At 39.3% G+C, this 144179-nt stretch overlaps 12 protein-coding genes across 21 annotated transcripts in view; 7 read left to right on the plus strand and 5 right to left on the minus strand.

The window, feature by feature from the left end:
• The first annotated feature begins 13089 nt into the window (after window positions 1-13089).
• Window positions 13090-61249, plus strand: LOC117158057 (band 7 protein AGAP004871). 2 transcript variants are annotated; one of them, XM_076619274.1, is made up of 6 exons: window positions 13090-13552; window positions 16328-16540; window positions 17512-17692; window positions 20916-21077; window positions 57939-58104; window positions 59280-61249. In XM_076619274.1, exons 1-6 carry the CDS (start codon window positions 13492-13494, stop codon window positions 59499-59501), a joined length of 1005 nt encoding a protein of 334 aa, XP_076475389.1. In that variant the 5' UTR covers window positions 13090-13491; the 3' UTR covers window positions 59502-61249. The 2 variants fall into 2 exon arrangements, with proteins under 2 accessions (XP_076475389.1, XP_076475388.1); XM_076619273.1 differs by having other exon boundaries at window positions 13090-13245.
• Window positions 61250-90985: 29736 nt separating this feature from the next.
• Theg (Testicular haploid expressed gene) lies at window positions 90986-94661 on the plus strand. The gene is made up of 7 exons (XM_033332193.2): window positions 90986-91099; window positions 91232-91335; window positions 91449-91541; window positions 91611-91745; window positions 93107-93221; window positions 93581-93809; window positions 94504-94661. The coding sequence occupies exons 1-7, from the start codon at window positions 90986-90988 to the stop codon at window positions 94659-94661; spliced, it is 948 nt and encodes a 315-aa protein (XP_033188084.2).
• A 16409-nt stretch (window positions 94662-111070) lies between these two features.
• Window positions 111071-130828, plus strand: LOC117155732 (nuclear exosome regulator NRDE2). 2 transcript variants are annotated; one of them, XM_033332012.2, is made up of 12 exons: window positions 111071-111455; window positions 111586-112024; window positions 126772-127141; window positions 127215-127846; window positions 127917-128280; window positions 128358-128504; window positions 128573-128841; window positions 128963-129291; window positions 129365-129905; window positions 129977-130123; window positions 130212-130387; window positions 130463-130828. In XM_033332012.2, the coding sequence occupies exons 3-12, from the start codon at window positions 127066-127068 to the stop codon at window positions 130713-130715; spliced, it is 2934 nt and encodes a 977-aa protein (XP_033187903.2). In that variant the 5' UTR covers window positions 111071-111455; window positions 111586-112024; window positions 126772-127065; the 3' UTR covers window positions 130716-130828. The 2 variants fall into 2 exon arrangements, with proteins under 2 accessions (XP_033187903.2, XP_076475520.1); XM_076619405.1 differs by lacking the exon at window positions 111071-111455 and having other exon boundaries at window positions 111556-111683; window positions 111843-112024.
• On the minus strand, window positions 112727-114361 carry LOC117155766 (dynein light chain Tctex-type protein 2B). The gene is made up of 4 exons (XM_033332097.2): window positions 114254-114361; window positions 114093-114185; window positions 113784-113980; window positions 112727-113256 (listed from the first exon to the last, which is right to left on the minus strand). The coding sequence occupies exons 1-4, from the start codon at window positions 114359-114361 to the stop codon at window positions 113091-113093; spliced, it is 564 nt and encodes a 187-aa protein (XP_033187988.1). The 3' UTR covers window positions 112727-113090.
• LOC117155739 (protein CEPU-1) lies at window positions 118481-123635 on the minus strand. The gene is made up of 6 exons (XM_033332026.2): window positions 122793-123635; window positions 122166-122326; window positions 120881-121091; window positions 120098-120248; window positions 119698-119846; window positions 118481-119028 (listed from the first exon to the last, which is right to left on the minus strand). Exons 1-6 carry the CDS (start codon window positions 122878-122880, stop codon window positions 118928-118930), a joined length of 861 nt encoding a protein of 286 aa, XP_033187917.1. The 5' UTR covers window positions 122881-123635; the 3' UTR covers window positions 118481-118927.
• Mocs1 (Molybdenum cofactor synthesis 1) lies at window positions 123730-126815 on the minus strand. 5 transcript variants are annotated; one of them, XM_033332021.2, is made up of 8 exons: window positions 126504-126815; window positions 126247-126364; window positions 126009-126176; window positions 125713-125939; window positions 125416-125640; window positions 125098-125332; window positions 124917-124967; window positions 123730-124774 (listed from the first exon to the last, which is right to left on the minus strand). In XM_033332021.2, exons 1-8 carry the CDS (start codon window positions 126591-126593, stop codon window positions 124176-124178), a joined length of 1713 nt encoding a protein of 570 aa, XP_033187912.1. In that variant the 5' UTR covers window positions 126594-126815; the 3' UTR covers window positions 123730-124175. The 5 variants fall into 5 exon arrangements, with proteins under 5 accessions (XP_033187912.1, XP_033187909.1, XP_033187910.1 ...); XM_033332019.2 differs by having other exon boundaries at window positions 124636-124774; window positions 124890-124967; window positions 126504-126776; XM_033332020.2 differs by having other exon boundaries at window positions 124647-124774; window positions 124874-124967; window positions 126504-126776.
• Window positions 130829-130951: 123 nt separating the features above from the next.
• LOC117155741 (uncharacterized) lies at window positions 130952-132495 on the plus strand. The gene is made up of 5 exons (XM_033332029.2): window positions 130952-131099; window positions 131282-131461; window positions 131555-131633; window positions 131738-131860; window positions 132180-132495. Exons 2-5 carry the CDS (start codon window positions 131390-131392, stop codon window positions 132404-132406), a joined length of 501 nt encoding a protein of 166 aa, XP_033187920.1. The 5' UTR covers window positions 130952-131099; window positions 131282-131389; the 3' UTR covers window positions 132407-132495.
• A 149-nt stretch (window positions 132496-132644) lies between these two features.
• Window positions 132645-135564, minus strand: LOC117155740 (DNA fragmentation factor subunit alpha). Its single transcript, XM_033332028.2, has 3 exons — window positions 134580-135564; window positions 134206-134521; window positions 132645-134124 (listed from the first exon to the last, which is right to left on the minus strand). Exons 1-3 carry the CDS (start codon window positions 134755-134757, stop codon window positions 134004-134006), a joined length of 615 nt encoding a protein of 204 aa, XP_033187919.1. The 5' UTR covers window positions 134758-135564; the 3' UTR covers window positions 132645-134003.
• Window positions 135565-135935: 371 nt separating this feature from the next.
• Window positions 135936-138093, plus strand: LOC117155738 (D-beta-hydroxybutyrate dehydrogenase, mitochondrial). Its single transcript, XM_033332025.2, has 6 exons — window positions 135936-136288; window positions 136520-136603; window positions 136688-136862; window positions 136944-137065; window positions 137152-137256; window positions 137365-138093. Exons 1-6 carry the CDS (start codon window positions 136073-136075, stop codon window positions 137761-137763), a joined length of 1101 nt encoding a protein of 366 aa, XP_033187916.1. The 5' UTR covers window positions 135936-136072; the 3' UTR covers window positions 137764-138093.
• Window positions 138094-138233: 140 nt separating this feature from the next.
• Window positions 138234-141848, plus strand: Lnk (SH2B adapter-like protein Lnk). Of its 3 annotated transcripts, none has more exons than XM_076619406.1 (6): window positions 138234-138638; window positions 138703-139103; window positions 139224-140104; window positions 140181-140380; window positions 140464-140715; window positions 141712-141846. In XM_076619406.1, the coding sequence occupies exons 2-6, from the start codon at window positions 138757-138759 to the stop codon at window positions 141844-141846; spliced, it is 1815 nt and encodes a 604-aa protein (XP_076475521.1). In that variant the 5' UTR covers window positions 138234-138638; window positions 138703-138756. The 3 variants fall into 3 exon arrangements, with proteins under 3 accessions (XP_076475521.1, XP_033187907.2, XP_033187908.1); XM_033332016.2 differs by having other exon boundaries at window positions 138234-138549; XM_033332017.2 differs by having other exon boundaries at window positions 138234-139103; window positions 140464-140799; window positions 141712-141848.
• A 1617-nt stretch (window positions 141849-143465) lies between these two features.
• The window catches only part of Atox1 (Antioxidant 1 copper chaperone), an 825-nt gene continuing 111 nt past the window's right edge, over window positions 143466-144179 (plus strand). Inside the window, exons 1-3 of the mRNA XM_033332031.2 lie at window positions 143466-143604; window positions 143684-143759; window positions 143947-144179. The exon at window positions 143947-144179 is cut by the window's right edge and continues 111 nt beyond it. Of these exons, the coding sequence (XP_033187922.1) occupies window positions 143593-143604; window positions 143684-143759; window positions 143947-144077 (219 nt within the window). The 5' untranslated portion in view covers window positions 143466-143592 and the 3' untranslated portion in view covers window positions 144078-144179. The remainder of the gene's footprint in view (window positions 143605-143683; window positions 143760-143946) is intronic.
• The window catches only part of Poc1 (Proteome of centrioles 1), a 2629-nt gene continuing 2397 nt past the window's right edge, over window positions 143948-144179 (minus strand). For both annotated transcript variants that reach the window (XM_033332022.2, XM_033332023.2), the window contains one exon: window positions 143948-144179. This exon is cut by the window's right edge and continues 527 nt beyond it. The gene's annotated coding sequence lies outside the window, so the exon portion shown is untranslated.

The raw sequence follows: 144179 nt of genomic DNA on the forward strand, positions 1-144179 counted from the left end.
CGTCAATTCGCACGACGGCTCTTCAGAAGCTGAACGTCGAGCATCGGTAAATTTTTCGACAGCTTCCATCGAGATCTTGTCGCCGCGAAGATTCGATTTAGCTGCGATAAAATTTCCGAGAGTTTCGTTCTTCTCTTCTCTTCTCTTCTCTTCTCTTCTCTTCTCTTCCGCTGAAATATATCTCGCAGACGCGTTTCTTATTGTTAGCAATAATATCCTCCGAACACGCTATCTTTCGCATGTCCGGCGGTTTCTCTTCGTAAAACACGGAGACATTTTCATTCGTTTCGGACCGTCCAGCAGCGAAACCGAGTCACTGTCAGAATACCATTGTTACGAAGAAAACGTGAATAGAAAGCAAGGAAAAATGGAGCGAAAAAATAAAAAACGATTATATGAAAATATATGTGTATTAAATTTCCTTCAAAATTGATAAAATATTTGCATGAATATATAATTTTCTTTAAAACGTATAATATAACATATGGTAGATACGCGTTTCATTCCGAGAAATGCGAAATGCGAACACATACGGTGTGTAACAAAATTGCGAATGCGCGTGTGTTTATAATAAATTCAGACTTTTTAAAATAAAACTAGCGGAATGGAATTTAAACAGAACCTGTTACTGATAACCTCCAGCTCCGAACTTCCTGTACCATACACCGTTCCTTTGAAAATTTACCTTTTTCAGTTGTGTCACCCTTTCAACGAACTAACAGTTTTTAAATTACCGTTCAGAAATACGCGTTTAAAACACGTTTTTGTTCGCGCCTGTTCTATCGAGAATTAGCCAACTTCGCGTGCATTTGACAAGTTCTGAAATATATATTTTTTTTTGTTTTGTTTTTTTCTAAAAACTACACTTGAAATGAAAGAGGTTTATTATATCTTTTCGATTTATTTTTGTACGTAATATGGCTCGTTGCTCGGTGATACGTCGTGGTTGAGTAACCAGCGAAAAATATACAGTCGTGACACGGTAGTACGAGACGTAGTAGTAGCACGATATGTGATATATCGTACAATAACACGATTAAGACGAAACGAATGGGCTAAACCTAGAATTGCATATCTTTCGCATCGTCAAAAATATGAAGTTACCTTATAACTGTGTTATAAAGGTAAGGTAAAAGTTTCACGCAGCACTGTACGTGTCTAGACGAAGATATATAAACGTGGTACAAGAAAGCCAAGATAGAGACAGAATATAGGAGGGTTAACAACGTGATCACGGTTCAACTACTCCCACAGGATCGCCACATCAGCTAGTCCGTGCTCTTTCACCCCTTCCCTTGCAGCACACAACCATTCGACAAACACAACCATACACCAACATGCTTCGTAAATAGACACTCTCGTCTATATACATATACACGGACACACAAATACAAACGAAGATATAACGTGTATAGAGATTTTCATGCTGCACCAGTATGAGTAAGTCTCGTGTGCTTTAAATACGAGTCAAGATTAGTATAGGTAGATAAATACTTACGTTTATGAAGCGTACATTGAACACGATTTAATTTCGCTAGATAAAAATGCACCATAGCTGATAGAGGTTATAGCTGGTCGTAAGAACTGATTCAACACTTACGAGTATAGAATAGATATTTTTTAGCAGTGCGTTGTGAAAAGTTCGTATCGTTTGTATTATCAAGTGATGAAATGTCCCAGCTATGAAATTTCAACAAGTTTCGTATAACGCGCATAACGTATTCATAAAAATTCTCTGCGGTAAGCGTTCGAGTACTTTCGCGAGCCATGCATGCACGAGCGATCGTTTGAAAGCAAACCAGGCTCATCCGCGCTGCTTTTAAAATCCCCAGAAATAGGGAAAAGCCGGCATTATCCAGTGTTTAATTTATCGCAATTACGGGTAGGTAAACGCAACGGTTCGACGACTCATTAATTTTCAATGCTTTTCAACGCAGCGTTAAACTTCTTTTAAGCCTACCTGTTGCGTCTTCGATTCTCCGCGACCCACCCCTCGCAACGTATTCCGCTGATAAACACATTCCATATCTATTACCTTATCGCCGAGTGCGTTTATCCGAAAAGCGATTCTCCAGCGAAAATCCAGCAGCCATATTCTCGCGTACGAAAGTTGTGCCACGATAAGTGGAATTCATTTAATACAAATAATAAGGCTGACGTGGGGCTACAGATACCCTTGTAACCGCACCAACCTCGCCCCATTCTAGCTTGGTTACATAACAGCGGATTTAGTAGGCCACAAAGTTTACGCAGTCAAGCACGGGGGGGTTTAAAGAATCACCGTCGTACGAGCCACCCTAACTCCTGCTCGTTTCCTTCTCCCGTAACACCTAGTTATCCTCAGGATTTACTCTCGCACAAACGACGCTACACAGGCGAACGGTTGCAAACACCGGCATAGGTATACAACGGACTAGGTGATTCCGTAGCTTACGTCGTCGTCGAGAGTCGTCAGTCACCGATCACCGATCCCAGGGTAGCCGGTGTACACTGCCGGGTACTTTGCTCCGGAGGATTTACACTGCTTCTTGGCTTTTCGTCCCTTCCAATCGATGCCACGTCAACGTGCACACGTGTACAGTACGGTACAGTATCGTACGGTATAGAATGGCTACGCAAAGTATTCGCGCATACTCCCATTTTCCAGCGAAGAATTCTTTTCTCTTTTTTATTAGCAGACTGCAAATTTGTATGCATTGGTGTGCGATTCAAATGAAATGCAAGAATGTCCGGAAAAATATAATATTCCAAGTAAAGTTCTCGATATGACCCGTTGCGACACGACCTCTCTACACGTATTTGGCCTGCACTATGCACATACAAACGAGCACAGAAGCAAACGTAGATCGCGCTGGCATTAAATGAATGTTTCCTGTTTGGTCACAGTTTTGCATAGTTCGATCCACTCGGACTTCGCTCGATTCTATCGGTCGCGAATTTAATGCACCGTAGCTGAGCGTAATAATCGGAGAAACAACGATTCTCGCTACGATGATCGTGTTCACAGAGTACAAGAAACGTACCTAATTTTCGGTTTATTGCGAGCATTATCATTAACGAACGCAGTAGCTCGCGCCATTCGTCTAAGCGCGACGCGAACATCGCTTGAAGCGATTGCGCGAGTACAACTTAGTCCGCTGTTGCGTATGACGTTCGAACGAGATTAACGTAGCTCGAGTAATTTCACCGATCTGGCCAGAATCTAGTAATCGCTAGATCCGATCGCTTCCAGCAGGTTTCCGCTTTCTCTGGAAAAGGGTGCAAGCGAAAAATTGCTCATCACTGCGCGCTCCATTTCGGATCGATAGATTACGTTCGAAACTTTTGACCTGTCGCGTGACAGGTGACAGAGAGCAACATATTGAAATATTAAATCCGGACAAATATCGATGTTGATTGGAAAGAGAAATCGGAATCGACGAATTCGAAAGGTCTCGTTTTAGAGCGAGACAACGTTAGATTAGCTGGAATGTTGCGTTCCACGAGGATTCGACATTCTATGTTATTCGAGAAGATGTTAGTCGCATGAAAATTCATTGATTTGAATCTTCCCTTAAATTTTTGTCAAACAACGACTGATAGCTTCTACGTTCCTTTGGTCAGTTTAATTAGAACAGTTGCGTCTCGTTGCAGTGCGAATGAAATTTCCAAATGTTCCACGTAACACGCGCCATATAAACGTGAAAGTTTTCTATAATAAATATCGAAATACTATAGCGAGCTACTGTATGTCTCTCAAGACGCCTCGAAATGATTCGTTTCAGCTCATGAAACTTGTAAACTTCCATTACTGACCAACTTTGCGACCTCGCTATATCGCTTCCACTTGTCGTAGATCGACAGACAACAGTAGAGCTGTTAGTTGTTCCGCGTCAGAAAATTCACTTCGACATCGAGTAAATACGGGAAACGCTAACCATCTTCGTTCTCTTAGACCTCGTCTCTCGACGGTGCTCCCAAACGAGAGTAATTCCGTTGTCCTTTATTAGCGGCGAATCAAAATGTTTCCCCGCGGGGCGTCGAATAAATTACTCCGTAACGAGAGACCCAGAATTTCATGGAATAATAAGATACAGGCAAAGCGAGTTCTGGATTGCATTGTGGAACATTGAAGCGAATGAAACGGCAGGGATCGCGGAAGCAGTGGGTGGGAGCCTTACGAACGTCGCCAAAGCGTGACCTCGACATGCTACAATAATCACTGGTATTGTACTTGTACACAAAAATAATTTCCACGAAATCGCTTTGAATGGACGCGTGTCCTCTGTCGAACATATTCGTCGTATTTTTAGTACTAAAGTTAGTATTTTAATATCTTAACAATTAATCTTTGCTGAATGTAGATGAATTGAATTTTCTTTTTTTCTCTAATCGCGGGTTCGCTATATGTAAATGAAACTATATATCGTTTCGCTAAAAAATAATTATATTTCACACAGCCAAAAATCTAGTCCACCACCTCGACTCGATCTACAAAATTCTTGCGCATCTCCATTGAAATCGAATTACTATGATCGTTGCTACCATCTTATTGCGAAATATTTCTACTACATTTGTTTCTTATGTACGTCAATAAGAATGATAGTAAAAAGTGATTTGTACGATTATCGCGTTATTTACGCTTTACTAATGTATTGTTGTACCGACGATCCTTCAGTTGATAACTCGCCACTTGCCGTTTCCATTTCAACGATTAAATTATTATCAGCACGCGATTAGTTCTCGTTACGTCGTGGAGCTTACGGTGCAACAATTCCAACGCAGTCGATTACATTTCCATGAAACGATGCGATGCTTTCAAGTAGCGCGCTCGCTGTTTCACTTACAACCTAGCCCAAAGGGTAGTGTGTCCACGACACGAGAAGCATCTATTAAACATCGACAATTGCCACCGCAACTTCGATGTTTGCACCATTCGAACTTGCAACGTGGAATCCACGCAGCAGGATGCAATCTACGATCGATTTATTATTTATTGCTTCAGAACGTAGGTATCGAATAATCGAAATACCTCCGATTACAGGTCCGCGATTCGTGTGTCAAACGATGTCGTCGCTGTCGAGATGCAAAAAGATTATCGATTCGCGAGACTTTCTGTTCGAACTTGTGCGGAATACGCACGAATCGTTCTACAGAAACAACAGGCACGTTCGATGTACTTGCGTTCTTCAATTCCATTAAAAAAATAATAGGACGTTTCTAATGAAATTTCAAGATACGAATATAACTTCTGTAATTAGAGAATTTAATCTTCCCATGGATTTTGGTACAAATTTCCAAATGAAAAATTACGTATTGATATTAGAAATTATCGATGAATCGCCCAATCGGCTTTGCGTAATTTTTGAAGCAAAGTACGCAGCTTCGCTTGCCCGAGAACGGCTACTCAGCTTCGCAAGTCCGACCCAAGGCAAACGCAATCTAAGGTATGCACGTGTCGCAAGAATTTTTCAAAACTCTTCAAAAAAAGATTTCTACATAGATAATGCCCGACTCTTTCACTTCGAACATTTACCTCTTTCCCCTCTGATTGTCAGATAAAAACACTAATACACCTCTGTCTCTTCTACTGTCAGATAAAAACACCAATACACCTCTGTCCCTCTGACTGTCAGATAAAAACACCAATACACCTCTGTCCCTTCTGACCGTCGGATAGAAACACCAATACACCTCTGTCCCTTCTGACCGTCAGATAAAAACACCAATACACCTCTGTCCCTTCTGACTGTCAGATAAAAACACCAATACACCTCTGTCCCTTCTGACCGTCAGATAAAAACACCAATACACTTCTGTCCCTTTTGACCGTCGGATAAAAACACCAATACACCTCTGTCCCTTTTGACCGTCAGATAAAAACACCAATACACCTCTGTCCCTTCTGACCGTCAGATAAAAACACCAATACACCTATTTCCCCTCTGACTGTCAGATAAAAACACCAATATACCTCTGTCTGTTAATTAATAAATACTAGGCATACATAAATTTCTCGTTGAGAGGCAAAATTTTAATGATTAGTTTACACGTGTCGTGAGATAAGGTAGGTGGAAAATCACTGGAATTAGAGAGCGAAGAGATCGGAGAACTGCTCTGAGCCGTCTCATTACGTGAAAAGAAATAACGAAGCACGTACGTCACGAAATCGCAAACTCGAATGGTCGGCCTAATAACAACGTTGAATTTCCACGCCAACAGATTGGAAGGTGATAACCAGAGCACGCGATCAATTACAGGTATCGAGCCAGTGTTAATTAACTCGCGGAGAATTCCGTGGCGAGCTAGATGCCACTCGTAAAGGTAACTAGAGAGGAGAGCAGTGTCTAGGAGAGGAAGAGGCATTTGTCAGGAAGGGAAAGGCGATAGATCTTGCGATGGATCGCCCGTTAGAGGTGCGCGTGCAGCTTGGAACCGATGAATCGTGTGTTCCTCTCTTGCCACCTAACATAGGATAATGTTGATCCGTCGTTTCTGCGCTTGCCACGTTATACGACTAATATCCATGATCGCGTCGAGTAAATACGGTATTATCTCGTGTAATCTAGAGGCGCAGCTTCTTAGTCATTAGGAGCAGCATCCGCTTACGGGTATATCCGGTGGCTGATTATTATTAATGGGTCGAAGGCGTCGAGCCGCCGGATGTTAATGTTTGCGGAACGTATACGCAATTTTAGGCTGTGTATGACATGCCATCGAGTAAAAATCTGCAACACGGTTTTTTTTTCTTTTTTTCTCCTTTTTGAGAAATAGCTCTTTTTACGAATTTATTTTCGTTCATGAATATTTATTAATCCTGCCATTCTTCTCGTTTCTTCTTAACGTCTGTTTATCTTCCGATATCTTCTTTCCTTCTTTTTTTTTCTTTGGTATATTTTATAGTATTTTATCGTAAAAGGCGTGGAATACACGGAAGAATATCGAAGCCAAATATTATGAAACTATCTATATTTTAATAATATCCATCGAACTGATAGAAAATCTCTACGCGTGACGCTGTGTCCGATAGAAAGTCGCGTGAATGCGTCCGACGCCAACAAGAAATTCCAACTTTAGATAGACGTGGAGACCGATGCAGTCGCCAACAAGCGCGTGACGTATTGGTATCGAATGATTCTTCAAAAAACCAGTAGTCGAATTGAAAATCAAACTGGGAATACAGGGAATGTAGCTACCTCTAGCTTTGCAAGTAATCGAATATTCTGCGATGGTAACGTGCGTGTATCGCGCTGTTTTTTTAATTCGCTTACTCCCCGGCCGTATTTTACACGGAAAGGGGAAATGGTGAACTATATGAATATATGATAACGCTAATTAGCACCGGTCCGTCTGATACGGGAACATGAAACCGGCTGTTTGTTTCGATCGGGGATGATCGGTGGGAATATTTCCGAACGTGGTCCGGTGTTACATCAAAAAGCATCTGGCACGTCAATCGATTCGCGCGCTGCCCGTTCGCATCCCCAGAGGACGACGGTATGGTTTCGTTTCGGCTAACGAGTTTTTAATTTTAGTTTCTAATTGAAACGAGAAAAAAAGCCCGACGCGGTCCCTCGTACTGGCGTGTATCATAAAAAGTTATCGTTGCCCGGCATCGAATAAAAAATAGCTCGATAAATTCGAACAACGCCGACCGAGCCCCGTAAATTAAACCGTATAAAAGTGGAAGGAAATTCCATCGCTGCTCGCCGACGAATAAATTGCTAGCGAAATGGCCATCGAATGAACGTGCCGTGACCAGTTGACTGTAATCGCTAACGTTAGATCCTGACGATTCTATTTAAATAATTTCGCGCGAAAATCATCTTACCATCCGGGTGTTGCTAATAATATACAGGATAGTACCGAACCAGAGGATCGATTACACGCGAGAAGATAAGTGGTCGAAAATGTAGAACAACGTGTTTTCATGGGAAATTTCGCAAAAATCGTCAAGTACGTACGTATACGTCGTAAATATTAGAGCACAGGCTGCTTTTATACAAAACGTCATACCTGATCCAGATTACCGAGAAAATAAATATCGCAGGGCGAGAAAGTAAACGTACAAGACAACGATGATTATGGAAGTTGCGTTTCAACAATCGTTATTCTTAGAAACGATGGTTTATGAATATTCCAATTTTATATGCCGCGTCCTGCTTCAGTCTGTCGGCAACGTTATTAACAACGGCCGAGTACAAACAATTTGTTCCTTATCGATCGAACACCGGTAAACGTACATCTTACGGGGAAGCTTCTCGTTTCATTTGAAATAAGCAGTTCGGGTATTCCACTTTAACGATTTTACGGTTGAATCGCATCGTGATAATAATTATTATTAACCGTGGCAATTTTCCGATTCGCCCGCAAATGGCAGGAAATAAAATTTCGTCGCAACATGCAAATTAGCGGGATAGCGTCGTTTCCTGATGTTACGATCAAACAATTGCCACTTTGTTACTGCATCGATGATTTTGCCGCACCAGAAACCACGCGAATTGCGTGATCGACGTTAAAACGCGCAACATCAACGAAGTAGCACCTAACCAGTTTCACTGACCGTTTGATCGCGCCAATGAGTAGCATCCATCAGTCGTAACCTCAATTGTAATTTTTCACCATGTTTCGTACAAATCGACTGTGTCGCCTTGTAGCTTCTATGTATGTACATTTTCGAATTTGCAAATTTTACCGATGTACACACCGATAGTCGTGTCCTTACGATACGGATGAAATTTCAAAAACTTTTCTGTGATGTATACGATATATCCGTTGTTGAGGTTGACCGATAGAAGAACGAGTGGATGAATTTGTAATAAAAAATATATTTAAATAAATAAAGGTATAAGTATAATGTATAGGTTTATGCTTATCCAGATCCTCAGTCTCATAGTGTTGCAATGCAATACAATCGATAGGGAGCACGTTCATATATTTCTAGCAAAAGGACATTAGCAAAAAGGTTAACCTTGTAGCTCTAGCTGAAGGCTACAAGAAACAACAATAGAAATCAACTTATAGCTCTTTTGTTTCTTTGTGACCCCAAACATAATTTATATTCAAGGGCACAATGATACGGACCTCTCCTTATTTCGAATATTTTTGTTTCACTAAATTCTATTTTCCGCGTAATAGCGGTCTCCAGGATATACATAAATAAAGTAGAGAGTGTAGAGTTTTTCTTGAACTAATTACTTCAACATCCGTAAAAATTGTCTATGACACGATGCAGGAAAATGTGAGACCAGTTTTACCGAGAATAGATCATTTATCGTTTAATTAGTTGACAATCTGTTGGTATTACTAGTTAACAATGTTGCGCGTATTGAACTGAAGCACGAAAAGGTTGATTAAAGCTTAAATTAAGCTCAGTGAGGATTCTGAATAACTTTTGTTGAAGTACACCGACACATCGTCGAGGACAGATGTATAATAGCAGATGTGCGTTTCTATTCGAAAGAATAGCCTCTAGCTACTTTATATAGTCAAAGCGATAGATAAAACTTTTATACGACCATTTATTGCCACTTTTCTTTTTTTATCTATAGCTGGTGAAAATCGTTGAATTTCTGGCTGATAGTCAGAATGATTGGAGAAGAAACGAGTCACGTTTGTTGCCGTGTTCGGATTTAGATCAAAAGAAAAAGCGTCCCTGCAAAGCTGGAGCACAGTTTCATTAGTCTAATGGGCCTCGACGCTCGAAACTCGAATTCTCGCGGTATAACGCCCGGACAAGCAATCAAAGCGATCGAAAGAAAAACCGCGGGACGTTTGAAAGCAGTTTCGCCCGGGCAGGCACGTAGCGAGGGAAAAAAAGAAGGAGAAGAAAACGAGGTGGAGGGAAGAACCTCGTTTTTAAAGCGTTGCCGGAGTAAACTCGTGCGCAATTATTTAATTGCGAAGCTTGTCTTCCCAAGACCGGGATCCGGAGCGAAAAAGAGCAGGACACTTTTTACCAACTCTGTCGCCGCTTTCGTGCCGCATCGCTCGTGACCAGATTTTTCCCTCTGCTCGCAGTAATTTGGGAAATTCACGCAACACTTCGACGCGATGTTCTCTGCTCGAGAACGCCTTCAAACTTCATTCTCTCTTACGAGGGTGACGTTTTTAATTAATTTGACGGCTCTTTTGCTAATTAGAGAAAATGAAAGAAATGAAAGTGCGACGCGCAAAATGGTTAACTCTGATGCCCGTGCAAAATTGTAACTCTTCTCCGCGTAGCACGCGCAGCTATTTCTACTTTTCGGGCTACAATTCGCTGTAATGTCGCTGTACTTTCACGTAGTTTCAAGTAATTTTCGCATACTATTGTAATCATATGGGCCGTTTATTCGGAAAGTGGTACGACTCCATTTTCCTTTGCTTTCAAATATTCAAAACGTTTACGTTCCCATCGATCGAAAAATCCTGATCAGGTCCGCTTGGTTTGTGCATGTCTCTGTGTGTTTAAGCAGATGCAAATTCGTTATACGAACAATATTTTTTCAGAATTAACTCGACCAATACGTATCTTTTTTTTGGCACGCGAATGGACTTGCATCACGTTCAAAATTAGCGAATTGTACAATTCATTAAATTTTAATTATTTAAAGTTTACGTTCTATGCTTCGAACCACCTTTGCTATTATTTGAAAATAAGTCAAATAAAACTAAATAAATAAAAATTCTTATACTATTATTACGTTAGACTGCAGTAAACATAACTGTATCGCTATCAGATTCTACTGTTAATTCGAGGTTATTCATTGAGAAAAGAAAGCAATATAACAACAAGATAGCTTCTTCGATATTAGACTCGAGCATCGATACGGTTAATAAAGTAATAATACTTTAAATGTAATAATAATAATTCAATTGAAATCTAACGATTTAATGGCGATAACATTCGATAAATGTAATTGCAATTTACGAGTATATTATCGATTCGCATTTAAACAACGTGTTCGTATGCATGGAATATTATGTCAGATACAGAGATTAGAATTTCATTCGCCATTATTTATTTTTGTTTATTGATGTATCGGTTATTTAAACAGGATAATAGATTACAAGAAATGGACTTGTACCACCTTCGAAATAAATGGTTGCGTAATTCCACCTATTAACGAAATTAACGAAATTTCAATCGATTGAAACAAAAGAACATTTTGTTTATCGTTTATTATTTAAACTATAAATCTTTTATCAATAAAAAGTTCACGTTAAAGTCAACGTCAATTTTTCGAAAAATGGACCTCAGTGAACGGTCCATATAAAATAACACGCGATGGATTACAAAAAGCTGGAATGTTCCGATAAATGTGGAAGCGAAACATCTAATCCAGCGAAAAGGGAAAATTCAGGAAATCTCAGGCATCTCGGTTTCGCAAACGAGCCTGCATATTGCGGTTGCCAAAATAATGGTTAAACAGGCTGCTTTCGATTTCCCATTATTCTCGATTACGCTGTGTATTCTAGTCGTTCAAAGAAAGCTCGTCCGGAACGCGTTAACCTCTCGTTTCCGGAGCCGAGATTCCTCCCGATCGGAGAATTAAAGCGCAGATTGCCTGTGCGGCTCTCATTCTCTGGAAAATTCTCAAATTTCACTCCGTCCGCCGCGATAAACGCTCAATTACGAGAATAAAGCACGCAACCCCAATGTCGACCTGACGAAACTCAACGTTAAATCGATTTCACGGATTCTTCTCGTGGAATCATTCGGTGTCGCGACCAGCTGAGGAATCTTAATTACCGAGACACTGAAATATTCACAGGACCCAGGTTGATCGAAAACCGTAATTAAGCGGATTAAGCTACCTTTGTGCGATTGACTTAATATTATTAGTGTGTAGGAAGAGGGCTAATAAATCTTTTGAAAAAAAAAAATGAATCTCGTTCATTTACTCAGGATATACGCAAAGGCTTGAAGCCACGCAGAAAAATACAAGGAAAGAACGGCAACACATCGAAACCAGCTGAAGCGAGCAAAACTCTCATAGAAAGAAGACTGAAAGGAAAACACCCCACTGACCTCGCTAAAGAAATAAAATAGTCAAATTTGGTAACCCGCTGGAGGGTAGCCATCCACGTGTTACTTAGCAATTAAGCTAGAAAAATTTATGTCCAGCTGGACAAATTGTAAAGTACAAATTAAATAATAAAAAAAGAAGTTCATTTACTCAAGTGTTTTGTGCGACGAAGACGGCCGAAATTTCGGATCTGAATCTCTTGGTGTGTTCTCGGCGACTGACTAAAACCAATCATCGGCGGTTCGATGACAGGGAATGTTTAGATTACCGACGCTCGGTCCGCTGCAAACACCGATGCCCGACGCGGCTCCTGAACAGAGATTTCCGCGTCTATTGCCTACAAGTGATATTTCACGAGTCGGAAATTACGGCTACTAGTCAATTTCCCCGCACAACGATGACGAATTTGGCAGAGAGGAAGATAAGATTCGACAAAAGAATTTTCTAAAGTACAGCAGAGCCCTGCTCATTTGAGCGGAACTTTAATTAGCGCCAGATCAATCGTTCACAGTCGGCTTCATTTCCAAGGAAATAGAGTTTGAACGTGTTTAGTCAAGAATTGGCCCAGTAAACGAGTACGATAAATACTCTAATTTATTTTGCCCGTAAACAAAGCGTCCTGAGCAAAAGATTTCTTCCGCGTTTCTCGAAAACGAAGCGTCGTATGAAGCAATTTTAATCTATAGCTTCTTCTAACCTTTTCGCAAGGAATCGTCTCATGTCCACTTGTGCGTACATCGTGCGTGTTATTCGGCCGATCTCTGCATAAATGGAGTTCGATTTCCGGTAGATTCGGTCAGCAGAAGTACGTTGGATCGATCGTTAACTGAAATTTCCTCCTAACAAATGGAACCTTTGCCTACCGTATCGAAAAACGTTCGTCTCGGTCGACGTTCTCGATGACGAATCCCAGAAGGCTCGTCTTCTTTGGACGGTCGCCATACCGCGAAATGCTGCGTTTCGTCGATCCGCACACTGTGCAATTACTCATTATGTATATAAACAACGAACGTGTTCTTTCATGGCATGACGACCGGTTAATTTGGTAGAGGTTTGCGGTCGACGCGTGTGGCAGCGGCCAAGCGATCGAACGCTCTTACTATTTCTACTTGGAATCGAGCCTTCGTTCATCCAATCTGCCAGCTTCTCGCCAGACTTCTCGCGCCGCTTTAGTAATCGAATCGCCTTCACCGTGCACGGATTCTCGCGTATTCTTCGACACCGGTGTTAAAACCGATGGGTTTCGAATTGACAGGTAAAGCAGAACCTCGAAGAAATTCGATGCAGCGATTGGCTGATCGCTGCGGGAACAACTAAAGAGTGGAAAGTGTATCGGAAACGTTGCAGCGAGTTTTCTCGGAGTCGGAGAAGCAAAGTCTGTCCGACCGAGTGGTTTCGCTCAGTTTGTGCTTCAAAGAGACGGACAGTGAAAGGAAAGAAAGAAAGAAAAGGAAAGGAAAGCAAAGGGCGGATAAAGAGAGGCGGTCGAGTCCTTCGCGGCATGGTACACTACGGATGCGCGAAAACCGACAGCGGTGGAGTCGAGTGCTTCGTTGAGTTCAGTGAGACACCACGTTGCTCCATAGTATCAGATCGTTCCATAAGTAATTTTCATATTTACGTGTGTAACTTTGAAAAATCTCGCGTCTTTGTCGCTCCTTTTGTTACAATTTTCGCAGTTTATAATGCGAAATCATTTCCAACTCTATTTACAATGGCGCCGGTGACTTTACGAGTTACGCCGATGCTATCGGAACAATAATGGCCAAATTCTTTGCAAAATTTAACGCGAATTCTTTGCTCAACGATACCGGTCATCGTGAAATGCGGCGCTCACGATTTTCGTCTCGTACGGAACGGCGTACTCATAAAAGCGCTCATAAAAATCTCCCATAAATGGTAAAACCCTATTTTTCACAACAGCACACCCAAGTGGAAAGATATATCCACAAGTTGGTTGCTTTCAGGACAGAGTCCGTATAAAAACAGGAAATGTGATTTATGTTTTTCACCTGTGCCCTTCGATTATGCTCTTTTATTTTTCTCAACGTCGCTTCTACAGGAAATGAGCTTCGTCACGATGAAACGGGTTTACTCTTTTTGTCCACCGATATTTATCGTTTCTTCCGTATCAATATCATTTTTAATCTTATTAACTGTTGATTATAAATTTCTACGGAATCAACGTTCGATCTTTCCTTGAAAAATTCAACATGCGAAGTAAAATAAGTAAAATAGGATGTTACTTATGGAATGACCCGATACTTTCTCATTGTCATTGTAAAGTCGTGGCGAAATAAAAGAAATGAAGGAAAGGGGACGAAAGTTGTAACAATGAAACAAATGTCGCGCAGTTTCCGCTGTACTTTCTCTCTTTGCGACGGCAGGAACGATAATGCGGCGTAGCCATGCATCTAGTAAATGCGATTCGTTTCAAAGTATCGATACTCGAACCGAGCTATTATTCGTCAACCGAACAGAGAAACAAAAAGAAAGATACTCTCTGGTCGTAACGCCGCGATAGATTCACGGTATAAATAATTTCAAGCGAGTAACGCTCGCGTTGCGCATCGCATGATCTAAAATAGACGCCATTTGCAGCTCTGTACGCGTCTGATTTGATAAACATTAAATCATCGACAATCGTACTTTTAACGCCGGATGTTTTGTACTACACCGTCGTCAGCTTTCGTCCCTTTAACGAACTCCCAGCTTATTAATGCGTATTTTAATCCAGAAATAAACCGCCTGCCGAATCGTCCTCTTTTAAAATTCCGCTCGTGATTCCGTTGATTTCGTTGCCTTGGACCGTTTCCACACGGACGTGTACCCTATGACGAAGTATCGAAACAAATAGTAACATTCACGTTTATCGACGATGCGTGTATTTCCGTGTGAAACCGGCCTTAGGCTATCGATACACCGGAACACATTCGAATACAGAATGTTGCAATAACGACGATGCAATGGACAAGGCGGAGATTCTACGTGGAAAAATAATTCATTCACCGTAATCGTAGTCTTTAATGTCAACGCGAACGAGACTCGAACGGGTTAAATGATAAACTCAGCGATATTCGATGCCAAGATTCTCGTGATTTCGCGACAATGGGACGGTGAGACGGGGCGAAATCGCGTCCGGTGGATTTTGAAGAGCTTTCAAGAAAAGCAGAGAAACGCAGAGTGGTGCGATGAAATTAATGAGAAAGCCCGTGGATGGGTGGGGGGCGAATTACTTTTCTGGCAGCCGTTCCATTTCACGCGCAATTTACCGAGGACGATCCGTGCGCGCGAGAGAGGCCTTTGCATGATTGCTTTTGCACGCGGTATCACCGAAAAGGGACACGCGCTCGCCGAACGGAAGGAAATCGTCGACCGTATAACCAGTGACAAATCACCCCCATCGAACATCCATTAATTACTCGACCGAAACTCCAAACGTTTTCCATCCCTTTCGGAAAGAGATTGCGCTTGCGATACGTTCCACGTTCCATCTCGCCAGCCGATTCGATGGACGTTGAGATGAGCGTCGTGACTTCCGTTGCGTCGTGGCGTAACGTTATAGCGTGTTTAAAACTAAGCGAACGAATGCTCGTATTTCACTTTAGCAAAATTTTGTAACGACGAAAGTATGGACGAACGTTCCGACGAAATTCTCGTACGTTACAGCAACCGGTTCGATGATTAAACGAATGAAATTTGGGAAGTAAAGTTTTCGAATTACAAGTTATCCGATTATACAGGGTGGTTGGTAACTGGTGGTACAAGCGGAAAGAGGGTGATTCTACGTGAAAAAAGAAGTCGAAAATATAGGATAAAAATTTTTCGTTTGTGGCTTTGTTTTCGAGAAAATCGACTTTGAATTTTCGTTCGGTACGCGTGCACTTTATCACGTCTCGTTATAACGGATCTCACTGTAGATCGTTGTCTCGATGGAAAAATTAAAAAAAAAAATAAAAAAAAATTTTTTATTCTATACTTTCGACTTCTTTTTCACCCCCTTTCCGCTTGTAGCACCAGTTACCAACCATCCTGTATTATTTGACATAAAATTCTACAGTTAAAAAGAGAACGTATAACTTATAACTCGCAGATACCCTGATATTATTAGTCGATAAATTATTTTGCGAAATGATACTGTAAACGCTTGATAATCGCACGTTTATTTACATATTTTTTATATATAGTTAGTCGAAACAACGTTCGCGAAATTGGACGTTTGTTGTGCAACGTTCGTAGGTAGCTTCGACCCTCTTATGACCGGGTTGTAATTCCTCCTGTAACCCTGCCAACGCCCGTCATTTTCCTTTTCTCTGGTTTATTTGTTGGGAAAATAGAGGACTCCTCGGTGGCACGCGTGGAAATGATGGACGACAACAAGGTCGGCGCAATGACGAGATTCGTGGAAGTGATCGCGACCATAGGGTCGTTTTTACTAGTGCTCGTTACGTTTCCTTTCTCGCTGTGCTTCACGTTCAAGGTTGTGCAGGAGTACGAAAGAGCCGTTGTATTCAGAATGGGAAGGTTGAAGAGCGGCGCTTACGGCCCAGGTAAATAGGCAACGCAATTTCACTTTTCTTCATTCCGAAACAAGCTGTTTGAATAATAAGCTCGTGATCGTGCTTTGAACGCGAGGAAACCTTCGACATGATTGAAATTCCGAACAGAGGGAAGCAGAAAATGGTTTAAATAATAGGGCAGAGCTGTATGAAATTTTATATTTAATTCACGTTCGTTTGCTTTAGCTTTTTCCTCCGTTGACCGCTATATTTTAACTGTGGTCAAAAAGAAAAATCGAAGAGCAATTTACGAACACCGTGGGTTCGTGATACAATTTTTTCGATACTAATTTTAGCCAGACCACTGCTTACGTTTCGATATAGAAGCCGAAAATGATTGACAATGATTTTCGAAATACAACGTAAATAAATACTTTGGACATATCCCATCGTGTAATTTATCTAGCGAGTCGTGAAACGCTATGGTACATTTTTGACAATAATCGAAAATAAGAACGGAACATTTGTGAAAAAGAAAATTCGATAATTCACTGGCGCATAAATATTTTGGAATAAATCTTTATTTATTGGCAGATACCTCGATATGGCAATAAATGCTTACCGAATATGACCACCGAATTTTTCAATTAAAAATTTTTGCTCTGCTATATGATTTTCTACAGATTTCCCGAATATATCAAATTAAGTACGACTTCCTCTTGTTCTCGATTATTGAATAAAAATTAATTCATTTGGCGCTCGATACTCGTTTATATATCGGAACGAGGTACGATATTTATTTATCTGCGCATTTAACAAACACCGTGTAAACGTCATAAGTGCAACGTATAAATCAATATTTGCTATATAAATTTAAGTACTTGTAATTACTTGTTCAATTGGAAAATTTCACGAAAATATATTCACCTTCTCGTAGGTCGAACGCTGCAACAATTGCGTTCGATTTTGTGAAAAACGACAAGGCGAATATTTGTTAACCAAGCGATGCCATGGTTTAACAGGGACGTTTTTCGTGATGCCATGCGTGGACAACTGTGTGCGCGTCGACCTGAGGACGGTGTCGTTCGATGTTCCACCGCAGGAAGTTCTCACCAAAGATTCCGTCACGGTGAGTGTCGACGCGGTCATCTACTACCGCATAAAGGAGCCACTGAATGCCGTAATCAAGATAGCCAATTACAGGTACGTGAAGTTCGATCCCATCGATTCGTTGGTTTGAGCGAATCAAAGCAGAAAATATCGAAAGCATAGAATTACACTTTAATTAAGCAAATGAAATACAAGACAGCATTGATCTCGTACAAATGTACCGCTAATTGCAAGAAGCCAAACTAATCTCTACTTGCATCTTCGTAAATTTTCAACATTTGATTAAGTCGAAATACAGTAGGATTCCATTACAATGTAAATTTGAAACCAGTAGAATTCTATTTCTCTGAACTCGTACAAGTTCATCAATTTCCCCCACTGCCTGTTACCTTTCGTTCAAATAAATCAATTCAATATGCGAAAAATCCTCCTATTGTAGATCGTTGGACACAGTTACGTTTAGCTGCGGTTCTAGCGACGCTAGTATAACAAGATATACAGCATAACGTGAACAGCGCGTCGTTTTGCCTACGTTTGTTACGATTAATGATATTTCGAAGTAAAATTAACATCGAACGTTTTTCGAGATTTTATAAGAACGCCACGTGTTAGTTTGGTTAATTTATAAATGGCTGAAATCAAAACTGACGTACGTACACGTCGATTTCATCGATTATTCTACTCGAATAACCAGTTGTATATGACAGTGATAAAATTATAAGGTCAACCAAGCACCTGATCTTGTATAATATCAGAATGAACACGAGGTTCTCGCTTGTGACCACATAAACCACATAAAATTTTTAATTGCGGTAATACCGTAACCGTGTTTTTCCCTTCTAACCTGGCAAAATGAACGCGGCACGCAGAAAGCGTGCTAATGCGTCGCGAGGGAGACGGAAGTGGAACCGTCCGAGGAAATGTACGCTATCGTAAAAGAGATTTCATCCGCGTAATGCAAATGGCTGGCGAAAGGACCAGCGACAGCTCGTTGAAAGACTCGTAACATTTAGTTTTCTGTTCCCCTCGCGCCACCTTCTCTTTTTCTATTTCTTCTCGCCCGCGTATCACCAAATACAAACAACGAAATGAAAACGCAGGAACGCGACCGTGTTATAGTACGATCCAACGAGGGAAAAAATGACGAGGAGTCGAGGTGGGAAAAAGAAAGGACGAGAGAAGGAATGAAAATTACCAGTCACGATTTTCTCTTGGTTTGAACGAAGCAACGAAAAAAAATAATACACTGGATGTGACGCGACATCATCGCGCAATTTCCTCGGTGGCGTCGTCACACCGAATTGAAAGTTCGTTTGTCGACCATTTGCACGTGAATTTCACCGAAATTCCACGCGAAAATTGCTTATTAATTTATTCTTCGACGTAACGATCGATCTCCCCTATTCTCGCGTTATTAACTTTTTCGAGTGACGAAACGTTAATCGAAAACGACGTTTGATGGAAGAAAAACAGAATCAAAAAATTAGAGAAATACAACGATTCAGAAAAGTCTTGGAGACAATTTTTACAAATATAATATACGCGTTATATGAAACATCTTGAAACTTCATTAACGTTGCAATTTATGCCGACTCGTATATTTGCGATTATTATTAAAGAAAATTGTTTTGTCTATTAAATATTGTAAAAATTAACAATTTATATGAATATATTTCATCGTTTCATAATAAAAACGCTACGAACTTCTCGAATAACCAAATATCTTCAAATTTTCAAATTCATTGCGCCATTTTATCAATATAATCGTGATATTTTATCAATATGAGGACGTATCGTGTCTTATTACATAATGGAGCGCGATATAATGCAGCGTATTATCATAATAGAATAACGACGTCGTTAAAAATCGCGTTTTCTTACAACGCCGACGAAATTTCAAAATATTTTGTGCCACGGACATGATATATTCATAAAAAATTCATAAAAATTTTCTCTGAGAGATCAAATACTCGGATGAGCCACTACGAAAAGAAATAACAGTGACTCTCTCTTTTCTCTCTCTCTCTCTCTCTCTCTCTCTCTCTGTTCGTCATATTTGCGGTTTGAATTAAGACGAAATGGGACATAGGTGACGAAATTTTTGAGACACGGCGAATTAATTAGAACTCCTTGAACGACTGGGTTAATTAACGCGGACACTATTTTCTGAAATTTTAATTAGCATCAGGGGAGCCGTACAGTTCCGAGAGAACGGAGCAGAACCATCCGGAGAGGGAATCACCGATGCTGGAGAAAAATGCGAGAGACAGCTCCTCGAGGAATTACGAGAGCGTGACAAAATTACTTGGATAATTTGCGCCATGCAGAGAAAGAGCCTGATTAATTGCGTAAAAGTTGCGCCGGCACGATCGACCTGGAAATCTCGGCAATTGAGTCCGCTGTCGACTCGCGTAGTGTTCCTGTCTAGTGTTCAATAATTCCAGGCAAGAGTTTCCGTTGTTTCGATGATGCAACGCGTTTCTAACAAACTTCATCAACCAGTCGTGTTTTTATTCCTTTTTTAAAAAGGAAAAACATCAATCCATATTGTTAGTTTAATTACTAATAAGCAATCGATATCAGACGGAAGCTAAAAATTAGTAGAAAGATAAGGTTTATCGTGGCTCCGAGTAAGCGAGAATTTTCGCTGCTTGCGACGATGCAACGCGTTTCTAGGAAATTCAACGAACGTGTTCCTCTTCCTTCTTTCATCGAGAATAGTATTTGAAAAAAGTGCGGTTAGTTTAGTTGCTAATAGGAGGCAGGGGACATCAGAAGGAAGGTAGAAATTGATAAAAAGATAGGATTTAATGCTCCGCTGAGTGAGAACGGGCTGGCCAATGTCCTGTCCTCGTACGCACGTTTTTAAACCACACACGTGACAGCCTCCGCGAAGCGGCCGACGTTTAATTAACTAGAGCACGCCAGACTGATGTTCAATTATGGAAAAGACGTCGGCGTAATTGTACGAGTATTCATGCTGGCATGACACGAAATTTGACAAAATTCCCCGCAGTACTAATTACGACGTTAACATACTGCTTTTTCCTATGTTCGTTTCTATAAGATGAAATTACTTCCGCTTTAGTCAATGTCCCTATTACTTTTCAGAAGTAAGTTCTCCACATTGATATTTATATTTCGCATAGCAGAACGTTAGAACTAGGACACAAATAAATAGAATCGATACATACTTTTATTCGTTTTACCAATTTTTTGGATTTTGGAGAAATCAATACGAAGGTTGCTGTTCAAATTGTCCTGGCTATTATTTGGTGGTTTTAGCGTTAATAAAAGAAAATTCATGATGTTACAGTCACTCTACTCGATTACTGGCGGCTAGTACACTGAGAACGGTACTCGGTACGAGGAACTTAGCGGAGATCCTCTCGGAACGTGAAACCATTTCCCACACCATGCAGACGTCTCTGGACGAAGCTACGGATCCTTGGGGTGTCAAGGTCGAACGCGTGGAGATGTAAGTACACTCGATACAATGGCTAATCGAAACCTGACGCGGCGTATTTCTTCCTGCTGGTTGAAAGCTTCGTTCTTTAAAGCATCCCAACAACCCTTAAAAGCTGGAACATCCGCTTTAAACGCGGCAAACAACGAGCCCACGATTCGTAACGAGTAAAGCAGGCGTCAACCATGGTTGTTCGCCGAGGTAAAATCGAAAAGTTGGTTAAAAGGAAAGCCGAGACGAGTTCTCGAAGAGATACTATGTCGTTCGTCACCGAATTAACGTCCGATTGATCAATCATCGTGCACGGAATCCCTATTTACGTTCGAAGAAATGTTCTCTGCTGCTTTTCACAGACCGCCGATAGTCGATTGGAAATCAGCTTGGCTAAATACAATCAAAAATCAGTCGCCGTGAAGAAGAATGGTTCGTGGCGTCGTATCGATCATGGCGAAACGAATGAATGCTTGATGTATAAGCCAACGATAAATACCATCTCACGCGGAAGAGAGTTCAATCGACGCGGTTACTCTACGATGCGAGTATATCTCGTTCCATTGAACTTGCTGGAAAGAACATACGATGAAAAATGTGTGTGATCGAGATGTATCGACAACCTCGATGAAATCATTCGACTTCTACGATGGACGCGATATCGGGGGAATTTTCGATTTCGTGTCAATTTACAGCGAAAATGCGAGTTCTACTGTATTGTAATAACTATCTGAGAAAACGAAAATGATATCTATGTTTGCTTAAAAGTGTTCTTATTTCAGTTAGATTGAACTTTCGGAATATAGCACAATAGTAACGTGATGCATGTTGGAAGGTAGGAACAGGTGGGGTATAATTTCAGTTATGCTTGCGCGCGGTCGCGTTTCTTTGATGCAACGAGCTTAAGAACGTCGAGACGTTGAAGAATACGTCCCACGGGAAACGAGAACCACTCTGGTAGACCGTGATAACTCGATGGCACTCGAGGCTGTGCATGCACGTAGTTAAATACTCGTATGTCCCGGAATCGTCACAAAGCTGAAACCGTGCTATCTTTTAAGAAGCTAGCTCAAGAACTATCCTGAGATACCAGTCGCGACGTGAAAAGCTGCTGCGTTAAAATACCTAGACTATAGCAGAACGAATATATCAGACACGAAATATTTTATTTTCCTTTCATTTATTTCAATTTAGTTGAACCGATATCTCGATCTTTTATTATTCTTCGTTATTCGTATTACGCTTGATCCGACCGTAACGTTTCCTCTCGTTTCTATTTTCGATCGATAACTTTGATATCGCTCATGAGAAATCTAAATCATTTCAATAGTGTCAAATAATATACAAGTATATTAATATACAAGTATGGGGTCTAAGAGTTCTCTTGCAACTTCAATAGCTTTTCTCAAATCCTATAACAAAATCAAATTGTTATTTTCGAGCCTTTTCGAGCCTATGAGAAAGTGAAGTGTCAAAGGGAAGTTGGTCTACGCGATACACGGTGAACGTAACATGTTGAGAAGGGTGCGTGCGCTACGTGAACGCACATAAACGCCAGTATTCGAGGGTGGCTGCGATCCCTCGACGAGATGTACGAAAAAGAAGAGCCCTAGTCTCGACGTTCATAACGTCGCGCGCCCCAATAGGAAGAAGACACTGATGCCGTCTATTTCTAAAGATGAAAAAGGTTCGAGTACCTTTCTAAAGAGGCCCTTTGCGAGGACGTGAAAGACCTACGAGGATCACTGTACGAGTGGCATTCATATCTGCTACTTCCTGTCGGGAGAATGATATTTCTTACGATGTTAAGGTGGAAGATCAAATTCGAATACTCTAGATTTTGACGCAGCTGATTTTATGACCACGCTATATCCTTTCCACCTAATACACGTCCTAATAGAATTCCGTCGCATGAAATTTGTCGAGATGCAAACAGATGCATACGGATCGTTGCGGATAGTTGGAGACTTTTAATGATTAAGTGGAAGAAAGCAAAGTCGGAAGTCTATTTATACCGCTGTCAACTGTACCGGATGGCAAAGTGCATTTTGGCAACGTATGTATTGCATAAAATATCGTCGCGCTCGTATATTTGGATTAACGTTCGCAACGTATCTTGTTGTTTTAAAAATGACCATCGTCTGGCGAATGGAGAAACGTAAAAGGCAGACGGAGTGCATTTTTATTTCGGTCGAGTGTAACTAGCCAAAGAAAGCCGTGCTTTTTTACCTCGACCTAAAGCCACTCTTAAATGTATAAGCCGTCACGTATAGCGTGCTAGCGTATACGAGGCGTAACTCCGCTTGTCGACGGACAAACAGATACGATAATCGCGGAATTTTTGAACCGTCTGCGACACCTGCCACCTCGCCGCGTCCTCACGAAAATACGAGATACAAAGTTGAAATTATTCCAACCAACGAACTCCGATTAACTTCCTGCATTAGGCAATGTTAACTTTCAGAGTATGGAACGTGGTGTCCGGCGACCGGCGATTTAAATAAAAATTATAATATATAGGATGTTTGGCTACAGGTGTCCAGGAAATCTCAGGAGTGATTCTTGAAGCCAAAATAACACGGAAAAATTGCAATTTCGATTGCTTTGTTTTTTAGTTATCGACAATTAAAAATCAACCAAAATATCCCTGCACACGGGCAAACCTCCTTACACGAACGAAAGCAGGTCAGCCTAAGCAGCGGGACGCACAGTGATCCTCAAATCGAACGACACATGACCATGATATTTAGAGACGTTTTGCAAAAGAAATGATAGATCGAACGTTAAATGTTTATCGATGGAAATCCGTAAGGTCATATCGAAAATCACCCTATGAAATTTCCAAGTAGAAGGGATTAACATTTCCTCTAACCCTATGACTCCATAATTTATAAATAAAAAAGCGTATTGCGAATGTTCCTAAAAGGTATACATAGATGAATTGATACGAACACCTAGTCAGGATCGCAGCCAATTAGCTCGTATTACTTGCCATATAACTAATAATTATATCAGTTATACAGTTAATTGCTTTGCTATATAGTGATACAATTAGTAATTATATATCAAATAATACTGATTGCCCGGGTCTCACCACGTGGAGGTGCTGCGAATGGAGACCCACCCTATCCGCGACCCATCCACCCTCCTTTTACGTAAAAAAATCTAAAATTTATCTATCATCAAATAAATGCTCCTTTTGGTATTCGTTTGCACAATGTTCGAAGCACACAGCAAAAGGAGCTTTAAGAAGAAAAACCGACGCGAAAGCTAGAAACCTGACTAGGATTCATGAAAACGTGAAATCTACAAATTAATCTAATTGTAATTCCATATGGGACACTGCTTCATATATATTCACATATATATATGTACATTAAAATTTTCGATTTTTATTGTCGTGTGAGGGATGAAAATTAATTGATTTTAATTTACAATTATAATAATTAATTATGATTAAGAGTTAAACAAAAGGGACAAGAGAATAAGATGAAATATGTGCCATATAGAATTAACTACTACACAACATATAGATACATTCTATAATGCTATGCTTTTACTACCACACCATGCTTTCACTACGATGCCATACTTCTTACTGCTATATCAACCTATTTACTACCTCCACCTTATCTACTTACTTAGATTACAATCTCAAAGTAGCCTACCTAACCATAAATCACACGTACGTAATAATCTAAATGTAACAAAGGAAAAGGAAAGGGACATCGTATGGGGTATGACTCCTCATGCCTTGATATCACAAAACACCCTCAAACAAGTTCTATCCGCGAAAGATTAGTAAAATTCTATAAAATATGTATAATTATTGCCTGATTGGTAAGGCTCAAACATTATTTCGTAATATTAGCTTCTTTCTTTAGTTCACTTCCTTTATTTCTCTCATTGTTTTGAGCCGTAAGCATGCTACATATTTCAGATGCTATGAAATATTCAAATATGTAATTGAAATGTATTTTTTGTAAATTGATAAATCAGAAACAAACTCATTTACTGGGTTAGTATATAAAAGAAACAGGAATCTCTAAAACGAAAACATTTTATACATAAAACTAAAGTACTAATGATCAATTAGATGAAATTAGTCTTGATTAAATTTTAGCAAAAATAGAGAATCATTTGTATCTTTTTAATCGAAAATGGGAAGTTTGAGAACAAGAATTTTAAGTAATTAAATTTGAAATGAATTAGAAATTGAAAATGTCGTTTGAATACTAAGATGAGAAAAAAATCGATTATTATAAAATCACATGCTTTGACTTTTAACTTTTACTAGCTGTTATTTCCTACAATATAGTGATTTTCCTGTCACTAAGACAGAGATGTTCTTGGGGCCACTTACAAATCCAAAGAGTTGTATAGTGCTCGCTGACCCGCACGCACAATTGGAATACGTGCGAGCGAGTACGACACGCGACAGTTTGAAAGAACTCAGTGATCTCGAACCGATAAATCGCGAGTATAATTTCTCCAGTGGGATTAGCGAGGGAAGGGAGACGAGATTTCTCATTTTTCGTTCCAAGATGGATAAGTATCGCCGTACAGAATGGGCTAACAATACACTTAACGCAGGTATCTAGCTTCCGATTAATTAAGGCTGAAACCCACACATCGCACGATGTCCAAAGGTGTCCAATGATGTTCAACTGAGTACAACCGTGTCCCATGGCGTCCCACGGTGTCCCACGCTGCAGTCCAGTCTAGATAATCCAAAATTCACTTAGAGGCTTTTGGTGATCCAAACTGGACTGTTGCGTAGTTCTTGGCTTGGTATCGTTTTCCAAAGATTAATCAGCTGATTAATTTTTGGAAAAGGATGCCAATTACCAGGTCTCACCACGAGGAGGTGACTACGCACGAGACCCGCCCATGAGTTATTCAACATTATGCATCGGTCTCGACATTCAACCTATTGGCAAGAATGTCGAGTTCTGACTCTACTTCATGGGCCTGCGTAGAGAGATAGTTATTTCGTAGTCTAACCGCGAAATACCTATCTCCAACGCAGCGCTTACATGAATCTTCACAAGCGTAAACCAACGCAATATCTATCTCCCACACAACGCAAAATTCATCTCCCATACAAAGATTACATCGATCAGTACAAACATCGTACAATAATTCGCAACCCTATCCGCACATTCCGTATCAAAGACACATTTGTCTAACTTGGAACGAAAGAAACAATATGGGGCTACTACGGAAAAGGAGCCCCAACAATCAGACGGTGAAAGAAAAACCGTGGCGCGCCCGGAACGAACGAAATCACGATCTCTCGAAAGAACTAACAAACCTACATGACGTACCCCCGTGCACCGGATAACCCTAAGGTTCAGCGGAAAGCCCAAGCATTGACCTTCGCCCGATTCCTGTCACGTCGTCTGGATCTTATCACGGTCGATGGCACCAACCGATGATACTAGCGATCTAGCAAATAGGCCTGCGATTTAACACACTCCAACTGAGCAAGTGAGGGCCCGGGGAGGGACCGCTGAACAGGATTACAAAGGCAAGGCCCCAACTGAACAGTGGGGTCCACCCCCGCGGGTTCGCCACTTGAACAGAATTACGGAGGACGTGAAATGCAGGTCTCTGACCGAGTACCGAAGTACCAATCGGACAGTATTGCGGATCGCAGGCATCACCAGTCCGATGACAACTCCCGTGATTCGAGGCAAACGACGAGCAGTCGTCGAGTAGTCATCAAGACAGAGGTGTGCTTGGGGCGACTTACGAATCCAAAGAGTTGCCCAGTGCACGTTGACCCGCACGTACCCGGAATACGCGCGAGCGAGTACGTCACGCTACGGTTTGAAAGAACTGAGCGACCGTGAACCGATAAATCGTGGGAACAATTTTTTCAATGTGGTAAGCGAGGAGATCACGAGAGACGAGATTTTTATTTTTCGTTCCAAGATAGATAAGTATCTTTGTACAGAATGAGCTCACAATGCACATGACATAGGCATCTATCTTATGATTAATTAAGGCTAAAACGCTCGCATCCCACGGTGTCCCGCGATGTCCCACGATGTCCCACGATGTCCCACGGCGCCCCCGCGGGGGGGTCTTAGTCCGGTCTAGATCACCAAAACTATTTTGGATGATCTAGACCAGACTATGTTCAAGTAGTTTTTAGCTTGATATCGTTTCTCAAATAATAATACTAATATTCAAAATAGTACTTGGTGTATTATTATTTGGGAAACGATACCAATTACCGGGACCCACCACGAGGAGGTAATTACGCTCGGGTCCCATTTACATAAACAGTTTTTAAGCATTGGAAGCAGAGATGTAAAATTATTTTATAATAAAGCGATACTGTAGCGGCGATATTGTTTTGCCGATTTAATACGATATCCATTTTTATCATTTCAATAGTTTCTGCAAACTAAGACTAAATTCACACTTCTTTAATACTAGTTTCGACTATCACTTAGTTTGAACAGAATTCTCTTAGAGGCTTTTGGTGTTCCAAACTGGACTGGTGCGTAGTTCTTAGCTTGGCATCGTTTTCCAAAGATTAATCAGCTGATTAATTTTTGGAAAAGGATGCCAATTACCAGGTCTCACCACGAGGAGGTGACTACGCACGAGACCCGCCCATGAGTTATTCAACATTATGCATCGGTCTCGACATTCAACCTACTGGCAAGAATGTCGAGTTCTCACTCTACTTCATGGGCCTGCGTAAAGAGATAGTTGTTTCGTAGCCTAACTGCGAAACACATATCTCCAACGCAGCGTTTACATGAATCTTTACAAACGTAGAACAAAGCCTACGTAACGCAACATCCATCTCCCACACAACGATTACATCGATCAGTACAAATATCGTACAATAATTCGCATCCCTACTGGCATCATTCGGTATCAAACACACATTTATCTAACTTGGAATGAAAGGAAGAAAATGTAGCTACTGACACTGTATATACCATTTCGTGTCTCGCAGAAGGGACATACGAGTCGCTGTACTAAACTTGTTATCGTTCTATTTTTGCGACACTGTACGATATTGAAGATACTGAAAAGTTATAAACTCTAACGTGATCTAAATAAGTATCCCTTAAAAATGGGTAAACAAGAAAATGCCCGATGAATCAGATGATAAAGGAAAAAATCGCGGCGCGCCCGAAACGAACGAGATCGCGATCTCTCGAAGAACTAACAAACCTACGCGACGTACCCCCGTACACGAGATAACCCCGAGGTTCCGCGGAAAGCCCAAGAATTGACCGTAACTCGATTCCTGTTTCGCCGTTCGAAACTTACACGAGTCGCGGTCGATGGCGCCGACCGATGATGCCAGTGATCCACGGGTAATTCAGTCGTGGATCCAGCACATAGGCCAGCAACATAACACACTCCAACTGAACATGTGGAACCCGGGGATGGACCGCTGATCAGGATTACAAAGGCAAGAGGCCTCAACTGAACAGTGGGGTCCACTCACGGGGAGGGACCGCTGAACAGGATTACGAAGGCATTGACCTCAACTGAACAGTGGGGTCCAGTCCCGCGGGCCCGAACAGAATTACGGAGGACGTGAAATTGCAGGTCCCTGACCGAGTACCAAAGTACCAATCGGACAGGACTGCGGATCCACGACTGAATCCCCAACAGATTCGCAAGCATCACCGGCGCGACGACAACTCCCGCGATCCGAAGCGAACGTCGAGCAGTCGTCGAGCAGTCACCAAGACAGAGGTTTCCTTGGGGCGACTTACGAATCCAAGGAGTTGTCCAGTGCACGTTGACCCGCACGTACGCGGAATACGCGCGAGCGAGTACGTCACGCTACGGTTTGAAAGAACTGAGTGATCGCGAACCGATAAATCGCGAGTGCAATAAGTACTGTGAGGTAAGCGAGTGAAGGGAGACGAGATTTTTCTTTTTTTCGTTCTAAGGTGGATAAATGTCGCTGTACAGAATGAGCTCACAATGCACTTGACATATGTATCTACCTTACGATTAATTAAGACAAAAACGTACGCATCCCCCGATGTCCCACGATGTCCCACGGCGTCCCACGGCGTCCCACGGCGTCCAATGTTCTCCAACGGTGTCCAACGGTGTCCATCGGCGTCCAACGTTGTCCAACGTTGTCCAACGGTGTCCAACGTTGTCCAACGTGGTCCAACGGTGTCCAACGGTGTCCAACGGTGTCCAACGGTGTCCAACGGTGTCCAACGGTGTCCAACGGTGTCCAACGGTGTCCAACGGTGTCCAACGGTGTCCAACGGTGTCCAACGGTGTCCAACGGTGTCCAACGGTGTCCAACGGTGTCCAACGGTGTCCAACGGTGTCCAACGGTGTCCAACGGTGTCCAACGGTGTCCAACGGTGTCCAACGGTGTCCAGCGGTGTCCAGCGGTGTCCCACGGCGTCCCACGGCGTCCCACGGCGTCCCACGGCGTCCCACGGCGTCCCACGGCGTCCCACGGCGTCCCACGGCGTCCCACGGCGTCCCACGGTGTCCAACGGTGTCCAACGGTGTCCAACGGTGTCCAACGGTGTCCAACGGTGTCCAACGGTGTCCCACGGTGTCCAACGGTGTCCAACGGTGTCCAACGGTGTCCAGCGGTGTCCAACGGTGTCCCACGGTGTCCAACGTTGTCCCACGGCGTCCCACGTTACAGTCCAGTGTAGATCATCCAAAATTCTTTTCGCGGCATTTGGTGACCCACACTGGACCGACGATGTCCCACGTTGCAGTCCAGTGTAGATCATCCAAAATTCTTTTCGCGGCATTTGGTGACCCACACTGGACCGACGATGTCCCACGTTGCAGTCCAGTGTAGATCATCCAAAATTCTTTTCGCGGCATTTGGTGACCCACACTGGACCGACGACGTCCCACGGTGTCCAACGATGTCCCACGGTGCAGTCCAGTCTAGATCATCCAAAATTCTCTTAGAGGCTTTTGGTGATCCAAACTGGACTGTTGCGTAGTTCTTAGCTTGGCATCGTTTTCCAAAGATTAATCAACTGATTAATTTTTGGAAAAGGATGCCAATTACCAGGTCTCACCACGAGGAGGTGACTACGCACGAGACCAGCCCATGAGTTATTCAACATTATGCATCGGTCTCGACATTCAACCTACTGGCAAGAATGTCGAGTTCTCACTCTACTTCATGGGCCTGCGTAAAGAGATAGTTGTTTCGTAGCCTAACTGCGAAACACATATCTCCAACGCAGCGCTTACATGAATCTTTACAAACGTAGAACAAAGCCTACGTAACGCAACATCCATCTCCCACACAACGATTACATCGATCAGTACAAATATCGTACAATAATTCGCATCCCTACTGGCATCATTCGGTATCAAACACACATTTATCTAACTTGGAATGAAAGGAAGAAAATGTAGCTACTGACACTGTATATACCATTTCGTGTCTCGCAGAAGGGGCATACGAGTCGCTGTACTAAACTAGTTATCGTTCTATTTTTGCGACACTGTACGATATTGAAGATACTGAAAAGTTATAAACTCTAACGTGATCTAAATAAGTATCCCTTAAAAATGGGTAAACAAGAAAATGCCCGATGAATCAGATGATAAAGGAAAAAATCGCGGCGCGCCCGAAACGAACGAGATCGCGATCTCTCGAAAGAACTAACAAACCTACACGACGTACGCCCGTACACGAGATAACCCCGAGGTTCAGCGGAAAGCCCAAGAATTGACCGTAACTCGATTCCTGTTTCGCCGTTCGAAACTTACACGAGTCGCGGTCGATGGCGCCGACCGATGATGCTAGTGATCCACGAGTAATTCAGCCGTGGATCCAGCACATAGGCCAGCAACTTAACACACTCCAACAGAACATGTGGAACCCGGGGATGGACCGCTGATCAGGATTACGAAGGCAAGAGGCCTCAACTGAACAGTGGGGTCCACTCACGGGGAGGGACCGCTGAACAGGATTACGAAGGCATTGACCTCAACTGAACAGTGGGGTCCAGTCCCGCGGGCCCGAACAGAATTACGGAGGACGTGAAATTGCAGGTCCCTGACCGAGTACCAAAGTACCAATCGGACAGGACTGCGGATCCACGACTGAATCCCCAACAGATTCGCAAGCATCACCGGCGCGACGACAACTCCCGCGATCCGAAGCGAACGTCGAGCAGTCGTCGAGCAGTCACCAAGACAGAGGTTTCCTTGGGGCGACTTACGAATCCAAGGAGTTGTCCAGTGCACGTTGAGCCGCACGTACGCGGAATACGCGCGAGCGAGTACGTCACGCTACGGTTTGAAAGAACTGAGTGATCGCGAACCGATAAATCGCGAGTGCAATAAGTACTGTGAGGTAAGCGAGTGAAGGGAGACGAGATTTTTCTTTTTTTCGTTCTAAGGTGGATAAATGTCGCTGTACAGAATGAGCTCACAATGCACTTGACATATGTATCTACCTTACGATTAATTAAGACAAAAACGTACGCATCCCACGATGTCCCACGATGTCCCACGGCGTCCCACGGCGTCCCACGGCGTCCCACGGCGTCCAATGTTCTCCAACGGTGTCCAACGGTGTCCATCGGCGTCCAACGTTGTCCAACGGTGTCCAACGGTGTCCAACGGTGTCCAACGGTGTCCAACGGTGTCCAACGGTGTCCAACGGTGTCCAACGGTGTCCAACGGTGTCCAACGGTGTCCAACGGTGTCCAACGGTGTCCAACGGTGTCCAACGGTGTCCAGCGGTGTCCAGCGGTGTCCAGCGGTGTCCCACGGCGTCCCACGGCGTCCAACGATGTCCCACGGCGTCCCACGATGTCCCACGGCGTCCCACGATGTCCCACGGCGTCCCACGGTGTCCAACGGCGTCCCACGGTGTCCAACGGCGTCCCACGGTGTCCAACGGCGTCCCTCGGTGTCCAACGGCGTCCCACGGTGTCCAACGGCGTCCTACGGTGTCCAACGGCGTCCTACGGTGTCCAACGGCGTCCCACGTTGCAGTCCAGTTTAGATTATCCAAAATTCTCTTCGTGTCTTTTCGTAATCCAAACTGGACTGTATTAGCGTGGTTCTTATCTTGGTATCGAATTATTGTACAATGTTTGTACTTATCGATGTAGTGATTTTCCAAAAGTTAATCAACTGATGAATCTGCAAAAACGATTACATCCATCAGTACAAGCATTGCACAATAATTCGCAACCGTACTGGCGACATTCGGTATCAATGATACATTTGTCTAACTTGGAACGAAAGAATGGAAATGAAACTATTGACACTGCATATACAATTTAGAGTCTTGCAGAAGAGACATACGACTCGTTGTACTAAACTTATGAAAATATCGAAAAGTTATATACTCCAACGTTACCGCAATATGCTTCTTTTAAAAATGGGGAAACGGGAAGAAGCCTGAACAATCAGACAATGGAAGAAAAATCATTTCGGTATCTAGCATACATATTTAATATGCTATGAAATGTTCATGTATGTAATTGAAATCTACTTTCTGCTAGTTGATAAATTTGAAACAAACTCATTTACTTGATGTGGTACATGAAAGAAGCAAGTATCTTTAAAACGAGAACATTTTATACATGAAAAATAAACTACTAATAATGGTTAATTATAGATCAAATTACTATTGATTAAATTTTAGCAAATATAGAGAATCATTTGTATCTTTTTAATCGAAACTAGGGTTACGTTAAAAAATAGAATTTTATGTAATTGAATTTAATCTGAATTAAAAAAAAAAAAAAAAAATCAATATGAAATTCGAATATTTATAAAATTCTATATTACTGTTAAAACATTGAAAATATCGCGGTCGAAAAAATGTTAAAAGTCATGGTTCTAAGAACGAACAATCACCAGCGCTGATTCCAATTGCAATGAATTAAATTTTAAAAAATATTTTAAGCCTTCATAGCAACATTAAGATATTTCATTATAATACTTTGTTGTGCATGAAATCGCTCACAGTTTCATATATGTAAATCTATATATAATATACATTCGTAATAAAGTTTTGTATTTTATCAGTTATGGTAACGTTAACGCTGACCAAGAAACATGTCTTATAGCAGTATTTTCAGTAATAAACGTGGTAAGAGGGGGCGCTGAAAAGGAAACAAAGCAGTAGCCAGAAGGGCTACTAAAATTCAATCGTATTCCACTCTATATAAACCCGATCAACACGCCGAGAGTGGAACTGAATATTCTTGTTTCGCAACACTAATTTACTACTAATATTTATGAAGCAGAAAATTTTCAAAATCAAACCGCGATGAGTGCTTCGTTATATCTGCAATATCGATAATCTACCATTAAAAAAAAAAAATTAAGCCTGAAAATTCCCGATATTTGATACGCAACACTAATAAGTATAAATCTACGCACTCGTATTTTAGCAATACGCAACACTAATAGCGAGAGATCGAAGTGCAACCATTTAAGAGGTTGCTGATGAACGATCACACTTGCACAGCTCTTGCAGCTGAACGTGTGATCCAGGAACAGTGTCCGACAATTGCAGTCGGGGGGTTAGGGCAGTTTGTGAACGCAACACTACTTAACAAAACGCGATCATTTATTATCGCAACGCTAAAAGGAAAAATAAGCAGAACTCGCGATGGAACAATATCGCAACGCTAACTCTTATAGTGAATTTAATAAAAATTACTATTTACTATATAAAAAAGCTACTTTAAATATTCTGGTATTGCTACTTGCAATACTATAAAATTAATTAAAAATTAACATATTTATAATCTAATTTTAAACAATAGAAAACAAGATAAATTCTGATACGTATAGTTCTATAAGAAATTGTAAAAATTCATAATAAAAATGGCAAAAGACAATCGCGATATCGTAATTCGCAACTCTAAAGCAAACGCGATTATCATTTTATCGCAACTCTAATTCAAACCGTAATCATTTTCTCGCCACACTAATGAAAAGCCGCGATGTTATTTCGCAACTCTAATTCAACCCGTAATTAATCTGTCGCGACACTAATAAGAAAAAACGCGAGTGGAGGGCCGATATATCGCAGTGCAACCATTTAGAAGGTTGCCGACGAACGATCACACATGTACAGTTCTTGTAGCTGTACGTGTGATCCAGGAACAGTGTCCGACAATTGCAGTCGGGGGGTTAGGGCAGTTTGTGAACGCAACACTACTTAACAAAACGCGATAATTCATTATCGCAACGCTAATTTTTACAGTGAATTCAATGAAAATTACTATTTACTATATGAAAAAGCTACTTTAAATATTCTGGTATTGCTACTTGCAATACTATAAAATTAATCAAAAATTAACATATTTATAATCTAATTTTAAACAATAGAAAACAAGATAAATTCTGATACGTATAGTTCTATAAGAAATTGTAAAAATTCATAATAAAAATGGCAAAAGACAATCGCGATATCGTAATTCGCAACTCTAAAGCAAACGCGATTATCATTTTATCGCAACTCTAATTCAAACCGTAATCATTTTCTCGCCACACTAATGAAAAGCCGCGATGTTATTTCGCAACTCTAATACAATCCGCAATTAATTTGTCGCAACACTAATAAGAAAAATCGCGATTTGCCCAATGGGACGATGGACCGATATATACATCGGCCAAAAAAGCAAACTACTACTACTACTACAAATACTAAAATCGAGCATAGTGACAAAGTAGTAACAATAATGACTTCCCATGCTCTGGATGACCCAGAGGATGGGGAGCCATTAGTAGTTGCCCTCTTGAGTGGCAGTTTGCCGGGCCTCTTCGGCTTATAGCCTCTTCTTTCTTCGGGCGCAATGCCCGCTGAAACTTAAATCTAAGCTCGAGACTTCTAAATCGCAAACAAAAAAAAAAACTTACCAAGGTAAAATAAAAATATAAACCGCGGAAGCTGATTGAAGTGCACATGGACTGACCAACGATCACAGCAGTGATCGTTGCTCACTCGCATGTGCGTGCTCGAGCAATAAACGTTCGTTTCGACCCATTCGCGACCGCGACCGCGAAATTCGAAAAATCGAAAGGTAAAACCAGAGACGAGTGCATGCTCTACTCGTGCCAGTTTCACCGTCGATTTTTCAAATTAGATTTCCAGAAACAGGTTGGTCACACGAAAACGCGCCTACCCGACCAAAGACTGTGCCAACCTGCCCGGCCCTACCTACTTATAATTAACAGACATACCAGAAAGTATACTACCTATCCTACCTAGCGCTATATTTAAAAATGGCAAAACAGGCACACCAACACACTCGCTCCACGGTTCTCACACAAACGCTCGGGCGCAAAGGTCCTACACTAGAGAGGACGTCCCGGGACGCCTCCGACACCCGAGCTTAACACACACCATGCACACTCTAAGGTACGTACCGTTTTCCTGAAATCGACTGACGAAGGCTAGTGACCATTGCGTAAAACGTGATAAAACACGTCTGAAGAAATGATATCGTTAAAATAAATGTAAGTAAACTTGGAATTATAATTGTAATTTACGGCAATATTTAAAGCGTGGTTACACTTAATCGCGTGGGCGATATTATCATAAATTGTGATTGTATCGAGACGTAAATTGAATCGATATATGTCTCGACATTTTTAATATTTGATGTTTTAACGAATGAAAAAAAGCGACGCAGCTCCACGGCCTAACAACACACACACATAACGTGGAAAATACGTCGTGCACGGTACACTAACACATCGTCAGTCGCTGACAAATTATTACATTACTTAATTCTAGATCATCGTGCCCAGTGTCTTTCTCCCATTCAAGTAGCACCTGGGCACGTGAATGAGATCCTGACAATGGGCACGGAAAGGGTTAAACCTGAAAATCCTGATCTAAAAGAAATGATTAGTTTGTATAATTTTTATTTAACGGACTAACGTTCTTTGATTTTATATTTTACTACTTCGTTTCTGATTAAATCTACTTTATTAATTTAATAGTAACTAAGTAACTCTACTTTATTAATTTAATAAATCAGAACAAAACTTTAATATTGCTAAAAAGGTAGCGTTAATTGAAAAAGACAGAGACTCGATCAAATGGAATAATTGAGTCTAAATATATTACTAAGAAAGAAATATTCTCAGGCGATCTCTTTATCAAAGCACATACTCGAAAGTGCAGAAGCAGTGTTCAAAATTATTGCTTTGATTCAAAAATCTGCCTGCCGCGAAGTGTCTTCTTGCACGTAAAATTTCACACATTCTTGTACGAGAAAAAATGAATTTTGACTCATATTTTAAATTCTAACCGAAATGAAATAAACGAACGTGACTTGATATTGTCACGATTAATTTATTGCTTAAAATCAAGTATGTTAAACAGGTATATTCGTGTACATATTTGCCATTTGCAAATATTTATACGGAATGTTAACATGCATATTTATAAATAACACGAATATATTCTCAAGTGTATGTATTTAAACTAATTATTATAATCGCGCTGTGCAAGAAGACCTATCCTAAACTAATAAATTTAAAAAAAGAATGTTACTACTCACGGGTATAAAATATACCCGCGGTCACTATGCTCGCAAAAAATTCTACGTAATACAACCGGTCACCCGTGCCGATTCGGACCTTTCATCCTACGACATGATTGAGTGACCGGAGGAACAAAAATGCATGCGACTCACCGTTCGATGCGGAGAAACAGAGGACGTACCATGGATGCTGCGCCACCCCAGCGAATATCATCAGGGAGACTAACATCAGGCAGGAACCGTGTAAAGTCCAATGTTGGAAATGGTGGTTGTTTAAGGGCGGGTGGGGGGGGGGGTGAGAAAGAAGCGAAACGTCGTTTCGACAATTTTCTTCTTTTTCCTATCGAACGTTTATTTAGAAAATACTGCTATTTTTTTACGCTTAAAGATTATTATTAAGAAATTGGAACAAGTTTGAAAAATATTATTTAGTTGAAAATTGCGAGATATTTTTCGATAGCAAACAAATGCTCATGAATAACGTGAATGCAATGCAATCGTTTGCAAGAATAATATTGTTCGCAATTAGAATATATACTGTGAATTTTCGTTATTAGAATACGAAATATACATTCCAAAAATACACTACAGTCGCGTGTTTTAAATAATGGAAAATATTTGCAAGAATTCAAAAGTTCGCCACTAAATATATTTAAAGAATACTGAGCAAACGCGCGCGAAACCTTGTTTCGAGGTATTTGAATCTACCTGTTACTAATTTGCAAGTTTATGACGTTATAACTCACTTTGAAACAATAAGATAATTCGTTAAAAATTGGTTTGAAATAAGAGAATGATTTCATACATCGGGATCTTTCAGAAGAATCAATGGACTCACGCGACGCACTCTTGTGCACAAAATAACCGCAAGATTCAGTGGAAAAAAAGAATAGATTTTTATACCTCGTTCCAAGTCAGATAAGTATCATTGTACAGAATGAGCTCAGAATGGATTCGACATAACCAAGACATATCCCACGGCGTCCCACGGCATCCCACGGCGTCCCACGGCGTCCCACGGCGTCCCACGGCGTCCCACGGCGTCCCACGGCGTCCCACGGCGTCCCACGGCGTCCCACGGCGTCCCACGGCGTCCCACGGCGTCCCACGGCGTCCCACGGCGTCCCACGGCGTCCCACGGTGTCCAACGGTGTCCAACGGTGTCCAACGGTGTCCAACGGTGTCCAACGGTGTCCAACGGTGTCCCACGGTGTCCAACGGTGTCCAACGGTGTCCCACGGTGTCCAACGTTGTCCCACGGCGTCCCACGTTACAGTCCAGTGTAGATCATCCAAAATTCTTTTCGCGGCATTTGGTGACCCACACTGGACCGACGATGTCCCACGTTGCAGTCCAGTGTAGATCATCCAAAATTCTTTTCGCGGCATTTGGTGACCCACACTGGACCGACGACGTCCCACGGTGTCCAACGATGTCCCACGATGCAGTCCAGTCTAAATCATCCAAAATTCTGTTTGAGGCTTTTGGAGACCCAAACTGGACCGACGGTATCCCACGGTGTCCCACGTTGCAGTCCAGTGTAGATCATCCAAAATTCTTTTCGCGGCATTTGGTGACCCACACTGGACCGACGATGTCCCACGTTGCAGTCCAGTGTAGATCATCCAAAATTCTTTTCGCGGCATTTGGTGACCCACACTGGACCGACGATGTCCCACGTTGCAGTCCAGTGTAGATCATCCAAAATTCTTTTTGCGGCATTTGGTGACCCACACTGGATCGACGATGTCCCACGTTGCAGTCCAGTGTAGATCATCCAAAATTCTTTTCGCGGAATTTGGTGACCCACACTGGACCGACGATGTCCCACGTTGCAGTCCAGTGTAGATCATCCAAAATTCTTTTCGCGGCATTTGGTGACCCACACTGGACCGACGACGTCCCACGATGTCCAACGATGTCCCACGATGCAGTCCAGTCTAGATCATCCAAAATTCTGTTGGAGGCTTTTGGAGACCCAAACTGGACCGACGGTATCCCACGGTGTCCCACGTTGCAGTCCAGTGTAGATCATCCAAAATTCTTTTCGCGGCATTTGGTGACGCACACTGGACCGACGATGTCCCACGTTGCAGTCCAGTGTAGATCATCCAAAATTCTTTTCGCGGCATTTGGTGACCCACACTGGACCGACGATGTCCCACGTTGCAGTCCAGTGTAGATCATCCAAAATTCTTTTCGCGGCATTTGGTGACCCACACTGGACCGACGATGTCCCACGTTGCAGTCCAGTGTAGATCATCCAAAATTCTTTTCGCGGCATTTGGTGACCCACACTGGACCGACGATGTCCCACGTTGCAGTCCGGTGTAGATCATCCAAAATTCTTTTCGCGGCATTTGGTGACCCACACTGGACCGACGATGTCCCACGTTGCAGTCCAGTGTAGATCATCCAAAATTCTTTTCGCGGCATTTGGTGACCCACACTGGACCGACGATGTCCCACGTTGCAGTCCAGTGTAGATCATCCAAAATTCTTTTCGCGGCATTTGGTGACCCACACTGGACCGACGACGTCCCACGGTGTCCAACGATGTCCCACGGTGCAGTCCAGTCTAGATCATCCAAAATTCTCTTAGAGGCTTTTGGTGATCCAAACTGGACTGTTGCGTAGTTCTTAGCTTGGCATCGTTTTCCAAAGATTAATCAACTGATTAATTTTTGGAAAAGGATGCCAATTACCAGGTCTCACCACGAGGAGGTGACTACGCACGAGACCCGCCCATGAGTTATTCAACATTATGCATCGGTCTCGACATTCAACCTACTGGCAAGAATGTCGAGTTCTCACTCTACTTCATGGGCCTGCGTAAAGAGATAGTTGTTTCGTAGCCTAACTGCGAAACACATATCTCCAACGCAGCGCTTACATGAATCTTTACAAACGTAGAACAAAGCCTACGTAACGCAACATCCATCTCCCACACAACGATTACATCGATCAGTACAAATATCGTACAATAATTCGCATCCCTACTGGCATCATTCGGTATCAAACACACATTTATCTAACTTGGAATGAAAGGAAGAAAATGTAGCTACTGACACTGTATATACCATTTCGTGTCTCGCAGAAGGGGCATACGAGTCGCTGTACTAAACTAGTTATCGTTCTATTTTTGCGACACTGTACGATATTGAAGATACTGAAAAGTTATAAACTCTAACGTGATCTAAATAAGTATCCCTTAAAAATGGGTAAACAAGAAAATGCCCGATGAATCAGATGATAAAGGAAAAAATCGCGGCGCGCCCGAAACGAACGAGATCGCGATCTCTCGAAAGAACTAACAAACCTACACGACGTACGCCCGTACACGAGATAACCCCGAGGTTCAGCGGAAAGCCCAAGAATTGACCGTAACTCGATTCCTGTTTCGCCGTTCGAAACTTACACGAGTCGCGGTCGATGGCGCCGACCGATGATGCTAGTGATCCACGGGTAATTCAGCCGTGGATCCAGCACATAGGCCAGCAACTTAACACACTCCAACTGAACATGTGGAACCCGGGGATGGACCGCTGATCAGGATTACGAAGGCAAGAGGCCTCAACTGAACAGTGGGGTCCACTCACGGGGAGGGACCGCTGAACAGGATTACGAAGGCATTGACCTCAACTGAACAGTGGGGTCCAGTCCCGCGGGCCCGAACAGAATTACGGAGGACGTGAAATTGCAGGTCCCTGACCGAGTACCAAAGTACCAATCGGACAGGACTGCGGATCCACGACTGAATCCCCAACAGATTCGCAAGCATCACCGGCGCGACGACAACTCCCGCGATCCGAAGCGAACGTCGAGCAGTCGTCGAGCAGTCACCAAGACAGAGGTTTCCTTGGGGCGACTTACGAATCCAAGGAGTTGTCCAGTGCACGTTGACCCGCACGTACGCGGAATACGCGCGAGCGAGTACGTCACGCTACGGTTTGAAAGAACTGAGTGATCGCGAACCGATAAATCGCGAGTGCAATAAGTACTGTGAGGTAAGCGAGTGAAGGGAGACGAGATTTTTCTTTTTTTCGTTCTAAGGTGGATAAATGTCGCTGTACAGAATGAGCTCACAATGCACTTGACATATGTATCTACCTTACGATTAATTAAGACAAAAACGTACGCATCCCACGATGTCCCACGATGTCCCACGGCGTCCCACGGCGTCCCACGGCGTCCAATGTTCTCCAACGGTGTCCAACGGTGTCCATCGGCGTCCAACGTTGTCCAACGGTGTCCAACGGTGTCCAACGGTGTCCAACGGTGTCCAACGGTGTCCAACGGTGTCCAACGGTGTCCAACGGTGTCCAACGGTGTCCAACGGTGTCCAACGGTGTCCAACGGTGTCCAACGGTGTCCAACGGTGTCCAACGGTGTCCAGCGGTGTCCAGCGGTGTCCAGCGGTGTCCCACGGCGTCCCACGGCGTCCAACGATGTCCCACGGCGTCCCACGATGTCCCACGGCGTCCCACGATGTCCCACGGCGTCCCACGGTGTCCAACGGCGTCCCACGGTGTCCAACGGCGTCCCACGGTGTCCAACGGCGTCCCTCGGTGTCCAACGGCGTCCCACGGTGTCCAACGGCGTCCTACGGTGTCCAACGGCGTCCTACGGTGTCCAACGGCGTCCCACGTTGCAGTCCAGTTTAGATTATCCAAAATTCTCTTCGTGTCTTTTCGTAATCCAAACTGGACTGTATTAGCGTGGTTCTTATCTTGGTATCGAATTATTGTACAATGTTTGTACTTATCGATGTAGTGATTTTCCAAAAGTTAATCAACTGATGAATCTGCAAAAACGATTACATCCATCAGTACAAGCATTGCACAATAATTCGCAACCGTACTGGCGACATTCGGTATCAATGATACATTTGTCTAACTTGGAACGAAAGAATGGAAATGAAACTATTGACACTGCATATACAATTTAGAGTCTTGCAGAAGAGACATACGACTCGTTGTACTAAACTTATGAAAATATCGAAAAGTTATATACTCCAACGTTACCGCAATATGCTTCTTTTAAAAATGGGGAAACGGGAAGAAGCCTGAACAATCAGACAATGGAAGAAAAATCATTTCGGTATCTAGCATACATATTTAATATGCTATGAAATGTTCATGTATGTAATTGAAATCTACTTTCTGCTAGTTGATAAATTTGAAACAAACTCATTTACTTGATGTGGTACATGAAAGAAGCAAGTATCTTTAAAACGAGAACATTTTATACATGAAAAATAAACTACTAATAATGGTTAATTATAGATCAAATTACTATTGATTAAATTTTAGCAAATATAGAGAATCATTTGTATCTTTTTAATCGAAACTAGGGTTACGTTAAAAAATAGAATTTTATGTAATTGAATTTAATCTGAATTAAAAAAAAAAAAAAAAATCAATATGAAATTCGAATATTTATAAAATTCTATATTACTGTTAAAACATTGAAAATATCGCGGTCGAAAAAATGTTAAAAGTCATGGTTCTAAGAACGAACAATCACCAGCGCTGATTCCAATTGCAATGAATTAAATTTTAAAAAATATTTTAAGCCTTCATAGCAACATTAAGATATTTCATTATAATACTTTGTTGTGCATGAAATCGCTCACAGTTTCATATATGTAAATCTATATATAATATACATTCGTAATAAAGTTTTGTATTTTATCAGTTATGGTAACGTTAACGCTGACCAAGAAACATGTCTTATAGCAGTATTTTCAGTAATAAACGTGGTAAGAGGGGGCGCTGAAAAGGAAACAAAGCAGTAGCCAGAAGGGCTACTAAAATTCAATCGTATTCCACTCTATATAAACCCGATCAACACGCCGAGAGTGGAACTGAATATTCTTGTTTCGCAACACTAATTTACTACTAATATTTATGAAGCAGAAAATTTTCAAAATCAAACCGCGATGAGTGCTTCGTTATATCTGCAATATCGATAATCTACCATTAAAAAAAAAAAATTAAGCCTGAAAATTCCCGATATTTGATACGCAACACTAATAAGTATAAATCTACGCACTCGTATTTTAGCAATACGCAACACTAATAGCGAGAGATCGAAGTGCAACCATTTAAGAGGTTGCTGATGAACGATCACACTTGCACAGCTCTTGCAGCTGAACGTGTGATCCAGGAACAGTGTCCGACAATTGCAGTCGGGGGGTTAGGGCAGTTTGTGAACGCAACACTACTTAACAAAACGCGATCATTTATTATCGCAACGCTAAAAGGAAAAATAAGCAGAACTCGCGATGGAACAATATCGCAACGCTAACTCTTATAGTGAATTTAATAAAAATTACTATTTACTATATAAAAAAGCTACTTTAAATATTCTGGTATTGCTACTTGCAATACTATAAAATTAATTAAAAATTAACATATTTATAATCTAATTTTAAACAATAGAAAACAAGATAAATTCTGATACGTATAGTTCTATAAGAAATTGTAAAAATTCATAATAAAAATGGCAAAAGACAATCGCGATATCGTAATTCGCAACTCTAAAGCAAACGCGATTATCATTTTATCGCAACTCTAATTCAAACCGTAATCATTTTCTCGCCACACTAATGAAAAGCCGCGATGTTATTTCGCAACTCTAATACAATCCGCAATTAATTTGTCGCAACACTAATAAGAAAAATCGCGATTTGCCCAATGGGACGATGGACCGATATATACATCGGCCAAAAAAGCAAACTACTACTACTACTACAAATACTAAAATCGAGCATAGTGACAAAGTAGTAACAATAATGACTTCCCATGCTCTGGATGACCCAGAGGATGGGGAGCCATTAGTAGTTGCCCTCTTGAGTGGCAGTTTGCCGGGCCTCTTCGGCTTATAGCCTCTTCTTTCTTCGGGCGCAATGCCCGCTGAAACTTAAATCTAAGCTCGAGACTTCTAAATCGCAAACAAAAAAAAAAACTTACCAAGGTAAAATAAAAATATAAACCGCGGAAGCTGATTGAAGTGCACATGGACTGACCAACGATCACAGCAGTGATCGTTGCTCACTCGCATGTGCGTGCTCGAGCAATAAACGTTCGTCTCGACCCATTCGCGACCGCGACCGCGAAATTCGAAAAATCGAAAGGTAAAACCAGAGACGAGTGCATGCTCTACTCGTGCCAGTTTCACCGTCGATTTTTCAAATCAGATTTCCAGAAACAGGTTGGTCACACGAAAACGCGCCTACCCGACCAAAGACTGTGCCAACCTGCCCGGCCCTACCTACTTATAATTAACAGACACACCAGAAAGTATACTACCTATCCTACCTAGCGCTATATTTAAAAAATAGCAAAACAGGCACACCAACACACTCGCTCCACGGTTCTCACACAAACGCTCGGGCGCAAAGGTCCTACACTAGAGAGGACGTCCCGGGACGCCTCCGACACCCGAGCTTAACACACACCATGCACACTCTAAGGTACGTACCGTTTTCCTGAAATCGACTGACGAAGGCTAGTGACCATTGCGTAAAACGTGATAAAACACGTCTGAAGAAATGATATCGTTAAAATAAATGTAAGTAAACTTGGAATTATAATTGTAATTTACGGCAATATTTAAAGCGTGGTTACACTTAATCGCGTGGGCGATATTATCATAAATTGTGATTGTATCGAGACGTAAATTGAATCGATATATGTCTCGACATTTTTAATATTTGATGTTTTAACGAATGAAAAAAAGCGACGCAGTTCCACGGCCTAACAACACACACACATAACGTGGAAAATACGTCGTGCACGGTACACTAACACATCGTCAGTCGCTGACAAATTATTACATTACTTAATTCTAGATCATCGTGCCCAGTGTCTTTCTCCCATTCAAGTAGCACCTGGGCACGTGAATGAGATCCTGACAATGGGCACGGAAAGGGTTAAACCTGAAAATCCTGATCTAAAAGAAATGATTAGTTTGTATAATTTTTATTTAACGGACTAACGTTCTTTGATTTTATATTTTACTACTTCGTTTCTGATTAAATCTACTTTATTAATTTAATAGTAACTAAGTAACTCTACTTTATTAATTTAATAAATCAGAACAAAACTTTAATATTGCAAAAAAGGTAGCGTTAATTGAAAAAGACAGAGACTGGATCAAATGGAATAATTGAGTCTAAATATATTACTAAGAAAGAAATATTCTCAGGCGATCTCTTTATCAAAGCACATACTCGAAAGTGCAGAAGCAGTGTTCAAAATTATTGCTTTGATTCAAAAATCTGCCTGCCGCGAAGTGTCTTCTTGCACGTAAAATTTCACACATTCTTGTACGGGAAAAAATGAATTTTGACTCATATTTTAAATTCTAACCGAAATGAAATAAACGAACGTGACTTGATATTGTCACGATTAATTTATTGCTTAAAATCAAGTATGTTAAACAGGTATATTCGTGTACATATTTGCCATTTGCAAATATTTATACGGAATGTTAACATGCATATTTATAAATAACACGAATATATTCTCAAGTGTATGTATTTAAACTAATTATTATAATCGCGCTGTGCAAGAAGACCTATCCTAAACTAATAAATTTAAAAAAAGAATGTTACTACTCACGGGTATAAAATATACCCGCGGTCACTATGCTCGCAAAAAATTCTACGTAATACAACCGGTCACCCGTGCCGATTCGGACCTTTCATCCTACGACATGATTGAGTGACCGGAGGAACAAAAATGCATGCGACTCACCGTTCGATGCGGAGAAACAGAGGACGTACCATGGATGCTGCGCCACCCCAGCGAATATCATCAGGGAGACTAACATCAGGCAGGAACCGTGTAAAGTCCAATGGTGGAAATGGTGGTTGTTTAAGGGCGGGTGGGGGGGGGGGTGAGAAAGAAGCGAAGCGTCGTTTCGACAATTTTCTTCTTTTTCCTATCGAACGTTTATTTAGAAAATACTGCTATTTTTTTACGCTTAAAGATTATTATTAAGAAATTGGAACAAGTTTGAAAAATATTATTTAGTTGAAAATTGTGAGATATTTTTCGATAGCAAACAAATGCTCATGAATAACGTGAATGCAATGCAATCGTTTGCAAGAATAATATTGTTCGCAATTAGAATATATACTGTGAATTTTCGTTATTAGAATACGAAATATACATTCCAAAAATACACTACAGTCGCGTGTTTTAAATAATGGAAAATATTTGCAAGAATTCAAAAGTTCGCCACTAAATATATTTAAAGAATACTGAGCAAACGCGCGCGAAACCTTGTTTCGAGGTATTTGAATCTACCTGTTACTAATTTGCAAGTTTATGACGTTATAACTCACTTTGAAACAATAAGATAATTCGTTAAAAATTGGTTTGAAATAAGAGAATGATTTCATACATCGGGATCTTTCAGAAGAATCAATGGACTCACGCGACGCACTCTTGTGCACAAAATAACCGCAAGATTCAGTGGAAAAAAAGAATAGATTTTTATACCTCGTTCCAAGTCAGATAAGTATCATTGTACAGAATGAGCTCAGAATGGATTCGACATAACCAAGACATATCCCACGGCGTCCCACGGCGTCCCACGGCGTCCCACGGCGTCCCACGGCGTCCCACGGCGTCCCACGGCGTCCCACGGTGTCCAACGGTGTCCAACGGTGTCCAACGGTGTCCAACGGTGTCCAACGGTGTCCAACGGTGTCCCACGGTGTCCAACGGTGTCCCACGGTGTCCAACGTTGTCCCACGGCGTCCCACGTTGCAGTCCAGTGTAGATCATCCAAAATTCTTTTCGCGGCATTTGGTGACCCACACTGGACCGACGATGTCCCACGTTGCAGTCCAGTGTAGATCATCCAAAATTCTTTTCGCGGCATTTGGTGACCCACACTGGACCGACGACGTCCCACGGTGTCCAACGATGTCCCACGATGCAGTCCAGTCTAGATCATCCAAAATTCTGTTTGAGGCTTTTGGAGACCCAAACTGGACCGACGGTATCCCACGGTGTCCCACGTTGCAGTCCAGTGTAGATCATCCAAAATTCTTTTCGCGGCATTTGGTGACCCACACTGGACCGACGATGTCCCACGTTGCAGTCCAGTGTAGATCATCCAAAATTCTTTTCGCGGCATTTGGTGACCCACACTGGACCGACGATGTCCCACGTTGCAGTCCAGTGTAGATCATCCAAAATTCTTTTCGCGGCATTTGGTGACCCACACTGGACCGACGATGTCCCACGTTGCAGTCCAGTGTAGATCATCCAAAATTCTTTTCGCGGCATTTGGTGACCCACACTGGACCGACGATGTCCCACGTTGCAGTCCAGTGTAGATCATCCAAAATTCTTTTTGCGGCATTTGGGGACCCACACTGGACCGACGATGTCCCACGTTGCAGTCCAGTGTAGATCATCCAAAATTCTTTTCGCGGAATTTGGTGACCCACACTGGACCGACGATGTCCCACGTTGCAGTCCAGTGTAGATCATCCAAAATTCTTTTCGCGGCATTTGGTGACCCACACTGGACCGACGACGTCCCACGATGTCCAACGATGTCCCACGATGCAGTCCAGTCTAAATCATCCAAAATTCTGTTGGAGGCTTTTGGAGACCCAAACTGGACCGACGGTATCCCACGGTGTCCCACGTTGCAGTCCAGTGTAGATCATCCAAAATTCTTTTCGCGGCATTTGGTGACGCACACTGGACCGACGATGTCCCACGTTGCAGTCCAGTGTAGATCATCCAAAATTCTTTTCGCGGCATTTGGTGACCCACACTGGACCGACGATGTCCCACGTTGCAGTCCAGTGTAGATCATCCAAAATTCTTTTCGCGGCATTTGGTGACCCACACTGGACCGACGATGTCCCACGTTGCAGTCCGGTGTAGATCATCCAAAATTCTTTTCGCGGCATTTGGTGACCCACACTGGACCGACGATGTCCCACGTTGCAGTCCGGTGTAGATCATCCAAAATTCTTTTCGCGGCATTTGGTGACCCACACTGGACCGACGATGTCCCACGTTGCAGTCCGGTGTAGATCATCCAAAATTCTTTTCGCGGCATTTGGTGACCCACACTGGACCGACGATGTCCCACGTTGCAGTCCAGTGTAGATCATCCAAAATTCTTTTCGCGGCATTTGGTGACCCACACTGGACCGACGACGTCCCACGGTGTCCAACGATGTCCCACGATGCAGTCCAGTCTAAATCATCCAAAATTCTGTTGGAGGCTTTTGGAGACCCAAACTGGACCGACGGTATCCCACGGTGTCCCACGTTGCAGTCCAGTGTAGATCATCCAAAATTCTTTTCGCGGCATTTGGTGACGCACACTGGACCGACGATGTCCCACGTTGCAGTCCAGTGTAGATCATCCAAAATTCTTTTCGCGGCATTTGGTGACCCACACTGGACCGACGATGTCCCACGTTGCAGTCCAGTGTAGATCATCCAAAATTCTTTTCGCGGCATTTGGTGACCCACACTGGACCGACGATGTCCCACGTTGCAGTCCAGTGTAGATCATCCAAAATTCTTTTCGCGGCATTTGGTGACCCACACTGGACCGACGATGTCCCACGTTGCAGTCCAGTGTAGATCATCCAAAATTCTTTTCGCGGCATTTGGTGACCCACACTGGACCGACGATGTCCCACGTTGCAGTCCGGTGTAGATCATCCAAAATTCTTTTCGCGGCATTTGGTGACCCACACTGGACCGACGATGTCCCACGTTGCAGTCCAGTGTAGATCATCCAAAATTCTTTTCGCGGCATTTGGTGACCCACACTGGACCGACGATGTCCCACGTTGCAGTCCAGTGTAGATCATCCAAAATTCTTTTCGCGGCATTTGGTGACCCACACTGGACCGACGACGTCCCACGGTGTCCAACGATGTCCCACGGTGCAGTCCAGTCTAGATCATCCAAAATTCTCTTAGAGGCTTTTGGTGATCCAAACTGGACTGTTGCGTAGTTCTTAGCTTGGCATCGTTTTCCAAAGATTAATCAACTGATTAATTTTTGGAAAAGGATGCCAATTACCAGGTCTCACCACGAGGAGGTGACTACGCACGAGACCCGCCCATGGGTATTTGTAGCACTACACATCGATCTCGACATTCAACCTGTTGGCAGAATGTCGAGTTTTGACTCTACTTAACCATGGGCCTGCGTATGGAAATAGTTGTTTCGTAGCCTAACTGCGAAACACATATCCCCGACGCAGCGCTTACATGAATCTTTACAAACGTAGAACAAAGCCTACGTAACGCAACATCCATCTCCCACACAACGATTACATCGATCAGTACAAATATCGTACAATAATTCGCATCCCTACTGGCATCATTCGGTATCAAACACACATTTATCCAACTTGAAATGAAAGGAAGAAAATGTAGCTACTGACACTGTATATACCATTTCGTGTCTCGCAGAAGGGGCATACGAGTCGCTGTACTAAACTAGTTATCGTTCTATTTTTGCGACACTGTACGATATTGAAGATACTGAAAAGTTATAAACTCTAACGTGATCTAAATAAGTATCCCTTAAAAATGGGTAAACAAGAAAATGCCCGATGAATCAGATGCTAAAGGAAAAAATCGCGGCGCGCCCGAAACGAACGAGATCGCGATCTCTCGAAAGAACTAACAAACCTACACGACGTACCCCCGTACACGAGATAACCCCGAGGTTCAGCGAAAAGCCCAAGAATTGACCGTAACTCGATTCCTGTTTCGCCGTTCGAAACTTACACGAGTCGCGGTCGATGGCGCCGACCGATGATGCTAGTGATCCACGGGTAATTCAGCCGTGGATCCAGCACATAGGCCAGCAACTTAACACACTCCAACTGAACATGTGGAACCCGGGGATGGACCGCTGATCAGGATTACGAAGGCAAGAGGCCTCAACTGAACAGTGGGGTCCACTCACGGGGAGGGACCGCTGAACAGGATTACGAAGGCATTGACCTCAACTGAACAGTGGGGTCCAGTCCCGCGGGCCCGAACAGAATTACGGAGGACGTGAAATTGCAGGTCCCTGACCGAGTACCAAAGTACCAATCGGACAGGACTGCGGATCCACGACTGAATCCCCAACAGATTCGCAAGCATCACCGGCGCGACGACAACTCCCGCGATCCGATGCGAACGTCGAGCAGTCGTCGAGCAGTCACCAAGACAGAGGTGTCCTTGGGGCGACTTACGAATCCAAAGAGTTGTCCAGTGTACGTTGACCCGCACGTACCCGGAATACGCCCGAGCGAGTACGTCACGCTACGGTTTGAAAGAACTGAGTGATCGCGAACCGATAAATCGTGGGAACAATTTTTTCAATGTGGTAAGCGAGGAGATCACGAGAGACGAGATTTTTATTTTTCGTTCCAAGATAGATAAGTATCTTTGTACAGAATGAGCTCACAATGCACATAACATAGGTATCTATCTTAAGATTAATTAAGACTAAAACGCTCGCATCCCACGGTGTCCCGCGATGTCCCACGATGTCCCACGGTGCCCCCGCGGGGGGGTCTTAGTCCGGTCTAGATCACCAAAACTATTTTGGATGATCAAGACCAGACTATATTGAAGTAGTTTTTAGCTTGATGTCGTTTCTCAAATAATAATACTAATATTCAAAATAGTACTTGGTGTATTATTATTTGGGAAACGATACCAATTACCGGGACCCACCACGAGGAGGTAACTACGCTCGGGTCCCATTTACATAAACAGATTTTAAGCATTGGAAGCAGAGATGTAAAATTATTTTATAATAAAGCGACATTGTAGCGGCGATATTGTTTTGCCGATTTAATACGTCATCCATTTTTATCATTTTAATAGTTTCTGCCAACTAAGATTAAATTCACACTTCTTTAATACTAGTTTACGACTATCAATTAGTTTGAACAAAATTCTTTTAGAGGCTTTTGGCGATCCAAACTGGACTGTTGCGTAGTTCTTGGCTTGGTATCGTTTTCCAAAGATTAATCAGCTTATTAGTTTTTGGAAAAGGATGCCAATTACCAGGTCTCACCACGAGGAGGTGACTACGCACGAGACCCGCCCATGAGTGATTCAACATTATGCATCGGTCTCGACATTCAACCTATTGGTAAGAATGTCGAGTTCTGACTCTACATCATGGGCCTGCGTAAAGAGATAGTTATTTCGTAGCATAACCGCGAAACACCTATCTCCTACGCAGCAGTTACACGAATCTTTACAAACGTAAAACAACATACATAACACACCATCTATCTCCCACACAACGATTACATCGATCAGTACAATAATTCGCAACCCTACTGGCCGCATTCGATATCAAAGACACATTTGTCTAATTTGGAACGAAAGAAACAATATGAGGCTACTACGGAAAGGGAGCCCCAACAATCAGACGATGGAAGAAAACCCGCGGCGCGCCCGGAACGAACGAAATCACGATCTCTCGAAAGAACTGACAAACCTACATAACGTACCCCCGTGCACCGGATAACCCTAAGGTTCAGCGGAAAGCCCAAGCATTGACCTTCGCCCGATTCCTGTCACGTCGTCTGGATCTTATCACGGTCGATGGCACCAACCGATGATACTAGCGATCTAGCAAATAGGCCTGCGATTTAACACACTCCAACTGAGCAAGTGAGGGCCCGGGGAGGGACCGCTGAACAGGATTACAAAGGCAAGGCCCCAACTGAACAGTGGGGTCCACCCCCGCGGGTTCGCCACTTGAACAGGATTACGGAGGACGTGAAATGCAGGTCTCTGACCGAGTACCGAAGTACCAATCGGACAGTATTGCGGATCGCAGGCATCACCAGTCCGATGACAACTCCCGTGATTCGAGGCAAACGACGAGCAGTCGTCGAGTAGTCATCAAGACAGAGGTGTGCTTGGGACGACTTACGAATCCAAAGAGTTGCCCAGTGCACGTTGACCCGCACGTACCCGGAATACGCGCGAGCGAGTACGTCACGCTACGGTTTGAAAGAACTGAGCGACCGTGAACCGATAAATCGTGGGAACAATTTTTCCAATGTGGTAACCGAGGGCATCACGAGAGACGAGATTTTTATTTTTCGTTCCAAGATAGATAAGTATCTTTGTACAGAATGAGCTTACAATGCACATAACATAGGTATCTATCTTAAGATTAATTAAGACTAAAACGCTCGCATCCCACGGTGTCCCGCGATGTCCCACGATGTCCCACGGCGCCCCCGCGGGGGGGTCTTAGTCCGGTCTAGATCACCAAAACTATTTTGGATGATCAAGACCAGACTATATTGAAGTAGTTTTTAGCTTGATATCGTTTCTCAAATAATAATACTAATATTCAAAATAGTACTTGGTGTATTATTATTTGGGAAACGATACCAATTACCGGGACCCACCTCGAGGAGGTAACTACGCTCGGGTCCCATTTACATAAACAGTTTTTAAGCATTGGAAGTAGAGATGCAAAATTATTTTATAATGAAGCGACATTGTAGCAGCGACATTGTTTTGCCCGGAGTTTATTTGTTCTTTCATTTCTTGTAATCTAACGGTCTCGATACTCCGAGGCAAAACAACAACATGATTTGAAATGTCCTCTGACTCATGTGCAGCTACAGATAAGATGTGGTTGCCTTCGGTTAAATTGCACTCGCTTCCTTGATTCCATGAATATGGTGTGTTGTTTCCTTGGTTTTGAGCAGACATGGAAAATTACATCTTAAAATTACACTCTGTGTTACCACTGGTTTTATACGAAATAGTGAAATGAGAAATTGAATACTGTATTTAAAATTAAAAAATAATGCTATATAGAAATAAAATAGCACTTCGAAGACTTGATAGATTCTGTCACAGCAGTGATCGTTGCCCACTCGCAAGTGCGTGATCGAGCGATAAACGTTCGTTTCGAGCCTACTCGCGACCGCGACCGCGAAATTCGAAAAATCGAAAGGCAAAACCAGAGACGAGTGCATGCTCTACTCGTGCCAGTTTCACCGTCGATTTTTCAAATAATTTTCCAGAAACAGGTTGGTCACACGAAAACGCGCCTACCCGTCCAGAGACTGTGCCAACCTGCCCGGCCCTACCTACTTATAATTAACAGACACACCAGAAAGTATACTACCTATCCTACCTAATGCTATATTTAAAAAATGGCAAAGCAGGTACACCAACACACTCACTCCACGGTTCTCACACAAACGCCCGGGCGCAAAGGTCCTACACTAGAGAGGACGTCCCGGGACGCCTCCGACACCCGAGCATAACACATCATGCACACTCTAAGGTACGTACCTTTTTCCTGAAATCGACTGACGAAGGCTAGTGACCATTGCGTAAAACGTAATAAAACACGTCTGAGGAAATGATATCGTTAAAATAAATGTAAGTAAACTTGGAATTATAATTGTAATTTACGGCAATATTTAAAGCGTGGTTACACTTAATCGCGTGGGCGATATTGTCATAAATTGTGATTGTATCGAGACGTAAATTAAATCGATATATGTCTCGACATTTTTAATATTTGATGTTTTAACGAATGAAAAAAAGCGACGCAGTTCCACGGCCTAACAACACACACACATAATGTGGAAGATACGTCGTGCACGAAACACTAACACATCATCAGTCGCTGAGAAATTATTACATTAAATATGATCATCGTGCCCAATGTCTTTCTCCCATTCAAGTAGCACCTGGGCACGTAAATGAGGTCCTGACAATGGACACGGAAAGGGTTAAATCTGAAAATCCTGATCTAAAAATATGATTAGTTTGTGTAATTTTTATTTAACGGACTAACGCTCTTTGATTTTATATTTTACTACTTCGTTTCTGATTAACTCTACTTTATTAATTTAATATTAACTAAGTAATTCTACTTTATTAATTTAATAGTAACAAAGTAACTCTACTACATTAATTTAATAAATCTGAACAAAATTTTAATATTGCAAAAAAGGTAGCGTTAACTGAAGAAGATTGAAACTCAATCAAATGGAATAATTGACTCGAAATATATTAGTAAGAAAGAAATAATCTCAGGCGATCTCTTTATCAAAGCACATGCTCGAAAGTACAGAAGCAGTGTTTAAAATTATTGCTTTGATTAAAAAATCTGCCTGTCGCGAAGTGTCTTCCTGCACGTAAAATTTCACACATTCTTGTACGGAAAAAAATGAATTTTAACTCATGTTTTAAATTCTAGCCGAAGTGAAATAAACGAACGTGACTTAATATTGTCACGATTAATTCATTGCTTAAAATCAAGTATATTTATGTCATACAGGTATATTCGTGTAGATATTTGCCATTTGCAAATATTCATACGAAATATTAACATGCATATTTATAAATAACACGAATATATTCTCAGGAGTATACGTTTAACCTAATTATTAAAAAAACTAACTATTATAATCGCGATGTGCAAGAAGACCTATCCTAAACTAATAAATTTAAAAAAAGAATGTTACTACTCACGGGTATAAAAATACCCGCGGTCACTATGCTCGCAAAAAATTCTACGTAATACAACCAGTCACCCGTGCCGATTCGGACCTTTCATCCTACGATGTGATTGAGTAACCGGAGGAACAGAAATGCATGCGACTCACCGTTCGAAGTGGAGAAACAGAGGACGTACCATGGATGCTACGCCACCTCAGCGAATATCATCAGGAAGACTAACATCAGGCAGGAACCGTTGAAGGTCCAATGGTGAAAGTGGAGGTTGCGAAAAATCTATTACAGAACAAAACACGATGAGTGATCGTTTGAAAAATTGGAGATAACGAAAAATGGAAGTTGATTAAATTTGTATCTTTAGTAATGATAGAGATTGAAATTCTAAAATCCGTAATAAGTATGTAGCAAAATGAAACTCTGATATAAAAGTTTGGAATGAAGAAATTGAGAATTCAGTAATTTTCGATGCATATCAGGGACAATGTTATTTTAATCGAATGTTGACACTTTAACAGTTTATTCCAATAAAAAAAACATTTATAGCTGTTTAAATTATCGATCATTTTTATTTTCTAATTAACAATAATTCAAACGAACTACAAAGAAGCAAACAAATTGAAATACATTGTATAAAACTACTTACATTCTTCAGCCAATGGAGAGGCTTTATCCTCTTGAGAGATGCACTGACTCTAATACCGAAAACGAATGTTCAAAAATATATCAAGTAAGACTGCGTTTCCGCGACTTTAACCAAAACTATCGTGATTTTAAAATATTGAAAAGAAACTATCGCGTTGCAAACACTGACTCTACAAACCGCATTGCGCGCGGTCACAAATATTTCCTGAAAATAAAGCTTTTTAATAAAGGGGTGGGTAGGGAGAGTAGAAAAGATGTTAAATATCGTTTTTACGATTTTCTTCTTTTCCTTATCAAACGTTCATTTAGAAGATGCTGCTATTTCTTCAAACTTAAAGAATTATTATTAAGAAACTGGAACAAGTATGAAAAATATTGGGTGAAAATTGTGAGATATTTCTCAATACCTTGAATGCATTGCAATCGTTTGCAAGAATTATACCGTTCGTTATTACAATATATACTGTGAATGTTTGTTATTAGAATACGAAAATGTTATAAATTAATAGCCTAAATGTTGTAAATTAATTGCTTAAATGTCGTAAATTAATAGCTTAAATGTTATAAATTAATAGCTTAAATGTTGTAAATTAATAGTTTAAATGTTGTAAATTAATAGTTTAAATGTTGTAAATTAATAGCCTAAATGTTATAAATTAATAGTTTAAATCTTGTAAATTAATAGTTTAAATGTTGTAAATTAATTGCTTAAATGTCGTAAATTAATAGCTTAAATGTTATAAATTAATAGCTTAAATGTTGTAAATTAATAGTTTAAATGTTGTAAATTAATAGTTTAAATGTTGTAAATTAGTTGCTTAAATGTTATAAAGTAATAGTTCAAATGTTGTTGATTATTAGCGCAAACGTTATAAACTGATAACTTAATTAGTAACAGTGTTTTTACGACTTTCACAGTACGAGAGTTCGAAAAGAAAGAAACTCGAGCTCAAGTCGCGTGTGCCTTATATACCTAATAACATACACTTGACAAAGTGACAAAAGGTAAACAGCACGTTAACGGTTTGCTGATGTAAAAACTGATTTTTCCATTAGAATACAATCAAATTTAATAATTTTTTAACTTTTATTGCAAATTGACGCCTTCAGCAATTTATTACAATAACCATTTTTAAAATTTTAATAATTTTTACAATACAAAACTAAATTCATACTTTTGTAGTACTAGTTTTTGATTTAGAACTGTGTTAATTTATATCAAATGCCTCTTTATGCAGAAAATAACTATACTATTGTATAATAGTCAAACGGTATAACTATTATAAATTAAGAACATAATTATTTTTAATTAATGAGACCATATTGTTATAAATTAATAGTGTAATTGTTAAAAATTAATGAATCAGTTTACTTAGATTAATAATAAATCGTTTTTAAATGAATAGCGTAACTGGGACTACAAAAAGTACTAGCGCATTGCCTTATTTTTTGATAAAGCATTTTTATCAACTTCTATACATTTCATTTTCATAGTATTACATTTTTATAGTTACGTGAAAATTATATGTTTGTGATTCTTCGGCTTTTAGTCGTGTTTGTAATAGCACATTGTGCTTTGTTCCAACGTTTCGAGAACATTCCAGTTCGCTTTTCCGGGACAGACCTGTTTCACGCAGAACTTCACTTCCAGTGCAATAAACGTGTCCAGAAACATATATTTCAATCGATGTAGGACCACGATATTAAACACATTCATACAACTAAATTCATTTAATTCAGACGTCTTTTTCAAGACTCAAGCGAATCTTTTCAAGATAAATCGATATTAATTATTGATCTATCGCTCTCTGTCCTTCTATCGTATCTTCTGACGATATATAATCGCCTGAGATAATATCAGTAAAACTTTGAAACTTCTCGGCTCAAGCTTCATAGAAAAATAAAAATTGTCTTTGGAAAACTCTGTAAAACAGCGTAGAAATATGACTTCGAAATAACCAAAGCTACGTACATAGTAAGATACATAGCTGTGGGTTAAAGATGAAGTTGTTTTATCATCCATATTCTTAAAAGAGATCTCACGCGCAGTGGGTCATTCTGTAGGAGCGCGCAAGAGCGGACACATTTGCGAATAGTTTCGAGTTACGATGAAGAGGGTAAGTTGCTTGGCGTAGTTCCATGGACACGGCCGGAATAAAGGAGGTTTCTTTGCTTTATGTGACCTCTGTGTCGACACTACTTTCGTAACAGACCGTATTGTCCCTTGCACTCAACGAACAGTCGTTTTGAACTTGAAGTGGAAACGAGCACTATCAAACGAATTGCTGTTCAAATACTTATCGAATTCTCTTTGTGCCGATGTAAGCCACATGCAGAGGAACGTTTAAATTTATAAGAGATGGGATCGACCGAATCATCCAGCATTCAGAGATCAATGGGTTTATTTGATTTCGTTAACTTTACCGTTTTTACGGCCGATAGTGATAAATCCGATCGATACTGATAAAAATAATATCGGAGGTGGTATGTTGGCGAAGGTGTCCGCAAGAAATACTCTTGATGTTCAACAAAAAAGTTTATTAAACTATTAACAATCAACAGTCAACAATTTACGGTCAACAATTAACGATTAACTATCAACAACAAATAACGATTAACGATTAACTATCAACAACAATTAACGATTAACGATTAACTATCAAGAGTTAATAATCACGTACCTCTAATAGCGTTTGCTTCGCTATGACGCTAACCTTTCGCACCTCACAGCTCGGGGCAGAATGAATCTTTGGTTTGAAAACAAACGGATTCTATTCTTTGTTGTCCCTCGATATCCCCACTACGCACGCGTTTATCAGATGTCTGCGACGGTTGTCGCGTATGCAATCTTCCGAATATTCGGCGAAAAAACCGTAGAAATATCGATGGTACATTAGGTATGTTGACCTTACGCTTTGAAGGTATAGCGCTTTGTGTCGCGAAGCCGTTGGAAAATTCCGTGGTCGAGTGCCACCACATATCAAATAACGAGCTTGCATTCAATTGATTGAAATTAAAACAAAATTCTACTAATATTAATAAATTTGATAGATCTTTGGTTCAGTTGAATTGTACCTTTAACTTAGGATATTCATTCAAGAAATTAGTTTTATCCTTTGCGAGTAAATTTTATTCGTGATCATCAAAGCATATACAGGTAGATGTAGATCGAACGAAACGTAACGGATATTCGTGATTTAGAAAGGACGTTCGACTTCCGGTGCAGCTGCAACGAGCCATGGCCACGGAGGCGGAAGCCGCAAGGGAGGCACGGGCCAAAGTGATTGCAGCGGAAGGAGAGATGCTGGCTTCCCGTGCTCTGAAAGAGGCCAGTGATGTCATCTCCATGAGTCCAGCTGCTCTTCAGGTACGTTCCAGACTGTCTCCTCGAGGAACGTCAAAGATATCTTTGTAATTCCACTGCGTTGCTTCTCTCGCTGCTCTGTGTGTGGTTGAGAATCTACCGTTAATTACGCTGTACCACTAAATTAAGCCTTCGTCCAACAAATTATTTTGGTTTCTCTAGAACGTTACTATGGCGACCTTTCTACAGTCGTCGGTAACGGAATCAACGCAGGTCTCTTGAAAGTCTTCGTTTAACCATTCTATCCATCCAAATAGGACCGAAACCTGACCAGAACCTAATCTCAACTTAACTCGCCAATTTCCATAGACACTTGCACATGGCACGTTCTACTTATTTTACGACATAATGTCATGACATAATTTAGAACGAAAGCGATAGCTTTTAGGCTCTGACGTGTTCTGGTACTCAGTTTAGTATTTTATTTCAACGCATTCAAAGTCAACGCAATATTTTTTTCGCAACGTTTCTTGCAGTAGATATATGTTTACTAATAACATTTAAACGGTTTCACACTCTAACAACAGACGCATTTGTTTACCATAACGTAATTGCGTGCATCGAAGAGACTTGCTTGTATTAAAATGTTGAACTTTTATTCCGAAAAATTTTTGTACCATTTCTCCATAAAACAGAGTATAGAATAAAAAATCAACCAACAGACTGTAATTAAATTCCATGGAGAACGTACAGCGAAATTAGAATGGTAAATTCGAGGGAAAAAACCGCGGAAAATATTAACGCTTCGAAAATATCAATCCAAATGGCCATTGCAAGTGCGCGGAAAGAATCCGAATTTTTCAACACCGACTAACTAAATTATAATACAATAGAATCGTTAAACAATTTCGTGTAAAAACACAGTTGCATGTGTGTTATGTTCCATAAGTGGACTCTCTCGTACGATCATTCGATCGAATTAATATCGTAGCGAAATTTTACGAGTTCCAAGCTACGATACAACTTAACTTTATCATAATTATTCGTTTAAGGTGATTTTTCGAAGAAATTTAGTTTGGAAGGGTTCGAAACAAACTTAATATCTAACGCGAATGATTGGAAAACAAGCGAATGACGCGTTACTTTTAAACAACAGCGTGCCCTTCGACTACTCCGCGATAGAAAAGGCTAAAAGACAAATTCAACGTTCGCTGAATTTTTCACTGTATGTCCAACAGCTGCGATATCTACAAACACTGAGCAACATATCTGCGGAGAAGAATTCGACCATCATCTTTCCCTTACCGGTCGAGTTTTTGGCTCCGTTCTTTACTAACAATTTCCATCCAAGCGCAATTCAAGAAGCTGTTCGAACATCGTCGGAGCAGTTATGCTCGAAGCAGCTCAAGGTTCAGCCCGACATCCACTCAAACGCAGACAATATCGACGTGTCAAAGTGAAGAGGTGTGTCAAACTTCGATTATCCTTAGCAAATTTCGCCAACTTCGAACGGTATGTCGGATTAATTGGGGTGACCTTTGATCCAATTCACTGGTAAGCAGATACGCTCGATTGGAAACCGATACGAGCATACGCGAGACTCGACGCGTTTGTTGGTCGTCAAAGCACCGCGTCACCCTTTAGCTAAAATCTCTGTTTCATTTCGCGCGATTTTGGTGTGTAGGAATGACAGACGCGCGACCAGAAACGCGACAAACTCGACAAATAAATAGGTAAACTTGTAATTCGTCACCGGGCTCCCCGTTTGATCTCCGAGCCTTTACGCGACGAAAAGAAAATATACGCGTAGACGAATGTCGCGAGCTCGACTTTTTCAACGAACGATTGCGACGAGAAGATACGTTGACGAAAACACGTTCGTATTAGAGTTCTTCTTTTGCGCGAGGAAGAGAAAACGCACGTAAGTTGAAAATTTCGAGTTTGCTGTTCGTAACGACCGATTGCGATAGAAAGACGCGTTGGTACATATAAGTTTTATGGTTTTGGAATGATTGCAGCTTACAATGACAGTGCTTAGAAAAGGGTTTCCACGTACCCTGATTTCCCAATGAAGCGTTTTTTTTCTATCAGGTTCCACTTCGTTTTAGTACCAAATTTTTGTAGTCGCACGAAGTTACGAAATTTGATATGTTTGATCTGATCGATTGTTATTGGATTGGCAACTAAGTGATTGCGGATTTTGTTAATACCACCTAATGACAAAATCCGCAATCACTTAGTTGCCAACTCAATATTATAATTTGTACGCGAATTTACCGCTTACTAGCAGATATTTTTCGTGCATTAATTCTTTCAGATTTATGAATCTACGAATATCTATATGAGCTTTGAAAAATTGTTGATCGCATGATACGAATCTATCTATGCGTCTACGTGCAGCAGTATGCGTGTCGAATATAATTTTTACGTCTGGCTTTACAAATTAAAAATAAAAGCAGCAATAACGAATTCTGCCTTTAAAATCTACGCTTACAGGTATTCAGTTTATCGGACTTTTTCTCTCGTGAATGTAGAGTTCGTTACAAGTGATTTAACACACGTTCAAGTTTTAGCATTTTGGCTTTCGCATAATTTCAAGCGTGCTCGATATCATTTCTATCAAAAGCGAGAAATTATTCCATCATTGTGAAAAATAAGCGGCGTATAATAAACTCGTGTCATCAGATATCTTGGGACTTGGAACAGTTAACAGGAGCAAACAAAAACATATTATTAATTGATCAAAGGGATAACATTTCCATCGAATAAAAGATGTGTTATATTGAATTTATATTTAACGTCTCCGTGAAGTATATTTAATGTTAAGTGGTTACTGAAGTGCGAGTAGATAAGCTACCTCTACCATTTTCGTATTAATTATGGACGCGATGTACGGCGTAGAATTAAATTTTACACAGTTTCAAGCGTGTTTTAAACATTTTTCAAAATGAGCATCTCGAGCCCCTTTCACAAATATAAATCCAAATTTTCGATAATTATAAGATAATTTTTACCAACACGATAATTCTTACCAAACATGAAGTATATACGATTTGTTAATGCATATATTTTTAATTAAAAAATTGTAAGCAGTATATTAATCTAGAAATGACAGGGGCTTGATTAATTAATTTTTATCTTTTCAAACAAGATATTAATTTACAAGTAGCCTCTGCAGCCCAAGATTAAATTGTATCCATAAAATACATATGGTTTTGTACACATCAACGAACGTCGCTATCTAAAAGTTTAATTAACGCACATACGTCTATCTGAAAAGTAGCAAGATCATCGATATATTAATCAAGCACTGGTCATATTTGTTAAAACCATTCATACGATTCGAAATGTCGTATTTTCCCTCATCGTCGATACAACGCCAGGAATGGCTATCGATAAATAGCAAATAGATTTCTGGGTTTGTCTCTTTCATTTCGCTTGTATGCAAGTAGCGTTTACTTGTATGGGTGAAACGTCTTCACTACGAATCTTCTATTGCAATTCTATTTGGGATTTTAACGATAAGGAGAAGTAACGATGATATTAAAGTAGTTCCTCCGAGCTAGCAGATGGTATAAAGATCGGAAAGCAAAAATGGCCTTTTATTTTCCTCGCGTGGTTTTCTCGCGAGCAAACGTAACTTCGAAACGACAGTAAAAATGAAGACACGATAAGATGAAATTATGTTCCCGGCAGACTGCTGGCAATCGGGTAAACTGTAGAAACACATACTCGCACGCGCGCGATCAACGACTTGCGTGGAATCGCTTGTTAAGCTCCAAAATGAACGACTCGGAGAACCAACGTCGATTTCAGTCAATTTCCAGAAAATCGAAGCTCGATGTGGAGTTATGGTAGACGAGAATATGGTCGCGTCTCGTCACGATGCGTAAATAAATATTGTTCGCATGAATTCGAATTTAAAGGTGCGTGTGGAGGATTGAACGAGCCCCTGGAGAGAGTTTCCGCGTCACGTTCCAGGCGTTACAGCGTGCCGTAAAAGCGTGTGCCCTCCGTCGCTCGCGTGTTCCTCGTTGCAGAAGGTTGAACACGGGCTAAAGTGGAACGTACGTGCCGCGTCGGCCTGCTCTTTATGAAACGGTGTAAAACGGAAATTGCGCGAACCCGTACATTGAAATTTACGTATCGAATGATAACGTGGCCATTTGTAATTTCAGCTTGGCGCGTCGCGAAACGCGCCATAGAACAGCGAGGCGTCCACGAGCGAAATAAGAGCGTACGTCTGGTGGAAATGAAATAGGCTTTTGCCGGTATTCGGGACGAAGCAAGCTGCACAAGACCGGCAGACCACTTAAATTGCCTGGTCGCGATAAAAATAATTAAATTCGTTTGGCCGATGTCAAAACCAACCGCCACCGCCGGCTGGAACGTTAAACGGTACGCGAGCAAGAAACGAACAGAAAGTATAAATTTCAATTTTATTACAGCGACCTCGTACGGCCACCGAGGATATGTTTCCTTCCCGTTTTTTAACAGACGGGTAAAAAAAAATATTATCCCCGCGCGCGTAATGTATATAGAATGTTTTATAAACAACGGAGGAGCTTTAACGCGGACTATTATTTACGCGGAAAATTCTTCCGTGAATTATAACGCTTGTTAACCGTGCCACGACACACGAGTCCGGCCAGGATTAAAGAGCGCCCGTAGTTGCATGGAAACTCGCAGGAAGCAGTACGTTAAAAAAGCAATTCATTGCGAACGCGAGGATTATCGCGTGAGCTAGGAACTCGATAAACGACTGCTTACAAAGATGTGGCTCGTGAACTGAACAATTAGAATAGCTGCTGTTAAGGTACGATATCAGTTATACACAGGTATCGGCTTGTAGTTACGAGAAAACCAATGATTAACCATGCCGATAGGTTACGTCGCGGTAATTACCAAGATCAGGCTACTTTTACGGTGCGCGTTTCATATTTGGCAGGAACTAATATTGAAGATCGTACTTAATAAACAGACCGGTCCGCGAGATATTAATTCCTTCGACTCAAATATTTGCCAGTGAAATTAATTCGTACGCTCCACAGAGAAATGTCACACGGACACGGGTAATCCAGCCAGAGAGATAACCATCCAAATACACAGCAATTACGCTTATAACCGACCGAGATGGCCAGCGCGTTGTATTTTATCCTTGAGCGTTTGAGTTCGAATGAAACGCGCGAATCGCTCTATACTTCTGCAACGAGAACAAATCCGGTAAACGCGACAAGTGGCATACTCGAGCTGTAACACCAAGTGAAATCGCTTCAAAAGTTGCTGTCCGAGAAACACTTCGCTAATTTCATTAAGAGATTGCTTCGTTTAATGAAATTTTTAAAGAATTTCCGTTGGCGTGTTTTCGCGAAAATTGCCTGTTAGCCGTAATGGCCGCGACGCTCGGGATTCACGGTTAATTAATGTGGACGAACATTGCCATTGAAAAGTGGGTTGACACTGTAATTCTTTCAGACGTAGACTCGTCCCATCTCGCGGAAATAGCCACGATACATGAACGTTCGCGATGTAAAGCGGAAACGAATTTTCTCGTAAAATACGAGATCCATTTACAAGCAAACGTCCTACCTGTGTCGGTGGAAACAGGCGACGCGAGCTTAGCGCAGGAATTTCCCAGTGGAGATTCGATGCCGATCGCTACAATCCTGGAAACCAAACATTTCGGCGTGTACATACATAAGGAAACCCACGATTTGCCAATTTGGATATCGTTCGTTTATCGTTGCCGCATTCGCCAGAGCATTGCCGGGAAATTAGGAAATCCGCGAAACTACCCGTTGAATCTACAGTTTGCTTGTTATATTCCGGCTAATAACGAGGACTCCTTTGCTCGACCAACGAGTCTGCCACGTTCTTCCCAACATTTTCCTACATTGCATAAGACCTAATTATATTCTTTCGGAGTTAAAAAAGATATCGGCTTGAAGCTCGTGTTTTAAAACTTTACGTTAAACATCTTCGCTAAAGAATTCTCTTAGGTAACTAACGTGGGAGGTGAAATATAAAAATTCGAGCATCCTGGCAGCATCGAGCTTCGTTCGTATTAATCAAATTAACAAGACTCTCGTTAGCGAATTCTTTCGCGCGTAGTGTTTTCCAAGTTTTCATAATTATACGAACGAAGTTACAAAATACAAAGTCGTTTGTCTTAATTTCTCTTGACTCGGGTTGCTTCAACTTGAGTAATTCGATTAGTCCGAAAGAATTTTACACGAAGAGATCCATAGAGAGATTCGTAGCGTGGGAAACGTTTGCGCGGAGTGGCGCGAGAAGCTGCGATCGTCGCGTCCCAAAATACAGAAAATAATCGGCTTTTCACCGCGAATTAATCGCTGCAACCACTTCTCGCTATTTGTGGACAGACGAAAAACGAGTGATACAAACGTTGACATTTTGACAACGACGATTCGAACGCGATAGTACGAACAGAGGAACGAGAAGATAGCTATCCGATGACAAAAGAGGAAGAAATTAACGAGGCCGGTATGCAAAAAGACAACATTATCATACATTAAAGAGAAATTCCGCGAAGCTGAACCCAGGCTTTTGAGAGAATAAGTGGACATTGAACGTGAAAGCGGAGGGGTAGAGCCTGGAATGCCGCTTTCAACGTAAATCAACTGGAGTATGGGTTCAACGAATCCGATAACTTTCATCGCGGCTATCGCTGACTCGATTCTCGGTACCGAAGAGAACGAGGAGCAGCTTGTTTTTCGCGTTACTTTCGGAGACGAGGAATCTCCGGTGATTCAACGGACGAACAATAAAGGCAGCCAGCGCTGGAAGCATTGTCGTCGACCCCAGAGACGGGATTCACTACTCGTCTCTTTAATGCTCCGTAATTTCTTGGGCGATAATTAGCAACCACTTGCACCTCGTCCGGCGTCGACGGCGGCTTACGGTTGCAATTAAAAAATTTTTAATTCCACGGCACCTCGGTCTGTCCTGTGTTCCTCCCTCGTCGAAATCCCACGTACTCGGAACACACGCAAGTTACCACCCCCAGTTTTCGCCGTAATATGCCGGCTCGTTCGTCGCACTAACTTTTCACACCGTTCTTCACCCGCGCTTATTTCGCTTGAACTCGGGGCAAACTTTCACACCCCGTCTCAACGTCCACGTCCCTTTGAGACCAGGACTAATTTTTGCGCGACGAGATTAACCGTCACGTTCTACGGAAGACGTGGAAATGCGATGTCATTTTTGCCTCTCGTTGGTCTTAGTCTGCTAGCCTTCTATTTTTAACCTGTTAGCCGTTTTCAATGAGTATACTCGTCTTGAAGAAATGACAATGTTTCGCGTTACGTCGAGTATACTCGTCGCGCGTAAAAGATAGTTGCAGTTTGCTGTTTAAATTGCGATCTTAGTAATTGCAGTGATAAAATTAGAAAATAAAACGGTCGTTTCGTTAAGCCTTAATTCTACGTTGTAACAGCCATGCATACTCTGTGTCCGACGAGTATACTCGTCAGAGTGTACTTTTCGCCACGCGTTTTACCTACATGTTTTTCAAAGAGGTGGCAACAGCTGGCTGGTTAAGATTCGACTCGACGATACGACTCGATCGAGATGGACTGCTGTTATTATCGAGTATTCTCGTCATTTAAACCACACAACCTGTTAATACTTGCAATGCAAAAGAATACTTTGATAAAAGTCGAACGTGCTGTATACGAAGCGTTTACCAAGACCTAGCAATTTCATTACTACGGTGAACTGTACGTTTAAACGTCGTTATAATGCCCGTTTTGTTTTCTCTTCAATTTTATACAGTCCGCTGAAAGGGAAACAAAGGAATAGGAAACTTCCGCGAATAATTATCCCATCCTTCCTAAGCTTCGGTATGTATCCTCCAAAAATTAAGATACCGTCCAACCGGAGAATAATACCGTCGCACGAAATTAAGGGATGATCACGTTCATCCTCGCTTATCCCCGAGGAAGACGTGACTGGCTAAATAATAGGAGGCTGTTACCGGGTTAGGACGCAACAAGCTCGTCTATTCGATCGTTAATCAGATTATTCGCTACGATCTAACCGCTGCTTTCCCCGTCGTGACCATGGAAACTCTACGCGTGGAAACTCACCAATCGTTTACTAGCGTAGTCTTCGATCGGTTCTGGTCGCTGTGTTCTACAAGAGGCGCCCTTACGAAACTTTCGCGCCGAAAGCGCAAAGTTACCGACGCGGCCCACATTTTGGCAATTCGGATGTTCGCGATCATCTTTCGAACAAGCTCGTTCAGATGTTCTCGGAACATGTGTAGCCTATGCCGTGGTATAGTCCGAGGCTCCGAGATCCGACGACCAAATTACTTGGAATATTCCGTTCAGTGCTTGTTCTCGAGCTTGGAAAAAGAGGAGCATAGACGAGGTCGGAAGTAAGGAGACACAGCGAACAGCGTAACCGAGCCAATGACCAGCCGATAACCGCAGTTTCGTATCGTCGATTTCTTTTACTGTTAATATCGTTAATATCAAGATATCGAAAGACACGCGTAACAGAAACATCTCGCGTAATTGAACTTGCCGTTACTTCAAATAATTTCTTCGCGTTGCGAGTGTTTTTTTCTTCCATTATATCGTAACGAGGTATATTCGTCGATTCGTTTTTATCCCACGTTGTACAAACGAGATTGGTCTATGGGTATTTCTATAGAAACAGTCGGTATATGTATAAACATATCTTACGGGAAATTTAATAAACGCCATTGAAGATATTTTCTTCCGCGAAGAGAAGATTTTATTTGAACGAATTCTCTCGCACTGCGTTTCGTAAACTCGACTTTTCCCGACTGCCAGTTTCTACGAAATCGTATTCCAAAGTCAAATCGTTGTCTTGAACGTCGATCTACGTCCATCCACCGTGCTCGATCGTTGCCAATTTGCTGGAGTACCTGCCCCAAAAATGATTCCATCGCGGACAAACAGATTGTAATTGTAAGTAGGTAGGAAAATCCTCGATATCGTAGATCGTCGATAACGAAACTCTTTCGCTTATTCGACAGACGCGAAGGGTTGCAAGGCTGACGAAGGGCTGGAAGGAAACAAGCGTATCAGCGGTGCGGCGATCAACGACAAACGCCGGTTCGTTCGAGCTGCCTAAGCGAAACCGGAGAACAAATAAACGGACGTTGGCAATTTATCCGTGGAAAGGCACGATTAATGTTTCATCGGACAAAGACTCAGCTTCCCTGGGATTTTTCGCGCATACTAGCAGACACGAGCTCGCACGACCGAACGATCTTTCTCTCGCGGGTCCGTCCACGTGCCGAGAAATACTTCTTTATCCAGAGCCGGCGTATTCTCCACCTATAAAATAATTTCTCGAAGGGATAGTCTGGAAATGGGTGAGTTATGTTGTCTGGAGTTTTATGTTCCCAGTTCCGAGCCTCTCTAGTTCTCCAACTTCACGGATGGCATCGAACGAACGAGGAAACGTGACCGGAGGTCCGTGCACAGCCCGCGAACACAACGAACGACAGAAAACGAATCGCGTTGCGCGTGTGTTTACCGGGACGTTCGAGCGGAACAACAACGATCGAGCCAATTAGAAGCTAGCAGCGAACCGTTGGTCGCTAAACACTGGCAGTTCTCCCGTGTTAGGATCGTTCGTTACGCTCTGGTCCGGTTGCTCGCCAACCGGATAATCGACGCGGTGGTTCTCCGTCGCGAGTCTCGACGCGATAAATATCGTCTTTTTATTAAAATCGTAGGTGGTCCCTGGACTACAAGAAAGCCAGTCTTTTCAGAATAAAATTATCCCAGCTCCGCTAATGCCGCTTGCGAAGAGGATTAAATGGGACCTACGGTTGAAACGGCAGGGTTCAATGAACCAGAAAGGGTTTGCAGCTACGCGAAAAGTGCGACGTAATCGTGTTTTATGTAATGGAACTGAACGCTAGTTTACTCCCACTTTGCCCGCAGAAAGAGAACTTTTTTTATTTTTATTTCGCCGAAAGTTTACTGCTCCCGCTGGTTCCATTAAAAGCGCGGAACGATCCGGAACGTAGAAAAATCCTCGGGCTTTCGAACGCGTTACCTATAAATCTCCCATATAAATAGTTTCGCCTGTCTAAACAACCGCCGATAGAAACACCAAAGATCTAGAATTTCGTCGAACATCGAGAAAAGGAAGCCGTAAACGAAGCCGTCGTCCCCTTAAAGGTACCGAGGAACCTGACCAGCGGAGATTCCGCGACGGACGTATTTTCCCCGCGGAATCGAAATTCTCGGCACGAACGCGTTCCAAGGGGGTGGAGAATCAAGCGAGCTGCGAGTTCGGAAACGCAAGAATCGAACGGACTTGATTCCCTATCGATAAAGAAACGGAGAGAAGCAACGATAGAAACAATGGCATACAACGATGGAAGGAAGCGAGAGAAAGACCGGACGATGCCACATCGGAGGCAAATTGCGGTTGTTTGGAAACAGAAACCCGGCCCATAAATAAGGGGAAGGAAATCGCACGCGTGATAGGTAACGCATAGCCCCGGGAGCTTTGCTGCTCTTGAAATATCGTCCTGAGCGGTACGTCTGAACGAGGGTGTGGATATTAGGGAAATCGCGTGACGCAGAACGGAAACCGGGCGAAGGGGACGAAAAACGCAGCGGTGTTTCATAAAAATGAAACTAAGGGGTTAAGGAAAAACCAGAATGGGACGGTGTTACCGCCACCGGCTTTCATTATACAGCCTCTTATAGTTGGCGTAACTCCCATTGGTCGTAAATATGAATTACGGCTGGCCGAAATAGCTTGGCGCACCTTACTGTATCCGCGTGCGAAAAAGGAAACCCTTTTCCCCGCAGCCGAACCACGATAATTTATTCCGGCGAGGACCGTCCGATGAATGAAAATGGCCGTCAACCTTTACCGAGCAGCCTTTTTCTCTGGCCAATAACTGCCAACGGCAAGTTTCAGCAGTGACGAGGCAGAAATTAAACGGGACACGAAGGCGAAACGGCTACAACGATTTGAACCAACTCCAAATCCTTCCTCCACGGTTCCCGGCGAACCTCGAACTTGTCTATTTTCTTGATCCGTCGTCGAAACTTGCCCCACGACCGGCTATCCCTGCTATTGGCCAGCTTTCACTGGCTTTCCCTCTTTACGAGCTATATCTGTCCCCCTCCCCGATTTTCTCGTGTCCGTTATTGAAAAAGCTGCAGCACGCTCTGATTAAATGAAATTAATCGAACGCTGTTAGCTTGTGAGAAATAGAAAACTGACGAGTAAGTACGCTTCGTCGTGTTCACTGCGGCGGAAAATATCATTGTGCCGATAAAAAGAACACAGAGTATCGTTTCGAAATATCGTAACACGATGTATGATGGCGTGTAATATTCAATTTTTTTTTTCTTTTGCGGACATTGTTTATGACAACTTTGATATTTATGTGTAATAAAAATTATTGGATTTCTGAGAACAGAGGGAATAAAATGGTTACATGGAAATAATTTCGATCGTATTTGCCCGATTATAATACTTTTGATACAACGAAAGATAAAAACCTGTCGTTTGATAGCAGATTTTTAAACGTTTGTACGTTTAATCGAACTCTTCGTCGCATATTAATGAAGGAGGAAAACGAGGAGAGGGAAGTTCACCGGTGTACCTGCTTGTACAGCTGCAAGACCATAAAGAAGGACTTTATGCTCGCCATTTACAGCCGCTCTTTTGTAGATTTCCTATTCCTTCTATTGAATTAAATTCCTTCGTCGCTCTCTCCTTTTGTCGCTGATGCCCCAGATTCGAATAACATCGTAGGAGAAAGGGTATTCTCGCGAATACAAACGGAAATGCACGCGAATTATGCTGTCTCGATATTGGTCAGTACGTACAAATAAAGCTGGAAGCAAAGGGAAAGATGTCGTGAACGAACGAAAATAGATTGCATTCCGAGGGAATTGAACATTTCCAAGAATTGCCAGGCTAAAATCAATTTACAAAAGGACGTTGCTGTAAATAAACTCGATTAACGATCGATTGTCCGGTAGAAAACAGTCCGGGACAATCAAACGATATTACCTAAAATTAATTTCAACTGGAACGTTCTATCAGAATTCTACGATGCGCTTTGATCGATATTGGCGTGCATCAATAAATAAATCGTCCTTTGTCGGGCCGTTTAATTCAATTTCACCGATTAATACGCTCGACAAAGGACCAGGGAGACGTCTAGAGAGCCGGACCACCGGCGAGCAAAAATTAGTTTAATATTATTCATGAGAATTTGAAAGATCACGCATCGCCATTACTATCGAATCTCGATATCTCGAGACTCAAAGAGACTACAGTTCCCTTCCTTTCCTACCGGTCCTTCCCTTTCGAAATTTTTTGTGTCCGAGTCAAAAGAATCGACAAAAACGGCCTCGTCGTATCTTTTCTTCGGTTTAAAGCGATAGATCGAGAGACGAAGAGAAAGATCGAGAAGCTGGACGTCGACTCGCGTAGTCTATCCGATCGATAAAATTGACGCGGCGTTTCGATAAGTCTGATTATCGATATTTTGAGATATTCGATGCCACGAACTCGTCCCACGTGGTCGATGAAACAGCCACCGCCTGATTATGGTTTACAGGGAGGGAGGGGGAAGAGAGAGAGAGAGCGTGCAAACGGTGAATATGACAGTGCCTGCAGGAATGTTGCGTATCGATTTTGAAAATTATCATGCAAGCAGGCGCGGCCTACGATAGGTTAATTACCAAACCCGAACTCTCGTTAACTTCAGTTAATGCAAATTATTTTCAACTCTGCTGACTTTGTAGTCAACGTTCGCTTATAAATCGCGTACGAACTAATTGCATATTCTTTGTTCCGGCTGCCTGCCAATTACGAGCCCCATCCGATTGTTACGGCTAATTTTGTAATTATTTGCTCAACGAACCGTTCTAATTACTCATCCTCAATTTCAATAGAACGCGTTCCGATACATTTTTAGACTATCGATTCTATTGATATTCGTTATCCGTGCATAGAGGTCGTTGTGTACTTAGAGACTGTACTGTCATCTCTCAGAGACTGAAGAAAGTATTCAGGACTTCAAACGAACAACAAAATTCGATAGCAACAAGTCTGTTTGTTATGAAATACCGACGTGGCAAAAATCGTTTCTTACGCCCTCTGTGATTTGCTACTGCCAATCCAACGATCTCTCTTATTTTTATTTTATCTCCGTACGTAGTTACATTTCGCCTACTCGACATTAAAAAACTATTTGTGCTCTTAAGATGCACTCGTACAATCTTACTCACTCCTGACTTCTATTCGTACGCAATCACAACGAACATAACGTGGAAAGTATATTTACATATTGCAATTATAATTACATATACGCAACTCGATCGTCGCATACGATAAAATCGATAAATAGAAAACTCCCGAATGTGAAACTGGGATATTTTAATTACCCAACGCTGATAAATATTATTCTGTACACCCGTATTTAAATATCACAACGATAATAACGAAAGATCCATCGCTGCTATATTAGAGATTGCTGAATTACGTCTGTACAGCTCCTTTAGCTGTATCAGGTAATTCAGGAATATATTTTTCCGATCTCGGTCAAAGAAGTTGAGCATTTTATAAACGCAACATTACTATTGATTATAGAGTAATTGAAACAAACACGATAGAAAAATATAACAGTACTACTTCTTAAAATGAGTTCGATAAAAATTATTACTTTTATGTTAAAGAAACGCTACTGCAAGTATTCGCGATGAGTGAAATCGCGACACTACAATATTCATTAAAAGTTAATATCTTTCCAATTCAACTTTAAACGGAATAAAAACCAAAGAATTGCACGATCATAGGAATATAAAGGCATGCGACTCACGGTTAGATGCGGAGCCGTTGCCATCGATGCTGCAGCAGTTCAGTAAAAGTCATCACCAAGGCAGTCGTCAAGAAGGAATCATCGAATTCTTAAACGAATCTGCTAATAGTCGATAAGAGACAATAAAATAGTAACAAAAGCGCTGCTTAGTTGAAATAAATCACTTCAAAGGACGATACATCTCGATACCGCATTTTGTAACGATACAATGATGGTTGGCGCGCCTAAACTTCACTTAGCTGATTCCTGATTGGTTGGAGCGAAACGACTTCTCATTCATCCAGAGTCGCGCGAAAATTTGAAACATTGTATCCCAGGAAACTTTGTTTCGATCAATGAAGTGTAACAATTTCAAAGCACATAATAATAAGGAAATTTTTTAATTCGTTATCCATTTCAGTTTTACGCCGATAATATAATTTAATTTAGTTCGTCGCTAATTTTATTTAACCATTATTGCCATTATTAAATGGAATGAATAATTAAATTAATAAATGAATTGAAGTAATATTTTAGCATAAACTTACAATAGAAACTAAATCTAATCGCTAAACAACGATATATGCTTAGAAGTAAGTAAAAATGAAAAATTTTGTAAAAGAATTTCGAAAAACCTGTAATTATTACAAATTATTACAAATATTGCAAAAATTCTTTTTTCTTTGGCACGTGCGATCATTTTTAACCAATGATTCAACCACTGACTCTCAAGTGTGGTTGCTTACGGTCGGCAACTAAACGCGAACGAGATCATGAGATTCAGTATCTTCGACAGATATTTCAGTTTGCGATCTGTTTAAGGATAAATCATACAACTTTCCTTTATTTCCTACTAACAGTAATCAAAATTCAGCTTTGATGCTTTATCCGTAATCAATAATTCGGTCAATTTAAAACGTTTATTATACCGACGCGATATCCTTCTCAGCTTTTAAGAATGATCAGAGAATCATGAGCGAGTAGGTGTCGTTTACGTCACGAGCAAATAATTTATAGCTCCAACGGAGAAACACCTTTTTAACGGGTTTCCAAATGAATTACGACAATTGAAGTTTCTCCGGCGAAACGTACCAACTTCATTAAGAACTACTCGTTCGTTTTACTTGTTAACTGTGAATTTTTGCCAGTTAATTGCAAATTTCAGTAAGTAGTTGCTGTCTGATCTTATCTTGTAAATTCAAAGTGTAAAATAAGAGACTCATAAATAAAATAAAAATAAAAGTGGAACGAACTGATATTAGTTCGAAAGGTTCCAAATATCCCAATACTTATGGACGATAGTGTATATAGCAATATATATCCAGTGGAAAATAGACAATCGTGCTACGTATGTGCATCCTTCAACTTCCGACAGTCGGGTACTGCTTATTTTTTTATTTCTCCTGCTTCGGATGTTTCGTCGGAGTAGCGCCCGGGGCAAGACAGAACATCCAGCGCGCAGATACATTTCCGATCTATCGGAAGTTTAAGAAACGTAACGTCGAGCCCGACGAAGGGTATTAAGGTTCCCTGCGTGGCAACGTCAACAATAGTCCGATCCATTCAGTCGGATAAACGCAACGAGATATGACCACTGATCTTTCGCGTTATGAGTTGCCACAGCGATATCTGGAGAGCAAAGTTTATTCCGAGTGGAACATGGCAAACACGACAGACCGAAAGAGATATTTGCACGGCAAACAGTGGTTCTCGAGTTGAGTTCCACGTGGAAATTTTTTGCTCGCTGGGAAACAAGGTTATGCAGGATGGTTTTCACGAGGCGCTATAATGAAGCGTTGCCGGAGATTAACGCGCGTGACAAAATTACGTTTCAGCGAAATCAAACATAGAACGGGTTGCGCGGTGAATTTCGTCCGGCCGATGGAACATGTTTATTTATCAATTCGGTAAACTGCAGGCCGATGCCAGCTTCCATCTTTATGACGTAACAGTAAAAAACTGTTTATAGAAAGTACCGTACATGGTATGGAGGCATTGTTGTTTTATACCACGGAGATCCGGCATAAAATAGCGACCGCAAAGTATCCGGCTGCGCGCACCATTTCAACGGTATTAAGCATGGAAAAAGATTGGCAGATACACGTGCCTGGTAAAATGTACTGGTTAAAAAACGTACCTTTTTATAGCCATAGTTTCCAGAACATGGAGTAAAACCGACGTTAGTAAATGTTACATCGTCCGGTACTTGATGTTTCGATAGAAAAGAAAAATGCTGAAACAGCTTCGACGTTGACTACTGCGGCGCATTTCGGCAGATTCAATTCTTTCTTTTTCAAATATATGTATATGTATAAATATATAATGTAATTACCGTACCATTAATAATTGGCAAATAAACAGCTTTTTTGTTAATAAACGTAACGTTATTTAATATTTAAGTAGTTGCGAAACAATTGCGCTTGTAACGTATTCTATAAATTGCTAACTTTCCCACGAGATGAGGTGCTGAGCAAAATGCAATAAAATGCAATATAAAGTACAGTACTATGCAAAAGACTTGCAGTTAGGCCATTTACCATAATAATTTTCCAATGGTTTAATCATATTTTCTAGACATGTTTCTACATTGTGTCATGTATATAGGAACAAATGTTTAGATACTCTCTTCGTAGTAGCAATTGTTCGTAATTATCGATAAATAGAATATTAAATGAAATATTCTTGATACCTGTAGAAATATATTGGAACGATTGAAAATAAAATGCAAAGGGAAAGGAAGTTGAAAATAGAACGGCACATGGTACTAAAAAATTACTTAAAACGTTTCCAATACAACGGAAAAACTCTGGCTATTGGAATAGTAAGACTTCTTCTTGCGCTTGACTGCGCCATTTTTATAAATTGGCACGTACCTCGTATTATGAATTTCGTTAAACCAAGCTATCCAATTTTAAAGAAATAGGTGCTGAATTATATATTGATATTATTACGAAAGAGAATGTATTTTGTAAAATAAATTTTCTGATAAATGTACATTTTTTAATAAAGAAAGCATATCGACACGACCTTTTATACATAGGACAACATCCAATGAAGTACGTTGCAGCGCGTTTGCTGGTCAATGACCGCAACAAAATATATACCATTTTTGTTTCATGAAATACTCATGAAAAATGTCCAAATCCTGCACTTGCAAAAAAAAAAAAAAAGAAAAAATTGAGAAACGAAACACAGAAAATAACAGAATTGATTATTACGTTAATATCGATTGTATTAAAATATATTACAGAGAAATACAGAGAAGATATCTGGTGCTGTGAACTTTTGCGGTGCTTTCTATGAGATATACAACGGAAAGAGGAATATTTCAAATCTGCGAAAAGTGCAATATTTCACATCTCCGAAAAGCGCGATAGAAATGTGTATAAAAACCATTCAAAAATAATATATAACAATTGTTTGCAATAACGTACGATTGCATATCGTATCTATATTTCACATTGCCTGTGGTTCGTAAATATCTATCGTCTACCTCCGCGTTTGAATTGTCGATATGATCAGATATTTATACGTGAAAATATGATAATAATTTAATTACAAGATGTTCATTATTTTATAAAACACTCGTTATTTCAAAGGAAGCGATGCATACGGAATAATACAAAGAAGATATTACAACAAAAATACACGGAGAATCGCAATGGATCAGAGATACAACTGCTAAATTAAAATTGAAAATCCACTCGATAGTAAAACAAAGGCCAATTATTCCACTTTATCCAGCCTTTAGTCACAGTTACATATTCATTATACCTATGGTTTTTCTCACAAAGATACACAGACGCTGTAGATACCTTTGCACGAAGAATATTAAACTCCGCTGGAAACACCGTAATATCGCGTAACAAAACAGTTGCGCGAGTTGTCCCGTGGAATTATGCATACACTCGTTAAGATACGTTTGATCCATTCGATCCAAAATGCAAAAGAATCGGCAAAGCTCGGCTATTGGGACGGATGCCGCTCCTATTTTCCCGTACCATGGACGCTTGGAAAAGCTGAAACATCGCATGAAGATCTCTCCCTCTTCTCTCTCTTGCTTCCGGATGCTCCGTTTCGATTTCGAAGTCGGTCAACTTCGAATTAAAGATTCTGCTCGTAGTTTCGCGTCGAAAGAGGCTCATCGAGACGATCCGTGTCCGAACGTGAAACGCGAAAAGTCTGGAACAGCGAGCGCAGTTTTCAATTTGAATTGTAGAAAGAGAAGGATCATGTGACCCGCATATGAAATTATAAAAGATTATTCTTGTTCAAACGCGCGTATATATCCAATGCCCGGCATTAATTTATCATCGAAAATCTTGGCTATTTTGTTGGCGGATGAAAGGGAATGCAAACACAAAGCGGACCGAGCGAACAAAGCTGCTAATTATACAAATTGCGAGGACCGTCCGCGCGCTTCATCGCTCGATTTTAATCGTCAAAATAATCACGTCCGTCGGCAGAAAGCAGTCACTGTCGAACCTTGTCAAACGATGCTATTAGTCTATCGAATTTCTCCGGAACCATGAAGTTTTGAGAAACGAGACGAGAAATCAGATATACCGACTATAAAATCCCCGATATTTCCGAAATCCAACAAGCAGTTTAGCTGAAATCTCTCACGATATGTTTCGATCTCGTTTTTCCACTAATAGCCGTGTTAATGGTTTAATTAACTACACGTATTAATTAATTCGTTAACTAAGGAAGACGAGCGAATTCGTCGTTCGAATATCTTTTCGAGTTAATTGCTTGGATGTAATAATTTTTTATTTAAAAACCTATAACTATTTGGAAATATAATCGTGTCATTCGCAGGGTCTCGTACATTTGTTTCAAACATTTCCTCTTATTCTTATTTTCACATAAAGCGGCAATATTAGACGGTCAGGTGCGATAGGACCACCGCAAAATACAACGGTTGTAACTTACGTTCGTTCAGCGCTTCGCTCTCACGCTAAAAGATAAAACATCTTGCTCGTGACAACAGTAATTCAGTAACCGTTAGGCGAGGGTTCAATTATATTACAATTACGTTCACGAGTGCTTATCAAACTTATTTAACCAACAACCTCGGTTCGTCTTTATCAACTTTTAATTCGACGATAATAAAAGTTTCCAATTAAGAACAATCCATTAACCGGTTATTTTATTTATCGCGATTTAATGGACAGTTGCGAAATGGAAGAAAATCGTTTGTATTTTGCAAGCTGAGCGTTCCAGAGATTATTTAGTTCTTTTGAAGATTTCGTGCGGGATGGAAGCGAACGGAACGAGTGCGGAATTGCGTCTGTAAGCTCCACCCACGACTGACGTTTCGAACTCGCATCAAACAGATGCGCTGGAAATTCGACAGCGTCGGAAATGCATGTAGAATGGTAACAAGACGAAGTCTCGCAGCAGAAAATTGGTAGCTCGCGGATGGACCGGTTCGAAGGATCGAAATGACCGGCGCCGAGCCGTTGGAAATTATTAAGAGGCGAATTGGTTCGTATGGAAACCGGTATACTGCGGCGTTATCTTTCCTGGCCTCGCTACACAGCGAGGAACAACAGGGGGTAGACTGGAAAATTTCGCGAAAACTTGCTCGAGAGTGCAGCTATCTCAGCTCGTTACCTCGCGTTTCCGGCGCCCGGCAAGTTTACGAAAGCTCGCGCCCCTCCCCCCCGGCACTTCACTTCCGCGATATAATTTTCCTGGCTGTAAGAGAGCTCGCCTCTCCTCTTCCGTCGACAATTTTGTCAGATAAAGTCGTCGAGATAACCGTCTACGACGACCAGCAGACAGCTCGTCGCGACATTCCAGAACCTTGTCCCTTTTTTCGCCTTTTTCTTTTTTTTTTTTTTCTTTTTCCCTCCACTCACCAATCCGTAAACAGCCACGCCAGAAGACATCTCCTCGTTGTTTTTCTCATTACTTTTGCGTGTCTTGACTAACTCACAAAGCAAAACCACCGCAGCTTCTTCCCAGGAATCACCGTAATAATCGTTCGACTAACGACGCCACTAAAAGTGGTGAACGCGCGTTCCTTCAATGAAAAAACGTCGACTCGCAGGACGCGGAGGTAGGTGATAGCCTTTCGCGTCGCGGTAGCGATATCTGTTAAATCGGCTACGTAGGTAACACGGACGAACGGTGTCGAGAGACAGTTCGATCCTTTAGGACAAGAGAGAGCGAACGCAAGAGGTAATAATCGTTAAACTTCTACGTGTCGCTTCCAGGAAATTGCCATTCTGACGCGGTTCTGCCGAGGGACGTCAAGCAAATCTCACGAAGCCATCTTCGACGCCAATTAACGGAACTCGCTTTCGAATTACAAGCAATTAGTCCCGAAAGAGGCAACGATGTAAGTTTCGATCGGTAGAGATTTCAGGTAAAAAAACCGCCTCACCGTCGTATCTGTTGGTATCGTTCGTTCGCCTTCAACGGCAGTCGTTTGATCTTGAAACGAATTCAAACGTTTAGAACACGTAACGCGTGGTCAAGTATCGGCGACGTCAGAGACTAATCAGTCCTTTAGAATTCGCCGTTCGATATTTCATTTTTCCCAGACTCGGCGATATTCTCGCGACTCGCTGAAACGGAAAAGCTAGGAAAGAACCAGAGCGCCATGCAGTGTTTTAAAATGATCGTCTGACTACGAAAATGTCATCTGCAGACTAATGCAATGCAATGCAGACTAATATCGCTTGGCGTTCAACCATCGTAGTTATCGTATTTGATTTTTCATGTAGAATCGGCCGCGGTTTGCTGCAGAGCAGAATGGCCGAACTTTCGATAAAACTTCCAACGTTCGTAACTTTCTTGAAACTGATATTATCGATCATATTCGTATTACACGATTCGTCAGGCTCGATACACGTCGACCATTGTCAAACAATGTTATAATTATTATATACGATGAAACTCTTTGATTGATCGTTATTGATAATAGATTTTACGCGAACCAATTATTACACAATTTAATAATTCTCATAGGTAAATAATATTTTAGTTAAAGATCCTCGATAATGTCGAAACTTAAAATAAAACCAAGAATTAAGCGATAGAAAATGATCAAAATTACGATATTTGCAGAGACAGCTATTCTGAAACACCGCGCGCCGATTCCACCCGCGAGTTCGCATCTGTGAACTAACTTCTCTCCCGCAGGCGTTCGTTCTCGTTTAGACAGCCTTTTCTTTCTCCCTTCGTTCGAACGACGAATAGGATCGTCCAGCAAGTTTTTCCAGTTTTTCAAACCTTACCGGCAACTTACTGCCAAGAATAACGGGCCATTTTCACGTACGTTCTTGCGAATTCTAAGTAGCCGATTTCGTTGCCGAACAGAGTTCGAAGTTGGAACATTCACACGTGAACAAGTGCGCATTCAGGTAATCGAGAATTTTCGTACGTTGTTCTTGTCACTGTCTGATTCTTACTACGTAAGCCATCGAACAAAAATGATGAGAAAGTAAGAAAAAAATGAAGAAAAGAAAGTAAAAAAAAAGTTATCGGTTATCATTCATTGATAGACGATGTTTAAATGTATTTTTCATTCTTATACAACGTGTCGTCTCAATAATCGTGGTATCCAGCAAAATTCGGGTAAACAATGGGAATTTTTCAATAAAATCAATATCGTAGAATTTATACTGTAAGAGAATTTTATTAGCGCAGATTAAAAGAGAAAGCATTGCTTCTAGTATATAACGCTGAAACGATTCCTCGATTAAGCTATATTCCAGATATTACAGCCATAACGTCACTTTACCCCCAAATTCCTTTACTCTGTAATTGCGTTGCTCTTGTCGCTTTGTGTTTCGCTTGCAATGATACTTACAAACTTAATTTACCACGTAATACTCGTATCGTCCAATTAATGGCAACGAGACGCAGAGTTTTATTACAAGAACCTTAAATACTCTCCATAGAAAACGGATAGCCATTATCAAAATTGACTCTATCTATTTTTTCTTCTTACTTTCTGCGCGACAATTCAATCGTCGATCGATTAATTCAATTAGGAAAACGTGGATCGAAATTGCAAAAAAATACAATGACTATGCGAACAGTCGCCGATTGACATGGTCGACGTCAAAAACAGAACATTACGGTCTAATTAGTTGTGTAAAGTAATTAGTTCCGTTCGATGCGGCTCGTCGACGCGCACTGGTACAACCCAATGTCCTCTGAAAGCTTCGATACAACTGCAAATGTTATTAAAATCGACGTGCACCAAAGTCGATATTTTTGCAGCGAAATCGTCGTCTTTCAAACGACTAACGTCTTTCCGGGAAAATTGCTTTCGCTGTTTTTTCCTCCTTTCCTCCTTTCCACTCATCCTGGCGACAACTCGTACGCGTGACGAATCGTTCTTCGTTCGATCGAATCGATACTTCGGAACCTTTATGATAACCTCTATTATTATACTAATTAATATATATATAACAATTTATATCTATTATTTTGTCCACTTTGATATTAATAGAAATAAGAAGAAACCTTTGAAATAATGTCGCTGTTAATGTCGGACAATGTATCCATCGTATCGACGTACGACTAATGAAATTAATGCCACTACAATTTATTTAATGCCGGTACAATTTATTAAAAAACTTTGAATAATATTCTGAGAACATTTATTAGCTGCGGATAATACCCGGTTGGCTGTGTCCTGCGACAACGTTAAACCTGCCTTCGTAATTCAAGTTTATTTAAGTTTCGTTAGATTCGCGAATAAAAGTTCAATATTTCACGGCTTAAGCTGAGATCAGTTAAGTAACCGTGAATCCTAAGCAAGAAAAAAGATCTTCCCTCTTTTTAACGTTGGTAAACCAAAAAAAAAAAGGAACGAATATCTTTCTTCGTAAATGAACAAGCAACTCGCAAATAAATAAATCTTTATACCAGCGTGAAAAGTTGATAAGATGATGAATACAGCGTCGAACGAAAGACACGCGGTTCAACGGATCATTAATGCGCGTCACGTTCTCCGATTTAAATTTCTTTCCGTAATCGATGAACCGAGCACAAGCGTTTTCACGCGTCGTCCACGACCAAGATGTTTGGCCTATTAATCAAGCAGAAGACTGGAGAATAGAATAGTAATAATAGGAGGATAAGGAGACACGTGTGCACGCGTAAATCGGGATGAAACTGTAGAGGATGGTTGGTCGTGTGGTTCAAATGACGAGATAACTCGATGTTGAAACCGTCAAATGTATTTAAAAATAATTAATAAATACAGAGAATGTTCGCTAAGACGCTCGGTACTAACTGATTCGCTAAAGACTGTGTATTGATCGCTAATGAAATCGCTCGAGAACGAGACTGAAAAACTGGTCGTCTTACGATCGTGTTCGTTTATTTATACTGATCGGGGGAATATTGGAAAATTTAAATTTGACGGCGATATTGTTTTTCGCGAAGTTTATTTATTATTACGTTATGTATGTCCTAACGATGTTGGTACTCCAAGGAAAACAACATGATTCGAATTGTCTTCTAGCTCATGTGCCGCTACAAAACTGTTCGAAAGGAAGCAGACATTGAGTTCAAAGAAAGTACAGGAATGAATATTATTCGTGCGAATCCGTTCAACGACAGATATAGTTTTTAGAGATATAGGTTTTAGAGATAGTATAGCTTTTAATACCGCTCGGTTGGCAGGGTTGCGGCTAGCCATAAGCCTTATGGGATTTCCCATAAACGCACTTCCATGTGCGTTATACAGAACACGCTGCTGCCTTTCCGCGTGCGATTCTCTGTTCGAACGACGTGTCTGTGTCAGATACATCGCAGAAAATGGAGTATAATGGAACACTTGAATGTGGATTTATAATAACAAAAGATCAAAAGCCAATAAGAGCAGAGCATTTCGATAGGAGCTTTAAGTAGAGTTTAGTCGATAGAAAAATCCAACACTTGTTTAAGAAAAGTATTTGGCTAGGAAGGAGAATATAATTTTGTAGAAGTGTGGAAGATAACAAAGAACACTCTTTTAAAATCATTTAAAAGGACAAAATCTTTATTCTTATGAATTAATAACTATTAATTTATGATGTGTGTTTTAGTATCGTTATTTTATGAACAAGAATCTCAGACGTATGTCATTTTATTCGTGCAAAGATAAGTAGAGATTATAGGATGTTAAGGTAAATAAGAAATTCAAATATGTATTCAATGGGCCCACCTTTCATATCCCATGCATAGTATGAATTTTCTGGCAAACTAGGACAGCAAGTGCAATTTTATCCCAGAATGTAATAAGTACAAGAAAAAATAATAGTTACTAAGAGACACTTATATTCTTCCTGTAGGTACAATGGCGTTCCGTTTTTCTACGGATGAAGTAACAAATATTTAATGTTTACGTTTCAGCGTGAGACAAAGAACCAGATAAAACATGAAAATTCAGCTATGGAATTCAACGCTGTACTTATCGTCCTAAATCTTCAAAATACAAGTTTAAAAAAGATGCTGGTGGAAGTAACACGGAATCAAAACTTCGACACTGGAAATTTGTCCAACTCTATAGATGAAAAAATAATGCGTGCACTGGTCCATGTTCGATCAACAACGATTGTTATAAGGACTGTTTAGTCTATGCGTATGCCATACGACAGCAATACGTTCTCTTATCTATTTAAGAGAAACATCGATGTTCTGTTTTAACCAACTGTTGTGTTGTATCCTACTTTCCTCTACCCTCGTTCAGAAATATTAAGACACCTGTAAAGAGTGAGATAAATTACAGACGTAATTAAAAAATTATTAAAGATTTTAGGAATTATTATCTAGTTTAAAATTTATGTAAAGATAGATAGAGTTCACAGTATCTTAAACTAAATGAAGAATTCATATATTCAATATTATAGATATAACAAATAATTATTAACCTATTTTATAACTGATAAATTATATTTACAAAGGCTACAGCAAAAAGCAGAGAGTTCCAATATTTAAATTGTATTTTTATTGGAAGAGGGAAAAAGGTATAGGTTTTTTCTCATATTCAACAGTGCAAATGTTTATTACTGCGAATATTAGTTGACTATGAATGTGTAACTTGTTTAAAAAAGTTATTTGACTTTGATTGATTTCAAGTCGATTCTTGTTGCTTTGTTCAAATTATTGGAAAATCGAGCTGCCATTTCATCGCAGCAATCATTCTCTGCATTTCCCATTTTTTAGGCGACAGCAATTTTAAAATTCAATGCATTGCCAAACGATCTTACGTTGCCAAGATCGTCAGTTCATCTATTTAGATTTTGATATAGAAAATATTATTTGTCGGAATATTAAAATATTGTTTGTCTTAACAATTATACCTTTGACTGAAATTCCTAACAGATTCTTTTCATTTGTACTTACATTATAGAAATTATACGTTGAAAGGAGACGTATCTTATTGAAAATAGTGGAAGAATTTGTTTCATTTAAAAAATATATTTCACTTCCCTTCTGCTTTCTTTCCTCAATAACGATATATTAAATAACGAAGGAATAAACAAAGGAATGCGTGCATCATTCTCGTATTGTAAACGAACTGTATCTAACAGAAAAGCATAGTCCAGAAGATACTTATAGAAAATCCCACCTTAAGACGCTTCGAGTCGAATCGAATATAACCCAAGAATATCGTAAGTTGTTCAACTTTTGAAGAAGCCCGACTTCGACGGTAAAGTACATTGGTAAATGTTGAGATCGCCGGACGATTCAACGACATTGGAAAGTTATGATTTTCCAAGTAGAAGTTGAAACATTCGAATGGATAGTAGAAGTGGCATAATTATCGTAACTTTATACTCGCTGGAAATATCGCCAAGCATTTCTGCGATATTCGAGACACTTAAGAAATTTCGAGCATTTCGGGACAGTTACGGCTTCCGACATTCTGAAAACTGTGAAATTTTTGACAGTCGCGTAGCTTGTTAAGGCTTTCGCGGCATTCGAAGATTTCTTGGCTGGGGCAACGAGTTACGGTCACCGTAGCACGTGACTAGCGGACTGTTTGACAAGCTGGATCGAAAAATGTTGGATATTTCTATCGCTGCGGAATAATATTGGACGCGATCAAAAGCTTTGGAGGGCCAAATTGCTCGAAAACTCGCGACAGAAGGAGAATGAAATAGCCATAGCCAGGGAATGGAGCGAAGGGAAGCGCAGTCGAAGGCGGAGGCTTCCAAGGGAAAATCGAAGCGGCACGAACGAGCGAAAAAGATGGATAGGTGGAATAAAAAACGAGCACGACTGTCGCTATGGATCATAAGCAATTACGAAGATAAGTTGATTGAACTCCGTTCTGTCGATAGATTAAACGAAAAGTCGCACGTGCTCCCGAGAATTATTGCGTGGATCGATTCCGTAAACGCGTAATTACCAAGCGGTGTCGTACGCGAATTGTACTGTCAAAATTACGACTCGTTGTTTCAATACGCACTACCTGCTGCTAATCCAGTTAAAGTGCGAAACTCTGAAATGAATTCTGAAACTCTTAATGAAATTCATTAAGTTGCTGGAAATTTTCTATTCGATGTTTGATCACAACGACGTAGGTTTATTTGAATAGTCTCAGCTTCGACATTTTAAAATTTGCTCTTGAACTTCGTACAGGATAAATGATCTTTTCCTATATGACGAGATTAGTTTTTAATATGGGATCCGGCCAGAGGAAACGAAAAAACTATTCGAACAACCCTATGACAGGATGCTTTGAGCGAGCAGATCGCATCTAAAAAGTTAGATACGCTTGGCTCGCGAAAGTATTTGGACACTTGGACTGTGTACAAAACTTTCATGTGCGCGCAGCGTGTAACCATTCGAATTTGACTTTTGATTTTTACCTTTGCATTCACGGATTGCCACTTTGTTCCACTGTATCAAACCGAAATTAAATATCGCCAAATGCACAAGCTCGACGCCGGATCGATAAACAGACAAAGGAAAACACAACCACTGTTCAAAGTCTCTATCAAAGCAACGATAACAGTTGGATTCGCGACAGCAACTTCATTTCTATCTTCAGCGTCGTTCAAAAGAGACCGTGAAGCAGCTTCGGAATATTAAATTTTTCGCAATATCCCGAATGCTACGGTCGATTGTAGTCCTTTTAATCTATACTTCGCGCGACTTCATCCAACAAGTGCAAACTGACGACGAAACGCAGCTGCCTTCTATTTTAATCGCTTATAGGCTTTAATCCGGCAACGCTCGTCTGAATTATCAAGTATCGGGCTAATCGAAACGTATGTACAACAGTAACCGACGGATATTAAAAATTGCGTGGAAAATACGAATAGAGACGATTACAAATACGAAGGAATATCCAGTACTCTCCGTACGACGTCTATCGCTAAATGGGACCTGGTTATTCTCCTCTGTGGATTTCTTCGAGTTTTAGTTGGGGAAAGATACGTGTGATCGTCTGTTTGTAGGATATCTTCACAGACTTTTTTTTTTTTTTTTGAAACGAAGTGGCGATTTAATCCTTTTGCTATGACAGAGCTTATACCAATAGCTGCTATGTACACCTCTACTGATCAGACTATGTCTCATAATTTATTGCGTTTGATAATAAACAACTGTAACGATCAACTGTGATATCGCGACATTTAATTTTGTTTGCTTATTTATATCATTAATTATATTTATTATAGTGTTGTTAATCGACCGATTTGGTAATATCTAGATTATTCATATTTTATTAATAATCGCAACGGGATAGCTACACCAAATGTATTTACTGTTCGAATTAAAAGAAGTTCGATTAAAGGAAATAAAATACCATGTCGATAAATCGGTATATGAATTTTATGACTGCGAAAAGATTTTTGATTTCAATGAGATTTTATTGTCACACAGCATATGAAATATTTGATTGCTACTCGTTCAGGTAAACTACGCGTTCACTCTTTGTTGAAATAAAATTAATCTACTACTAGCATTATTAAATTTGTTAAATCCGTTACTATGGTCGGAAAATATCGTTGCCTCGAATCTTACGATATTTTCGCGTGTCGACAATATTCCTAATTTTCCAAACTGATATCGCCAGGAAAAAGATTTTAGAAAATCAACGTTTACTAATGGCATCCTCTTTGAAAAGCATACCAACATCAATTATTTGTACGGAAGAACAAAGTTTAAGCTCATAAAGGAACATGATTCGGATTTCGCGTGTATGCGTATGCGTTGTACCATTGCAAATAGAATATCGGAGAACTGACAACATCGTTTCAAAGAAAAGATACACAGAACAAAGAAGCATAAAGTGATATGTAATTTTATATACGTTAAAATCGCAGGCAAATGATATAAGTTCTCGATATAATCTATTTAATTAAAGGATCCGACTAGAACATCCGAACTAATATTTCATACGTTACAATATCACAACGCGATACATCTAACAAGCGAAATCAATTTTTTATTCTGCAATTAAAGGCTATATGTATTTTTATAGTTCTATCTTTAACGTTTCATTAATCAAATCCTCCCGTGTTTGACGTTTTCCTATTAATAAGTACTAAATAAACAATAGATAACAAACGAGAAGGATCGTCTTTGTTAAAGGCCTTTCAATCGCCAACGCGATTTTAAACAAAAGACATACGAAGCAAAGGAGCGAAAATCGATATACTATTTTATATAAACGATATTGCGTACAAGAAATATATTAGTTTCGTGTCATCCAGCCTAACTACGGTTAAAAATTAAAATAAATTTATGAATAGTGGAAAATGAAAATTTCTCATTTCATAGAAATTTCACGAATGTAGGTTACATCCGACGCTGATATCGGCTTCCAACGTTTCACGGATACCGGATATCTGGCATTAGGAGGAAAATGATTAAAGAAATGGCAATAACGAACAGATTCAACGGAGTAACGTAGTTGTTTCATTTGGTATTCGGTGCACTTACGTTTTAAAGTTGGTCTTCGTCTTAGGAATTGCGATCGATCCTCGTTGCTTCTAATTGTAAGCTGCTGAAAGCTTAAGAGTATCGGTCCAATATACATTTACAGACAATTGAAACGGTACATCTACCAATCTCAATAGAAGGAGATAAGCGCATAGTGGTCTGACGTGATAACACTTCACGCCGCCCCGCACCAGAGTACTTGTGCACCTTCCAGGTTGCGTTTACGTTACAGATGCGCAAACCTTCTCCCTAGCCCTACAACCTATTCTTGACCCAGAATTGGATTAGCTCGACGATCTCGAAATATCGCCAACCGGCCAATAATAATGCAACCTCCTTATCTAATTGCAATTCAGCGCCAAGACTGTGAATTTACTTTTGCATATGAAATAATAATTGTTATACCTCTGTTCATATTCTCGTTGTATCTTTATCACTGCATCTACAATTTCTAACATCTTCGCTATTATAAGTATAATATTTATTGTATCGAATAGAATTTCACATGAATTTCTTCTCGACACCTTATTCAAATTTGACAATTTAACACACCCTATAAACATTCGACGAAACGCTGAATAATTTTGTTATTTATACATCTTATTAAATATATACTTGTAATGGAATTTATCAAGAAATTAATAGTGATAATTTAAATAATTCCAAAATCATATATGCTCGAAGATAATAAAAAAGATCACGTTGAACACGATGAAAAGCGTTCTCATCCTTTTGAACGAGGTTTTCATCTACTTCGTTATATATATATATATGTATGTATATAATAGCTCAAAGTACGGATGTGCTATACACCCGAGAAAAATTAAAATATCTCGGCTTACACAGGAGATCGTATTAGATTTAACGATTGACAAAAGACACCTTCCCTTTCCCAGAATAGTTACAACCAATCTCCCCGTGAAATGAACTACGGTACAGGAATGGGTTACAGCTACTTGCAGGTATACACGCGAGAAACAATGATTTCCGGAAGAGTGGACGCTAATAACGAGACTTCCTTTAACCGGAGCCAATAACGCCCTGTCCTGTGATCCGCAATTAAAATTTAATTAGAAACATCGGCTTATCCGGCCACACGCTACCGCATATCCGTGTGTGCAAACTGTTTTGATACAGGTTCAAGCATCTCGCTTTTCCAACATTCTTCGGTCGTCTGGCGCCGAAGCGTGGAAAATTAGTCGTATCGCGAACGAAATTAAATCAACGATGATCCGTTAAAACGACTTCGATCCGGCCATTCTATCCACGTTCGTTCCTTTGTCGTTCTTTTTAAGTTCTTCCAGTTGGACTTAAGAAAAGGATGATCGCGTGACTATTTGACAGACACAGGGTCTTGAAGATCGATTGATAGATCGTCAGTATTGGGTATTGTGTAAATAAATTATTATTTAAATAATTATTTAACCTATGGAGAAACGTTTCGTTTGCAGTTGTCTCTTTAATTTTCTTTAATTAATTTACTGAACTCTACCTTCTAACTGATAGCTTTTATACTTTTAATTATAAAGAGGAATTTCAAACATTCGCTTTTAATATATATATTTTTTTTCGCTATTTCATCTTTTACGTTTCCAATAAAGCATAATCAAGATATCAAAAAATTTTCCTATCCTATATTATACGTTATAGAATACACAATACAAAATATTTCTTCAAAATTGGACGTGTAGTTGTCAGGGTTTCGTGGCATTCGATATTTTCGGAAAATCAGTTTCGAGGAGAACGTAAAAGGAATTTTAAGATAGTCGTATTAATCGACCGTGTATACGTCTCTGTTATCGTCGATTTCCTCGATAAATTCGATGTTTTAATAAATCATTGTGACACTGTTCTACGCGTGTAAAATCTTAAACAACTGAAGGAACGAGAAACTCGAAAGAATTGGGGTACTCGCTGAAATAAAAGAATAAAACAAATTTCGAGAGCGGAAGGGAAAGGAGTAAAAAGGACGAATCGGATGAAAGGACAAAGAAATATAGCGATGCTGATGCGGAGGAAAGAAAGAAGAAATTTTTATTAACGCCACCGCTCGCAGCCCTGCTTCTGGCTTTTCGCCGAGTCACAATACCAGCGACGTTTTTGCTGCTGAAATTCCGACACGGTCGCGGTGAGCATAACTCACTGCCGAATATGATATATTTCCCACGGTATCGTCGTGTATCGTGTCCCCGTTAAACCCGCAAGGATAGTTACCCGCGATAGTGATGGTCCGGAGGGGTGAAGAAGCGGCTGATGAAGGCTGGGGAAGGGTAAAGTCGGAGTAAAATCTTATCATCGATATCCACCGGGATTCCAAGTGCCAGGTAAACAGACTCGTATTTGAGATTTCCCATGCGGGGTTGACAGAGTAAGGGAACGTGGCTAGAGAGAGTTAGAGAACGGAAGGAGAAGGAGGGAAATGGTGGGAAGGATAAGTGAAACGCGAAAGAGGAAGAGGAAGAGGAAACTGGTTGTACCTAGGGATGGAGAAGAAGAGAGAGAAGGAGGAAAAAGGAGAAAAAGAGGGGAGCGGTTCCGTGAGTGGCCCATGTTCGTGGACGGATGAAAACGAATAAAACCGACCGGATGTCCCTTAAGAGATCTTCATCGAGAGAGCTTTTGTACGTAATGCTGCAAGTCCGAATCGAGCACGAAATTACATTCTATCGCTGTTCTTTCATATTTCTTGTATCCCGAAATACCGATTCTCAAGCGATGGAATCACCGATGTAATCTACTCGATCGAAAAATTTGATTTCGCGATTGTGCCGAACTAGCATGTACTTCGATCTTCGCCGAACGATCAAAGTTTTCTACGGTAGCGTCTTCCTGTTTCTTCCTGTTATATCGGTTTATTCTTTTCCTTCGCCTGTGTTCACGGTACGCGACACATTCCCCAAGAAGGATATTCGCATTGATCGAACAAAGTAATGGCGAATTGATGGCGACCAATTATCGAACCGGGACGCATTTCTTCGTTTCTATGAATTTTTTTATGAAAATGATCGATGATGCGAAATACAAACTGCGAACGAAGCGGCGGCCGCTCTATGTCGAATAATAGGGGACACGTTCGCGTCGGGGGAATACCTACCGTATTTATTCCGTGTGTCGGTGTTATTAATTGAAAATCCCCTATGCTTCCTGACACGGCCAGTGTTCCATATTTTCGTGAATTGCTGGGAATAATCTGACGCCAGGGTAATTCTCCCGTGGAAACAGTATTTCCTTTCACCGGGGAACCGCGGCCGCGTTTTTCCACTTCGAGCCCAACTATTCGCCAACTGTTGCCAGCACATCGGCCGAAACAACGTCCTCGTTACCGAATACTCGTCGAAATTCGAACAAGGACAAAGTACGGGGCCCGTAAAGGAGCTACCATTAATGTCAATGTCCATTAAGGCGTGTCGCTCAATACGCGTTGTCTCCTATCTTTTTCCGATTCCCTCGCACAATGAAGATTCTATGGTACTCTTGCTTCGCGAACCTTTGAACGGAATTCGAGATACGGTTTATTATAATTGAATTTTCTTACTTAGATTTTAACCAGAAACCGTACAGGAAAAATATGATAAATTTTTTTTTTTTTTTTTGAGATTTTCGACGTGACTCTATTTTCCTATCGTTAACAAACTTCTCAAGTCGCAGCTGAAAATTGTAAAATGTCTGTTTCTAAAATCTGTAGTTACGATAATACGATGACTTTACGACACAAGGATGGAACGAAACGCTACAAATTCACAGGGTTTGCGATTAATCGAGAATTTCGAGGTATTCGTTGAAACGCGGCCGAATTACGTGCTATTTTTCATTTGTCCTGGACGCATGATGTTCTTGCATTTCGAAGGCGATTCTCAGACGGACATGTCGCGTCCAAATTAAGGGTTAGACACGGAAGAAAGTTCCGCGCTGGTAAATTATATCAGTGGCCCAATTCCTCGAGCTTCCTCTTTCCTTCTTCTCCTTCGTTTTCAAATCCATACATCGCACGGATCGTTGGATTAATTAAACCTGAATTTAATTAAACAACCTACAACGCGCCGCTGAGAGTCAAGCGTTAAATAAATAAAGGTCGGGGTGCAAGGATTCGAAAGAGGTAGTGGGAAAGAAAATCGTAATCGAGGCCAACCGCGTGTTCCTGACTAAGGAAATTGATAGTGAACCAGGGAACGAAGTTGGAAGATCGCAAACATGCTGACCGACAGGATCAAATACGCCATGGACCATTTGTCCCACAAACAACACATTTCTCTATTGGCACGACCTAATTGGAGAAGAACGCAAACAAGGAACGCGCATATTTTGGTGAGTATCGCTCTGCATTTTCTCCATCGAGGCGATCAGTGTCGAGAAGAACTCAAACAAAGAACTCGCATACTCCGGTGAGTATATCTGCTGGCTTTTTCCTACGATCGGGTAACGTCGTATTTTTATCAGGCGAATCCTTACGGCATTCGACGAACAGCGTTGAAAGGACGAGCGTCGAAACGAATCAAAGCGATGGCGCGGCCGAAACACGTTATCAAAAAATACGATCCAACGTGAGTAATTATGCGTTCACGCGATACGTATCCACGAGGATCGATACGGTCCGCTCGACTCTTTCAAAGCTAGCAGAGACGTAGTTGCAAACTGGTTTCTCGTCTATCCATAGAAGAGTACCACCACCGTATCCGCGAATCCATCCGAAAACGCTCGCGGCTAAACCCACGAAACGCATCCACGACTTGGCGTTGCCTACAAAGAGGTGATCTTCTTTCCGCGAGACAGGCCGGAACCTCGAAGAGAATTAACGAATTGCTCGTTCCCCGATCAGATTGCTGTTGGCGAACATGAGATTTCCCACTAGCAGCGGCAACATAGCCGAGACGCTATGGAAGGTTCAGAAATCGCGCTACCGGAAATATCGATTCTTCTGCAACGCCAGACAGCAGCGCGAGATGAAGAAGAAGTGAGTTAGACAGGCACATTTATCTAAATGTTGACTGCGTACTTGAAAGTGATATACAGTGGCTCGCGAGACTATTCAGACACGTACCTACAACGGAATACTTTGCAGAATGTATTGCGCGTATCGTACGAAACTTTTTGAAATTTCGTTAACACTGCAACGAGACAACGAATATCTTCCGTATACGTTTGCGAATCGATTTCAAATTTTTCCGATACACTCGTGAATTTTACCCGAGCAGTCGTGCCCCGTTACAGCGCTAACGAAATTTCGAAAAGTTTCGTAATACGCGCATAATATGTTCGTAAAAATTTCCTGTAACAAGCGTTGGAATACTTTTTTTTCGAAACGAGATTCCAGGAATCTCACGATCTTCGGTGTATCCTATCGTAGATCGTTTCTAACTGTCGCGAAAAATTGCGAATTTGAACCATCGATCAATTTTACGATCTCGCTGCGATATCGCTTCGATCAAGTATACGTATTTTGCATCACGAGGAGGAAGCAGCTGCACGACTGTTCGTCGCGAAACGAAAGAATGACATGGCCTTGCAGATGACATCGAGAGAACGTCGACTGCAAGCGTCACAGGGAATGACGGGTAATCGGATTGTCCTTCGAACGTTTCACTCTCGCAAATGCGATCTCGTAAAGTCGGATTTGGATATCGAGCAAGGTCGTTTCCTTTCTCGCGGCCAACGAAGACAGGATCCTCGTTTGTCTGCTAACGCCGTACTCCACCGTAATTCGCGTCTCGCGTAACGTAGCAAGTTCACGAATGCAATTATCTACTTTCGAGGTGGTCTACTCTTTGATCAACTTTTCCCTTCTTGGGATTAAAGCGGTAAATTGAAGGTTGCGGGAAACGGAAAAAGTTGGCGAACGATTCGGTATCGCTGTTGGAACGATGGGAAATCATCGACGTGCCACGAGAATTTATCTTCCCTCTTTTTTTTCCCCTGGACATCGCACGAGGTTTAACGAGAAACCAGATATTGGCTTTCCACTTTCCATGTCGACTTTCCTGGGATACCTAACGTTACCATTAAACTTGGCGCGCAACTCGTGAACAGTTAGCAGACACGAGTACCCTAGATGTAATTATTAATAGTGCCCAAGGGTGTGCCGAAATTCACCAAACAAGTAGAAGCGCATGTTGCTTGCTCCTCCTCTCGGTTCCTTCACACCCTGCTCTTTCATTTTCCCGTTATTCCCGATACCGAGCGAAAACTATCCGCACGATGCGATAATTGCGCAACAGAGAGGAACCTGTTCCTCGTTGCTCGTTCCTGGGAATAGCCTAAATTTCATCCTAGTTTTCAATTTCACTTTTTACCTGGTCTCAATTTACCGGATCGCAGGCAAAAAATAATGGCGAAATTGCGCCGAGTGATCAAGCCGGAAGAATGGGATCAGCACATGGAGTTGTTGGAGATACTGGCTGCTCCTAAAGTTCCGCCCAGGCCTAGATTGCCTGTAAGAGCGTTACCAAGTTAGCGTAATTTAAAAGGAAATCACCTAGTCGAGAGACGAAGTTTTCCAAGTTGTATGCCGGTGGAACGAGGCGGAAACGAAAATGGTCGTCGATCGACGTACGCAGATCCTTCGACGCGGTGTGCCTTGTCGTTTGATAAACGACAGATTCCACCGGTGTTGCCGGTGAAAACGTCGATGAAACGTAACGGGGACACGAAAGGGACGGGGAGAAAAACGAGCGTTCGTCGTTGCGCTCGTCATACAGTAGAAACCGAGTAGAAACCAAGTAGAAAGAGACGCGGTAACAAAGGTTCGTTTCGACGACAGAGATCGATACACAGAGTAACGGTGAATTGCAGGGTAAAAAGAAAAAATGGAGGCCGGTCAACATGCGGAGGATCGAAGAATTGTCGACGCCGCCAGTGAGAGAGATACCGCAGCCCAAGGACCCGTCCGAAGTGCCAAGAAGCGCTCTCACCTACAGGATCACCAAACGTCTCCAGAAGATTGCATACCCGAAGACAGTACCGGAGATTATACCGCCACGGATCCTCGGCAAGGTTTCCCCGGGCGCGTTGAGGGCCGTAGGTACGCGCTAGAATAGCTCGGCTTTCCTTTCTTCTCTCGGATTTTTCTTTCGCCGAACTTACCACTCAGCGGACTCGTCGGTGGTTCTACCAAGGGATTTTCCAGCGTCAGAAATCGTTCGCGTGCTTACTTAAGGAAGTTAGCGCGGAAAATGGGCAAGTTGAAAATTCCGTTGTACGTATAAGCGGAGGAGCGCGGCGAATCGAAACGCACGCTGAAGGTCGGTAAGTTTGCGAGAAATTTAACCGATCCTGGTCCGAGATTCCGTTTAATTTCTCTCTCGTATTTCGAGTCAGCGCGGTTTCGCGAACCGTGAAACGGCGAAGAGTAATTAAAACGATGTTTTCCACGATTAAACGGCCGAACGAATACGCGATGTTTCACCAGCCAAGTCGTCCGCTTTCGAATAAAGAGAGATCACTTCCCCTCGACGAGGCACGAGCCACGGCCGTTTGCCTGGCAAATGTAAATTTCCTTCGAAATTTCCTCATTAGCAGGCGACCACGTTTCCGCGAGATAAGTTTGCGGACCTAATTCTTTGCGTTAGCCAATTAGCCGGTGCGTCCGACTAAACGGCCTTTTCTCCACTGCCAGCGTTCCGCCGTCACTGCTGAATTAATTCTCTTCCGTGCCATTTGTTCGCCTTAAGTGCGAACGTTAGAAGCGACAGGATGCATGGTGTTTAATTTTGCAGCTACCCCGAGGACGATAATCCTGGCGAAGCCGGTTGAACGGCCGGCAGGGATGGAGACGGATCTTCGAGAAGACGCTTTCACGGTTTCGCCGATGGCCTTAAAAGCCAAATGCTCGAGGCGGCTAAAATTTTTAGCCCGTCCCAAGAGAAGGAGATGAACTCTGAATTAACACAGGTCGCAATCGTGGAACAATAGCGCGTAACTTTCGTCCCCTACTATAACGTCACTTGTCACCGTACATTGTCCTTTATGCCGAATATAGAAAACGTTAGAAGTTTACAATTCTCTTGTACGTATGTAACGTGTACTCTTGTTTCGAGTACTGTTTGCTTCCTTCGAATATGTTCGTGAGCCATAGGACGTAAAATTATCTAAGTATTCGAACATTTTCGTCAGCCACCGTATGACCTTAACCCTTTGCACTCTGAATTTTATTTCAATTTCGTTAGCAGCAGCTTCCGACCATTTTAAGTGTTTTATTTGAAATTTACTTTAACTAAAAGATAAGACAATTTAACTGAATAAAGGAAGAATGAAATTCACTTAAATACCAGTTTTATTCACACTATCGTTGTATTTTATAACTTTTAAGTGTATGATATATCTTGAAACAATTTCCAGCATGCAATCCTGGTTTTCTTTCACGTTTCACAAAAAAAGGTGGACATGAAAGAACGTATGAAGTGAGCTGGACAAAAGAGCTCCTGAGATAAAAACTGATGTCGAGTCACACTCGACATAGGAGTGCAAAAGGTTAATGGACCACGCATCGACTGAACCACGTATCAACGTATCCCATCGGTAGTCAGCGTTTCGAGAAACAATGGTCCTACCCCGGATAACTACAACGGCACGAGTGTCTAATTTATGTTTGGAAATTATTTGACGTTTCACGCACCATCGATTCGAGGAGCTTCTTCGCGAGCAACGTTCGCCATAGAGACCCGTAGGGAACTCGTTATCCCTTCGAATTGAACCGAAACGAGAGAGGGAAACCGTGTTGCCAATCTCAGCCTCTGATTGCCATCGCGAAGTCAAAGTTCCAGCATGTACCGGCGAATTAATATGTGCTTGACTGTTTCACCGGTGAGCAACGCTGGAAACTGTTATAATCGCACTGTTACGGAAATTCCGTCGGCGTTGCGCGTCTGTCTACCGCGGATCACTTAATTCCCCGAATAACTAGTCCTGCTTCGCGAACTAGTTAATAGGATTCGAGACGTAGAATTTACACGAGAAATCCAAATACCATGATTACCGCGTTCTACTTGAGCTGACGTTTCATTTCTAAAGTCAGCGACAAGTACAAAGACTGCAGGGAAAAACGGGATAAGTTTCTCACTGTTTCTCTACTTTCCACAGAGCAGCGATTTCGAAATTCCTTCGTCCAAAATCGTCCTTACGTTTCATTTTTTTCTTTTTCCACCCTGTGGATTTCAAAAATATTGTTTGTCGTATCATATTGAAATATCACTTGCCCCAGCGGTTATACCTTTTCGTAATCCTACAAACTTCAAAGAAAGAAGTACGAAAGCTGAATGAAAATTAGGCTATTGCGTACCAATAAGTATTGCTCTTTAGTTACGGAAAAAAAAAAGAAAAAACAAACATGAAAATTAACAAAAATATAGCTGTCGTACAGCTCTTTTTCCCTGTGATGTTCGTGCGATACCTTGGGACGATTTCTGCTCTTTTATTGCAAGAAAGATGGAGGATAATAAAATAAAAGAGAAATACGTCTCGCGAACGAAGAAGCGTGAAATAATGGGCAGGAGTGTTCAATAGTCGTGTAAAAATGTTGAAGATGCCAGAGGAAAAGAATACAATGGGGATTCTATAGCGACAGTTAGTGTGTTTACACCGGATCGATGTCTCGCGGTACATCGACGGCAACGATGTTCGATACGTGTCACGTATTCCGTACGGACGGACGTCCCGTGCTCGATAGAAATTCGATAGAAATTCGATAGAAATTCGATGGAAAGGAGTCCGAACGTGTGGAACTTCTCTCGTCGACCGAGCCACCGATCGCTTCCACTCGCTGCAACGATTTTGTAAATAGAAGGCTGGTTCTGGCTTTTTGTTCTCGTTGTACGGAAGCACCGTCCCCTCTGCTGGGCAAATTTGTTCCATTTTCATGCGGACTCGTTAGGAACGACATTCTTTTTTCAACCGACGGGAAACACGGAGCGGGAAGGTTGTTCAGGAAAGGTCTTCGTTTCCAACGGAGAAACGAACAACGTCGATATTCTCTTTAGTCGAAATTAAAGGTATAAAACGCGACTCGAGATTCTTTCTTATCCTCTAATACCATCCGGTTACTATCTTTAATAAAATAAAATCGAATGTTTAAAAACTGTTGCACGTAACGTAAAAGTGCGGAAAGAGAAGAATGGGCGTATGGAGCGCAGCTTTGTGATATTTTCGCTAGAAAACAAAAAATTGTAAAGGGAAGCACAGGAACGAATGGTCGGTTGCCAATATGCAGGTTAAATGGAGAAAATAAGAATACGTCGGTAGAAGCTAAACGATGCATAGACTACGATCGAAACCAGCCACTTTTTGTAGAAATGCCATTGGATATTGTGGATTTCCTACAGGTATGATGACTCCATTGATCCTTAACAATCGGTTCAGCCAAACAAAAATTAATAACGAAGCCGAAGATAAAGAGCTTTCCGATGTAGTAAACTGACCTACTTTTATAACCGTAAAATCGATATTACATTCGCAGCAACCTAATAAATTACCAAGAGTAAATCGATTAGACATTACGCGTAATCCTACTGGATGATGATGCTTTAGTATCAATCTATTTAGTATGAAATTCATCGAAACAAGGTTATAGAAACAAGTGTGCATACTTTGCACAAACTAATTACTCTAATAAATAAATAACCAAGTCGTGTTTCTTCTTTCGAACGATTGAGAACAGAGATCAAGTTCTACAAGAATGGTTCGTTTCGTTTCCATGAGAAAAATGTAGCCACGTTGATTTTCTTTTCAGTTTAAATTAAAGTTGTTCTCGAGAGCAGAAACCGAACGAATGAAATGGCTCGTAAAATTTCCTCGGCCATCGTGAAGATAAATGGATTGTCTCTGCATCGTATACCTATTAGGCAGTATCAATATGCCTCAGTTTCGTGGATTGACACCGATTTGAGTGGAAACAGAGCAACGAGCTTGCTTCATCGTGAATCGTATTGGCCCCCCGTCGATCGTTCCAGATCGTATCTGTTTTCATTTCATTCTCCTCTCGATTCGATTGGAAACACCGTAGGAGACAAACCAGGAATTCAGAACGAGTTCCGTGTAATCCTTATTTCCAGACAATCATCCTGACAAAATCAGTGATCTCGTCGCGTGTTTCGTTATCCGTGCTTGAAAATAACAAGATTGCCGGATATGCATTTCTATTTTATAGAAGAAATCGCGTAACGCATTGAAACGCGCTACCGTTGCAAAGTACGCGGACGGTTCATTATCTTCGATGGGATGCATTTTAATTACGAGACTACGGATAAATCGAATTGCAGCGATTTTAATCTTTCTAAACATCATAGCTACGTATAATGGAATATTGTGACACCGTTAAATTGCTATTCCAATTTGTATTTTCCGCGCCTGCAAATAACAACATTTCCAGATACACGTTTTTATTCTGTGCAGCGAATCGCGTGACGTATTAAAATACACTATCGTCCGAAAATATTCCTGCGGTATATTATTTTTGACAGGACGTATTTTAATTACAAAACTACGGACAAATCGAATTGTCACGGTTTCGATCTTTCTAGCCGCAGTGTACCTACGGTAGAACATTGCGACACGATTATATCTGTATCCAAAAATTTTATTTTCCGCCCCCTGGGCATAGGAGGATTGGCAGAATTTTCAAATTTCTCGGTGAATCTTATGTAGAAAAATTAAAAGCAGCTTCGGCTTGCAGGGATCGTTCGGTACAGATGTAACGGAAAACACAAGGAGCAGAGGGACAACAGAGAAACATTCTAACCCAGGATCTCGTGGATTTCTATTCATCCGTTATTTTCCCGATACATTTCGTTCAAAAAGATATTATAGATTCACCGCAATACAGCAACGATCGTTTCCCCGCTTGTTGGGAATTCGTTCAACAAAAATATCCAATACGTCGAATCTTGCCAGAAACCATTAGCGGAAACGAAATATAAAGAAAATTCATGCAAAAGCTATTTTATTTTTGATACAGATTGTATTTATTAAGAAATAAAACGAGTGAAACTATAACGAACGAACTATTAACGTTTATGAGAATTAATATTTTTAATTAAGTATAAGATTTTAAGCAGGTAGCTGTCTCGCACACTAAAAATTCCAAATGAATAATTTGAATATTTTTGCATATTGTACGCATTTTATGTACTTTAACATCTTATATATTCAGATAAAACAATGAATATAAAACAACGAAAGCGGAATTTAAAAAATAAAAATAAAACGTCGTCAATGCTAGAAATTTTCTATCCATTGACGACAATTCGATATGAAACTCACTATAAAAGGCAATGTACAAGGTTGAAAATTAGTACGAGAACTACTTAATTATCTAAAGTGCTCTAAATTATATGGTGATCCATAATCGTAACTCGTAACTTTTCATTCTTTCGCGTCGCTAATAACCCGTGCAAAAGTTTAATGCGACTATAAATAATAAAAGAAAAATTGCTCCTTTTCCCGATCTTGTTCCATAAGTTAGACGAAACCGTATACGCTATGTGATAGTATCTTGGTCTAAACTAACAAAGAAGAATTATAAATCATCGAGTTCTGTAGATCCTTGGACAGTACAGACTTCAGATGCCTATTCACCGTACTTGATACACTGTACTCGACTTTCGTTCAAGCAGCTTACGCCAAGATATTTTTCGCGACAATATACGCAAAAGTCAGCTTCATTATTATTCCGTTACTTGCGGGTTCGTTTGCTTCGTTCTGTTTCTTCATAGAATCGTTCCAAGTGTCAGATACCGTTAATAAGTTATCATTAACTGAACGATAAATGTATTTTATTTTTACTTTATTTGTACTTTTTATAAAACAACACGAAAAACGTCTACTATTAATAAATAGTAAAAAGTATTTTTTTTACAGATTGAAAACAAAGTGCGGAGAAAAGACTAATATTATTTTCAAAGCAATGGAAAAACTAAGATGAGAATAGCAAAAAAATACAAGAAATCGAACGATCCGTTGGAACGTTCGTTTCGTAACAAACCTGTTAAAAAAGTTCTTTCAATAAAATATAGCAGAATGTAATTGCCAAATGGCCGCCAGTGTTTTCGAAATATTTTTCGTTCTTTTTTCTTTTTTTTTTTTTTTTTTTTTACAAATTTCCTCCGCGCAGCAAATTGTCAAGGTTAGCCAGAAAAAAATGCACGTATCGCAAAATAAGAACTATTGACATTGTATTCTCGAATACTGTACGCGAAACATCGTGCAACAATAGGACGACAAATATTGCAAACGTACAATGGATTACGTGCGACGCGAATCAACGTTCGTAAGAGTGAATTCGCGAAGCGGAAAAAAGCGGATGTTAGCGTAGCTGTAATTGAAGAGGTAGTTGCGGTAAGGGGTAGGGTAGAACCCTTTCGAAATACATCCACTACCACGTGACGAATGGAATGTAAATGTAAAGGGTCGAGGACGAGCGAAATCCTCTTATGATTCCGTCCACGTTCGGACACTCTTCTGCCTGGCTGTCGGAGCGGTCCAGTCAAGCCTTTCTCTCTCTCTCTCTCTCCCTCTCTCTCTTTCTTTTCCAGTGTACGTCACTTCTAGTTCTCTTCCTTTCTCAGCCTCGTTGTATAGTGCAAGCAGAATTTCAACCAGACGTCAGGAAAGTTAAAGGTTTAGCGGAAATGAACGTGTAATCGTAGATAAGCGGATGCAGAGTGAAAACAGTTATTAACTAAATATTAAAGGAAGAAGGAATATTCCGCATTTCAGCAATAAGTTTCTATTAAACAGGAGTTTTCATCTCGACTGGTTCCTTCAAAGGGAAACGGAAATTAATAAACGGCATTCTTCGGATCAATTTCAAAGTTGTCGAGTATTACGAATTTGAAACTATGCGTGTATTATATCGAAATTGAATCACGTAGCCGGACCACCATTATTCCATGTTCACGGAATAATTAATACGATTGATCGATGGACGACGTTAATTAATGATCGATTATAATATTATTTTGGCACATGAACTTCTAAATTAAACACGCCAGTGAACGCAACGTGTCAAACACAATTTCGATGGATACATTCGAATTTTTTCTTTTCCAATTACTCCTAGTTTCCAATTAACTTTCCGTATTGCATCCATCCACCTATTAAATTATTTTCAATTAACATTCCCACGTTCCAACGAATTGCACGTCATCTTGCGAGTTGCCTATTTACCGGGGACATGTTTCTGCAAGCTACGCCGTTTTAAATCGTATCCAAGCGAAACATTCGCCAAGTGAGGTCGAGGTTCGGCTTTATTGGATATTGGAAAACGTCCCCATCTCTCTCCCGTGCCGCTGTAAAGGCTGGTCCTTGGAGATCAACGAGATCCTGCGGCCACCTACGATCATTGTTCAGACCTACGGCTATTCCAGGTCAATCCACGGGTCCCGTGGAAAGGCTGGCTTTACGAGACCTCACCCCCGATGACGGACGACACGCTGACTCCCGTAAATTTTCAAACTTCCTTCCTGCATTATGTATAGCCGTCGAAGTAGCCGTTTCCAGTCTGGGGAACCAACCGATCGCTCGCCTTCAGTCGCCACCAATCGAATGATTGAAGACTGACGTTTTTGCTGACTGACTTCTGTAACTTATTCGACGAATGAAAAAATTGCAGAAAAGAACGATTTTTGTTTTGAGCAAATATCCGTTCTATCGTCGTTAAGGAATTATTCTAAATTTTGTTACACGTCATATCTGTTTTTCTTTTTTGTATCTTTTGGAAAAGGAATATATATATATGTGTGTGTGTACAATAATCGTGTTAAACAATACACATCATACAACCGATTGAAACTTCTGGCGCATAAATTACGCTTCATCGATTATTTCAATAATACAGCTAACGTGATTGCTGCATTCTAATCTGCGCTAGATATTAGGTTGTCCGAAAAGTTTCTTTCGTTTCATAAGGAAATAATAGACGCACATTATACACGAACATAATAATAGAACTAGAACGAAATAGATCGTGTCTAATTCAATAAAATAATATAAAACAGAAATTGTTGTTCATCTATTATCACGTTAGGAAACGAAAGGAACTTTTCGGACAACCTAATATATTCATAAGTCTCGCATATCGGAGTTTAAAGAAAGAATATTGTTCGCAATGGCAGTCTCCTGGTGTAATTTACTCGTTAATTTTAATAACTGTTTCGCCTGAATAAAGATTGATAGCGAAACTAAAGACGCTTCTGATAAGAAATTCCTGAATGGAAAAAAGAACGAAATTTCGTAATGAAAGTCTTAAGTAAAACACTAGCACCGTAGCAAGTTGTTCTACTTTTATATCTATAAAGCGTTACTTGCTCGCTGGCTCCACGAATTTACCAAAAGTCATTCGATTCGACGTTACACAACCCTTGTTCGCGATAACGGTTTATCGTTGAAAGTGTCGCTATCTTATAGGAACGCCACGAATGTCTATGCTTTATTCAAAGTAGTACGAATTATCCTCGCAAAAAAAGAAGGAAACATCGCACTTTTTACGATAAAGAAATCGCTTCTCGAGAAAAAACTTGGTCATTTCTCTCGGATCATTTGCTTGATTAACACAACAGGTCGATCGATGCTCGCGGAAACTTGAACATCGTGTCGACGAAGTACCGTGCTTCTTGGACCGTGTCGGGTACCGTGACGCAATTTCGCGAATGTGTTTGCATACTCAGAACTGTTAAGATCGAGAGAAGCAATTGGTAGAATGAAAGTTGATGAGAAATTAAAGGAAAAGGCTGGCGGTATCGTTTTCCACACACTTCGTTGAAACGCGTTACGAAATTGCAATCGTTTCTCTATACTCTGGGCGAAAAAATCAAAACGATCGTTAAAAGAGTTAACGTCCTTCCAAATAATCTCGATTTCGCCAACATTCGACATAAGTCGAGCTCAAGTAGTAACGTAATCAATATCCGTGTAATCGGTTGCCAGGTATCGTTACTAGCGGCCTCGGGCTACGTTCGATAAAACCGTAGAACAACCAACTGATGACTTTTATGCTTTCTCATCTGTTTAATATAAAATATCGAGGATTCGATTAATTGCGGGTCGTCCAAGTCGACGAAGAACACTTGTGGAAAATCGATAATTCTGTAATCGGGACGCGACGAAAAATGACGAGGAGCTCGTTCTCGATGACTTTCGGAGCGTGCGAATATTTTCACAAAATCGCTGGCTGCGTGAATCGATGCGACGATTAGCTTTCGTTTGTTACGAGTCCGATCAATTAACGACTATCATCGAAGAACGAATTAAAATTAAATTATATAGTAGAATATTTGATAAAACAAGATAAATCGTTATCAAAGGATCTCGTAAAATTTAAAAATGTAAAACGAGACTCATCAGTTTCTATCTATTACTCGTGCTACGGCTGAAAAAGTAAAAAATATGTAGACACTTGCTTGTTTCTGGCAGAGAGTAATTTAGTTAAAAAATTACAAATGAGAAGATCCATCGCGATTTTATCCTTTATTAAAGCTGCCCTGGAATATCACGACGCGATAAAATCTAGTTTTTAAAGTTAATATGCAACAAGAAATTAGCATATGTCAATTTTAATTTAAAAAGTTCCCTATTAGCAGCTGCTTCGGTTGTCAAGCTTCAGATAAGATAGAGAAGATTTTTCCAAATCGATAAAGAATCAACAATTGATAAAGAATTGATAAAATGATAAAGTTTATTTTAATGGTAACATTTAAAATCAGTTAATACTTGTACGAATAATATATTTAACGTTAACGTATCGATGACAAGGTTTCAAGTAAACAGATGTTTGTCGATGCCAAAAGAAGATAGTAAAGATTGCTTTCCATCGTTACTTTGCGAGAACTTTAATCGAGAGAAATCTTAACTCCACGTACGGCAAAATACATCGTTTCTTACGACGGATAAACTTCTTTCCCGCATCGAAATTTTAGACATTTCGGTACAAAATTTATACTACGTATAAACTCTCTGCTAAGAAGTTGCTCGTTCGTATTATACGTCGGCATAATATACAAGCTTTGCGTATAATATCTTTTTTGCTACGTAGTTGTCTGCAAGCTGTATCCGGCAGCCAAGTATCTGGCAAATTATCCGCCTAATATTCTTCTACGCGATTATACGATCCTCCCTTGCTTTCCCTCGTTTCTCAACACTTCCCTTCCTGCCTGATACCATTCCCATTTCCTCGCCAACTTATGACTCCAACGTCACGCGAAACTTTTGCCATCAGAAAACCTGTTTTTCTATTTTCTCCTTATATACGTTACCGTGTCTATCGAATGTAACTTCTTTCCGACGTTTTCTCCGTTCCTTCCTTCCTTCCTCGCTGTTCTCCGCTCTCGTCCTTAATTTTATTTCTGCCATTCTTTCCGCACTTATCGTCCAGGTCGACGGTACGGTATCGCGTGTAACGTCTGTGTTTCGCGCGAGACGCGTGCAACCAAACGAAAGAAACAAGGTTTTGAGAGGCTTCAACGAATATCGCGGATACGATACACCGACGCGACGTTCCTGTACGCGGAAGACAATTGGCTTGAAAGCAACAAGCGAACGGGTATAAATTACTCAAAGGATGTACTTTTTTTTTCACTTTTTATTTATTCGAACCATCTCTCTCTCTCTCTCTCTCTCTCTCTCTATCTCTATCTATCTATCTTTCTCTCTAGGGACAGGAGCGCTGGAAGAAATTATTATTCGAACCGTATTTCTCTCCTCTCGCTCTCTCTTTCTCTCTAGGAACAGGAGCGCTGGAAGAAATTATAACACCGAACGATCCCACAAAGGCAAAAGCGTTCGCGTGACCCTACCTTGGTCGCAATAAAGAGTACCTACCTAAAGAGTGGCGGCACAAGTAAAGTACAGACGGTTTTCAAATTATTAGAAATTCTCACGGAAGAATTCACGATAACGAGAAACGAATCTAATTACATACGTTGTTTATTCGTCTCGTCGGGTTTCCCGGCTCCAGCCAAGATATTTCATTTCACGGAATACGTTTTACAGATATGTTTTAATTAAATGGACGTCCGCAGTGGCTATCGCGTAATTAGCGTTGTTTCAGTGAAATCGATGCCTGTTTCAGATCGAAATCCGGTGACCCGCGCAACCAACGTCGGAGAAATCGAACCTTTCACCGCAGTCGTCGCGCCGTGAACCGCGATTGCTCGTATGCAACGAGCGAAATTAGGCAGAAGGCCGTTCACCGAAGACCAACGAGGCGCCATTTCACGTTGAAATAAATCATTAATTTACCATAGCTGCAGCAAGAGCATACGATTCGCAAAGAACGAGAAAACGCGGTGAACGATGTTCGTTCGTTCGCGAATAACTTTCGCGTCAGTTTTACGTACAAGAGGCTCGAAACTTTCGGTTTTCGCTAGAAAGGGATGGAGGAGCACGGAGACAGGGCGACAAACAACCAGCCAAGGAATCTAATTTTACGGTGTGCCGGCTTCGATTTCCGCACGATCCGATGATTTCACCTAATAAACCTCGTGTTCGTTCACCGCGTTTAACGAAACCGGAGGCAGGCTGTTGAGGGATGAAACGCGATCGTTGACAGGCTCGATCCGCTGACAAACAATTACCACGATATCGGCCACAAAATTCGTATTACAAGCTGCAAGCTAGTTCTGACTAGCAAATAGGTAACGACGTTTGCCGAAACTGCTGTTTAATATAAACGTTAACAACGTACGTGTTTAATATTTCGCGATGCAAGCCACAAAATCGAAGTAACCGCGGTGCATGTAGAATTCCGATTAATTCGCCGTAATGTTCGGTCGAGCACGACCGCCAAATACATAGATCGTCAGGCGTTTCGCCTGGTCATTAACGCGTACCGAACCGAGAGGAAATCGAAGCAGAAATTGACGGTGAAAAAGTTATGTCGAAAAAGTTACGTGGAAATTTAATAAAAAAAAAAAAGAGATTACAAAAGGAAAAAAAGAAAATTTCATCGGTAAAGCACTCGGACGAAAAAAGTTTAAAAGTAAAAAAAAAACGAACGCGAAGACGAATCGATCGCGCAGGTACGTTCTATTTAAACATTAGAATCTCCCGAGCGTTTGCCACTTGAAAGGCGAAACGCGTTGATTGAACGCGCCGAGATCTCGAGCAACGTATATTAAATTATTATTCATTATCTCGGTTGCCGCAGCCTCGACTTCTTTTTAGATACCAATTTCGGCTGGTATTGCCGAGACAGCGTCTCATAGAAGCTCTAAACCGTGCTTTAGCCACGAAAGCAGCTCGAAAGGAAAAAATAGGGGAAACCAGTTAAGGGAGACGTTGCATTCGCTGAATCGAGCCTCGGCTCGACTTTAAACGGCCGCTCATAATTCTCAATGAATCCGAAAGCAACTGTCAATACGCGAAATTAAACGGTCAATAAACCTTGGCGAACGGCAGCCAGAGCTTTTTGCACGATCTATAAAACACGTAAAATAACCGCGAATAATGCTGCAATTCGACCCTTTTACGTCGTCGCCATGGAGCGGTATATCCGTTTCACAGAGGCGGGATAATAAAGCGATTGCGGAAAGGTACCCCTAAAATCCTTTTAATTGGTCGTTACCACGAGAGGATATAACGGAACCGTGGCTTTTTCACGAAAAGAAAAGAGAGCAAGAAATCATTACCGATGACACGCGGCGAAGAGATTCACCGAAAAAATGTAGAATTTACTCGGTCAACCCTTCCACGATGTAAAGAAATTCGTGCGAGTTTCGGATAAATTTAGGCTGGAAGCCTGAAAAAACGCTCGAGGAGAAATAAATTTGAAAATTTCTGCAGTATCCACCAACTTGACTAATTCTTCACTAAACAGGTTCAGACCTTATTCTCTCTTAAACGAGGTTCTAAAAGAAAAAGATTTATTCGACGTTTTCAACTTACCTGCGCATGTAGAACAACTCTCTGTCGCCCATCTATTCCTGTCTAGCCGGAAATTAGTCAAATTGGTATTACGTATAGTTGACAAATTTTCAAACTCTAGTTTCTCGAAAATGAAACCGTCAACGCGATTTAGTTATTCTTGATTTTCGTCGTATTTTCAGCCATAGGATCTCCCTGGCTACGTACCACGGTGCATAAACTGTCTCGTCCAGGTGTAAAAAATAATATTAAAATACCAAACAAGTACGCATATCAGAGACAAAAAGATTTCCGTAACTGAAAGGAATTAATATCTACCGCTTGCGAGATTAATTAAAATTATCAGTATTTATTTCTTATAAAAACTCGAAGGTTCATATTGTTCGTATCTGTGCGATAAATGCAAGAGATCTTAACGATAAAGATGTAGTCATTTTCTCAGTCGTTCATTACGAATTCTTCGTTGTTTTATTACACTGTGAGAAGGTTGAAGCGTGTCAAGGCGAAAGTCATAGAGATACCGAACGATAAAGAAAAGAAAGGAATAAAAGAAGCGCGGAGATAGAGGAGATTTAAAGCGCCATAACTCAATGGGATCGGCGCTATATTAATCTTCGGGATTTTCATTAACTCTGTAGAATATGTTCTTTTTTAATCTGCGCGTGATACGGCAGCGACGGATCGTTGAAACTGAATCCGCGCGTTGCAAGCGTGGCTTGCTGAGGAAACTGTGCTTGCGTGCCGTGGCCGATAACGCTAAGTTGGAGGCTTAGCTAAAAGGAAATAAAGATAAATGACGGCATTTCGTGCAGGACAAATTGAAAGTGGAAGGATGCCATCATATATCAGTATTTGTTCTGGTCTCTCGCGCATCGCCAATAACCCACAACATCTCGAGAATCTATATCTTCACAATTAAGAGCGACAGCTACGACGACAGCTGCCACTCTCGGCCACTCGAATTCCATTAAAACAATCTTTCACAGCCGATTTCGTCTGTATGTTTCGTTTCTTCCTTAACCACGCTGTATTCTTCCCGTCATTTTCGAGCCAACTGCATTCTCAGAATATGACGAAGATGAATATGAAGGAACTTTCACGAATACGCACGATTTTTCATTTCAATTTTATGTTAAATCAGTCGAGGATCGAAAATTTCACGGCAGCGAGGTCGGAAAATATAGTTTCGGAAGGAACGGAGGTGGAAATTTAACGAAAGTTGGCCGCAGCTCACCTCTTCGAAATGAAAAAATTAATAAAGTCGAACAAGTGGAATTTTGTTTCTCGGCAATGGACGAAGAATAGAAAAATTGCTTGCGGTAGTTAGAAACAATAACATCCCGATGGTATTATTACAGCACGATAATGTTCAAACAAAATTCGCACAAGATGAAATTTCGCCCGTGATAGCCCCCAAGGATTAAGACTGTGATAAATCTCTCTCGTATTCATCCCTGTAACTTCGTTGAGAGTTTAAATTTTGATAAACTGTTGCGTACGCTTAGAATCTTGAAAAAATTAAAAATTCGATCGTTTTAGACATCAGGATGGTGTACCCTTTAATCCGCAATTTTCATCTCCATTTAGTAACGAGGATGTTAGAGGGAAGAAAATATGACGTCCAACATTATCCAACACGGTTTACAATAGGAAACCTTGGTCCGTTTCAATATTGACTGTATACCTGCGAATATATGAAACGTTTCTGCTTTCTATTCGTAAAGGGATAGAACACAGACAATGCAAAATAGGGAAACGTTTCTTGTGGAAATATTTGATTTTATGTCAGATCTCATCGCTGACTTGGAAGGTTGCGTCGAAACAGACATGATTGCAACAAGCCTGAAATTTCGGAAGCCCGTTTATACGAAAATAGCGTCGATCCATGCTGAACCAGGACAGCGAAATAAAAACCGGCCAACGTAGTTTCCAATCTGACAAAGACAAATAGCGTTTGCCGAGCACGGAATCGAAGCGACGCGACCAACTATTCGCGTGATAATAACGAGCGATCGTCCAGAAACGCATCTCATTTGTCAGAAACCGAATCTATTGCCAGTCTCGTTTCCTTGTAGATATCCTGCCTGATAGTTGCCATTTACACCGACGAAAACTATTCGTCTCCGAGCAGCTTTCCTGTTCCGGCTGCTCCATAGAACACGTAAGTTCGTTGTGCTTACGCATATTACGGTCTTTGAAAGATTGATATTATCGTTAAAAATTTGAAAGTAATTTAGAGCCGAAATAGTAAATGGTGTAAGCGATGATAAAATAAAACGATATTTTTTAAAGAGAAGGTACATTGGTGCACGGTCTGTCTGAATAATATACCACTTTTTACTGCAGTTTCGAACTTACTTAAGTTTAGATAGAAATAGAACGTCAAATACGTATGCAACCACGTTTACAAGTATTAAGACCTTTTTGTAGAAACTCTGTTATATCGCAGACATTATACAAATATTATTCAAACGTTGAAGGGAGCGTTTCCACTTTTGCCACTTGTACGCATTCCTCGCTGTTTCAACAGCTTCATAAAAAAGATAAAATAGAGGAGTTAATCGATGATTCTATTTGAAATTTCTGTCGATGGTTATTCAACGAATGCTCGTAATAAGTAGAACAATAATTCGAGTTTCATGGAAAATAACTATACTTGTGTCCGCTCTCGATACTCGATCTGTTAGCATTCTGCTTCTGTTTCGTTATTCCCTTCTTTTAATTCAACTTGGTTTACATTATCGTACGTTTGTCGCGATAACGATGTCGCTTAGAACGAACTTTAGAAATTCAAATATAATTTAAGCCCGATCGCGAGCAGTCGTTTTTATCAGAAAGTAATTCAGTCGCTGAGCTTCGATCAAATTGTCACTTCCTTGCTATCGACTGCTGTCAGTCTCCTATAAAATTGGATTAGAACACGTAACAGAATTTTGAATCGATGGTAACTATATTGGAAAGTTGTAGCCGAACGCAACGGTGATTCGCTTGCGATTCAATTCCGAATTCTGATCTCCGAATTCTTCGCTGGCCCCGTGTACTCGATAACCAAAATCGAGTTTTCAAATGTTTCATTTGTCGGAACACGCAGCCGCTGTAACCATAGCCTAATGTTAGGTCCCCGCTGACCTGGACTCTACGCAAATTGTTCATGCACGGAGCCGCAAATACTCACGGGCAAAACACACATACACTCGTTGTGAATAGAGCCTTTCATGTATCGTTTCCCTAGCGAATAGTGTTCTCTGTTCACTGACAAATTCGCCGCGCGCTACTTGCTATTTGCAAAAGTGTCGACACTATCGGCAAACAGCAGCGTAGATTCAGCATTACGTATCGATATTGATTCGGCATCGATGAATTGGAAGAAAAGAAGCGAGACGAGTAAAGGCAAGAGGATACAGAAGAAAAAGATGGAGGAGAAGAGAAGAAAAGGAGAGAAAGAGGGAATGAAGAAACACAAGCGAAAGAAAGAAGAAGTAAAAGAAAGGAAAAGAAAGGGAAGTAGAACTGAAAGCACGGCAAAACGAAGAGATTGAAGGGAAGAAAAAGGGAGCATTAAGAATAGTATTTACTTTTTTCCTGTTTACCTATCAGAGTTACAGCAGCGATTAAATAATGCTTGTTTAACCTGAGATTCTTATACTCTTCTATCCTTTCTCAATAATTTAATCAACTTCGATCTTCGCCTTTAACACCGTGTCTTAAAACGCTTTCTTAAAACAATTTCTATCTAATTGTAACTCTGATTAGTTTAGCTGATTAATCGTTATTCGTTTATTTCCCAATTTTCTTTTTTTTCTTTTTTTTATGTTCACGTCGTAAAGGCACATGTATCACAGGAAAATAAAAGGTACTAAGATAATGCATATAATTAAATGTCCGGAAAAATGGTCTTGGGATAATCTGATGCTTAAACGTAGAACGTAAATACTTCCATGTTGGTCGACAGCCGTCTACTACCAATTCAGCTCCGTTAGCGAGTGACAGTATTTTTATGTTACATCTTGTCCCGATGACGTGACAATTAAAAGATTCGCGTGGTTAAAGCAGAAGGTCGGCCAGGAAAGGTAAACAGAGAGACCCGGCCCGTGCAACTTTTTTTTATCCGGGAAAGTTTAATTACGTTTTCGTTAAGCTTTGACATGGCCGATCTGATTACACGGAACAAAAGTTTTCCGCGCCGCGGAAAAATACATGCGAGAGCCGAGCGCACGCAGCAGCTGTCGGTTTTGCCGCTTTCGACTAGCTAGCGACCTATGTCGGAGATAATTTACATGGAAATGAGAATCGGCATTGATTTTACGTCGAAGCCAGTAACAGAACTAGCCGGGTGATAGATTGTCCCGCTGCCTGACGTCGATCAAGTTTTCTTGTCGAAAAGCCAGAGTGGAATTCCCCCTTGCTTCGACACCGGCGCGAGCGTTCGCCTCCTTCTCGATCGAATTCACGCTTTCTCGCTTCCTCGACGAATGTAAATTCCTGTCCAACCAGTGATCCTCTACGTGTCGATACACACGCCTCGCTCAGCAGCCTTGTTTTATATTTTTTATTGCGGTTACACTCGCGACTTCGTCGCAACGCGTCTAGCGAGTGGCACAGCCTCGAGTTTTCGCTGGCGGAACGAAATAGACGCCAAGTTCGACGCAAATGAAACGAAATGTGCCGCGAATAAATCGTTTTCCTCTTCTTTTCCATCTCGAAATAACTTCGAAAGGAGAAGTAATTTAAATCTATCTAGATGCAACCGTAGAAGTCGTAGCTGCGACGAAAGAACAACGCGTCGAGCGAAACGATTCGACAAATTACAGCGATCACCGTAAGTTCTACATTTTTTTTTTTCTTCGTAAAACTATCGTATTCACTGGGAAAGAAGAAAAATAGCATGACAGCAGTTAATTTTTACGTAAGTAGAAAACCAGCAAAACAGAATATTTCTTTTTTTATAGAAAAATTAAGCTCGGCATGCAACGAAATTAAATTTTGGATGGAAATTAACATCGCACAGGTACCCGCGCCAATTTTCAACGAGTTTCGCGTAATTTAGGTATACTTTTAATGAAATTTCGCATCTCTTATCTACAGAATTAGAAATTTTAAGACGGCGATTCGCCTAATTAACAATGAAAATCGAACAAATACGTGCAATATAAAATAACAAAGGATCGCTCACCAGGTTGCTAACATTTCCTTCGATTTTCCATAGTTTTCGCACCGCGACAAGCACACGTCGTGTCAGGGAACACGATGGTGAAATTGCACCATTAATTTAACAAGCGACGCGCCACACATTCGCCCGTAATTTCCAACCGGGTCATTAAGGTGGCGCTTATATTTCTTGTAACCATATTATCGAAAAATCTACGGGCTCGGAAATTGCCGGCATAGGTAAGACTATATAGATGCACGATCGCTTTTAACGACCTGCAACGAAACTCTGTGAATACGTTCGGATCATCGCGTTTCCTCGTCCATTGCGGTACCAAAGAGGCCACCATTCCACTCAAACATCACGAAACCTTGACACGGAAAATATTACTTGGATGTTTCGTTCACGCGATCGATCCTTAGGCCGAGGCAAACGCGTTCAAACATATTTTCTAAAAATTGCTCGACTATTAATTATCGCTTCCAGATAAACGAGTATTCGTACAACGATTGGCTTCCGCTACGAAACTGAACGCGGATTCACGCTACGAATTTTCAAGGAGGAAGTCGTTCAACCAAATTCGTCATTTCTTGTTTCCTCGTAGAACGTCGAACGGACTGAGATCGGTTGGCCGCAATGTCCCAATAAGTCCGTGAATATCTATAAAAATGTCGGACATGTTTCCGAAACTTTAAATCGCTGGCTATTATTCCGACGGAGAGTAGACGAGCCGGCCGAAAGTTCTTCGATAAATCACCTTGAAAAAGCGAACAGGGTCGGTGGAAGGGCAGGGAGGAGGAAGGGGCGGAGTTGCGAAACTAATAAATATTAATACTGTATGGTTACTTCATAATCGATCGAAACCTTTTTGCAACCATCCTTTACGAACAATTTAACCCAACCCTTGCCGGTTTACGGAGGGTCAGGTTAACTCTCTGTATTCTCCGATCGGACACAGTTTCCGAAATTATTTCACGACGTCCATTCTCACCAATTGCTTTGCGATAATTTTTTATTTCACCAATAAAAAAAGGATTCATCCGGTCAGACGCGCGATCGCGAAAAATCCGATAAATTTAACAGTGCGCGCCCGCGCTGCGTGAATCCTCGTAAACGTCGCGATATACATCCCCGTTCATTATGCAACGATATTGCACCGATATCTAGCGAGCACGCGGGTTACAAAAAAAAAAAAAAAAAAAAAAGGAAGCAGCGAGCATTAGTTTGGAATTGCAACGAATATCGGGAATATCGCGAGCGCGCGTCCGCGCGTAACAGAACGAGATTTAACCGGGACGATGAATTTCACTCGTAATATAGGCCGAACACGCAACACCATGCGTAAATGTGGTTGTTTTCGAAAACATAATAGGAGTAATTGTCTCGCTCCACGTCCCAGAGGCTCTGGAACGCCGTGTGTACGCTTTGATCGAGACGTTGGACTATAGTCACCTGCGTCACTAATTTATACCTTTTAACAGGAAGAATAAATGTTACGATACAAATAAATAATACAAAGGATGAATGATGATGCTTTCTAAAAGTTAGAACTTTGCGTTTTCATTAAAGATACAACTGTAGGATATACCAGGGTCGAAGATAACAAGGGGCGAAGTCAAGAAATGAAATATTTCCAAATACGATTATAGTTGCACTGCGAGGTCAAAGTGTAAACAAACGATTACGATAGTATTTCCAATAATATCAGATAAACGTTTAAACTGCTGGTATGAAGATTCGTTTTCTAACTCTAACAGCTTCTACAAAATCCAGTATGCTAAAGTGAGATCGTTACTTTCAACCCCGGGTTATTCTACTGTCTGTGCGGTTCTCGAGCGTCGAATCTCGAATTAAAAACAAGAGAAACGATTTTTGGCGACAGCAGCTGTTGCGAAAGAATTTACGAGCGAACCTCGAGGTAAGCTCGTTTGAAATTTGTTGGCATCGCGAACGTTCCGCGTTTATTGCGAGCAACGTAAACGTGTCGAGCATTATTACCTATCGTAATCCTTTTTGCAGAGTGCGTTTTGCAAATCCGATCCAATCTCCAAGCACAATTTCGCCATGTGATTTGGATGATATGCCGTCACCGGCGATAATTTACTCTCCATCGTCTCCATCACCAGTTTATCGACCACTTCGACATCGAAAGGGTTAAATGAGCTGAGCCGATAAGTGTTTTGATACCTGGGAACCTGCATTGTTCGATCGATCGTGTGCCGCCAAATCGTGTTAATTAGACCGTGGTCGTTCGTTTCTAAACCACTGCGTCTGTTCACGCGTTTTCCATACATTACTTTTACGTACCTTCAATCGATCTCCACGTTTATGATAGAACACGCGACTTGCCGAATTCAGCAAAGCGGAGAACCTCATCGACAACCTCTTCTTGTCTTGCATCTGCATCGATGTTTTTAAACGATTTAGCATTAACCTACCGATTCCTACTAATCGACCTATTATTTTACCTCGTTGAATTGTACTTGTCTCAGTTTGTCGATCTTTGGTAGATTCGGATTCGAAGGCCGAAACCTCGACCCATGAACTTCGGCATTTTTGCTATGTTGTTGATTCATAATCCAAAAATATAATTAAAAAGGACGACGTTCGAAAGTCGTCTGGACGCGGATCGAACAAAAGAACGTTCGCGGGAATGAAGTTGAATCTATATCGCGGTACAGGCTTACATCGAAGGAAACAAACGCGCAAATATTAGGGCGCGTTTAAAAAAAAGTTACCAGCTTTTCACGAGCTTTATTTTTCGATCAACGAATAGAGTCCGAAAAATAAAAGATACAAATTTCGCAGGTAATAAATTGAAAGATGGATCGTAACGATAAATATCGACGAAGTTCGTGGTTTTCAAGGTTTCCACGAACGAATTGATAGAAATTCGAAAACGTAACTAACAATACGAGATTTTAATTGAGTGCTGTTAGATGAAGCACGAGTCTTTGTACGACCCTGGATGACATGACATCAATCGGTGCAGCTGCTCGATGCTTTAATTTAGGGCCTCGCTATATCGCGGATATTCTGCCGCAAATACAATTTCCTATAGCTGGACTCGATACAAAGTCTAAATTCAATTTCCCACGACTCAGTGCAATTCACGTTTCAACGTAGCTCGATCTCGCTCGGTCGAGAGACTGAAACAATAAGATGAAGATACAGAGCGTTCGTATTATAGCCAGGAGTCTCGCACAAAGCAAACAACGCACTGCGGCTCTTAATTTATATCGAATATAAGAAGCTTAGTAAGGAAGAAAATCTTGAAAGAAAGTCTCGGGCAAATTCGCGTCTACTTATATTTTATTTCAATTTTCTTCGTCCTGTGCTCTTTAGAGGGGTATTATCGAGAAGACGAATCACAGTAGAAAGAGAAAATCGTATCTATCTCTTCTTCGTCCGTTCGATTCTCTTACCTGTTCGTGTAATATACGGGTGTATTATCGCGATCGTTGCTCGCGATCTTAACCCCAGGAACATCCAGTTTCTCTCAACTTCAGCCTGTCCGCTTATTGATGCTAAAACAATATCAACGCGTTCGAAAATTAACAACAACGAAAGCGTCGGAAAATCGGCTGACGAGAAGCCTTCTGACGTAGCAAGAATTACTACGGCGTGTAACAAACGTAATTTTTCGGTACAAAACGCACGAATCTCCGGATAAGAAAGCCGAAATTAAGCCGATTAGCGACGGGGCGTTGGAACTCGAAGAATCTCCTGAGTGGTAGCGTTTTATGTCGGAAACATCGAGAAGTCGTTACAGGTATGGCGAATGCATCGCTATTAATCGTAAAAGTATTGAATATTCGGAAGATAAACGATAGGGAAGAAAGCCGAGAATGCAGGAGCATCGGCAGGCGCCTTATCTTTCTTAAAGGCAAACCTGTCGATTCGAATGCAACGCGGTACGCGAATAAATGGTAGAAGGAGCCGTGAACTTCGATTTTTCATCGATAAAATTCATAGTTGATTTATGCCAGCCGGCTTTATTGCGAGTTCTCGGGAATAAGGGAGATGGGCCGTGGGTTATAAGAGTTCGAGACACGCGCGAGTCTTCTCTCGATAAAACCATCGATATTTGCGTGTACAGTGCATTCCTCGTATAATTCAACTTGCATTCTCGCCGATTACGTGACACCCATTGCTGATCCTATCCGCAATGAAAACTATAGGATTCTCTACAATGGGGAAAGAATCTAAGAATAAGAAAACGGACGAGCAACGGCCGTGCGACCGGTTCTTATCGATTTTCTAAGGAACTTGCTAACTGTAAACGTGCAAGTTTCCAGGCTCTGTCTGGCCCGTTGAATCTCACAGAGTGTTAATTGCTAAGATACTTTCATCGATTGGTAATTCGTAATGCTGCCGACGAGCCAGAACAAAGTGGCACAGAGTGCTCTGAAAATTACGGTCGCCTTGTTCGAGCTCATTAACTTGGAGCTGGCAAGTCGTTAGATACCGTAGGAAGAAAGTTGCCCGTAGACTTGTACAACTACCTTCTCGTATAACAAATTTACTAAAACTCCGGTCGTCTACCGACCTTACAGGTGCCGCTCTAAATCTGCACGGGACTTAACTTTTCCATAACAAACGACATTCGAATTCTCGTTAAACGTGGAATTCGTGAAACGCGCGGATAAAAATATCGTTCGTTTGACAAACGTTTCCTAGATTTAGTCTGGAACGTGTTCACGTTTGTAGTTTAAAGTAAATGCTAAACGAATCGTTTCGCGAGAATTTATGATCGATCGAAGGAAAGTCGAGCTTCGAACATTTGTCCGCGCGCAAAGCGAAAGAGTGCTATCACAAAATTGCACGCGCAGCATTGTTCCACGTAGCTGATAGTCAAACGACCATCGATCGCTTCGAGTTGCCGTTTCGTTCGTGCATAATTTAAACGACGGCCGATTATCGCTAAACTTATTGACGATTAAAATATAAGACTCGTCCGATATCAAAGAAATTAAAATGAAAAATGTATGAAACGATGTGAATGACAATATACGGATCTTTATATCCTTTATCGAAAACCACCGAAAAATCCTAACAATGCACCGTTATAAATTCATAAAATTGCCATGACCAATTATCGATCGATTACTTTGAACAGGACATTTTCCGTATACTCTATCGAAAATAATTCGCAACCTCGAGGAAACGCTATGAGCCGATAAAATTGCTAGGAAAGATTTTAAATCGGTTTAGCTTGACAGTGAGATAGGGTAATACTTACTTACAATTTGCTTCAAGGTTTAGGATTTAAGCTGTCCGCTCCCGTGCAATTGTTAAATCCACACACTACACCGTATAGATGGAGTAATAAATAGTAATAATAAAAAATTGCTTATCCGGCCATTCTGGTAGTTCTAGCGTTAAATAGAAACGTACTATTCGTTAATCTCCTTTGTTCAGCCTGATTCAGTTTTCACCTTTTTACAACGCTTGAAGGGAAAGGAATGTAAAAAAGCATTCTCCGTCACTTTATACACCGAGCACATTCGCGTGAGATTTTCAGCCCGAGCGAAGAGACCGTTATACGCGAATTTAAATGCTTCTGTAAATAAGATAAGAGGCGAGAGGGATTACGGAGCGAAGTTATTTGTCTTAATAATCGCAAGTGGAATCTGCACCAAACGGTTAAACGAAGCGCTCTTCGTTGGTTCCTGAATCCTCTGCGCAATCCATCACGCTAAGTAAAAGAAAAAAAATGATACTTACGCTCGAAATTATTCGGATATTATCTATTTCTATTCTCGATCAGACGTTTCTTGATTGTAAAATTACGAACAATTCGAACTGCGACTTTGGACATTTCGAATCGTCTTGAAAATTCCCAAATATTCCTAACATAGCGATTACACCTTTGATTATCGAGACTTCGTCGACTTAACAGCTATCTTTAAAAGACTTTCATTTTTTAGCCCATCGGCTCGTCATCGTCCCCAATCGCGTCAAATGAAAATTCTCTGGATTAATCGCGAAATGAAATTAAGATGAGAAAGTCAACGAATATATACTTATCGTATCTTCCTCTCGTGATTTATCATATTACAAAGAAAGAAAAGAAACGTTTCGATCGAAGGATCTTACCTGTTGGAGCGTGGACAAGCTCGGCTAGCGTCGAAGGGAATCCGTACGAAGCGACAATCGACGAGTCGTTAATCTTATACAAGATGTTGGAGTTGAAGGCGTAAGGTTAAAAGGAGACGGGCGACGTTTCCGGTATCCGTGGTAACGGCAATTTCTACTCGGAAATTCCGGCGATCGTGGTCAGAGAGGAGCACGCACCGCAGGCGAAGAGACAAGAGCATCGGCTTCCCATGAATTTACATTGGCAATGTGTTCTCGTCTCCATTTCGCGGCAGCTACCTAACGGATGCTTCTGTGTGATTTGCATAAAATGAGACCGGTGAGCGTTCGCAGTGTCTCCCCGAGGGACGTGTGCACGGGCACAGTACGCATAGCTGGACTTCAGAACTGTCCCTTCCATTATCGGAAAACGTGGTCCGGATTTAATACCGATAAGCCGGTTAATCGACCGGACCACGTCGATGCGTTAACGTTACACGGAAATTAACTTAAAACTTCAAAAACCATCCTGTCGTTGCCATTCTCTTTCCATTCGTTCGTGAAGGATGAAAAATAAGAGCGATCGGTAGGCGACACAGGTTCGATTTAACTCGCCGACAGATCGCTAGAATAATCGAAACGAGCCAGTGTTGATTAACAGATATATTGTGCCTATTAACAAATCGTTCGTTTGTCCTGTTTCTCTTTTTTTCTTTTTTAACTCGTAATCATACGAATCGCGAAGTATTTATTATTCTACAGGAATGTTACAGAGTTCGGTGCACATCGATAAGGTGTTGGAGCGCAGCGAACGAGTTAGGAAATTCGCAGCACGACGCGCAACGTAACGAGTCATCTCTCGATGATATAATATTTCGGAGTCGAGGTTCGCTGGGTTCTCGATTCATAGAAAATTCAGTTCGCGCGATAAACGTCGAAGCTCGTAAATCACAGGACCCGGGACCTCTTCTCTCGATGTGTGTCGTCCAACGAAAGTCGGGGATATGGTCGACGGGACGCGACGTCTTGACAGACAAAAGAACGGCAGACGGAGAAGAGCTCGCTCACCGAAATATCGTGTCCACCAGTAGGACCAGGCTGAATAAAATCACTCTCCTGTTGATGTTCCCGGTACCGCCGTGCTGCATCGCCGCAGGATGTTCACCTAGAAAGAAAGTCCGTTCACCGAGTTTGATCTGTCGCAGCGATCCATCGCGTAGAACCAGGACACCGGGAGAAAGGAGAGAAAATTTCGTGGAAATTTCGAAAATTCCACCGGCAAATGAAATTTACATAACGAGAGTAGCTGCTAGTTTAATTTCAATTCGCGATTATTTTTTCGTCCCGCGCGATTCCCCTGCGTTTCCGATTTGTTCGTTACCGACTAACGAGAAAACTGTAACGAGTTACGTGAGTTACAACAATCGTCATCCAACGCTGTTCAAGGAATTACACGTCCTTGAAAACGACGTAGAATTCGTAAATTTCTCCTTAACGAGAACGAGCGTTCTTTCCTTTTCCACTTTCCTTTCCTTTATCCACGTTTATCCTTGTTCATGTTCGCATTCTTGCTTTCGTTTGCCGCCTAACTATTCGTTCATTCGCGAACTTTTGCATGCAACGAAGCGATCGAAAGTACTCCGGTGAAATTTCCTCCGGTAAACCTTTCGATAAGGGCCTTTCGTGAAATGTTCTTAAAGTACGTCGACAATGCTTTGATGCCTCAACGGAATCTCGAGGGCTTGATGGAACGAAGCAGGTATTTTTGTTTATCCCGAGAAGAGGCCTCCCCTTCGAGATTTAATCGAGCGTATTTTATATATTTTATCCTCACCGTTCAACACGTGAACCATCACATTTGCCGGAGCAACTTTGCTCGAGACGCACGTGTAATTCCCGCTGTCATCGAGCTGAGCACGCGTTATTAGCAGCTTGCTAGTGGTCCCGTTCTTACCTTTCTCCGTTTCCAGGGAAACGCCACCCCTGCCAAAGGTAAAGACGTTATTACACACGAATTCCGATAACCGATCTGATATCGATGCTGTCTCGTGTTTTGACCGATGTTTGCTTTCGCAGCTACCGACTCGATTCGCCACGTAATCGAGACGGTCGTGCAATTACAGCCGCCTTTATTTTCTTCACAATTTATTTCTTTCCTTTCTTCTCTCTTTGATCGCGCTCGACGAACAACAAAAAGAAGAATAAACGAAAGTTGATATTAAGATGAGACGCACCTTGGACCATCGAAATCGATCACCGCACCGGCATGGTACCAAGTCACGTTACTCGGAGGAATATCTTGCACGTCCACGATGCAGGTCAAGCTGATCGTACTGCCCCTCTTCACGTAAATCTCTTCGGGCCCCGTGATCTTTGCCTGAACATCTAATATATCAAGACGATGAAGAGGAGCGGAAAATACGAGTCGACCAACTGTTTGACGCATGACAAATTAAGGGGTTCGCTGGTCGGTGAGTTTGTGTATAGATCCGGAGCGGAGATCCTGCTTTAGAAATTCACGACAAGACTTAACTGAAAGTCCGGGCCGGATAACGTACATGAATAAAGAATCAATGAATAAAAGATACTCGCGAGTAAGTAAAATTTATTCATAGCTGTGCCGTTATTTTAGTCGATAAGTAGGATAACTAGAAGTCGAAGCAAAAGGTTGGATAGCCGTGCTCGCGCGACGACACTGAACGCTTTAAGCAAGGCAATATTTGTTACCGGAGAAAAAGATTTAAACGTTAATTAGAACACGGTCTCGTGAAAATGCGATTCAAGCTGTACAAGATTACGCAAAGTAGGCGGCTTCCGTGTCTCTGATCCCTTGAAAAGTTTCGCTCAACGAAACCGTGGGCGAGTGTTAAATTTTCTGCTCGCCAAACGAGCGAACGGACGAACGAACGGAACGAGCGAACAGCTCGTCCCAAATAGAACATTTTCCACGGAAAATGAACCTAAGCGTCTAGCATGGATATTGAGTAAGGGGGTCCGAAGAAGCGACAGAAACTCACCCAAAACTTTCAAAGTAACCGCTCTATATATCTTGGGTTCTGTATTAACTTGACACTCGTAAATGCCGGCATCCCGTGGTTGCACGTAATCTATTCGCAGATTCCAGTCGTCGCGCTCCGGATTGCCGACTATCGTAAATCTTGCGTCGCTCGTATAAGTCACTGACATGGATGTTAAGATGTGTAAGTCCCTTTTTCGAATCCATGACACCTGGGACAAATACCGAATGAGATATGGAATATTTTGCTGGCCGTTAACTAGCCGTGATATTGAATCCCTTTTACATGCCTCTACCCCCGTGAAATATGCACGTCGTCACGTTCCACGCTGTCGAGTTACGCTTCCTGTTTTCCTCGCGTTTCAATACGATCTGACAAATTCGTTATTGGAAAGCTAACTGACTGCGTTCAAAGGCAATATAAACGAGTTAAGATCGCTTGGAAGAAGAAAGAATTTCTCGCGATAAGAAGTAGGTAAATGGTTGTAGCGCAAAAAAAAGCTTGAAGAGAAAAGCATTTATACCGCAACGCGCTAATCGTTTATCCATTAACCAAGGAAATTAGGAAAGCATTGGTAAATTCAAGAACACGTTGCGCGAAAGCGTCACTTTACATTCCAGTTAACGTACCAGAACTACGATACCTTCTTCCTTTAATTAACCGGTTAAACATTTACATATTCTCTCTTTTCATCTTGATCCATTTAAAAGATTTCAATCGAGAATTTCATATTGCTCTGGCAGTTGCTCCTCGCGATTTACGATTACTGGAATTTCTACGGTATACGATCTTAAACGGCTCTTGTAACTTAAATATTTACCAGAGCATCGTATCCTAAATTTCTAGTACATCCTACGTTCCGAGTATATACGGAAATATAGTTTCGACTATCTCGGCGTAATTCCAAATAGCACGTGATCCTAATTCGCAAAGTAGCAGTAACATTGCTCTTGCAATAATCTACTAATTATTACGAGTCGAAATGAAGATTATAATTAATTCTATTTGAGTTTCTTTTAAATATTCGATTAATTTTGATTGATTTTCTTTGAAACATACGAGAGAAAGAATTTTTTTTACTTTCTTTCTTTTTTAGAACTTCGAACAAAAGTATATCTTACGGTGTGTATATAGAGCAACGTAATCTCGTGAAAATCTAACTAAACGTTTATTCACGAAGTAACGTTGTTTTCTTCGAATTTGATTCGCTATTATTTCTAAAGTTTCTAACGTAATCGCGAAGCGTGCAATGTGACACTACTATTCAAAGAAACGTGAAACTCACGGTTCTGTTCCCCAAGTTCTTAACACGACACAACAGCACAACAGTTTGTCCAACAACGGTGGTCACTTTTTGGGATGAGTCTTTATAAAAATACGTCCTCTTCGTTCCTCGTTGCGAGCGTTCCCCTTTATCGGGCTTTTCCCCGTCGAATCGTTGCACCGCTAAAATTCAGGTATCACGCTTGAACCATCGGAAAGCTTTGCCCTTTCGTTTACGAACTTCTATATCCAGCTTTTTAAATGAAACGACCCAAGGATTAAAGCGTCTGACGCTAGCCAATTTTTACATACTGGAACGTATTTGCTTAATAAATCCCACAGGCAATTCTTTTCATCAAGAAAAATGTTTAAATACCGAATAATCAAAGAATCATCTTTTCGTTGATTTTTTACCAATAAAGTATCCTTCTTCGTTGCCTCGTTGATTGTAACGCACATAATTAAGTATGATTCTAATGAAAAAGAGATTGTAAAAATTGAATGAAAATATTAATGATCATAATAATATATAATTCTTTAATTTATCAAATCTATCATCGATCATATTAATTATTACTATTGATTCATAGCAATCTGCAATCAACGAAGATTTGTGTTTTTTTAATTTGTACACTGAGACTAATTGTACCTAAGTTCCGGTGACCGGAAGGCGGTTCTGCGTGTAACAGGTATCCGATTCCAAGCAATATAAGGGCCATGCCATGGAACGGTGCCATTTTTTTACGTACGAGACTCTTTCATCTTCATCCGTCGCTCTTTCTGTTTCCCTAAAGTTTTAACGAGTCTCCAAGAACCATCGATGATCTGTCGGTCATCACTCGATCATTACAATTCTTCGTCCTCCATCTCCTGAAGAATTCCTTCGAGGTAGTCATGTAACCGACGCTTTTACTTCTTGCAAGTAATAAATGAACTAAATTTTCACCCACATAATTCATAAATGCTTCAATTCCATCACAAGATAACGATGACTGTAATCTTATAATGTTTTTTTAATAATTTTATAATCTAAATAGTTAAGGTAACAAAGATCTCGATCAAAGAAGAAAAGAAGAAAAAGAGCTGCAGGTATATTCAATGAGAAGATAATCTTAAACAAGCTTAAAATAAACTTCTTGTCTCGATGATAACAGTGGGTTTATTCATAGAAAAAGGCGCGACGTTTAATATCCTCGTCTTTATTCAAGAAACAATGGAAAATGGAAAATGTAAAGAAAACTTGTTAGCTTGGCTACTTCTCGACGCTCGATCATCGGAGATTCAACAACGGAACAGCTTCAAGAACAGCGCGCTTCGATAGCGTTCCAAATACTGAAAGCTGCTCCTGCTCGAGGAAACGAAAAAGCTAAAATCAGGGTGCAGTGGCGCCTCGCGATGCTCCCGATATTTGCGATTGCGCCAACAACTCGATCCATTCTTATAATTTCTATCTAAAACGTCTATTTATCCTTTAATTATGAGAAGAGTTTAGCTTCTACCAAAATTAAATACGTTTAAAAATCGCATATCCTAGAAAATCCTTAAAAATTCAGGAGAATAAGGGATATAATATTGAATCAAAAATATTTTATAGGATTAAAAATAATATATCTCACTTCAATGATTTAACAATTGTTTAACAGAAATACAGGCAGCGACCGTTCAATGTGCAAATGTCAACATGAAAGATAATTATATACATACATGTATAAAGATACATTTTAAATTCTTCCAATAAAGAAAAAGGAATACCGTGTGATTTTCAGTCAACACAAATATTACATACATATTAGGTAATAAAATATAGTCTGAATTTTCTTATTTTTACATTAACAGGTACGTATATACTTACATACTAGAATAAATTTCTTATAATAGAAAACATGATAAAATTTACATATTACAACGACACTCCTTTACTAATAGAATATAAACGTATAAAAATATCCAATAATTCAGTGATAACATACTACTGAGCAGAATAAAATTTTATATATATATATTATGTATATTCAAGATACACTATAGAAATCTAATTCCTAAAGAAATCACCTTTTGTACCACCAGTTTTTGAAACCAATTCGATATCGGATATTTTCATCGATTTCGGAGACGCCGCGTATTTGCACATATCATAAATTGTTAAAGCCGCAATACTCACAGCTGTTAAAGCTTCCATCTCTACACCAGTTTTACCAGTACACCTAATTTCCGCTGTGATCTCTATGCAATGTAATTCTTCGTTTAAACGCAAATGTACATTTGCATAAGATAACGGAAGTGGATGACATAATGGTATTAAATCAGAAGTACGTTTTGCTGCCATGATACCCGCTAATTGTGCTACGGACAATACATCGCCTTTTTTTACATTATTTTCAGCTATCAATTTGCTTATTGTTGAATTAACTTGTACAATTCCTCTTGCTATTGCGATGCGTTTAGTTTCGTTTTTCGAACCAACGTCTACCATACTTGCTTTGCCACTTTGATCCACATGCGACAGAGACGAAAATACTCTTACATTTGTACCATTTTTAAACTGTAGTCTCACGTAATCCATTAAATACTGTCGCGGTATATTATTTTGGAAATTTTTATATCTTCTCAGGTGTACATATTTCTTTGTAACTGTAAGTACAAATGTAAAATTAAACGTATAGTAGTTTTGGAACTGCATTATTAATAGCAAAAACATTGAGCGATAACGTTTGTGAATAGCATCGATACATTATTTTATATTAACTTAAAATTCCCGTAATAATAGATTAACCCCCAATCAGAATCATTGGCCTGTTTTCCATGCGGGATAGATTCAACATTCCTGAAACACATACATTGTCGAAAACATATAAACGTTATCGCTTTATACCTAGATTAATATTTTATGACAAGATAATCTTTCATCATTTAATCCTACATCAATCATGTGGATTAAAGATAAAACTTAATACCTGCATGTTGCTTCTTTTTACGCCATACTGCTTCTCCAATCATTTCTTTTAAAACATCGTTAGACGCTCCGCTACGTAACGCATCTCGAAGAGATACTTCCCCTTTTCCCTCAAATAAACAGACTTTTAAATTTCCATCTGCTGTTATTCTTAACCGATTACACGAGTTACAAAAATGGTCACTCATTGATGTAATAAATCCAACTTGTCCTGTAAATCCAGGTACAAAGTATGCCTATTACAAAAAGATAAATTATGCTTTTACCAACAGGTATATAAATTAAACAATGAACTTATATAATCTTTTAAATTACACACTTTAGATGTATCATTGTACTCATTTGGAAGACGTTGCAAATCAGGATATGTATCTCTAATAAGATCTTTCATGGCCTTGAAAGAAACCATTTTATTCTCTTTCCACTCATTACCTTGGAAAGGCATATACTCAATAAAACGTACATCAATCGGACGATCTTTTGTTAGATTAACAAAATCAATTATCTCATCATCATTAGAACCTTTCATTACCACACAATTTATCTATGATTTATTTTATATAAATTTTTATATATAGCTTTAATAATAAATAGATACAAACTAATTCTTTCTCACCTTTACTGGATTGTAACCTAATTGAATAGCAAGATCAATTGCAGTCATAACTCTAGACCATCCCTTCCTACGGGTAAATTGTTCAAAACGATTTTCTCTTAAAGTATCTAATGAAATATTTATTGCATCTAACCCAGCGTATTGAAGTGATGGTAACTGGCGCGTTAATGTCAATCCATTAGTAGTAATTGCAACTTGTTTTAGATTAGGCAATTGTTTTAATCCAGCTATAATAATTATTTTTACTCAATAAGAAAGTTCAATATGTGATAAATATTGAATATGAGAATATTTACCAATAATATCCACAATGTCTTTCCTAACAGTTGGTTCACCACCAGTTAAACGTATCTTATTTACACCTTCATTTACAAATAATTCAGCTATTTTAATTATTTCATCTGTTTTTAAAATACCATCATTTTTTGTCAACTTAACTCCTTCTGCCGGCATACAATATAAACCTGTAATAAATGTAACATCTCATAAAAACATTTCAATTAAAGCAGTGAATATGATTTGATGAATACTCACATCGAAGATTACAACGCTCAGTAATAGAAATACGTAAATATGTATGACGTCTTCCAAATGAGTCTGTGAGTATATCATTGTTATCTGTTTTATTTAACAATTCTCTAAATCGCTGCACCTATAATAAAATAGGAAATATAGTGATGCAATTTTTTCACCATTTCATTTCTTATAATATAAAGCAATAATCATAAAAAATATATATGTACTATCCATGAACAAAAATATGTTTCTTCCACAAATAAAAACATACTCACTCTACGTGAAACATTAGATGACACAAATGCTTCAGTGGATGAATACACAGCACCGAGGATCGATTTCACAGTATTAATTTTACGAAACATTTAAGTAATATATCTTCTCAGAAAGTACAATGATCTATAACCTCTATGTTTAGTAGAAAATATTTTAATTTCCTACATAAGGAATAAAAAAATTATATAATTCCAGAAATTCCAAGATGGGCGACGTATTCACGTTATCTCTTTGGTGATTTCATTAGAACTATGTTACATGTTCTAGCTATGCAAGTATTTATCCTCGGAACAGTAGAAAACATCTTCAATAGCATTCAATTTGACGAAATCTATCATCGTGATAACAAATATTAATCCTACGATATGATTCGAATTACTTTGCCGCCTTTGTTCATTTCAACCAATCATGGTACACTTTATATAACCATTGCATATATTTTCTAGAATCTTTCACACATACGAAGTTTGACAGTTTGTACATAATCAGTTATACGGTACGTGTAACCTATCAAGAAATGAAATGTTATCTAAGCTATTAGCGGAATAAATTTCAGGAGACATGTCTTTATTTCCAGCTTATTCAAGTGAATCGAATAAATCTTCGATATCTAATGAATCGAAGAATTTTACAAAAGGTTAATTAAATATTTTATATATCAATGTCAATTATAAAATTGGTTATAATATGATGATTATTTTTAATTATAGAAAATGAGACAACTAGTTGGTTATACAATTCCAGTTACTTAGAACAAATTTCACCTAACAATCTTGTCAACTTTTCTTCTGAATCTTCGGATGAAACTACAAATGAAACTTCTTATTTACATAAACAAGAAACTATACATACTACTGCTTTAAAGAATCAGAAGCCTATATGTGGAGAAAGAAGAACATCTAAACATATAAAGAAAAAGAAAAAGGATAAAAAAAAATATGCATATGGGGAACGTGAATATGAGAAAGATGTAGAAAATGTGTATTTTGAAGATAAGTACAGAGACAAGGGAAATAATAATATAAATACACTTTACTCTAGTATCAAGCCGTATTATGACATTAAAATAAATTCCCTTGGTTTTCTTCCTTATAAAAAATCAAAAAAAGATAGTTATGAAAGATATTATGTAAAAAACATTGATTATATAGAAAAAAATAAAAAGAAAGATACTATTATCAGAAAAGAATCTATTACTAATTCATCAAAAGAAGAGCAATCTATTCCTTCATGGCACATTAAATTAGAAGAATTGCAGAAAGCTAAAACTAAAGAATATAATGAAAAATTGACAAATGATCCAAATGATATTCAATTATGGATTGAATATATAGAATTTCAGGTATATTATATTTGTATGTACTAAGAATTATTAAAACTTCTTACATAAATATTTTATTTCACATTTGCAGGATACATTAGGATATTTTCAACAATATCAAGCTGCAAAGGATGTTCATAGAGTAACAACATTAAAAAAATTATCTATAGTTGAAAAAGCTTTGGAAAAAAACATAGAATGTACAGATTTATTAAAATTAAAATTATCTTTCATGGGAGAAATTCTGCCTGCTGATGAATTTTCAAAGCAACTTGAAGTCCTAGTTAACAAAGATACAGGAAATATTGTTTTATGGCAAGAATTTATTATGACTACACAAGCTTCAGTAGCAATGTGTACAGTACCAAAAGTTTTAGATTTATATTCAAAATGTTTTTGTATTTTAAAGCAAAAAGCTAGAACAAATCCTCGAATATATGACGAACGATTACTACGTATGTAAAAGGTCGTAAATTATTTTATTTTTCTAATATATTGAGTTAAATGATAATGTCTAACTTATTATGAATAGAAATATTGTACTGGTGTCTAACGTTTCTACGACATACTGGACTTTGGGAACAAATGTGGGAAACAATACGTTTGAATCTTATTCTGAATCTTAGCTTAGATAAAGACAGTCTATCCTTTAAAAAAACAATAGATGAGAAGAAATTAAGTGAGTTACTAATTAGTAAAAAGATATTATTTATTTCCTGCATATTTATTAGCGTTATCCAATTACAGTTGGAATGGAGGAAGTAATATTGATGTCAAGATTACCACTCAATCAATTATGGCAAAGAACAGAATCACTAAGAGAGAATTGCCATTGGATTAGCGTCAGTAGAAGTGAATTAGACTTAGTTGGCGATTCTCGAAGATTTGTTTTACCCGACGATGTCGCAGATTTTGTTCATCCAATACTTTCAAGAAATTTGAGTTTTCGAATGGCGATTCATACATTACTTTTACTTAAAGTACCACTATTACCTACTCGCAATTATATGTTAAAAGTATGTCTGTATATATACAACGCGGACCAATTAGTAATTGATTTCCCACATTAAAATATTTGATATATATTGTTTTATTGATGTTTCAATAGTACTTATTATATACTTTGCTTATTTTCAGATGTTAACATTAGAAGAACTTGATTGGGGTGTAGAAACCTTAGAAATGTTGCTTCCATTTTTTTATCCTATGGTAGGTGAAATGACTGGTTGTAATGAAAGAAGAGAACTATTAAAGGGCATACTTGAAGGACGTTTAACGTCAGGTCCTCAGTACCTTACATTTCATCCTGCACAAGAATCATATTTGGATTTTATACGCGATATATTTTTTACAATCGCTGAAAATTTACCTCCTCTGCAACGTACAAGTATATATGTTTGGTGGTTAAGATTTGAAAGATTGCTCATTTTTCTTCAAAAAGATGATCTATTAAAACATGATAACAAGTAAGATTTATCTCATATTATTTTATATAAGTAGAAAAATTCGAAGACTTATGTATTTATATATATTTTACAGACGAAAAAAATTAAAAACAATATTAAAGGAATTCTTAAAAAAGGACGAAAATAGGAATAATTTACATTTTTATAGGGAATATGCATTGATAGAAAAAGAAATAGGAAAATTTGATAATTGCATAAATGTTTTACAGACAGCCATTCAATCTCAAAGTGCATGTCCTTCTGAAATTCATAATCCTGAAGAAAAATCAGCACTTCTAAGTTTGTATCGGACATTTATTGAAACTTTACTTAATTCAGAGACATATAAGGAAACACATAAAACACAGATATTAAATATTATGAGACAAATAATACCCGAAACAAATGGAAACCAGTTGCTACAAGTGGAACAATATTTAGAAAATTGCATACAAAATTTTTTACAAGAAGTTCCTTCAGAAAATGAAGAAAATATATATTTTTTACCAAACATCAAATGTGATACAATTGTTTGCTATGCGTATTTGCTATATGTACGAGATTCCGATATTAATAGAATAACTAGCATGTTTAGAAGCTGTATAAATCATTACAAAGACAGCCATTCTTTACAGGTATTAAACCTCATTTCTTTGTTTTTTATAATACAGATTGTACTATATATTTAACGTATTTTATATTTCAGGAAATATTACGGGAAAGTCAAATAGCGCTTTTGCAGTTACATTATAAATGGATCCAACATAAAAATCTCCTAAAGTCAGAAGTAGATGATATGATAAAATTATATCCAAATAACTTTTTTGCCCTTTCAGTATTTGCATGTATTGAGGTATACATAATAAAAAAAATACATAGTAATAAAAAATTATTTTTAAATTATGGCACAAAATATTTTAATTATAATATTTATTTGACAGAGTGAATTGCCTCTTTGGAAAAGCAACAGTCGCGTGACAAAGCTCCAATTATGGAAAGCATTTGCTATGTGTTTAGCAAGTCGAAAACGTATTCATTCTTTACGAGAGCTTAAAGATTATGTTAGTATGAACGCAGCAATTAATAAATTACTATATTTTCATCAAACACTTGCAAGGTATGTCCCTAAATAATCTATGTCAATTTGTTATATAGCATTTAAGAAAATTAAAAGCAAATATTACATTTACAGGATACCAACAATTAAAAATTGCCCCCTGTTATGGAGATTATATATGCTTCTTCTTAGGGAATATAATCTGTGTGAAAAAAAAGGAGAAGAAGTATACCATGAAAGTGTTGCATTATGTCCTTGGGCTAGAAGCATTTACATTGATGCAGCCGAGGTTGCACCTCAAATTCTTACGCAAGTTCAAGACGTAATACGAGAAAAAGAATTAAGAATGCATGTTACCCCAGAAGAATTGGACGTCTTACGCGGTTAATGTTAATGTATGGACATGTAAATATTTTATACTTTGTTAATCATTTATGTAAATAATATTTCTTTGTAATGTGCATATATATATATGTAAAAATAAAAATCCTATAAAAAATATACATTATTAATTTTGTGGAAGATATAAATTTTATAATTATACACAGTATCAATTTACATTTGCTAAAGGCATACCAAAACATAATCGTATACATATGTTGAAATGATATTAGATTGTGGTTATAAGTTCATTGGGAAATACATAAGTGATAAATAAATATTAATGATTCTATGATGATTATTCTCATATAATATAGCAAAGATGTAATATAATACAGAATAGTAAATAATAGATACAATTAATAATTCAATTTATTCGAGTACTGCAATCGTGAGTAAAAATTTAGGTTAAAGTAATTGTCATTGTAATAATTATTGTAATAATAACTATATGTTATTTTATCAGTGCTATTCACAAATATAAAATTTCTCTCATTTTGTCAATTAATCATTCAGAAAAAGCTGAAATTCAAAATATAAAATGTTTGATTTGTCATTTTGTAATCTTTTTAGAGTCAATCAATTATTTTGAAATTCTTTATTTATTCATAAAATTTCATAGTATATAAAAGCATCAAAGAATTTTTGTTCAAAAACTGAATTTATTTCTTCATACACAATATGGATTTGAAAGCTGTTGTTGTTTCGGGTGAAGCACCAGAATCTGATGATGACTCTGCAAGCATTGTCACTGTATGTTATTTTTACATTATACATCATCACATATAAAGTATCTACCGTGTATTATAAAAAAGAGGAAGATATGAATTATGATATTCTATACAGGGTATGGGATTTCCTTTTATAAGAGCTCCTAATTATTGTGGTACGATTATTTCTGGCGAAGCTCCAGAATCTGATGATGGTAAAATTTTGTATTTGACAATACAAAAGATATTTATAATATAAACAATAAACTCGTTTTATAGTAGCATCTTTTCTAATCTAATCTCATTTAATATTTATTAGATGGAACAAGTATAAGTAGTATTAGTGGAGCAGTTGATGCTATGACATGTATGCCAGAAGTGAAAATACCAAAATCAAAAAAATGTTCTATAAAATACAATAGTCTGCTTCATAAAAAATTACGTAAGTCTAAATATTAATTTAAAAAAAATCAAGTGAGCATATTTTTGTCAATATCATTTTATTAATACTGCTGTAATACAATATGCACTGCTATTACTAAAATATTATATAATAATTTTAATGCAGAAAAATCTGTAATAACACAATCATCAGAATAATGTAAATTTTTATTAGACTCAAGCTTACTTTGTTTCAGCTAGAAGTTTAATTATTTAGAACATTTATTTCTGAGTATTTTATACATATAAATAATATACAATATCTAATTTACTCAAGAAAAAATGTTTAATACTTCAATTGACATTTCATAATAAAATAGATGAATGCAATGAAACATTGGATAAAGACCTTATACAAATGGTTGATGGAACAATTGGTAATGCCACTCAGGAATTATCAACTGTTAATAAACAATTGCTAAGGAGTGAACTTATTCTTCAAGAGGCTGTGTCTCAATTACGTAGTGCCGGCAATCGAGTGAGGGATACATCCACTGCATTACATCAACTCATAGATGGAAATTTTATATCCTCTATTAAAACCTAGTTTATGTAAATATATCTTGTTATATATAATTGTTATTCAAATATGTAATGGACATGAGAATATAATAATAATAACAATAATAATAGCAATATTGCCTTAGTATAATGTGTTAATTATCAGTATTAAAAAATCAGTATTTTTAAAGGACATGGTGAGTGGGTCATTATTGAGCATCAATTGTTTTCTTTAATTGGCAGTTCTATTAAATATATCAACTATTTTCTAATACGTCTTAAAATTTAGGTAAAATATTACTTTGTTCAATATCTCATAAAGAAATACCATTAGAAATTACAGAACAAATTTATAATTACTGACACATTTGGATGCTATTAATTATTAATATGTCTATGCTGATCGTTGCACTTTAAATATCCAAATGACAGTAAATGTAAACATTATTTTGTAGTATACAGATGTTAAGGTATATATCAAAGAATGTCACGATGTTCTGTTTACAGTGTTTCTGCAAAGAATAAACATAAGCATTAAACTTTTTTTTCTTAAGATTTAAAATAAATATCACTATATAAATGTTGAATAACATATCTTTGAACGTCACAAAGTTGGTTTCATTTTCGTAACAAGTATAGATATAATGACAAATTTTATTTTAATACAATAATACTTTGCGTATGCATAATCTTTTCAGAAACACCTGCACATTTTCTTTTTTTTTTCTGCAGTTTTTCTTATCAAATGCATAACTTTGGTATCAAAGAGCTGATATTGGTTTTTCCTATTACCACGCTAAATTTAGTGTATAATGAATTGATGATTATAATGGGGATGCATTCTTTCTCTATAAATTCAGTCTTAAACATTTCATCAATCTTCGTTGAACTAAACCTTGGTATAATATATCTACATACAAAAGTTCATAAACCAAACATGTCGTCTTTTTGCTAATACTGATATGACAACATCGTGACGGAATGTTTTCTTTGACATGATATTTCTATATAGCTTTTGTTTATGTAGTACATTCAGATTATTTAATGGCTAAATTGCATGTGTTTAACTATGCATGTGTATTTTAAGACCTCATTTTGCATTAAAGCAATTCCTTATGTCATATTCTACAAAATATATAACACTAGAAAGGCATATATATACTATAAACCTATACAAAATTAAAAAATCGAGAAAACAAGTTACTATTAACAAAATATAAAACTATGCATTATTACGATATTAACTTATAGCGTGGACAAGCATCAACTTTCCATATATTTCTTTTTTGCTAATAAATTTAAATGTTCACATATTTAGTAAATACTTGCAAATATCCCAGAAATAAGTTTTGACTACCCGTCGAAAATAGGAACTCAATAGTTCCTATACATCTTTCTTCACCGTTACATCTTCTAAAATGTTGCATAGAAGAATCTCAAATTTTCATTGACAATGTAAACATTCAGTTTTCATGAACAATATGATGGTAATAGATAGCGTAGAAAACTTTCACGCTATAAATGTGATGGGCTCAATTCCAGAAAAGGATCAAAGTTTGTTGTAGTTGGCGACCTTTATAAAATATGCGACGTCGCACTCGATACATATTAGCCAATGTGAGGGCGCCCACCCCCCACATGGCCTACGCTCGCTCTATTTCTCCACCACTTGCACACATCTGAAGAACATCCAAGGATCCTTGTGCTTGCCGTTTTTCAGCTAAGAATCTGCCTGAAGCTTCTTTTAATTGCTCAAGGAAAATTCTGAAATGATTTACAAAATTAAATGGTATTATATCATATTACATTTCATAATATCTTAAATTAATTTTTAAATATACTTACATATTGCCAGACACTATATCAGCCACACTATCTGGATCCATATCACTGAGCAATTCTAAATTATGTCCATCAAGCAATGATATATGTGATGGGTCACCGTGCAATGATGAGACTAAAGCCTCTATTGGTGGTCGACGCCTTCTAATTTCCTCTCTTCTTTGTCCACCTTCTATATTATCTACATCATCAACAACAATGTAACGAGAAGCAGCTTTACTACTTCCTGCTGCCACCCACTTTTGATCTCCGTATAGAATCATTAAACTAGTATTTCTTTCCAATGTTGCAAAATATTCTTCATCATCTACCTCAGTACCTAACATAAAAACAGTATTAAAAATTAATACTATTGAGCAATAAAGATGTTCCCTTACCATCTTGTTCTAGGACAATTGTTAGTTCTGCATCCAAAGGTAAAGACAAGCGGTTTCTAGCAATACTGGTTAATTCTTTTAAAGAAGAAGCAGTGATTCCCTTTCGTTTTTCTCGAGTATGATCGACAATTTTGTAAGGATTTCCCAATCCTTGCGAAATTCCCGCTGTTTCTGACATATTGCTTTAAATAAAAGAACAATCTGAAAACTGCTCACAAATAAGTTTGTTTGGTTTTGTACTTTCTTTGTTCGATCAAATGTCGATCGAATGCATGAAATTTATGTCATCAAAAGTTGACTTCTTTCAAAAAAGTTGACCACTTCTAAGGCCTGATTATCGTTGCACATTGGTTTATCAATGCAACCGATTATCTTTAAATAAAATCGTAACACGAGATACGCATTCACTCGATTAGTGGGTGTCACTAATGTTTATTAAATATTTTATTAGAAAAACGTTTGCAGAATACTTAAAACACTGAATACATGCCGATGATTTGGGTGTAAATTTGTAAAGTTGGAAGATAAGTAAGAAAGGGCAGTGTTTTGGATTGCATTGGATTGTTGATTTTACAAGGGCTTTTATTACGGTTATTAGCAATTCACATACACAGATATATAAAACTTGAAAGGCGTAAGATGAATTCTGTTCGAGTGACTGAACTGACCGTATGTCAACTCAACACTGGGTCAATGGTGCAACTACCCCTCCTATTTATATTCTCTGTAGACTACTGCGTATGGTATGTCCAAGAGACACCCACCATGGTATTCCCTCCCAACATGGCACCCACACAGAAATCAATAACCTACCCCACTCTGGTATTCATTTTTTTATTATCGCTAAATGAATTGTTTACATTACAACATCGTAATATTCTCATTGATAATGCAATGTAATATATTTCAATGAAAGAACATAAATCGATTTATTATTTATTTTTTGTATTTACTTCTTTACTTTTATTTTATTCTTTATTATAAAGTTATACATTTAAGGAGGAATTATTTTAAATGCATGTATGACTAGAAATTAATAAAGAAATAGTTTTCTTGAATAACATATTATTATTATTCATTTCGCATTAAAAATGAAATGTGATTTAAAGAAATATAAATTTTTTTATATATATTTATACACGTAAATAAATATGATATTTCTAAAAAGAAAAACAATATATCATGCATGAGAGTTATAAAAATATATGAAATATATAATTATGCAGATAAAATTTATTCCAAAATATATATAAAGTATTTGTGTCTGATTCAACAGAATATAATTACATTTCAGATAAAATATGTAATTTTACTAGGATCTGTGAACCTAAGACACAGCACTGCAGTTAAATTTAGATCAATGAGACTAGATACTGCTTTAAGTTTAAAGTTAGAACAGAGTTAGCCCAGTTAGGGCTCTTAGTTGAGCCACAAGTCTCATCTGAATGTAATCAATTAAATTTCTTTAAAATAGTATCGAAGTTAAACTAGAAATGCCTTTACCAAGTGGAAGCAAAGAGCCAGATGATAGCCAAACATGGGAATTAGCAGAAAGATGTCTTCTTCCAATTGCATTCTCACATGCAATTGCAGTCATTTTAGCAACTATATTAAATACATTGAGTATATCACAAACATCTAGTTTTGTGCTTTTTCTCTTATTGTTGGTAATATCTATAGGATCTACACTATTTTATCATAACTTAAAGGTGAGTCATTAAAAACATGTGTTTATTAATCCATAAGATTACAAAGCATAAGTACAGACTATATCCCTTACATTTCACATATTTAATATTATATTAATATTTACTTCTTAATTTTAATATAAGTACACGCGCGCGCGTGTGTGTGTGTATGTGTGTGTGTGTATGAGAAAGATTATATTCTACAATGTTAATATATAAGCATATAATGGTACAAAAATATATTTCCTACAGGTAACTGCCGCAGGAAAAGCAGTTCTTATTACAGGTTGTGATTCAAGAGTTGGATACACTTTAAGTAAACAATTAGATGAACTGGTAAGATAATTTCTACGTATTCTTGTTACGATCGTTATTATTCATTTCTAGGATGTTCTATATATACAGAATTTATTTCTAAAGGGGTTTACAGTATTTGCTGGATTTAATGCAAAAGTTGAGAATGAAGAGACAATGCAAAAATTAAAACAGGAAGCTTCTGGTAGATTGCATATATTGCAATTAGATATTACTAGTGAGCATGATATTCATTCGACATTTCTTTATGTAAATGAAAACTTACCAGATGGTGCACCAGGTCAAATTTATATTTTTTTATAGATATATAAAACTTATTATTTATAATATATATTTGACAATCGTAAATATCTTACAATAGGTTTATGGGCATTAATACATGCTGCTGCTTGGGTGACATTAGGTGAATGCGAATGGGTGCCTCCTTCTGTATTAAAACGCAGTATAGATATTAACTTCATTGGTCTTGCTAGATTAACTCAGGTGATATTAATGTATTATCAACAATTATATATTGCAATAATTAATAAGCTAATCTCCATGAATAAAATAATAATTTTTATTTAAAGGTTTTTTTACCTTTGATTAGACGATCAAAAGGACGTGTTGTCATAGTTAGCAGTCTCTTAGCTCGTATTCCAAGTCCTGTCCGAGGCATTTATTGTGCAGTTAAGGTAGATCATTTTAAAAGTATCAATAATCTATATTTAAATATAACATCAACAAAATATACATGTAATATATATTATATATGTGTGTGTATATGTGTGTGTGTGTATTAGGCTGCAGTTGAAGCTTGGGGAGCTTGTCTTAGGTTAGAAATGAGAAGATGGGGAGTGGATGTAGTTATTGTTGAAACTAGTGAATATGTATCTGGAAATGTTTGGTTAAAAAATAATAGTGCCTTGCTGGAACAAGCTAGAGACATGTGGACTCAATTGGATCCTCAAACCCGTAAAGAATATGGTCAAGAATTATTCCAAAAAGAAATGTTGGCTCTTGAAAAATATACACAAGAAACAGATGTAGATTTAACACCAGTAACTAGAGCTTTGACAGATGGAGTAATGAAAACTTTTCCAATGAGAAGATACACACCAGTATCACGTAAAGAAAGAATACAAGCATTATGCAGTGATTATCTTCCAAAACCAGTTTATGATATATTGTATGTAAATTGAAAAAAATGTGAAGATCTACATGATCGAGAACAAAGAATGCAATGTTCAAATTTAATAACCTCTGCCTAATAGTCAGTTGTTTATGACATGATACTGTAAAGGATAAAATTATTTACTAGTCACATTTTGTCACTTTATACAAACCCAAATAAATCTTCAACGTATACGCTACTCTTTGTTAAAATAAGAAATGGAAAGAAAAACATCAATACCGTTTATTAAACTATGTGGTATATAAATTATAACAAAATCTGTAATCAACAGTGTAATTTTAAATAAAGGAACTTCCGTAAAGAACGAAATATAGAAACTTGAAACGTTATACAAAAATTATAATCAAGTAATCATTTTCCTTCTTTCCAGCACTCACTTTCTAAATCATTAAACTTATAACTCTTTATTAAACTGCCATCCTTGTCGACATTTTTGTAGTATAATTTTTCACATGTACTGCACTACACACAAGACAGATTGCGCTAGTAGTTTTAACGGTTCCATATTTCATAATGTCGGTAAAAATATTTCCGCGAAACAAAGATATTGTTACGCAAAATTTAAGAAAATCAAACATGAAAGTCAGATACCGGTTACACGAATAGAGAAAGAAAACCGAAAATGCACCGACGAATTATAATTTGTTAAAACAATTGTTATTCGTTTCACGGAAATTCACTGCGAAGGGAAAAGAAAAGAACGATAAAAAAGAAAGGTCAATTACTTGGAGGGAATAATATCTATTCATCTTTCCCTGAAGCAAGTGGATTCTGTTGTTGAATCACTGCACTGGTAATTACACTCAGAAAATAACAATATCCAGTAGTACATTGTCTTGTATTTGGTCTATACATACGAAGAAATTCGATATATGTATATATGTATGTATGCGCGTGTGCTTTCTATACATAGAGTACTGCAATTGTATTAAGAATTTTGCGGTAGTTGTATAGTGGCAGGGGGAGGTCTTTAGCCCCCTTGGTGAGGCACACGCCGGTAATGAGTGTTTATACCATAACTGCGGCGACACCAACAACGAGTACAATAATATCAACAACAACGGCAACGACGACGACAGCTGTAACAGTGACGACGACGGCTACGCCGACAACAACAACGGCACCGGCGGTTGCCGTGTCGCCTGAAGCTGCACCTGGTTGGATAGAATTTTGTGAGAGACACGCCCGCGCTTCGGCTTCTGATTTTGCTAAGGCCTTTTGTACCTACGTCAGTTTAAATTTACCAGAAAGTGCAAGATCGAATCTTTCCCATCGTGATTTTTTAAGAAAATTTGTCGAAAGCTTTTGTGAACACTTTGAAAGCGAATACCTACGTCGTACGATTAGGTATGCCGTAATAAGATACATTCTGTTTGCTTTTATAACTTTTTTAAGTCATTGAAATATGTACACTATTATGAAAATAATGTATAAAAATTTTATAAATCTTTTTAATTACTTTGCCAGATCACCATCTTTGTATGACACAAGGCATATAGCAAGTAATGATAGAGATGTTAATGTTGTAAGCCAAAACAACAATGCTCCTATTCGTATATCATCTCATGAAGAATTCAGTGATTACTCTGAACATGATGGAGATGCAATATCACCAAAGCCTGCACACAAACCATTTTTCCGCCGCTTATCCTTTAAAGGGCTTAAGAAGGGCAAAAGCTTCTTCCATAAGCAGCAAAGTGATGAAGTGGAGTTATCTCATAGTGAACATCGTAGAGATAAGCATTCAAAAGCTAAACTTTCAAAGATTGTGGTGGAATGCAGAAAAGAAGGCATTGTTAATTCCTTAATGGGAGAAAATATTGATGGAACTCAAAAATGGGAGAAATCTAGGCTTGCCTTAATAAAAGCAATTGGTGGATATATGTTAGAATTTTATTCTCCTCCAAAAGCAGTAAAACCACGTAGTGGTGTCTTTTGTTCTGCAATAACTGAAGCCAGGGAAACAACTGCATTAGAAATGCCAGATCATGAAAATACCTTTGTATTAAAAACACAAAATATGGAATTTGTAATAGAAGCTCATGATTCAAATGATATGAGATCATGGTTAGCTACTATCAAATATTGTATGCGCACAGTACAACAAAATTCTGTTAATCCTAGTTCTGGAACAGATGTTACTGGAGATTCCTTAGGACATGGTTCATTAGCTATTGGTAGTGAAGGAGATAGATTAAGAACTAATTCTACAAGTAAAAGTTCCCGATCTACATCCCATGAACATGGAGATGAAATAGGTGGCAACCCTCCAGAAATACCTCCTAGACTACGTATAAGAAGTAATAGTAATCTGGAATTATGTTCATCACAACAAGATATTGAACAAAGTATGATAAATTTATTTATAAGTACTTTTTAAGATCATATAGCTTGTATGTTATAAATAATTCAATTTTGTTGTAGTGAATGCAAATGATGGTGAATTAGATTTATCTAGCAGTTTAAGAGAATATCCATGGTTTCATGGGACCCTCCCTAGATCAGATGCAGCACAGCTCGTTTTACATAGTGCTGCTAATGGTCATGGTGTATTTCTTGTTCGACAAAGTGAAACAAGAAAAGGGGAATTTGTATTAACTTTTAATTTTCAAGGCAGAGCAAAGGTAATATGTTATTTCCTTTAATTATATTATTTTAAATTTAATTATAGTCGTCTAAAAAATTTCATTTTTCACCTTTACTGCAGCATTTGCGTATGACATTAAACGATCAGGGACATTGTCGTGTTCAGCATCTTTGTTTTCCTGCTATATATGATATGCTTGAACACTTTCGTCGAAATGCCATACCTCTTGAATCCGGTGGAACAGCAGATGTCACTCTCACAGAATTTGTTGTGGCGACTGATGCAACACGGTCAGGACATCATAATGCATCTGGAATAAATCAACAACAGTTACAAGAAAGGAGACCCCCAGCTGCTCCAGAGCCAAGAGAAGTAAGAGTCAGCAGTGGAAGTCTAACTCCTCTTGAGTGAACGCGAGTGGCTAACACCCACAGTCTGAAGTCTAATCTACAGACAGTGAGTAAATAAATAAAATGATGCACCCATTTTTTGTACAGCTGGTGATATATACCATACTAAATTGATATTTATATCATTATAAAGGTATCAATTTTTAATACTTCATGTAGGTCCATATTCGGATTATTTTATAAATATTTAATTATCACTGTATATAAATATACTTTTTAGTATAAGTTATCATTTCTGTATACATGTATATACATATATACTGTATATTCTGTATACATATATACATACATACATACAGAAATGATCATTTATACTACACATGTGAATATATTTTCTTTCATTTGTTTTTTTTTAAATCGTGTTTTAAAATCAAGGATTTTCTATGAGAATATTTCTTCAATAATTCAATATATTTACTATTTCTTTTGTTATGATTTATAAAAAAAATTGTTGTCTTACCTTCAAAATAAATTTTGATGCAAGGTTGCCATACTTACAATTTTATTATCTTAGTTAGAATAATTGCTTTTTAAATTAATGTTACTGTTTTATTATTTATAATATCTTCTTATTAATTTCACGTCAAATGTATATATATTACCAAACTTCCAATCCGAATGTGGAAATTTAACATAATCGAATTAAATATATATATATATATATATATATGTAATTAGTATTGGAAACAATTCTCAAAATTGAAATACATCTATAACTCTTAGTATTAAAGAGTTTTATTAATATAAGAGACAATGGTGCTCAATAAATATGACCGTGGGACAAGGAGCTCGCTTTTATGTGTACAGTATTCTTAAAATTTCTGGTTCATCTTAATAGCTGAAAGGACGAATAATTAATTTATTACTATATAGAATTTTCTTACAAATCCAGAAAATTTAAGATAAAATATAACTTAATTAAATTAAACATAATAAATGTGTATATGTTAATGTACAGGTACGCACATATGGTGGTTCTATAAGAACACGTACAGAATCACTGGAAAGACTGGAACAACAAAACAACGTTACAGAACAACAAAGTTCATCATCTAGTGGTAGAGCAATTCAAAATACTTATAGTTTTCTTTGACGATGGATTCATAATACTCTACCATCAGGCTACAACCCAGTTGGTCCTTTAGATTAAATAGTTTCCCCATCAACTTATCCTACAAAGCAAGATAATTTTAAGTTGAAGTTATTATTGTTATCATAAAGTGTTATACAAAAGTGTATTATTTCTCCTATGTAAACAATGTATTTTTTCAAATCAACTGCTTCCAACTTTTCCAATCTTGCAAGATGACGTTTTCAACAACTATATTTATTAACATGTTTTTACCCAATTTTGGGATCGAAACATAATCTTCGACATATAATTGTTTTATAAATCATTTTTAAAATAATGTATATAAATTATTTCAAAATTTCAATGAAATTTATAACAAGATTGTATCAGTTGTATTCTCTGCACGTTCAGATATATCAGCTCAAATTATCATATAAATCATAATAAACATTGTAAGTATTATAAAATATTTAAAATATCATAAAACTAAAAGACCACAGCCTTTGTCTTTATTTTATTGAAGTAACTGAGGAAATATTTTGAAACTATAGAACACAGTCCATTATACCAATTAATTTACTTAAGTGTATGTACTTACATAAGAATATACATAAAAAAAACATGTAAATGTATATGAAAGTTAGTCTTGTTTTATATATAAAACTATTACAGACAATCTCTTTACTATGACTATCCTTTCTCCTACATGAATTGTAGAATATATTGTTAAATAATACTTATATATAGATCATATCAATAAAGTTTGATTTAAAGAAGTCAGAAAATTAGAGAGAGAGTCTATGTGTTATATATAAATAATTCAATCATAATAATTAACTCAATAATTTAATCACAACATTCAATCTAAATAAAATTAAAATGCATTAAAACTTATATAATTATATGTTATTCTAAAATATATCACTATATTTTATGGTAAATGTTAATGTAAGAAAGTATTATTAAATTGATAAGCATATAAAAGTTAGTCATAATCATGACATAGAGCAATATTACTGAATGTGCAAAATTAAATTATAGATAAATGTATGATTATATTAATACTTATATTGATACTAAATATGAACTTTTAAGAGAGGGAGAGAAAGAGAGAAAAAGTATTTATCTTTAATAAAAACAGTTCAATATTTAAAAAAATGGTGTACTTAATAAGATTACATTTAAACTTTGAAGTGATTGAACTGAATTTATTACTAGAATACGTATGTATGAAAACATGTTAAATTTTCATAAACAAAAAAGCATAAAAATTAAATTATTTAATTATGATACATATTTTTAATGCATTTTATTATTAAAGAAGTCATGTTTTTCTTAAATTAGTAAACTTTTAGGTAAATATTTTATGGTAATCCAGATTTATCATCCGCAGATTAACCTTTTTATTTGAAAAATTGTAAAATATATCTATGTTCTGTCAATTAAATCACGTGTAATTCTTGTATAAAGAAATATATTATTATTGAAATGAAAAAATTACTTTTTATTATGGTATTTAGCATTAGTCATATAGGTTAATAAAAATAACACCAGCCATTGTTATAAGTACGTCATTGAAAACAAGTAATTCTCTGAATACTTGTTAAACACCCAATAGCTACTGCTATTATATTATCATTTTAAGTACTAGATAAGAGTTATTTCCGGTTCAATAAAAAAGGCTCGTTTCTGTCTGCGATACAGTACACAATCATACAATTGATATATCGTGCTAGGTTGATTTAACAAATACAAACGATTATCAGTATGGCATCTCAGGTAATGAAATTACTAATTATAATAATTAAATTTTTAATTTACAATTAATAGCATATTAGTTAAACAATACAAATTTAAGGTGCACGAATTTAATGTAGAAATGACATGTGAAGGATGTGCCACCGCTGTAACAAATGTACTTAATAAGAAGGAAGGTATGGTTTCAAGTTTATTATATATTTATATATTTTACTTAAATTTGGTAGTATTTTACTTTTTAATTTTTTTCTTACTAAACATATAATAATTAATTTAAATTGTATGATAAAGAATGTCAAATACCAAAAACATATGGAAATGTTATTGCATTAAAAAATTGCTTAATTTAGAATTTATTTTTAGGTATTAACAATGTGCAAGTAGATCTACAAGGAAACAAGGTGTCTGTAACATCTGCACTTCCTTCTGATGAAATATTACAAGTTATTAAGAAAACTGGAAAGTCATGTCAATTTTTAGGAATAAAAAAATAAACTGGAAAGTCATGTCAATTTTTAGGAATAAAAAAATAATTGTATTATAGATTTAATGTTACTTTTTGTTATATTAAAATTTATATTTTCGTTCTTCTACAA

The sequence above is a fragment of the Bombus vancouverensis genome, chromosome 6 (assembly GCF_051014615.1).
Source record: "Bombus vancouverensis nearcticus chromosome 6, iyBomVanc1_principal, whole genome shotgun sequence".
Taxonomy (NCBI): domain Eukaryota; kingdom Metazoa; phylum Arthropoda; class Insecta; order Hymenoptera; family Apidae; genus Bombus; species Bombus vancouverensis.

Coding starts and splice junctions, on each gene's coding strand:
- LOC117158057 (XM_076619274.1), top strand. CDS start 13,492: ATGGTACACTACGGATGCGCGAAAACCGACAGCGGTGGAGTCGAGTGC. Junction 16,541..17,511: donor GAGCGGCGCTTACGGCCCAG/GTAAATAGGCAA, acceptor ATGGTTTAACAG/GGACGTTTTTCGTGATGCCA. Junction 58,105..59,279: donor TGAGTCCAGCTGCTCTTCAG/GTACGTTCCAGA, acceptor TATGTCCAACAG/CTGCGATATCTACAAACACT.
- Theg (XM_033332193.2), top strand. CDS start 90,986: ATGCTGACCGACAGGATCAAATACGCCATGGACCATTTGTCCCACAAA. Junction 91,100..91,231: donor CAAGGAACGCGCATATTTTG/GTGAGTATCGCT, acceptor TATTTTTATCAG/GCGAATCCTTACGGCATTCG. Junction 93,810..94,503: donor GGGCGCGTTGAGGGCCGTAG/GTACGCGCTAGA, acceptor TTAATTTTGCAG/CTACCCCGAGGACGATAATC.
- LOC117155766 (XM_033332097.2), bottom strand. CDS start 114,361: ATGAATCAACAACATAGCAAAAATGCCGAAGTTCATGGGTCGAGGTTT. Junction 114,186..114,253: donor GACAAGTACAATTCAACGAG/GTAAAATAATAG, acceptor ACATCGATGCAG/ATGCAAGACAAGAAGAGGTT. Junction 113,981..114,092: donor AACGTGGAGATCGATTGAAG/GTACGTAAAAGT, acceptor CGAACAATGCAG/GTTCCCAGGTATCAAAACAC.
- LOC117155739 (XM_033332026.2), bottom strand. CDS start 122,880: ATGGCACCGTTCCATGGCATGGCCCTTATATTGCTTGGAATCGGATAC. Junction 120,249..120,880: donor GGTTACTTTGAAAGTTTTGG/GTGAGTTTCTGT, acceptor TTGATATATTAG/ATGTTCAGGCAAAGATCACG. Junction 119,029..119,697: donor GATGGTTCACGTGTTGAACG/GTGAGGATAAAA, acceptor CTTTCTTTCTAG/GTGAACATCCTGCGGCGATG.
- Mocs1 (XM_033332021.2), bottom strand. CDS start 126,593: ATGTTTCGTAAAATTAATACTGTGAAATCGATCCTCGGTGCTGTGTAT. Junction 125,641..125,712: donor TAGGTTACAATCCAGTAAAG/GTGAGAAAGAAT, acceptor AATAAATCATAG/ATAAATTGTGTGGTAATGAA. Junction 124,968..125,097: donor TAAAAAGAAGCAACATGCAG/GTATTAAGTTTT, acceptor TATGTGTTTCAG/GAATGTTGAATCTATCCCGC.
- LOC117155732 (XM_033332012.2), top strand. CDS start 127,066: ATGTCTTTATTTCCAGCTTATTCAAGTGAATCGAATAAATCTTCGATA. Junction 127,847..127,916: donor TTGAATATATAGAATTTCAG/GTATATTATATT, acceptor TCACATTTGCAG/GATACATTAGGATATTTTCA. Junction 128,505..128,572: donor AATAGATGAGAAGAAATTAA/GTGAGTTACTAA, acceptor ATCCAATTACAG/TTGGAATGGAGGAAGTAATA.
- LOC117155741 (XM_033332029.2), top strand. CDS start 131,390: ATGGATTTGAAAGCTGTTGTTGTTTCGGGTGAAGCACCAGAATCTGAT. Junction 131,634..131,737: donor AGCTCCAGAATCTGATGATG/GTAAAATTTTGT, acceptor AATATTTATTAG/ATGGAACAAGTATAAGTAGT. Junction 131,861..132,179: donor TCTGCTTCATAAAAAATTAC/GTAAGTCTAAAT, acceptor ATAATAAAATAG/ATGAATGCAATGAAACATTG.
- LOC117155740 (XM_033332028.2), bottom strand. CDS start 134,757: ATGTCAGAAACAGCGGGAATTTCGCAAGGATTGGGAAATCCTTACAAA. Junction 134,522..134,579: donor AATTGTCCTAGAACAAGATG/GTAAGGGAACAT, acceptor TTTTTATGTTAG/GTACTGAGGTAGATGATGAA. Junction 134,125..134,205: donor GATATAGTGTCTGGCAATAT/GTAAGTATATTT, acceptor AAATCATTTCAG/AATTTTCCTTGAGCAATTAA.
- LOC117155738 (XM_033332025.2), top strand. CDS start 136,073: ATGCCTTTACCAAGTGGAAGCAAAGAGCCAGATGATAGCCAAACATGG. Junction 136,604..136,687: donor GTAAACAATTAGATGAACTG/GTAAGATAATTT, acceptor TTATTTCTAAAG/GGGTTTACAGTATTTGCTGG. Junction 137,257..137,364: donor GCATTTATTGTGCAGTTAAG/GTAGATCATTTT, acceptor TGTGTGTATTAG/GCTGCAGTTGAAGCTTGGGG.
- Lnk (XM_076619406.1), top strand. CDS start 138,757: ATGAGTGTTTATACCATAACTGCGGCGACACCAACAACGAGTACAATA. Junction 140,381..140,463: donor ATTTTCAAGGCAGAGCAAAG/GTAATATGTTAT, acceptor CCTTTACTGCAG/CATTTGCGTATGACATTAAA. Junction 140,716..141,711: donor CTGCTCCAGAGCCAAGAGAA/GTAAGAGTCAGC, acceptor GTTAATGTACAG/GTACGCACATATGGTGGTTC.